Consider the following 144,179-nt stretch of genomic DNA (forward strand, 5'->3'; position numbering starts at 1 on the left):
TGTATATACACACGTCGATGGGGAAGGAGTGAGAGGTTGATGTCGATGTTGCTAGTGAGTAGAGGAGATAAAGATGGAGGCGTCGCCGAGGAGGGGATAAAGAGGCCGAACCAATCCTCTCCACAGCCCATCGCTGGAATCCTTGTTCGCTGCCATCGCCACCACCGTATTATTCACAGCAATCCTAGATTGAAATAGTTTCTGAATATAGGTTGTTTGCCAACTAGGTTATTACACAATCGAATCAAGGGAAGTTCAAGAAATTGAAGTGGCCAATTTATAAATTGAGCAATCACTACAAGACTGGGAAAAAACATTCAAGTACAAATTTGAAAGCTAGAATTGTTGTGTAATTTGCCCAATGAAACAGTTGCCAAAGTGAGCATATCTACCCAATGAAACCAAAGAAACCCCAAATGAAACCTTACTCAACCACTTCATCAGGCTTATGATTGCTGTGAACAGTACGAGTTTGATTGTTGTTGTTCACCGAGAAACCCACGTCTTTCTTCTTCTTCCCCAACCACAAGCTCCAAAACGCCATCAACCTTGTGAACACATACCTCTCCGGCAGCCTCTTCCCGACCGTCCGCAACCTCCACCTCTGACTTTGGCATCAACAAGATCGGTTTAGTAGAAGAATAAAAGGGTAAAATGGGTATTTTATTAATTAAGGGTGTTTTTGCACAAATTAAGAAGAATAAGGGTATTTTTTGCACAACCTTTTAAGTAGGGATAAAAATGTTATGAAATGTATACTTCAAGGATATTTCTTACACTTACTCCTTAATAATATGATAAATTATACTAACAGGAAGGATCAGAAAAAGTATCTGAGAGGCTTTAAGAAAAAAATATTGTGGAGGGAGTAATAGTGGAGTTTTTCTCTAATTTTGTGGGGGCAAATTCAAAATTTTCTAAGTATATAATTTTAAAAAACAAAATTACTAGGTATAATAGTAAAAATAAATAAATCCAGTGAGCCATAATAGTATCGATCCTAATACTTTAGGGGCCGAAGGATACATATCATACTATGATGCGGCATGTTGCACTAAAGGATCCGAATTCATACACCTAAACTAAGATCCGAACCCCATAATTTCTATGTGAAATAAATTTTTGGAAAAATTAATTTTAGTGATTAAAAAAAATTTATTTTAGAATCATTTTAAACTCAAAAAGATAAACAGGACTATAAAACAACTTTAAAAAGGACAATATTTAGGTCTTGTGAGAACTTACACAGTCTCACCATCAAGCGTGACACATTCTTGTTATGACATAGTTTTTATTGTCAATTAAAAATTAAAAAGAAATAGAAATTAGGTGGCTTAATTTTATTTTTGAATGACATTACTTTTTTATTTTTTGAATCCTAACAATATTATGCCACATATGTGATGCGATGATCCTTAAATATGGTGTACAAAATATTGTCCTTTTTAGAGGATGTAGATTTCAAATATTTTATTATTATTATTATAGCCGAATAAATCTTCTAGTAAATCGTCTTGTAATATAAAATCGTTTTGTAATATAAGTTTTATGCACTAATAGTCCTTTTTTTAAAATATGCATTTCAGTTTATAAAATTTTAAAAAATATAAATAAGTCCCTTTGACCATTTGTTTGATCAAAATTAACATAAAATAAATTTAAAAACCTTAATTTGTCCCATTTTTCTTCTTATTTTCCTTTTTTTTATTAGTTGAGTTTAACCCATTTAACAATGTGTCTTCTCCAATTTTTTTAATATTACATAATTTTTTGTACACATTTTTTTTTTTTTTCTTACATTTGTCTTTATCTAAAATGATAATTTTATCTTAGTTTATTTTTGAAATTTTATTTTATTTTATTTTACTGACACGAGAGTATTATCTTTTTAATTGCATCAAATTAATTGCATCAAATTAAAAGCAATAGGGTGTTCAAGTTTTTTGCACTTAACCCTAAATCTTTGAATATCTCCGGTCCCTCTCTCTCCTCTCTCTCTCTCTCTCTCTCTCTCTACAATTTCTTCAATTTCCTCTCTCTCAAAATCTATTGCTTGCAGTTTCACTTCATCTCGTTATTCAATTTTCGGAGATATATATATATATATATATATATATATATATATATATCTTTGATTTTTTTGGTTTTCAGGTAAACAGGTAGGCCAAATTGAAGCAGTGCAAGCTTGATGCTCGCTGTGAGCAGTGGCTTTCGCAAGGTATGTGAAACATTCCTCCGCTCTGTTGCTTTGATTTTTTATTTGATAGTGTTTGTTTATGTACGAGTAAGGTTGAACTCCTGAGGGAAAAAAACAATTTTTGGTGAAGATGAGATTGAGGTGGTGATGGTGGGGCTGTGACACTCTTGTGATTGAAGAATATTCAGGACATTAAACTTAAAATGGCCACTAATTGGCAATAATTTTTTAAGATGGGTATTATTTATCTTTTTATGAGTTTAAGATCACTCTAAAGCAAAAAAAAAAAAAAAAAAAAAAAATGGGTTTTTGGTCACCAAAATCAAATTTTCCCAATATGTTATACTACAATCTGACGAAACTATAAGACAAGGGAGAGAATTTGATGCTTGGATTAGTTATGGTTTTTTGAATTTGCAAATAGCAAAACCCAACAAGATAGCTTTAACTTTACATGTGGTTGATCAGAGGAAGTTGTTGCCAAAATGGGTTTAGAGAGGAAATTAATTTTTAAAAAAGACATGTTCAAATCATGGGACTTTATTTCAAGTTTTTTAGTTCATGAAAATGTAGAAGTCCAAGTTGATCTCGGGGCATTGACTCCAACTCCAAATATTCTAGAATAGGATATATATATATAGTCAATACATCTTAATTGTTTTAAATTTCTTCAATACTACACTTTTGGTAGGTAATTACAGTAATTTGTTATCAATCTATTTAGAAAATCCAGAAACTAAGGTACCGGTCCTTATGATCTTAGCTTAGGTGTCAGTCCCATTCCCATGTGAGACCAAGTACACCAGTTCAAATGATGTTCTCTATATTTCTTCTTAAAATAAGATAACTTGCAGTCATGAAAATCTTTAGCTGAAAAGTATACAAATTAAGACTTATTCAACAAATCTAACTCTTGAATCTGCAGCAATATTTTATGTATCAATAATTCAATCCATGTACACAATATAAGGAGAACTGCAATTAAGCCTCCAAACACTGAACATTAAGTCCTCCCAAATACTGTTGCCTGCAACTCTTGGACCCTTCTCCAATTACCTACGCTTTTCTATATTTCATTCATGATCAATATTTTTTTCGTCTTTCTTATACTGGTTCCTTGTGCAACTCCACTAAACTTCAGCTTCCCTGCTATCACACGAGAGCTTAAAAATGTCAAAATATTCACTGATGGAAGTGCTAATATCTCAGGACAAGGCATCCAAGTTACCCCAGAGGAGCGCAGCGATGTGCAGCAGCAGAGAGTTGGTCGAGCCAGATATCATGAACCTCTGCACCTTTTGGACAGTGCTGGAAATCTGGCGGACTTCACCACCAATTTCACCTTTGTCATTGATTCAGAAGGAAGTTCAGTCCACGCTGATGGGTTTGCTTTCTTCCTTTTTCCCAATGTTTCCGATTTCAATAATATCCTCATCACACAAGGTGGTGCTCTTGGTCTTCCAATCGACTCCAACACAATCAACGCCATCACCCCATTCGTTGCTGTGGAGTTCGACACTCATAAGAATGATTGGGACCCGTACAACGAGTCCTACACTCATGTAGGTATCAATCTGGACTCTTTGAGATCTGTTAACACTTCCATATGGTATGGTAATATCACTCAAGGGGGAGAAAATGAAGCTTGGATTAGTTATAATTCTAACTTGAAAACTTTGAGTGTCGGCTTCACTAGTATTGTAAATAATGCAAGAGTTCGACAAGATAACCTTAGTTACATTGTTGATTTGCGTGACTACTTGCCAGAATGGGTTGCTTTTGGCTTCTCAGCCTCCACCGGAGGGTTTTTCGAGAAACGTACCATTAAGTCATGGAGTTTCAGTTCAACAGAGCCAGCACCGATGACACCGAGCCCCAGTCCGGGCCCCAAACCCAAAGGGAAGAAGGAAAACAAGACAGCACTAGTGGTGGGATTAAGTGTTGGCTCATGTGTTTTGGTTGGAGGATTAAGTTCGATTGCCACGTGCTTGTGGAAGAAAACCAATAGAGGAAAAGACGAAGATGCATTTGTCTTTGATCTATCCATGGAGGATGAATTCGAGAAGGACATTGGACCAAAGAAGTTTTCCTACAGTGAATTGGCTCATTCAACAAATAATTTTTCAGAAGAAGAAAAGCTTGGAGAGGGAGGGTTTGGTGGGGTTTATAGAGGTTTCTTGAGGGAGTTGGCTTCTTATGTTGCTGTGAAGAGGGTGTCAAGAGGTTCTAAGCAAGGGCTCAAAGAGTATATATCAGAAGTTAAGATCATTAGTAGATTAAGGCATAAGAACTTGGTGCAACTCATTGGTTGGTGCCATGAAAAAAATGAGCTGCTGCTTGTTTACGAGTTCTTGCCAAATGGGAGCTTAGATTCCCATCTTTTCATAGGAAAAAGCTTATTGACATGGGCAATGAGGTACAAAATTGTCCACGGCTTAGCCTCTGCTTTGCTCTATCTACATGAAGAATGGGAACAATGCGTGCTGCATAGAGATATTAAATCAAGCAACATTATGTTGGATTCAAATTTCAATGCCAAAGTTGGGGATTTTGGGCTAGCTAGGCTTGTTAACCATGAAAAAGGATCGCAAACAACACTTTTGGCAGGGACAATGGGCTATATGGATCCTGAATGTGTCATTACAGGCAAGGCTAGTAAGGAATCAGATGTCTACAGCTTTGGAATCGTTGTACTGGAAATAGCATGCGGAAGAAAACCCATTGATCTCAGGGCACCAGAAACTCAATCAAGACTGGTGGAGTGGGTTTGGGACCTCTATGGAACAGGAAAACTTCTTGAAGCAGCAGACCCCAAATTAAATACAGATTTTGATGAGCAAGAGATGACGAATTTGCTGATTGTTGGGCTTTGGTGTGCTCATCCTGATTACAATCGTAGGCCTTCAATAAGACAGGTAATTCAGGTGCTTAATTATGAAGCTCTGCTTCCCATTCTTCCCTCAAAGATGCCTGTGCCAACATATTTGACTCCTGATCCGGTGACCACACCTACATCTTCACTTTCATTATCCAGTAATGCCAATGTCTCAGAGAGTAGCCAAATCCATTATTCAAGCCATAGTTACAACACCAATTCCTCAAATTTGACCATAGCATCTGCAGCTTCCTCTCCATCTACATCACTTCTGCATACAAGGTAAGTAGATCTAAAGAATATCAAGTTTTAACTTCGTCATGTATTTAAGGTGTACTAAGATCACTTATTATTTTTTTCTATCATTCTTAAGCAATAGTCATTAGTACTTCAATCTTCTTGGTAAATTTTTGGCAAATTCTGGCATGATTAGAACTATGAAAGTGTAGTGTATCTACAATTGTTGCGTAAATGGGATTTTAAATAAAAGGGCACATTTATGGTCCTATTGTTTCCAAGTGTTATGACACAAATAAGTCACATAGTTATGAAATAAATATACAAAATGTTATATTGTATTTCTCACATTTGCCTATTCTTTTTGCAACATGTCTTGTTGTCTGGTGTATGATAGGGCAATGCCTGTAACTTGATTCAATCAAAATTTAAGAATCCATGAGTATAGTGTTAGGTAGACGATTGGATGAAAGAATCGGCACCTGCTCCACCCAACCCTATTGAGATGAATCCCCGGTTGTTACATAATAATTATATACTATCTATCATATGTATTATTAAAGACTTGAGTCATTTTAAGTGAGATCAGCAAAAACAACCCAATAGGAATGGGACTATGGAAGACCAAGTCATATTAACATGAAGGTTGTTCAAATTCCATACCTACCATGAGATGTTCAAACGAAGTCTGCTTTTACTCTACCTTTGCATATAACCATGTTTGTTTACAATGTCAACAAAAAAGGCCTGAAGATCACAGCATCAAACGACGTAAAACTAAGTTCTGTAAGTACAGGACCACCATCAGAATAGTACTGTTATAGAAAAAAGAAGATGAAGATAGAGCAGCATATTTAAAAGGCACACTGGTATCCCAAGGTGGAAGATTCCACGTAATTTCGTTAACAGGATCCCAAATGTAGTACTTGGATTGCTCAGCGCTTCTAGCCATTAGAAAACCATGGGAGTAACCCACAAAATGGCATAAAGGGTTCCAATTTGGCCGGCTTCTTGCGCAGTACCAATAGCACCCTAAACGAAATGAGATGCTGAAGATGTGAAAATGAGTCTTGTGGCAGTCATCGGAATTGCCTTCATTGGTCGTGCCAGACAGCTGAAGCCATGGTGACTTCCCAACCGCGCTGCATTGCTTTGGTGCTGCTTTCCAGGATTTGGTGACACCACCAAAGCTGATGTTTTCCTTAAGATTCCATTGCCTTGCAATTAGGTTAATGAGTTGTAGGGGAAGAACTGGCCATGGCCTTGCAGCACTGCATTCTTTCTTACATGGCAATTGCTTTCCCTTCTTCCCCTTTAGAGCCATATATGCGGCAAATGGCAAAATGCGTAAGTGTGCTTATTTTAGGTCCTCGCACTCAGTTCAAACCATATATCTCTTTGCCTATGGTGTCAGCACACAAATGGCTCGTAAGGGGAAGAAGAGAAAGCAATTGCTGTGTAAGCCAACGCTTCATGGTCATGGGAGGTTCTTCCTCAACAACTCATGAACATAATTGCAGAGAATTGGAGTCTTGCGGAAAATTTTGGCTCCTGTGCTGTCACCAAATCCTGGAGAGCAGCACCAAGGAAATGCAACCCAATTGGAAAGTTGCCATGGCTTCAACTATGACCGTTGCAAGGAATGCCACAAGACCCATTGTAACGTCTTCAACATCTCATTCCGAGCTTCCAACCAACAATGTATGCAAATTCCTACAGCCATTTGGTTTCAAGGAAATTTTATGCATTGAGTTTGGAGGGAAAACTTGCAATTCTAGAAGACGTGTTTGATTCCCATCCTTGAATCACTGCTTTAAGTAAAAGCAGAGCCATTCCTTCTACATTGTCAAGGCATTTCAAAGAATGTATAGTTGAATTCAACGGAGAGATCTTACTTGTTTTCCTAATCTCTAGGAAATCGATGAACATAGTGGATGATGCAGAGGTTTTCGCCTTCATTTCGCTGAACTCTCATGGATTAAGATGGATAGCGTTGGGGATAAAACAATTATTGCAGGGCCTGACTGGTGCATGTATGTTACTACGACCAAAGTGGGGTTTAGGAGCAACTGTATCTATTTTAGTCATCACACAGATGATGGTGGGTGTGTTTATGATATGGGAAAAGGCAGCTTCTCACCTGCAAAAGATATGTTTTCTGATTTACCCGAAAAAACAAGAAAAAAAGGAGAAGAAGATATGTTTCTAGATGTACATGTGAAATGGAATGTGTTTGAAATCAAGCAAGGATTACATGATCAATAATATTGTGAAAGAAATTATATATATATATATATATATATATATATATATTCAACCGCACAATTGAACTGCAAACTAAGAGTCCATTCGGTGTTACTGTAACGACCCGAACCCAAGGGTCCGAATCGCTAACCGAGTCCTTTCCCGAACCCGATGTCAACTAAGGGCGCTACCATCCTTTCCTATGTCAATAAATAATATACTTGTCATCCCAAGGTTTATAAGATAATAACAATAATAAATATTAATAAATAAATAAATAATAGTAATAAAATGAGATCATAGTTACAAAGTATGTCAAAAACGGTCTACTAACCCATCGAACCCTGTGGAGGAGCGTCGTCCGCCACTTCCCTTCCGTATTCTGAAAAATGTTGATAATAAAAGGGTGAGCATAAGCTCAGTAGGAAGTGTTTAAGACACACCTCTTATAACCCCGTGAATCCACGTATAAAATAAAAAATAAGAGAACGAGATCATACTATACCGGGGATGTAAACTATAACCACAACATTCAATATAAACACAAATGTCAACCAAGTCACAGATACACCAAGTATGCCAATGAAGTGCAATGCCATGTTCATGTCACTCCCCGTTTCTGAAACATTTCCGTTTCAACTTCTAAACCGTTACTGTAATCCGACCCAAGACACCTCCAAGGCATCACGAGGGAGGGGTTGGCTAGTCTTCCCCGACCACACGGCACCTCCATAGCGTCGTCTGGGTAGCTCAACCACACTAGAGTCTCTCTCTAACCCCCTCTAGATCACACTAACACCACGAACCACTAGGCGCCTTCTAGGCGTCCGGGTTTTCGCAACACTTTTCAAAAACATTTTCCCAAAATCATTTTATTTGCTTTCAAAATATTTTTCCCATTTTTCCTTTCCCAATGGATGCATGAATGTTTCATGCTCCTAATCATGAATTCAACCATTGAATTTCACACATGATTTGCAAATTAAATCTCTAAAATAGGTAATTCATGCTTCCCTTCAACATTGTTTTAGCATACCAAGTATAAAAAGTATAATCAATTTCACATAAGCATGCTATTACACAATTTCATACAATTCATCTATATCTCATTTACATACTTCTAAGAAAAATTAAATTAAGAAACTCTCATTTAACAATTTTGACAACACAGTACTAGACGTTCAAGCATTCAAGTGTATATAATCAAAAGCAATAACCAATACAAGTAATTTCTATCATTTTCAACACAATATATATCTTGTCATGCTCATTATACATAGAATGTCCATAACCACAAACAATACTCATAATTTAGTAAACAACTTAACAACTTTTATAAGAAAGCTCACAAAAGTCAAAGAAAATTGTGGATTAGAAACCCCTACCTCAAGAATTGCAAAAACTCCCAATTTGCTGAATCCAAACCCTAGAATTCGAAATTCTTAGGGTGCACCAAAACCACTTTTGCTCCGATCAAATCGAAGATCTCGCCGTGATCTCTAATTTGCCGCAAACGGCACGTAAAAACTCCAAAAATTGAGAGAGAAATCTAGGATTGAAATCTTGTAAAAAGAAAAAGAAAAAAAAAATGGAGAATGAGAGGGATGAGAGTGAGCTATGGGAGAGAGAGGAAGAATGAGACCAAATGGGTCTCTAAGCCACACATATATACTAGTGGTGCGTCCCACCACCTTTTTAAATAAAATTTTCCTTTTTCTTTTTCTACACCACAATTATATATATGTAAAAATAAATAAATAAAATAAAATTACAATCTACCCTCCTTAAAAGATTTCGTCATCGAAATCTACCCTCCTTAAAGAAGGAGGCCCACAACCACACCCCTTCCCGAGAACACCTCACCAAACCGCAGAGCCCAAAACTCAACAACCTTATTGTCTTTGACACCCGATGTCAACAGGCAGTCACACACTGACATCAGAAAAACCCCATGCTCACCACCCTACGAGGGTACTCATCACTCACAACATCATAACACTAGACCATCTGGTACGCCCTATGTTATACCCGGCTCAAAACAGATATCGGTCCACTCTACGCTGCTACACAAGACTTCGGAGCTCGAAAGAACGGTTACAAGACCCCTGAACATGACAACATCATATCTCAACTTATCCTTTAAAAGACACAAATCCACAAATTTTTGTCAAACCAATACTCGCCATCTAACACACAGCTACACCATCACATATCAGTACAAGCGACCACCAACCGCAGCATTCAGCAATCATTACACTTAACAACCTCAAGATGACCCAACAATAATTCTCCCAACAACTGTATAAACACGAGTCACCAGAACAATAGAACATATTATCCTGTATCCTGGGCACAAATCCTCAAAAAGAGATTCTCAATAATCAATTATTGTACCACAAACTTTTTTATCGGACGCTTGGTCCTACTTGGCACACCTCATCACCCGAAACAAACCATCTGAATCCACCCTGTCACACTGATACATCGCGCAATACTATACTCTCATTGTTCCTGACAAACTAAAACAATCATTGACCTTTGACCCGACATCATGCTAAAGATGGACTGACTCATGAGAAATGGTTGGCCAGGCCATTCTCATCATTAATCCGATCTCAACACAGACGTCGTTTCTGTCCTCAGGTCTAAACCTCAAACACATCCCCACACAGTCCACAAAACAACCAAGAGATCCACTCACTATCCACCCATTGTTCCACATAACCTCTGTAATGACCTGGTCATTTGACTCCCTTTCCTTTTTCTTGAAATTTTACGGGTAAATTTTTTCCGTTTAATTTTCTGTTCTGAGTTCAGTTTCTTATCTCATAGTGTCGTCTTGAGTGCTTGGAAAAGGTTTCTAAGACTCTTTCGTTCGGATTGACCACTTCTTTTGAAGACCGAGTCATTTCCACATTTTCAGTTTTCGGACACTATGCACTATTTCGTCTTTTTCCCTATTCTGTCTTTTCCCCGTTTGTCAATTTTTGGCACAACTATACTTTTCATGCTCGGAGTTAGATTTTGACTTCACATATCTTGATCTTGGGTGGTTTCCATGAAATACGCATCTTTACTTTTTCAAGAAAGTACTATGGTTGCTCCCGGTATCCATAGAAGCATGGATGCACAATTCTTTGGAATTCTTTTCTTTTCTTGGGGTGTTTTTCATAAATATCTTTTGAAGATATTTTATTTCAGGGTTATCTAAGAAAAATATCTTTTGAAAGATATTTTCATTCAGGGGCAGTTTTGCAGTTAACCCTTTTTGTATGGACCATTTTGTAATTAATGAAAGTTATTGTAAAATACCTCGTCTGGTGCCTGGATCCTCATGTGGGATTCATTTTCACATGTCGTCGAGTCATGTACTCTTAGAATTCCGTTCTGGTCATTTTTTTCTAGTTTCAGAATTTCGGGACCCGGTTGCTGTCGAACTTGTTCGGGGCATAACTTTCTGCTCGGTACTCGATTTTTGACGCCGTTTCTTCCCTTGTTCATATTTTCTCACTTGGAATCTTTTTCATTCACAGAGTTTTGCCGTTTGAGTGCGTTTGCTCAAAATCCACTTTTCCAGACCCGGCGGGGCCCTTTCGGGACACTTTTTGAGATTTTCTATAAAAAGGGGACTTAAGGAGAAAAATCAGATTTTTCATCATCTTCCCCACATCTCTTGGCCGGATCTCCTAGCAGCCATGGCTGCCACTTCCTCTCTCCTCTTTTGGTCCACTTTTCCTTGGCGAAAAGTCTTCAGCCTTTGCAATTGTTGTTCCTCTCGTTGTGCTCTACTGTTACCCCTTATTAGAATCCATTTCCGACGACTTTTCGAGTTCGGGTTTGGAGTCAAGTTGAGATTTTCATGGGGTTTCTTGCGGATTCTTGTTCACGGTATTGTCCCTGAAAAACCTCTCGGTATCATCAGATTCGGAGCACTTTCGTTTCGGTGGGTATTTGAGATTTTCATCTCAAATTGAGGTAGGGGATGTTCTAGGTTTAAATTCTTGTTATATAGCATGTTTGTGATATTTATACAACTTGTTGGCATGATTAAATATAAAATCTAGAGATTTTATTATTTATTTTTCTTGTACGGGATCCGATTTTCCCGGTTGCTCATGACTTGGTTTAAACATGTAGCATGATATTATATTGCCCCTCGATATGCTCATTGTCGTGTATTAAATTTGGAACATTTGAATAAGTATTAAAGATTTTATTTAATACTTATCTTTAGTGAAAGATTAATTCGCATGGCCTTACCTAACTTGAAATCAATATGTGTTAGCATATTATATTAGGCCCTAGCATGCTCATCAACATAGATTAAATTGGGAGTAATCGGAGTTGTTTAAAAATCTAGAGAATATTTAATTAATTGATTAATTAATTTGCCCCGAGTGTACTATTCACTCCATTTGATTTTCGACTTAATATTCATGATGTGTCATCTAGTTTCATTTATATTAAATCTAGAATATTTGATTAGATTTTGAAATCTATCATTTATTATTTTTCTAGTATTAAAGTTTAATACTCATGGTCGTATCTTGCATGTAATTCACTTGTATCGTGTTTTTAAAACAAGTCTTGACATGTTGTATAACATAATTAAATTGAGGTCACTTGGATGACTTTTAAAATCTAGAGATTTTAATTAAATGAATTAATTAAAATCCATTCAATGGTTCCATGAGCTAGATTAAGTTTATAACCTTGTATTCATGATTTCCTTGACAAGTTCTTTCACGTGTATCAAATCAAGAATAATCGGATAAGTTTTGAAACTTATATTTAATTAATTCCTTTGTATGGAACTTAATTCACATGGTTGCATCTTGTATGAAATGAACTTGTAACTTGACATTGAACTTGGCCTTGACATGATCATTGACATGCCTTGTTGTAGAACACTTGAACTTACCTTGAAATCTTGATAACTTGTTCCCTTGAGTAGATTAAGTTCCCTTTTTATGCTCCCATCGATATAATCATGACCCCTTGTATCTAGGTTTCATTAACGTATTTAATGAACATGTACTTGTCTTGAAATGGTTTAATTACACATGTGTTGCTTAGAAGGTAATTAAATCATGTATCTTATACTTGTGGTATATTTTCTTCAATGAATTCCAAGCACTATATATCATGGTTGTTGTCTATATAGTTGCACACTATGATTTCTTAACATTTCACATGCCATCATAGTTGAGTACTTAGGGCATGACTTGTATGTTTCAAAATCTTGGTTGTGTATGAAATGTGGTTAATGCATTTCTTGTATTTAATACAAGCTTGACTTGCACAACTTGTTGATTTTGGGACTTGGGATATCAATCAAGAATTAACATGGCTAAGACTTGGTTCTAGTACGAGGGAATGTCCTCTTACAACTATAGGGCGTACTAGGGGAAAAGTATCCATGGGTTAGTAGCCCTAAAGTGATCTCAAGAGTACGGTTTTAATCCGGGCGATATCCAAGTTTCCACATTGGTTGATTTCACACCTTGTCTTTGTCGTGCTATGTGAAATGAACCAACCTTGTTAATTGCATAGATACTATGCCTTGATCTTGATTTCTTGTATTACTTCTATTGTGTTAATTGGAATGTTCCAATCTTGTTAATTGCATAGATATTATGCATTGTTCTTGACTTCACGTATGACTCTTTTCGTGTTTCATGGAATGTTCCATCCTTGTGAACTTGCATAGATATTATGCCTTGTCATTGATTTCTTGTATTACTCTTATCGTGTTACTTGAAATGCTCCAACATTGTTAATTTCATAGACATTATGCCTTGTACTTGGTTTCATGTATAATCCTTGTCATGTTCATTGGAATGCCCCAATCTTGTTTACTTGCATAGATATTATGCATTGTCCTAGACTTCATGTGTTTTTCTTATCGTGTTAATTGGAATGCTCCAAACCTTGTTTAATTGCATTGATAATGCAATTCATGTAAATCTATGTTCAAGCATCTTTCTTGTCTTATTCTTGAATTATCCCAACCTTGATTCATTTCATATATGTATATATATCATGATTCTTGTTGCTTAGACTCTTAGGTAGCTTAGGATGCTCTCCGAGTCTCACTTTGACATAGACGTTAGGTGGCATGAGCCCCTTTGGCATGTTTCACCTTAATGTGATAAAATTATAAAATGCTAGGTCGATACATGCTCATCTCCTACGAGTAGCTTTATGTTGCTCACCCCTACGTTACTGGGGCATATTTCAGGTAAGAAGACTTGGTTCGTGATGCTTAGTATTCCTTGGATGTCGTATAGCTTTCAAGTTTCCATTTCATACAAATGTTAGCATGAAATGTCATTTTGTAGACTTATATGTAAAACTTGTATTCTTTGATTCTAAACATGTAATGTGTACATGAGTAAACTCTTTTTAATGTATTTGACGTGTATGAGATGAGGCCAGAGGCCAATGACATGTATCTTGTATTCTATGCAACTTTAACTTTATGAAATATTATAGAAATATTGAATAATGTCAAGTCATTATTTCATCATGCTTGTATCGGGTGTGGGAATTCCATTTTGATTCTTTCATAGGGTCTCATTTATCTTGTATGAAGTGTGGCCAAGGGCCAAACAGTAATTTGAAACCATTTGTTGATTTTAGTTTTCAAGTTTTCCATTTTAAATTCATTTTTGCCTTTTTGGCCGTTGGGGGGTCGGATTTTGACTCGGCCATTTCCGGGAGTTGCGGACCATTCCCACGCGCTCAAAATTACTATTTACGTTTGCGTGCATGATCGTTTTTACGAAAAACTCTTTCGTATGCGTTTTGAGCCTCCTACGGATTCATTTCACCTATTTGTTGAAAATTCTAGCTTAAGGGCATTTTGGGTATTTCCTTTGGAAAATAAATTCCGTTCTTGACTTTGTCACATAGAAAATGTGATTTTAGGGGGAGTTTCTTCTTCGTGTTTTTCAGAAAAAATGTCATCTTGGCCTTGAAAATCGCATCGCAAACTCGTTTTTCTGCTAAAACACTGTTGTTGCAATTGACCCAGGGTTCTGCCCATTTGGGCGGGCGCCCGCGGGTACTGTTCCTACTCCAGACACCTTTCTTCAACGGGCCATATCTCACTCGTTTTAACTCGGAATTGGTCCGTTCTTATATCTAAACTGACCGCGTCGAAATAAGCTTTCCAATGGTACCAATTAGAGATTCAGATTCCATTTGTAGCTCAAGTTATTCAAGTTTTAGTATGATAGTATCAGTTTTTGGTTCGAACCGGGATATGGTTTCCATCCCTTCTACTTCAGGACTTGATATCTTTGCCGTCCGGACTCCGAATCATGCGATTCTTGAGTCCAAATTTGTTAATTTTTCATTGTCTTTTCGATGGTATGCTTGGTAGCATCCATTTCTCTGTGAAATGACCATTTTGCGCCTGGGGCTTAATTGTTACCTTTCCGATCTCTTGCTTCCGCACTTATACCTTTGGGTTCCGAGACCTCATGGAAGGTCACCTTAGGGTCTTAGAGGTGTGTTGTGCCTTGGGAGACCGTTTTCTTGTCTTTTGCTTCCACATCTGGATCTGCTATCGGGTCAATCTTCGGTTCATCACTGTAGTACCGGGTTGAATCAAACCCGGGTCGTTACAACCTCAACAACTATACAGTCATATACCTACTCTAAAAATCCCCAATCATACCTTAATCATATTAAGCTAAAAGTAACACATCGCCAATACCACAATCATCAATCAACCTAAAAACTTTCCAATCACCTCATATTACCTATAACATGTAGTCAACATCATAATATCATTCAATTCAATTCGTATTTCTTCAAAATGCACAATACGACCGTCTCATGTCTGAAATCTCAAAACCAAAGTCAAATGTTCCTACAGTTCTTCAACGGAATCCCATAATCACGCTCTAGCTGCAAAACATTTAAACAATACCAACACCTGTCCTCAAGACACTGTTAGAATCAATCACCTCTAAAAACATCCAAATCCATGAGTCACATCACATCACCTAATTATCCTCGAGCTGCGATTCACAACACATTTCCTAGCCATCACCGCTAGTACCAAACACCGGAAACACAACCCCTATTCGGGAACCCATGCCTCGCATTCCACCAGTCAAAACCATTCCCAGAACAAGCACTACAGAAACCAAAAACTTCACCTCCTTCCATGGAAATGAGTCAACCATTTCAACCACACACAGGTTTGTCCACTCACGGACGTGCATAACTCCTAAATGGAGAACAAGACTCATGACAAACGACGCCCTTGCCAGTACTAGACTGACAAAAGACTGACGACTCGCACCTGAATGCACCCGATAACCTATCACACGTTACTCATCGATCATCCAACCGTGGACACCCAATCTCACCTAAGATGAAAAGAACTCACTACACACAAGGAGAAGAACCTGGAAACACATACAGGACCACGACTTCAAATCTAGGCGACCTCGCCACAAACAGACCGTCATACACTATAAACACCAAAACCTCATACACTCTACATCGTGATACCCATGTTAACTAGAACCAATCAGATAAAAGCACCAACGCTCACGGCACACCAACACTAGAAACAATCTCTACCCATCAGACACTGCATCCCATTTCATCCGGAAACCCTCACCCCTAAATGACAATCTCTATACTATAAAACAACACTTTTACCACCCATTCCACTTTTACCCTTCAAGGCGACACTCCCTCAAACACCTTGCACACAAGACTCATGACCTCAGTCATAGCAACTCACTGACTCGTTAAAAGAAAAAAGGTAGCAACATCGTCCTTACTGGTTCTAAAGACTAAGACGTCCACCATCGCCTCAACTGGCGCACAATCTTATCATCTTCCCAACAACACACAACAAACAACCTTCAATCCCTAAGTCACATTCGGATCATACCTTAAATCGTTCTGCTCCTCAACACTAAACATCACACCATAACGCCTCTACTGCCACTCATTCGAAACAACAGTTCAAACCTATCATCCCACTGGACCATCAAGCCACTACCAAGCAATTCTCCCTCAAACCTTCTTAAGACAACACCATCATAACAAGAAAATAACCATTACTCTTGATACTCTCACAACGACCACTATTCACCACTTAAAAAAGAACCTCCGTATGGCAACGCCATACCGACAAATCCTCAAAACAAAATGAGCACAAAATCAGGATGCTTAACACCCAATTATCTCCTTAAAATCATCAACGATGTAATCAATTACTAACGCCTAGCCGACTACTTAGACCACTCTCCCTATGACAATCTACGTGCTTAAACAAGAAAATTTCACACTCCAAGTTCAACATCATTACTTCTCATCATTCCTGTTCTTCAGAACAACCTTGGCCCCGACAAAAGTCAAATGGGGCTACCTACAAGACCTACGAGATCAACCTCGTCCTAATCACTCAAGTACTATCTCCTCATAGCCCAAACGCAACATAAAATTCAACTCCAGTCCACATCTTCCAAGTCCTAGAACACAATCCATTTGATAAGACAACACCTACCATCAATCACTTTAGCCACAAACAACCAAGCACTCCAATGACCCTATACTACCTGCCTTATTATGCAATCCTGCACTACACACCTAAAACTAACCACTATACACTACCTCGAGACTCTCTCGACAACCGTGACAACCTATAACCCCGCTCATCCACCGAACCATGTAATCAACTCACTGAGAGTTAATTACCCGTAACATGCTCCTACAACTATCCAAAATGAGAATTACTCCTTGACAACCCAGTCTCCAAAACAGACCCTTATAAGACACAAAATGTTTCACACCCTGCAACCGGTCCTATATCACCCCAAACTTACAGAATCCAACAAGTACCCACAACAATCAGAACCAACACGCCTCCTCAGACCGTACCAGAAGATACACATCTACATCCCATAAACTATATTCGTGACTCAAACAACCTCCGTCACACTTACCACGACCGGTTCGAAAAAAACCTTCACACCAAACCGTGATCTAAGTTGTAAACACTAACCTCTTAAGGTCATACCGAAACCCTCACTCGCATACTTAACATTCACGGTCACCAGAACCCATACACCAATGCATGATACTCACACACAATAAGGGCATCATGCCATGAAATATGAACTCGCCCTAAAGTCGTGCTCTAAGCACCGCACAAAATGCAACTAAGAAGATCAGGATAACTACACACCAAATAGTTCAATCCACGAGCTAGAAGCCCACGCTATTAGTTCGACAAGAACCGGCACCCAAATAACTGTGGAGCAACCGAGCTCCTCGCCTACTCAAGTCAAAACTTACATAACCCTCAATGCCGTGACAGGTACCCCACTGTACTAGCAACCATCCCAATGCTTAACCATATAACCACATAAGAATATAGACATATACATATATAAAATTAATGAAACCCACAATGCTACACAAAATATGTTTGTATATACCATGTTTATTACTTGTCACATTAGCATTTAAATTAGAACTGCACACACCGTGCCTTTTACTTTTCATCACCATATTTCTCATACACAATCAACGTGTTTTCCTCCTTTTTTCTTTTTTTCACATTTCATTCACACGATTAGATCATCTAACTATTTCTCGTACATGGCCATGTAACATAAACTTTAGTATATAAACATATAAACGTGCAAACACATAGCAAGAAAGCATATCTTTCAAAACCGTAAGCATATAAACATGTAAACAAGTAGACAGTTAAATATACTTTTCAATTAACAAAACACTTTAGCAAATAGCCACATAACTGATACAAATGACTTCCCACATAACCCTAGGTAAGCCTCTACTCGTCGTCCTAATGGTATTCGAATCATTGCTCTGATATCAATTTTGTAACGACTCAAACCCGAGGGTCCGAATCGCTAACCGAGTCCTTAATTACAGGAACCCGAGGTTAACTAAGGGCATTACTGTCATTTCCTATGTCAATCCATAATATGTGTGTCATTCTAGGGTTTATAAGATAATAATAATAATAAATATTAATAAATAAATAAATAATAGTAATAAAATAAGATCATAGCTACAAAGTATGTCAAAAACAGTCTACTAACCCATCGAACCCTGTGGAGGAGCGTCGTCCGCCACTTCCTTTCCGTGTCTTGAAAAATGTTAATAATAAAGGGGTGAGCATAAGCTCAGTATGAAGTGTCTAATACACACCTCTTATGACCCCGTGAATCCACGTATAGAATAGAAAATAAGAGAACGGGATCATACTATACCACAACATCCAATATAAACACAAATGTCAACCAATTCACAAATACACCATGCATACCAATAAAGTGCAATGCCATGCTCATGTCGCTCCTCGTTTCAGAAACATTTCCGGTTCAACTTCTAAACCGTTAGTGTAATTCGACCCAAGGCACCTCCAAGGCGTCACGAGAGAGGGGTTGGCTAGTCTTCTCCGACCACATGGCACCTCCATGGCGTCGTCTGGGTAGCTCAACCACACTAAAGTCTCTCTCTAACCCCCTCTAGATCACACTAACACCACAGACCACTAGGCGCCTCCTAGGCATCCGAGTTTTCGCAACACTTTTCAAAAACATTTTTTCAAAATCATTTTATTTGCTTTCAAAACATTTTTCTCATTTTTCCTTTCCCAATGGATATATGAATGCTTCATGTTTCTAATCATAAATTCAATCATAGAATTTCACACATGCTTTACAAATTAAATCTCTAAAATAGGTAATTCATGCTTCCCTTCATCATTGTTTTAGCATACCAAGCATACAAAGCATAATCCATTTTATATAAGCATGCTATTACACAATTCTATACAATTCATCTATATTTCATTTACATACTTTTGGGAAAATTAAATTAAGAAACTCTCATTTAACAATTTTGACAACATAGTACTAGACGTTCAAGTATTCAAGTGCATATAATCAAAATCAATAACCAATACAAGTAATTTCTATCATTTTCAACACAATATATACCTTGTCATGCTCATTATACATAAAATGTCCATAACCACAAAAAATACTCATAATTTAGTAAACAACTTTTATAAGAAAACTCACAAAAGTCAAAGAAAATTGTGGATTAAAAACCCCTACCTCAAGAATTGCAAAAACCCCCAATTTGCCGAATCCAAACCCTAGAATTCGAAATTCTTAGGGTGCACCAAAACCACCTTTGCTCCGATCAAATCGAAGATTTCGCCGTGATCTCTAATTTGCCACAAATGGCACGTAAAACTCAAAAAATTGAAGGAGAAATTTATGATTGAAATCTTGTAAAAAGAAAAAGGAAAAGAAAAAATGGAGAATAAGAAGGGTGAGCAGGGCCGGCCCTGACCCAAGGCGACCAAGGCGGTCGCCTAGGGCCTCAGATTGTATAGGCCCATGCATAATGGGCCACTAAAAAAAAAAAAAAAATTAACCAAATGCACAACAAATCATTAAGGGCCTCAAAATTTGTAAGCCCATGAATGATGGGCCACTAAAACAAATTGTAACCCAGTAAATCATTTAAGAGGCCTAAATAAAATTAAAAAAATAAAAAATAAAAAACACAAATGGCAACTCTGTGAATGGCCTGGGCAACCTGACGGTCCTCACCTCCAAATCGGCAAATCTTATTCCAAATTCCAATCTCTATTCTCGGAACTTTCTTTCTCAAGAATCTCAAGAGACTCGCGCCTCTCCAAGACAAGACTGCAACTACACCAATGAAATTTTTTTTCCCTCAAAAATCAAAAGTTCAAAACCAGAAAATTGAAAACAATCACAATATCAAATCATCATCGTCTTCACAGTTCATTGTTCACGGCTTCACGCTTCTATTTTTTTTTTTTTTTTGGTTGAAAGTTCACGCTTCTGTTGAATCTGTTCCTCTCTCTCTGTTGATCATCATCATCTTCACAGTTCATTGTTCACGGCTTCACGCTTCTGTTTTTTTTTTTTTTTGTTGAAAGTTCACGCTTCTGTTGAATTTGTTCCTCTCTCTCTGTTGATCATTATCGTCTTCACAGTTCATTGTTCACGGCTTCACGCTTCTGTTTTTTTTTTTTTTTTGTTGAAAGTTCACTGTTCACACTTTCGACTTCTGTTCCCCTCTCTCTGTTGATCAGATTGTTCCAAACTTCCAGTTGGGGACTTCGGGTTCGAAGGTTCGTAACTTGCAAGGATTGTTGTTATTGTTCAAGTTCAACACTTGGACTCTAATTCAAGTAATTCTTAAACCAAAAAATTATTTTAATTTAATTTGTTTTATTCTTCTTTGTGAACTGTGAATTAACTCAATGAATTTGTTGTAATACAGGGGTTCCAATCCAGCAATCCTTCACACTTCACTTGAAGACCATTTAGACATCTCATGAGGTATTTTTGTTTTTCTGTAAATTACATCATTAAGACATCTCATAAGTAATCCTTCACTCGAAGACATTGAGGTAATCCATATTTTCTTAGTAAAGCTATTTTTTTTAGAAGTTTAGTTTTATGTTGATTGTGTTTCCTATTATTTAGATTTCAAGATTTTTGACAATTATGTCTACAAGAAATTTGAATCTGGGTATGAAAAAAAAAAAAAAAAAAAAAAAAAAAAAGGAGAGAAGAAGAATTAATTCAATCTCAAAAAGGTGTTATTCATAAGTTTTTAAGGAACAATGCACAAACTGAGAATTTAGTTGAAGATTTGGTGAATGAAGAACATAGGAATGAAGAAAATCTTAATGAACATGGAGGTTTAATGAATGAAGATATGAATGAGAATCAAAATAAGGAAAATGTGAATGAACTTGAAGATTTGGTAAATGAAGAACATATGAATAATAATGATAATCTTCCTTTAAACATTAATGATCCAGGAAATTGGAAAGATATTGATAAAAAAATGAGAAATTTATTAGTTGAAAGAGGTCCTGCAAGAGATGTTAAACTTGAAAATTTTCCTAAAAATTCAAAAAATAGACATTTCTCTTCTACATATTACATTCGACACTTGTCAAATGGTGAAAAACATGATAGGAAATGGCTAATCTATTTGAGTTCTTTGGACAGAGTCTATTACTTTTGTTGTAAGTTGTTTAAATGTGATGAACAAAAAACTCAATTGGCGAGTGAAGGAGTCAATGACTGGAAAAATATTTGTGACAAACTTAAAAGTCACGAGACTAGTCGTGAACACATTATTAACATGGGGAATTGGATTGAATTAGAAACCAGATTACAAAAAAATGCAACAATCGATAAAAGTGTGGAAGAAAAAATTAACAAAAATAGAGAACATTGGAGGCAAGTATTATTGAGAATAATTTCTGTTGTGAAGACTCTTGCTAAAAATAGTTTGGCATTCCGTGGGGACAATAAGAAGCTTTATGAAGAAAATAATGGAAACTTTTTAAGCATAATTGAAATGATTGCTGAATTTGATCCAATAATGAAAGAGCACATTCGTCGAATTCAAGATAGAAAAATTCATTACCATTATCTTAGTCACAAAATTCAAAATGAATTTATTCTTCGGATATCGAATAAAATCAAATGTGTAATCATTAAAAGGGTTAAAGAAGCAAAATACTTTTCAATTATTCTTGATTGTACTCTGGATGCAAGTCATGAAGAACAAATGTCACTTATATTAAGATGTGTTAATGTTTCAGCAAGTCCGATAAATGTAGAAGAGTTCTTTTTAGGATTTCTAAAGGTGGATGATACATTAGGGCAAGGGCTTTTTGATGAATTTGTAAATGCTTTGAAAGGTCTTAAACTTGATATTAGTGATGTAAGAGGACAAAGGTATGATAACGGTTCTAATATGAAAGGGAAACACAAAGGTGTACAAAAAAGATTACTAGATATAAATCCTAAAGCATGCTACACTCCGTGTGGTTGTCATAGTCTTAATCTTGCACTTTGTGATATGGCAAACTCTTGTTCTAAAGCATCATCTTTTTTCGGAGTTGTGCAACGTATGTATTCATTGTTTTCATCTTCCACAAAACGATGGAAAGTTCTCACAAATAATGTTAAAGGTTTTACACTTAAGCCACCATCACAAACACGTTGGGAAGGTCAACTAGAAAGTGTTAAAGCAATAAGATTTCAAGCTCCAGATATAAGAAATGCTTTAATTCACTTAGCATATACTAGTGAAGATCCTAAAACAAAGAGTGATGCTGAGTGCTTAGCTACATATGAAATTGAGAATTTTGAGTTCTTACTTGGCATGGCTATTTGGTTTGATATATTGAATGCCATTAACAAAGTAAGCAAAATCATGCAAACAGAAGACATGCAAATTGATGTTGCTACAGATCTCTTAAAAGGACTCATTTCATTTTTTTGAAACTTATAGAGAAAATGGATTTAAATCTGCTATGATTGAGGCTAAAGAGATTGCAACTGAAATGGAAGTTGAACCATTATTCCGTGAAAGACATGTCATTCGTAGAAAGAAACAATTTGATGAGAGTGCTAATGAAGAGATGACACAATCGGCCGAAGAATCGTTTAGAGTTAATTACTTTATATACATAGTTAATCAAGCTCTTTCTTCACTAAAGAGTAGATTTGAACAATTTCAACAATATGATGACTCTTTTGGATTTTTGTTTAATTTGGAGAGGTTAAAGTCTGTAAATAATGATAGTTTGAAGTGTTCATGTCATAATCTTGAAAATATTCTAAAACATAAAATGGTTTCTGATATTGATGGGACTGAATTATTTTTAGAGTTACAAGTCTTAAAAGAAGCTTTACCAAAAGAAACAAAAAAGGCAATTGAAGTATTGAATTTTATAAAAAGGCTAGGTTATTGTTTTCCAAATGCTTGGATTGCATATAGAGTATTATTGACTATTCCAGTTACAGTTGCATCTGCTGAGAGAAGCTTTTCAAAGTTGAAATTAATCAAATCTTACCTGCTGTCGACGATGACACAAGAGAGATTGAATGGATTAGCTATGTTGTCTATTGAAAAAGATGTGTTGGAAAAAATTGATTTGAGCAATTTAATTGATAATTTTGCAGCTCAAAATGCAAGACGAGCACATTTACTTTAATGGCGCCTAGGGCCTTTCAAGATTTTTTCAATCTCAGGGCCGGCCCTGGGGGTGAGAGTGAGCTACGGGAGAGAGAAAGGAAGAATGAGACCAAATGGGTCTCTAAGCCACACATATATGTTAGTGGTGGGTCCCACCACCTTTTTAAATAAAATTTTCCTTTTTCCTTTTCTACACCACAATTATATATGTAAAAAAAAAAAAAAAAATCACAAACATTACGGTTACTGTTAGAATAAAATAAGCACTTTTATCACTAAAGCCGTCAAAAAATTGGGTTGGTGAAAAACATGCTAAGTGTTTGGTGACATATTATAATAACTACTTTTTATAATTGAATTATTTTTAAATTTGTTTAATAACAATATTTCTTAAAACACTTGTATTCCTTTAAAACAATACAATGTTATCATATTTGAGAATAGTAATTTTATAAAAGAAGGGGTGGGATTGTCTTTATAAAAAATATAAAAGAATAAAATTGTCGAAGGAAAAGGAAAAATAGCTACATAAAATATACAATCTGTTAGTTTAAAAAGCTTCAAATACTAACTTTATTCTAAAGCTCTATTTAACTAAAATTGGTAACCATTAAAAGCGCTTTTAATGATTACCATACATCTAAACGCATTTTTTTTTCAAATAACAGTATTTTTAAACGGTGGAAAGCAATCCCAAACAAGCTCTAAGAAATCCATTCAAATACTGTAGAGCCCAACAATTTAATGCACCATGATTATTTTTTTTTTTCCCCGCAAATTAGAGGAGGGGAACATAGACACACCTGTTTAGAGAGGTAGAAACTTAATTGACTAATGACCTTATGCTTGATCCAGAAGACCATTATATGTTTAATGTCATAAAAATTCAATTTAGTTTCATAAGAAACTCAATTTTATTACATTAACTCGACCTCTTGTGTGGGCAACATTAACTCTTGCTATTCACTTAATTCATAAAAATTCAAGTACACTGTTTGAGTCACTTGATTAATAGAAAGATTGTATACTTTTCTGAGTCAATCCACCTTCAGAATTATTAAGACAATTATTAGAGCAGTGATAAAGAGTCCAAATTTAGACTCTTCAAACTCGCTAATTTAAAGTTAAATTTTATGATCAAATAATTTTATTTTTAAGAGTAAAATTTGTAAAAATTAATTAACAAACTTTGACAACTAAATTAATATCTTGTATACTAATAAACTATATGTAAATAAAGGAAAAAAAAAAAAAAACTATATGTAAATAAGTATATACTAATAAATTATATGTAAAGAAGTTTATATACTAAATTAATACTCCGAATTTTATATACTAATAAAACTAAATTAATTAAAAAACTTTACATATAAATTTTTTCTCAAGGGCATTCTTATATTTTCATTACCAAAGTTAACAATTTTAACTCTGAAAGGGAGTATCAGTAAATTTGTGAAAATTTTCATATATGGGTAATATAGTTAAACTTCAAAGAAAGTTGGAGCAATTTACCTAAATATTATGTACGGACTTATAAATTTCATTTGGATGTAAACAAAACAAACAAGCTCCCTCTAACAAGAGGACTGTTTGTTTGGGCAGAATTGCAATCCCTTCCGACTTTATTTGCTCACGCCACCGAGTCAAGCTCAGCGACACATCGACCATGCATATCCGAATTTTAAAAATGATTAATTAAATAAATCATTAAACTGCGCAATTAATGGAAACGTATGAAATAAATTCATCTACTTTCTCGTAAAAATCATCTCTAAATTTAAACCGTCAAATGGCTCTCAAATTCTTTTACCATCAAGAACTGAGCTATCGAGCAGATCTTTCTCAATTAATGCGTACTCTTTAAAAAGAACAATATCTTTTTCTTGATTGGTTAAAAGAACAATATCACCACTCTCATATATATATGTATACATATATAATAATGTATATATATGTACTAAGCGGAGAAGGGTGACAACAGTTCTTTTCTCATCGTCAACGAGCTAAAGATTTCAGCACATCAGAATAACGATGTTGCAATATTCACTTCAAAGAGGTAAACAATTTCACACTAAGTCCGATCAATTCAATTTCAAAAAAAGCCCTAATTTGATTCTATATATATATATATATATGATGGGTTACAGTTCGAAGCTTTCGGTCTTTGAGTCCCCAGATCTTTGCTCTGAAAAGTTCTCATCTCTCTACCGCCGCCGAGCCATCTTGGAGGCATCGGAACCCTCTGGTATGATTTATTTGTTTCGAGACGATTTCACTTTTGTTTCGCTTTTCTTGCATTTTCTCACTTTTAGGTTGTAGAGTGGACTGAGGCTTATTTATCTTGTTCTGTTAGAGGGTTCCGAATCTCATTGGAGGTAGCTTTGTTGATTCGCAATCATTTGAATCCATTGATGTTATAAACCCTGTAAGTGCATAAAACGCCTTAGACAACTTGTTTCTTTTCCTTATACTATATAATTTGTCATATTGCGTGTGTTTGATTAACTGAGTGATGATTCGGCAATAGGCAACACAAGAAGTTGTTTGTCAAGTTCCGTTGACTACAAATGAAGAGTTCAAATCTGCAGTTTCTGCAGCCAAACAAGCTTTTCCATCATGGCGGAATACGCCTATTACAACCCGCCAGCGAATTATGTTCAAGCTCCAAGAACTTATTCGGAGAGACATGGTAAGCATGGTGGATTTTCCTACTCCATCACTTTTGCTTCCGCTTATTATTGTTATTAACGGGGCAACTGTAATTTTTGGGTCAGGATAAGCTTGCCATGAACATTACAACTGAACAGGGAAAGACGTTGAAGGATGCACAGGGTGATGTGTTTCGTGGGCTAGGTTAGTCTCTTTATTGCCCGTCATTTCAGAAGATATAGTGATAGTAGAAGGACTTCAAAGTTTTTTTGGTTTTCTCTTGTAGAGGTAGTGGAACATGCTTGTGGAATGGCAACTTTGCAAATGGGAGAATTTGTTCCTAACGTGTCGAATGGAATTGACACTTACAGTATCAGAGAGCCACTTGGTGTCTGTGCTGGGATTTGTCCTTTCAACTTCCCAGCAATGATTCCCTTATGGGTAAAGTTGCTATTCATTCTCCTTTTTAGTTGGTTTTTAGTTTATGGTAATTAAAGCTTCGCTTCTTAGGTAAGAGGTTGCCTCTAAGCTAGCAAGACTTGGGGTCGGAGATAATCTATTTATGGAGGATGGAAATTAAGAATATCACTCGTCATCATATTTACCTTGGTACAAATCGAATGGGGATGACATGAGAAACTCTCGGCAAACTTGCATGGGTCTCTAGTATCATGACTGCCTTAAGCAATCAAATCTGATGCACCAACAAACACCCTCCTCCTAAAAGAGAGAGAGAGAGAGAGAATTGGAGAGACTAAAGGCTACAGAGGGGAACCAAGAGCTTGCCCTTGGTGAAATACAATGTTCCACTTTTTTTGCTTGTATTGTATGGTATGCAGGAAGCCCTTCAGCAAAGAGACTTAATGAACAGCCATATTTGTTAAGCTTCACTTTGTTAACTGTACGAGATATATGCGAGCGAACTGCATATATAACTTGAAAATTGCAACTTACACAGAAAACATCAATATATGTGAAAGATGACATCTGTTGCATCTGACATTTAACATATCCAGAAATGTAGACAATTTACCATAAGAAATTCAAAAGTGCAATTTTCACAATTTGTAAATTATACCCCTTTAAAATTGCAGCTAGCAAAACTCAGGCTCCCTTACCAATTCCTCTTATACCCCCTTTTTTATGTTGTTAATAATTCTGTACTCTTTTTTTTTTTTTTTTTTTTTTTCTTTTTTTCTTGTTTCCCTTGGAGAAAGAGGAGTTGGTGAGTGAGCCTGAGTTTTTCTATCTGCAATTTTAAAGGGGGTATAACTTACAAATTGTGAAAATTGCAGTTTTGAATTTCTTATGGTAAATTTTCTAGATTTCTGGATATGTTACATGTCAAATGCAACAGATGTCCCGTGCATCCCTCACATATATTGATGTTTTCTGTGTAAGTTGCAATTTTCAAGTTATATATGCAGTATGAGCCAGAGAAATGGTAATAATATTTCATAGAGTGAAAGGAACCCACAATTGACAGGAGATGTATTATAATCGTTCTCGATATGTCAGCAAACTCCATAAAAAGGTATCCCCAAAAGGTTTTATTGACTCAATTTCTCCTATGTGGCCTGTCCTGAAATATAATGTATCATTTCCTTCCAAAAAGAATGCATGCGCAAATCCAAGACATTTTATCCTGAATGCCACAAAACTAAGTTCAACCTATGCATAAAGATCTGAATTAGCAACTTTGCTAAGCCCTGTCAACCAAATAAGATCTTATCAGGGAGTAGGCAGGGGAGCCTTGACAGGGAAAGTAGATCAACCATCTCTTTTGCTGCTTTGCACATGAAGCAATGAAAAGAGAGATATGCTTGTACTCGATTTTTACATGTCAATGATTGAACCTGTTGATTCATCATTAAGAACATCCATCCGAATAGAATCTTATTTTCAGAAGGAACCTTGGATGACTGAACTAGCTTAGAGAGCACAGGTGTTCCATTGAATGAGAAAAGGTAAAAAAAGATGATAGAACTGCCTGATGAGTTGAGTCAGCTTACTACAGTAATGTGGTTGAATCATCACATGCATCCAAGTTCTAGTACTATATGTGGTGCTTGATTGAGTTTCCAATTTATATATATATATAAATAAATAATAAAGGAACAAAGAGCAGAAAAAAGTGAATATCTCAAAATTTCAAATGTTTCATCTACTGCAGATGTTTCCAGTTGCAGTTACATGTGGGAATACCTTTATTTTAAAGCCGTCAGAGAAGGATCCAGGTGATTTTTATTGCTTTTGAGTGGTATGATGCTTGAAATCTTAGGGAATTATTTCCCTTTTGAGCCAAGTGATGCATAATATTCTGGAGCAAAGAATTTATCCATCCCCCCATCCTCCTCCTCCTCCTCCTTCTCCTCTTATATGAGCATCAAGTAGGATTTATCCACTAATAATGATGTGGATGGATGGGTCATGAAGCAATTGAATTTGAGAATTGAGGGATTGCAACAAATAATGTGGTTGTTCATACAACAAAATCTGTTTATCCGTCTTAATATTGGTGTTGTCGAAACTTGTCCATTTAGCCTACAGCAATTCCTCATTGCAAGATTGCTTCTAACAAACATTAGGAATGTAGATGCATGGAAATCAGAGAACATGCAATCTCTATCTTGGGTCAGCCTGATTTTGTGTTCAAACTTTTCAAAATGAATTTTTAGAAGATGACCACATTCGTATTTTCTACTTGACTGTTTATGCAACATCCTTGAAGTTTGACTGTTTGTAAAGCTTTTTCTTTAGGCTGATCTTCTGTTTGGAGAGATCCTCTTGAAGGCAGCCAGCCAAAGTCAGTCACTATAAATGGTCATCACCACCCCAATCCTCAATTTTAAATCAGTAAAGCCTCCTCTATACCAAACCCACAGCTGACAAATATGTAGAAAGGTGACCTTATCAGTTCGAGTAATTAAACCCTCATTGTAACCTAGGTGCTGGATTGTTTTGTTTAATATGTACTGAGCCAGAGGTCAAGCAAGCTTTGAAAGATTGGTGGACACAAAATATCCAGTTTAAGTAGAGTTCCTTCAATGAATTGTGTCAAGACAGTGAAAGCTAGTTAAGAATGGAACAGTCTCTTTCTTCAATGAGACGGGAATAGGTTGGGAATTCAGTATCCGGTGGAGCAGCCTTATCCTGTTCCAGGCCCACCTGATTTTTCACTGATTTATCTAAGACAGAATGGGTATTCCTAGTAAAAAATCATGTACCAATTGCGGATCTGAAAGATGGAATTAGTTACAGTTTTAGTATTTTTTTCATGGTAAGTTATGCTGTTTCAGTGCTTTGTAGATACACTCTGCAGTTGGACTTGGATTGCACAAACTAACTGTAATTTTAATTATTGAGGAACCTTGAGGAATTTCTCATTCTCAAGTTTGTGAATGAAAACGTTCCCTGGAAACATCAAATGGAAGGTTTATTAAAAATCATTTTTTTCAATTAATCCTTCAGAAAGTCCTCTCAATTCTTAATTATGGGACGCCTTGATATATTCCTTCCAATAATATATCTATCTATATGTTAATTTTCATGTATTCTCATTTAGATGTAGCTTCTTGTTTATGCTATTTGTTAATTGTATCATGTTGTCAAGCATAAATTGTAGGAAATAAATTCTCTTTCTTATGCTTTTAATTCAAACTGATTTGTTTTTTCGGTTTTGTCAGGGGCTTCTATAATACTTGCAGAATTAGCAATGGAGGCTGGTTTACCCAACGGTGTCCTCAATATTGTTCATGGCACCAATGTATGCTTAGACTTGGATAATTGTTTGCAAGCTCTTATTTACTTTATTAATTCCATAACTGTGCAAAACTCCACTCAATTATTAATTTGGGATTTTTTATTGACTTTTACTTATAAACTGCTGAAGGTTTTAAATAATGTCAAGCTAATAAGACATTACACATGCTTCAAGTTTAATGCTCCTTTCTTTACATTTTAACTTAATTTGGGTAAAATGAACTTTGATGATTCAATGCTTGATTTTGTTTAACTTTTTCTTCCGCTCTTTTTTTTTTTTTTTCCCCTTTGGTATGTTTGGGGCAGGATGTTGTTAATGCTATTTGTGATGATGACGATATCAGAGCTATATCCTTTGTTGGTTCAAATATAGTAAGTAATGCTTCCATGGTTTATTCGTATTATATTATCTATGAAACTTTAATCTTTTGTATGCTACCAAATTTGCAAGTAACTGAGTTACTCTGTTGTACAATCCTGTAAGTTTTGAGTTCATTTTGGATTCGCAAGGTAATTCAACTAATTAAAAATAATACAGAGTACTTGATTGCAAATTTAACCTTGTCAAGTGATGCAAATGTCTTTTGCTTGCCCATAAGTTCCCAAGGGTCCATCCCATCACCTTACCTATTCCTCTGGTGAAAACTTAGAGGAGAAACTTCCATATGTGGAGATGCTATGTCTCATACAAGTCAGCTTGGTGCTTGACTCAGATAAATAATTGAGTGACTGATTGGATCCGGTGTGATTGCTGAGCTGTAGGGATGGTAGGAAATGTTTTACAACTTTGTTGAGTTGTAGAGATCATGAACGTGAGATAATAACATGCCCGAGCCATAGATTGGAAAAAATGTGCTGTGCCTGAGATAAAGAATATGGCATTGCACAGGATCTATGGCCCACCATAAGGTCAGTAGCCATGATGCTTTCCAAGCGCTACCATTGATGGGTATTTTACGGTGTCCTGGGTATACCAAGGGCCAATCATCCTGTCGTAATTATCATGGCTAGTCAGAATGTACTCATGACCGTTACCACAGCACAAAATGTATCCTTGTGATGTAGCAGCACACGTACGGCTTCAGATATGGGTAAGTGGGCCACACTTGGGTGGATTAATGAGTCTCATAAGGATAAAACTGGGACCTACTTCTTTCCTTTATTGTCATTCTTTTTATCAACTATTCCTGGGTGATTTGGTTGATCACCAAATCATGGTAATTGTAATCCACTCTATGGTCTTGGAAAGTATATGTACCTCCAATCCACATATGGGTGCCACATGTTCTTCCATAATATAAACACCATCCTTATGGTCCCAACTATTTCCATGATGGCCCCTTTTCTGTGGTTTTGCGTCTTCATCCTTCGTGTCCATTATCCATTCATGGTTTAATTTAAAATTAGGAATATTTGTTTTTGAGTTAGTTGTTTAATCTGATAAGATTAGATAGAACTAAAGGAATAAAGTTATTTTGTTAGCATAGGAGGTTTGGGAAAAGGTATATCAGAGTGAAGCTTTCCAAACTTCCTTATTCTATATAGGCCAAATCATATTAAATGTGAAATTTCATATGGAATTTTCCGGTCTTCAATAATGTGATCAATTGACTTTAGATGATATTGCTACTTGATATTTAAGATGAAATGTATGTATTGCTAGCTTCTATTTGAGAAGCTATACTTCTATGGTGTTTTGTAAACATTATACGTTTTACATGCAATAATCAAATTCATGCAGTGTAACTAATTATGGATTTGGTGTGTTTTTTATTGCTGACTTCTCATTGGAACTTTTAGTCATTTAATATCCAATTATCCTTTTTCTAACATTGTCGAATTCTCATTTGTGCCCCTTGGCCCCCTTCTGTAGGCTGGCAGCCATATATATGCAAGAGGATCAGCTAAAGGGAAACGTGTTCAGGTTTGTGCAGCTGATCAACTCATTACATGCGGAATTTGTTGTAAGATTTATGTTTGCTCTTATAGCTTCCAAAAGGTGAAAGTACAAATTAATTAACTTGCCCATTGATAACTTTCAGTCCAATATGGGAGCCAAAAATCATGGAATAGTAATGCCTGATGCAAGCATAGATGCTACTTTAAATGCTCTTGTTGCAGCTGGGTTTGGTGCTGCAGGACAAAGGTGCATGGCACTCAGCACAGTGGTCTTCGTTGGAGATTCAAAGCTATGGTATTTATGTTTCATTCCCCTTACTTGATTATATTTTCTTGAGTTTAATTGATCCTTCGGTCTTGTCTTCTTCTTGATGATTAACTATTGACTAGACACAGTTGTACCTCCTAAGAACTCTACAAATGAATTTAAAAAAATAAAAAATAAAGAAGAAGAAAAAAAAAAAGGAAGGAGAAAACGATAACAAAAAATACTCAATTTTATGTATTGGCCGCTCCATTCCTTCAAAAGACCTCCAAAAGAATTTCGTTCTTCTTAAACCAACTCCAGAAAAGATGCTAAGGAGCTTCTTTCAAAACCTTCTTAATTACGAAGAGCCCAACACGAACAAACTTGTGCATCACCAGATAAAGTCCAAACAAAGAATACAACAAACTCCTACAAGCAACCAACCTCAGAATGCATCTGGAGACGCTTAACACTTTCCCCATTCTTCTTGCCAAATTATCCCTTGTTCTTTGATAGTTGAAAACTTGAAGCCAGTGAATAGTGATTCTAAAGGAAGTTGTGATTCTAACAGGTTTGACAATGAGTTATCTTAGACGGATTTGGATTGTTGTATGCAGTGCGGGTGTGTATCTAGGTGCTTGGATTTCTCTAAACCTTGTAAATTAAGATATGGGGGCTTGGCTTGAAACGTGTTCAAAAGTAGGGTACTGGTTTTTTTTTCGAAGTTGTCTTGCATATTTAAGTCTGGTTTATGTTATATAATAGTATAATATATGCTATTTGTTTTATTTATGGATATACTTGATTAATTTATTTTTAATGGGTGTGGTGGAAAAAGGACTCTCTCTCTATAAATATATATATACACGTGTGTGTGTGTGTGTGTGATAATGGCAGTATGTGATTCAATTTCCCACCTGTAAACAGTATGAGATTCGAGTTTCTTTTATTTTGCCAATTGAAGATATTTCACTTAAAAGATTCTCAAGAAATAAAAGGGGTGTTACCCAATGTTGGTCCTTGTTGATCAAGTTTTGGAAGGGACAATCTAGGTATGGATCTAACATTTTTGGCATTATTTGCACACAGTTGCCGCCATCATACTCAAACATGTTTTCTCATGTTTGACAGTCTGAGGTTTCGCCTCTACATCAAGCAACTATGCAGTGATTTCTATTCCCTAATAGTTTTTAAAAGGAATTCTTACTTTTAACTGGTAAAAGGTGCTTTGAGTTTGACTATGTATGAGGTAATTTAGTATAATGGGGAATTTTTTTAACCTTTTTAGGGAAGATAAGCTCGTGGAGCGTGCCAAAGCACTTAAAGTAAATGCTGGAACTGATCCTGATGCAGACCTGGGTCCAGTTATAAGCAAACAGGTGCATACATGCTCACAAAAATTCTCAGCATTTCTGTACTACAAATTGTACCATAAAACCTAAACGCTTTCAAATTCTAAATCTTTATCTGATTTTGCGGCTTCTTTTAATGTTGCTTTGAGATTCTTCCTACATGTACAGGCAAAAGAAAGGATTTGCAGATTAATTCAAAGTGGTGTTGAAAGTGGTGCCAAACTATTAGTTGATGGGAGAGATATTGTGGTATTCGTTTATATCTTTCATGTTCTGATTACTTTATTTGTTGCTGGTGTCAGAATCTGTTTGCTTCTTGATACTATGATGATTTGGTTAATACTTTTATTGAGTGTTCACCCATTCTCAATAATTATTTGTTTAGCATGGTAAATTGCAAAGCTTGATGAAACACTGTGATGAATTTGACATAGCAATAAGAAATTTTAATAAAAAGGGGATATTACAAGCATATTTTCTCATATTATGATTGTAAAGAGTTAAACTAGGGTCTCCATCTTCAACATAGTACTCTCTCACATCCACGCATACTCACAAGCACGTCATTAATCCCTATAAACCGGCAAATCAAAACTGAGGCTTTGTATTTCTGCGACATAGAAAAACTAGAAAATGCCCATACGATGGAATTATTCTGCAAGGAGATCTTCTTGGCCTCCGATCCTCCTCTATGTGTGGTTTTAACAACCATCTACTCCAAAAGCTTAAGTTGTTGAGAGGGTGTAACTTAAATACTTAAATCCTTCAACACGCCTCCTCACGTGTGGCCTTCTTTTTGGTCTAACACGTGTTTCAATTTAAAATCAGGGTGATAGTGAGGTTTGAACACATGACCTACCCTGCTCTGATGCCATGTTAACAAACATCTACTCCAAAAGCATAAGTTGTTAAAGAGGGTGCAACTTAAATATTTAAATCCTTCAACACGTGGCAAAAAAGGAAGGATAAAAAGAATGACAAAATAAAACAAATAGATAAACTCTTACTAACTTGGGGCATAAATTTTCTCTAAAAAAAGCAAAGCCTGGCCCTAGATCTACTGGCATTTAGAGTAGTATAGGTGACCTTTGTTTCACTTGTTTTTGGACAGTTAACTGTCAATAGAAACGACTTGTTGCCTGACCAAATTCTGCATGAATTCCCCCCAGTGTGCGTGCGCCTTGACTTAAATTTGTTACTCTGTTAGCCAAACTACATTTAGAGATGCAGATGGACCTCATTAGGCGATCATTGGCGCAATGGCATAAGGCTGCGTACATTTGATCCTCCCTAGACCCCGCAATGGCGGGAGCCTCGTGCCTTGGGTTTGCCTTTTTAGATGGACCTCATTACGAGGACACTGGTAGCGGATGACAGACTGAAATTTGTATGGTTAAGACTTGAGATATATAGTGCAAATGTTTTGTGGAAAATTTGTCACCCAAATTTTTTAGTGCTGCGCTCAAGTTTTTTCAGTGAGATTTCATATGACAACATTTAAGGGTCCCCCCCCCCCCCCCCCCTACTCTCTCAATTTTTCACCCAAGTGTTTAAATATAATTCGTTCTCTTCATGGATGACAAGTAGGTTCCAGGACATGAGCAAGGCAACTTTATTGGTCCTACCATCTTGACTGATGTCACGGCTGATATGGAATGTTACAAGGTATCTAATTTCATGATTTCAGTTCCTTGTGTATATATCAGAAATGTACCTAAAATAATTTATGATTTTTACTCAAAGGAGAGGCTTGAGTTTAGACCTTGGCATAAATTTAATGAGTGGTATCTGGGTTTGTGTAGGAGGAGATCTTTGGCCCGGTTCTTGTTTGCATGCAGGTTTGTCAATATTTCACATTTCGCACTCCTGTTTCTCTTACAATCAGATTGGTTATTGCTTATCATGGGGAATTGTTAAGATATATTTTTATTGTTGCCCCTTATGTTCAGGCTGACAACTTAGAAGAAGCCATAAAGATCGTCAACAGAAACAAGTACGTCAATTATCGTAACTTCTATTTATGACACAAATGTAAGAATTTAAGTATTGCCTTGTCGTATTCAAGCTAATCTCTTTGTACAGATATGGCAATGGAGCTTCTATTTTTACAACATCTGGTGTGGCTGCAAGGAAGTTCCAGACTGAGATTGAAGCTGGACAGGTAAATTAACCCTTAGCTTCATTCAAGAGTGTTTTTTAAAAGCAATTCAACCAGGCCAGTAGACATCAAACCCTGAATGCTTTGAAATTTGTGTTTGCTAATTCTGGGGCCCACATATTTTGGGCTCACTATTGGTCCACATCTTTGTGGAAGTTTATAAAAAGCTAGTTTGATTGGCGGAATTTGAATATATTCTGGAAACTATTAGATGTGCATGTTTTCCATTTTCTCTTTTTTGTTGTTCTTTTAAATCCTAAAAAGCTACCTATAAAGTTTTTAGATTTTCCTTTGCTATATATTTTGCCAAGACAAGGTAGATGATGCTCGTAATAGGATTTGTGAATCAATCTCTAATATGGATTGGTCTGACTCAGGTTGGCATCAATGTTCCTATACCAGTTCCGTTACCCTTTTTCTCATTTACCGGCTCCAAGGCATCTTTTGCAGGCGATCTCAATTTCTATGGTAAAATACAAAATCAAAAGCTTGTTCTTTACTTGTATGTGTGCGCATGTCAGTGGTTACTTGGAGAAGGCAAGATAGGTTTCTAACATTTCTGAACTGGGGGATTTCTTTCGAATTGCAGGCAAGGCTGGAGTAAACTTTTACACCCAGATCAAGACTGTGACTCAGCAATGGAAGGATTTACCTAGTGGTTCTGGGGTATCCTTGGCAATGCCAACTTCTCAAAAGCCATAGATGCAAAATAAATAAATAAAAAATGTGTAATCTTTGTTTTTAGAACTCCAGCAAGATGTGTAAGCTCTTAAATAAAATAACAGTCTTCTACCCATTACATCTAACCACTTATGTTCTCCTTTATGCGCGCGTCTCCCTTTTCTTTTTCTTTTGTTTTATACATCTGGATGTTGAATTAAGTTTTACACTCCAAGGCAAGGTGGGACTGTCGAGGCTTGAGATGCATTGTCATCAATATAATCTATTTAGGCTTCATTTGGTTAGCGTGAAAAGGAAATTCTTCTCTTGTTTGATTACTACGAAGAATGGGGAGAGGGAAAAGGACTCGTGAAAATTCTAATATTCACATTATTTTTTCCAATTCTTACTTTTGGTAATACCTCTTCTTGAGAATTTTTTATTTTTATTTATTTTTATTTATTTTCATTTAAGCATTAGACAGAAAGAGGAAAAAGATATACAAAGGATATGCGGATAGATGTATGTAAAAAGAGAGTTATCTAGGTTATCAGCCTAATCAGATCTCGAAATATGATTCATTGAACAATTAATTGAGGGAGGAAAAGAAGAGCTTAGTCCATGAAAGGTTGTCATGACTATCGTTGTGGGCTTCACAATCGAAACATGCATGATTCAATTAAGTCTATCATGAGGCACTCTCACAGTAATCCTGTGCCCTTTAATTCCCTTATCCAAAGCTAAGAATGTCTTCTTGATGGTTTTTTCCCTTAAAGTCCCTTAATCCAAAGCTAAGAATGTTGTCTTGATGGTATTTTTCATTCAGAAAAAAAGTATCAAGGGCAAAAAAAGTCACGCAATCTTAGGTAAAAATGGTCAAGCATGTCAGACCTGACAACAAAAAAAAATATTGAGTACGTGAGTACCAACACTATAATAAAAATAAAAGGAATGTTACTCACAGTGTCTGATTGGTTGAAAAATTAATTATGATGGTTTCTCTTTCTCACTGTTACTCCCCTCCTTCTCTAGATCCATATTAAAGAGAAAAAAAAAAGTTGTGAATAGATTAGAAACCATACTTCTCTTGTTTCACGTATTAACTAAAACTCAAATTTTATAATATTACTTCAATTAAAACTCAATTTCATAATATTATTTTAATTAAATTATATAAAACCCAATCCATCAAGGTGAAGGCGTGAGTATATATATATATATATATATATAAAAGACAATTGAACAAAAAAAGAAAGTAAAGAATGAAGTGTAGCTATATATATCCAATCAGGAAAGGAAAAAAGACAATAGTTGAAAATAAAGTTAAATATATGTAACAAAAAAAAGAAGGAAGGTTGTTAGGTATATAAAGAAAGAGGAAACAATTTTAAACAGTAATTTGGTTCTAAAAGTTAAAATTTTATATTTCCAATTTCTAAAAAAATAGGAAAGATGTAAAGTTGAAAATAAAGTTAAATATATCATATAAGTAACAAAAGAAAGAAGGTTATTAGGTATATAAAGAAAGAGGAAACAATTTTAAATGGTAACTTGGTCCTAAAAGTTAAAAGTTTATATTTCCAAAAAAATAGGAAAGATGTATTGATTACAACTTCTATATCAGAGGTGCGACTGTGAATGGAGCACTCCTCAAAAAAAATAAACATTCAATTTCTAACATCTTCACTAAAACGTAAAATCAAAAGATTACATCTCCAATTTTATACCTTTTTTTCCCTGGCAAACAAAAATGTGAGAGCCCGCAACCATCTCGTATACCTTAAAACATTCAAATCCATTTTAACCTCAATACCAACCCTGTTCACCACCTGCACAGCCAAAACCCGAGTCAAGTGTTTCCTCCCAACCCTGTTCACCACCTGCACAGCCAAACACTTCTTGAACCCGAGTCAAGTGTTTCCTCCCTTTAAGGTGACAGGCCATATCTATCTTTCCAGAGCACCTTACATTACAGATGCTGCACCATAATTTAGACGGCTGCATCTGAGTATTACCAGCATTCTTTGGATTTCTCTCCTTGTAACTGTCCACTTGACTCCATTTGCGCTTTCCAGGCTCTTGATTGGCTTGATGGGATTTATTTTCTGTGGAAGACCAAGAACCCTTGTTTTTATCCGTTGACTTACTTGCTTTCAGCTCCTCACACTTGGCCCAGTGTCTCCACCCTTGTAGATGGGAATTCAAGTCTTTCTCACTGGTGGTTTTCAACTGACATACAGCACAAGTCCATTCTTTCTGAATATTCTTTGAAGTGGTTACCTCCGGAAGTTTGTTCTCTCTGCCAGCTACTGATGTGGCTGTCGTGTCTTTAACCTCCAGAGTTGCATCTGTTTTCTTCTCGGCATGAGCAAGATTTTGCCCTCCATTCTTCACCTGCATGAACAATTGAAAAAGCGAGATTTACCACATCCACTCACCAGTGTTGCTTGATTTTAGAGCAAAAGAATTCAGAAACAAAGTTGCTAAAAAGAAAGCAGGCGCATTAAATGACATGATGAGTCAAAATGAGTGAAACTGATCCACCAGTGGGGAAAGAGAAACAAGTAGCTCATGTGAGTGAAAAATGAATGAAAACTTAGCAACAGGAGGAAATAAGAAAGTGACATAATTTTTATCCAAAAAATAATTTTTTTGTTATCACAGGTACAGTTCATTGCAAAAAGTGAAGCAGCCTTAAGGTTGTTCTAACAATTGAAGTTGAGAAAAGCTTATCTGACTCTTTCTGACCAAGGCAGGAAAGTCATTAATTCTTATGCATCGACTCATATTGATCAATGATCATAGTGGTATTTATTCTCAAAACTCTCTTTCCTACTTTGCTTCATCTTCTAACCACTGTCTCAGCACACGTATGGTATTTACAAAATTGATGTGGTAAGACTCTTTAAAAATGTGATGAGACATTTTCTCATAATTGTCATCTGATTTTCTTATTTTCTTTTGGTTTTCCAACTCAAATCATGGAAGTTTCCGGCGTTGTTTTTCATAGGCCATATGTGCTAAACACTTTAAATCAAAACCAGAACTGCTAAATCACATTTCCACATATGCTAAACATTTTAAAGGATAACCAGAATTACTAAATCGCATTTCCCCACATTTGAAATGTTGACTTGTAATTAATCCAAAACATGGAACATCTAGGTTCCTGATAAATAAATATGGGTGGGCACGTGTGTGTAATGATACCTTAGTTGCAGCTGCTGCATTTACTTCTGTTTGTTCCACTGCCTTGATATCTTTCTGAACAACAATAGGAACTTTGCCCTTAGAATGCACAGAGAGGATTAATAATATGATGTGTCATTTTCTCATAATGGTCATTTGATAATTTTGATTTTTCTTTATTACCTCTGTTTTGGGTTTCCAAATCAAATCCTGCAAGTTTCCAGTGTTGTTTTTCATGGGCCAAATATGCTGAACATTTTAGAGCGAAACCAGAACTGTTAAATCGCAATTCCTCACATTTGAAATGTTGATTTGCAGTTGTTCCCAAAGCTTGGAACACCTACATTCCAAAAATAAATGCGGGTGTGTGTGCGTGTAATAATACCTTGGCAGCAGCTGCTGCATTTTTCTCTGTTTGGTCCACCGCCTTGATGTCTTTTTGAACAACAATAGGATCTTTGCACTGACGCTGCAGAGCAAGCAAGAGAGAAGAAAGAGATTAAAAATGCTATGTTTCATTTTCTCACAATGGTCATCTTAATTTCTTTATTGCATCCCTTCCCGAGTTTCCAAATCAAATCTTAGAGGTTTCCGGTGTTGTTTTTCATGGGCCAAATATTACTTTTAAATCACATTTCCCCACATTTGAAATGTACATTTGTAATTGTTCCAAAAACTTGGAACACCTAGGTTCCTGAAATGTGTGTGCGCACGCGGGTGCGTGTGAGTGCAATGATACCTTGGCTGCAGCTGCTGCATTTATTTCTGTTTGTTCCACTGCCTTGATATCTTTCTGAACAGTAATAGGAACTTTGCCCTTAGACTGCAGAGAGAGATGGATTAATAATATGATGTGTCATTTTCTCATAATGGTCATTTGATTTTCTTTATTACCTCTGTTTTGGGATTCCAACTCAAATCCTGCAAGTTTCCAGTGTTGTTTTTCATGGGCCAAATATGCTGAACATTTTAGAACGAAACCAGAACTGTTAAATCGCAATTCCTCACATTTGAAATGTTGATTTGCAGTTGTTCCCAAATCTTGTAACACCTACGTTCCAAAAATAAATGCGGGTATGTGTTTGTGTAATAATACCTTGGCTGCAGCTGCTGCATTTTCCTCTGTTTGTTCCACTGCCTTGATGTCTTTTTGAACAACAATAGGATCTTTGCACTTGGGCTGCAGAGCAAGCGAGAGAGAAGAAAAAGATTAAAAATGTTATGTTTCATTTTCTCGCAATGGTTATCTGAATTTCTTTATTGCATCCCTTCCGGGTTTCCAAATCAAATCTTGGAGGTTGCCGGTGTTGATTTTCATGGGCCAAATATAACTTTTAAATCACATTTCCCCACATTTGAAATGTACATTTGTAATTGTTCCCAAACTTGGAACACATAGGTTCCTGAAAAGTGTGCACGCGCATGTAATGATACCTTGGCTGCAGCTGCTGCATTTATTTCTGTTTGTTCCACTGCCTTGATATCTTTCTGAACAACAATAGGACCTTTGCAACTGGACTGCAGAGAGAGAAGAAATATAATGGCTCATCATGGTATTCTATTTTACACAAAATACATCTTTACACTTCAATTAAAAGAACATTATGCAGATTCCATGATTAATTCAGACAATAAGCTTCCAAGTTATTCACATCAGGGAAAGAATTTGTACTAGCTTCATATTGTTCAAGTCCTCCAACAACAAACTACCTCTGTTTAACTCCACTCACTGACTCACACATGGCATCCAATTTTCAAAGGATGTTGACTCACTGAAGTACAAAGGTCACACTGGACTCTTTTCCCTTCCCAACTCAGGTGTGTCTCTCTATAATACATCTAGCAAGATGAACAGATTTATAGCCACCATAATATATTGACAGATTTACAGTTCATTGTCAGGAACCTTACCTCGATTGCTGCAACCACTTCTTTTTTCTCTGTATTTGCAACTGTCTTGATCTCTTCCACATCATAACTAGATTTCACACCTTTTGACTGAAGTATAAATGTGAGAGAATTAAAAAATAATAATAATAAATACAAATGTCTGTGGCACACATGCGGAGATCCCTTTATTACCATATCTCAAATTAATCCAGTTTGATACAAAATTAGAGAAAATCTATCAAGAGAACCCTCTCCTGACAAGAACCATGAGCTCTCATTGCTGCATTGAGAGATTTATTAAAAGATTCGTTTGACTTTCAAAGGTCTCAAAATTTGTTTCAATCAAGTGGTTAATAAAGTCATGGCTTTTGTCATGAGAGGGCTCTCAAATTTGAGAACAAGCCAATGCAATCTGAATTTTCATAGTTGCATGCATGTCCACGTTATTGAAGACTGTGACAAGATAACATGCGCTTATGTTTCAGATATCAAGGTAAATCATCCTGTTAGGTGTGTATTTAGATGACCAATTAGAGATACTAAATCATACTCCCATGAAAAAATTTATTCTATATGGAACATTTGAAAAAACAGTAGGCTTTTAGTACACCACTTATTTAGCCTTCCTATGTGAAGTCTCCTGTAGTTTGAAATATTCCTCATCAGGCAATTTCTTGTCATCCCTATATATGGCCCTCTTTCCATATAAAGGCATACCTTACTTGTGATGAGTTTCTCCAAGGCTTCAGACCCATTCTCTTCAAGATATTTCTCTGCCATAGCTAGAAAATTTTCCCCCTTATGAGATAACTCCTTCAGCTTATTGAATTTGTTGATAACTTCTTCTGGGTTCACAAGACAGTAAGGACGAACAACGCACGCATAAACATGATATGCACCTTCAAAGTGAGGTAGCACCAAAAAGGAGATGGCCATGAGTTTTATGTAAGGCCAGAACGGAAGCCTGACATGAACAAAGAGAAATTTATTGCTAATGAAGAGAAGATCAAGAGAAATCTTGCTTCTTGATAGTTAAAAAAAAAAAAAATTTAAAAATTTAAAAAAAATAAAATAAAAAATTCCAACTATTCCAAAACGATTTAAACTTTGTTAGGAGTTTTAGTTTGTTCAAGATTTGAAAACTTAAAATTAGGATAAAAGAAAGTAAATCCACTTTGTGCATAAATTTTACATACACACGGGTGATTTATTAAACTTTCATTTAATATTTAGAACCAACAGTTGCATATAGCTTTATTCCTGCTCGATGTAGGATGTTCATGAAAATAGATATGTTCATGACAGAAGGTGAAATGAGGATTCAAAAATGAGACCAGCCACTTTGTGCATATAAGTTGGAGGCTAGTCTGTATCTGTTTCTCCTTCAAAGACCTCAATTTGATGAGAGCGACACCGAGTAATGACCTTTCTTATGCAAAGAACAAGCAACTCCAGAGAACATAGTGCCAAGTACTAGAAAAAAAGACTGCACATTAAGAGGTTATACAAAATGGTGCACTTTGAGAGGAGGTGAAATGAAAAAATGCTGCATTTTTTAGGTTGGAAGGAGAAGAGGGGATGTCACTTTCGGGAATGGCGAGAAAATGTTGTGCCATGGAGATGGATAAATGTCATATCTCTTTCCTTTTCTTCTCTTCTACATCTCTCTTTCTCTCTTTTTTCCTTACGTGTGTGTTTGTGGCAGATGGATGGGTGTTTGGGTAGTGCGGCCAAGCAAACATGTTGCCTTAATATGTTGTAGTTTAGGGGATAAAATCTGTAAATGGAAAAAATTGGAGAATTCCTCCCATGTGACAGCCGCTATGATTTATGCATCTGTCACCTTATATGAGATCTAAAGTTAATTTTGAGAAATAATACTGAAAATTCACACCAAATGACATTCACAAAATAATTTTTTTCATAAAACAAAAAAAGTTATATTTGTAATGGAAGCAGCAAAAATTATATAGAAAGAAAAGTGAAAATGCTACATTTTTACGATGGAAAGAAAAAATGCTACAATTTGGGATGAATGCTAAAAATGAAACGTTTAGGTAAAGATGAGCAAAAATGCTGCATTTTAGAGTGAGAGGTGTTGCTCTTGAAAATGTTTAACTGCTTACTGATACATTTGGGATACACTGTAGCTTGCCAATTTAAGTTGGAGTAGGTTGCTCAAATTCTGCTTCAACAATCAACAACTCCAAAAAGAAGTTTAAACTTAACTTGTTTATCATGCAATTAATCTCAAGAAAGCATCTACCAGGAGCAATCTAGATCTAAACTCGCGTACTCTTTCTTTTTGTAGTATTGGTATGTTTATCAGCCAAGTTTCAGCCAAACTCAATAGGTCAGCAAGCTTTAACTCAATTATCTCATAAGAGGTCTTGAGCGAACCTCTAACTTGGCCAGGCTCTAGCTTCTTGGTGTTGGTTCATCTTATAACCCTACATTTTAGTATGTTTCCAAACGGGCCAAACATGTTGTTTTGAGGTGACTGTCAAAAGTGATACATCGTGGGTTAGATGCTAACGGGAAAATTTACAAAATTGGGATTACTTGGTCATAATTTTTGTCTAGAATGTAGTAATGGCATTTTTCAAGTTAAAAGGCACCTTGAAATATGTATATCTGCAAAACTTTCAACTCATGCCCAGAGTTGCATAAAAACACCTATCATACATGTTCATGAGCCTGTAAGGCCCAATCGTGAAAAATTGCTGGCTAAACTGTAAACCACAGTGGAAAATCACAGAGAGCAAAAATGTTGGGAAACAAAAGAATGGGGCCTCCACAAATCAAAGAAAACAAACAAAGTTATATAATATATATGTGTGTGTGTGTGTAGAATGTAATATTAATTAATTACCATTCAATGAGTTTTGAAAGACCAAGCTCGGAGAGAGAAATCAAAGAAAAAAGGATCCAATATGTGATCAACTTCTGCATGTCCGAGTTTGACTTGACCTCAATAGCTCGAATTGAAGCATATCTGCTCAAGAACAAGTACATACCAATAATCATAACAAACCAATGGTAGCCAAACTATAGAAATTTTATAATTTCCTAAAAGAAGTCATGCAACTTTATTCCTATGCCATCAAATATTTTATATATATAATTGGGAGAGACTTACAGAGGATAGCCCAAAGAAATTAGAGGCCTGCAAGTAAAAAACATAGTAATACATTAAGATTAAATGATCATGTCACACACACTATGTAATATCGTGAACTTGAAATGAAATAAAGAGAGGTCACAGAGCATCCAATATGAAATTTTGGGTCTTCTGAAGGAATATGGAAATAGATAAACAAAAGCAAAATTAATTTGTTTGTAGGATAAAAAAAATTCACAATTTTGTGGTGAGAAAGTGAATACAATACCAAGCAAGAACATCAAAGGACGTCGATGCAAATCCTAGAAAACCCATCTCTGATTCCAATCTGATCTTTTTCTGGGCCTTCTCAGATTAAAACGTTCAGATTTTTTTAGCAATAGTATGTAGTAACTTAAGAGAAGACTTGAAATTTAAAAGGACAGAGTACGGACACGGAGAAGAAAGACTTAAGAGTTAAGAGAAGACTTGAAATTGAAAAGGACAGAGTACGGACACGGAGAAGAAAGACCCGTGGTTTTTAGGAAAGAGAAAAGAAATTTACGCAATGAGGAATATGACCCTTGAAATTCCTTAATTTACAAAATAATCACGTTTTGCTCCCTTTGTCATGTTTCTGCTAATATTTATATTTTTTAAATTATTTCAATCCATGTTAATTTTATTTGGTCGGTTGTCTTTCACACTTTTGTATTTTTTTTTTCCTTTCTAAACGTGTTTTATGACCCGTTTTCCATTCTCCCCAATTTTCTTTTTCCGTTCATCTTGGTGTTCGGGCTGTGTGGGTTTGGGTCAAGTGATTATGGACTCATATTTATCGCATGACGAAGTCAAAGTCTCGTATTTTCCAATAAAAAAAAAATAGGGTTGACCCAATTACTGAAGTGAACATGAGTTTCACTATTCATTTCGAACCAAATTACTTTATTGCCCCCATTTCGTTTTTTTTTTACCCCCACAAATCCCAAAAACCCCTTTCTGCCCCCAAACATCCCTAACAATTCTAACCAGCGAACCACAAACCATTCAGGATGTACTGACTGTGAAGGAACGAACGCCGACGGTGAAGAAATGACGCCGAGGAGGTTGATTGCCACAACTAAGAAACTAAAATTTTTTTTTTTTTTTTTTTCTCCAGAACATATATATATATATATATATATATATATATATATATATTGTGAATTCCATCCACGCATCACCGTGAACTCCATCCACGCGCCACCACTTTCCAGAGCATCATCCTTGCACATTCTCTTCATGGCTTTCCACTGATGAGCACTCTGTTGCCGAGGAGGTTGATTGCCACAACTAAGAAACTTATTATTATTATTTTTTATCTAGAACAAAAAAAAATTAGTGAATTCCATCCACGCACCACCGTGAACTCCATCCATGCACACCACTCCCCAGAACACCATCCTCGCACATCCTCTTCATGGCTTCCCACTGATGAGCATACTGCAAAAACAAACTCCCTCGCCGAAAAGTCCCACCGTGAACTCCATCCACGCACCACCACTCTCCACACCTTCTGTCTACATCCTGCGCCCACGCGCCAAGTCTCTGCGAGTAGATCTAATGGGAGTACACATGCTCCACTCGCCAACGCTGGCCACACACTCCGAGCTCCCTTCGCTACTGCTCATTGAACTCGAATCACATCGGCTCAATCTTCTTCGACTATAACTACCAGACGCAATCACGTCGTCCTCTATCTGCGGCGTCGATCTCACTTTCCTGAACCTAAACTCTGTTGCACATCAACTCGGATCGACGTCACCCTCACAGCAATCTCCAGCGGGTCTTTCAGTCTCTGTCGAGACCATCACTCGCCGGTGCCTTCTTCAGTTGCTCACGAACGGCAACAATCGACATAGCACATCAAGCACATCATCTGTCGCCACAGCCTTCATTCCTTTTAGTCTTTGATCCTCCATCATCACTATTGTTCCACCGTTTTGCCACCGGTGTTCGTTCATTCTAGTCTTAGATCTAACGTGCTTCACGCGCACACTCGTGCACGATCCTACGGGTCTGACGCACTTCTCTGGCAATCAACCTCCTCCTTCACCATCAACGTTCGTTCCTTCACCGTCGGGACATCGATCAAATCGTCGTCGGAGACCTCCATGGTTTGTGGTTCGCTGGTTAGAAAGGGAATGTTAGGGATGTTTAGGGAAGAAAGGGGGGTTATGGAATTTGTGTGGATGAATAAAAGAAATAAGGGCACTAAGGTAATTTGGTTAAAAATGAATAGTGAAACTCCATATTCATCTCAGTTATTGGGGTCAATTTCATTTTTTCAAAACTACGAAAGTTTGACTTCATTATACTGTGAATATGAATCCATAAGCGTAAAAATTCATTTATTTAAGGGATAATTTTATAAAAATAGAATTTTGTGGGTCAAAAGATAAAAGAATAGAGTCAAAATTAAATTTTTCAAATTAATGTAATTTTCTCAAAGTATGAGGTGGACATGAAAATTTAATGTATATCATCTTTTTATTTCTAAAATACCCTTCTGTTATGGATCTCTGCCTCTGCATTGCCTGTGCTTGAATGCCTCGAACTTTTTTCTTTTTTTTTTTGGATGAAAGACCCTCTCCCCTCCATGTAGTGGAATAACTTTTAATGGTGACCAAAGGCCCGCAAGACTATAAGTCTCAACTGTTCCCGAGCAAACCCATTTAAAAAATAAATAAATAAATAAATAAACAAACCCTATTTCATCATCAATCTCTCTCACACCCCTAAACCAGCACCTTCTGAATGTGTTCATCTATAATGGCAAAAACAATTCTTTCTTTTTGATTGGTTATCTATTTCTTTCACCCACCAAACTAGCAAACCCATTTAAAAAATAAAAATAAAAATAAAAATAGCAAATCCATTTAATCATTAAAAAAGTGTAAATGACCAGAAGTTTTGGATGAATTTTTCAGGTTTGTTGGTTGTTCGTTTGGGAATAAGGGTTGCCATATATGGGTTTCTCTCTCTAGATATGAGGGATAGTAACAGAATTTCATAACAACAATAGAAGGGTATTTTGGAAATAAATATATAATGTACATTAAATTTCCACGTCCACGTTAGATTTTGAGAAAAATCCATTAATATAGAAATTTTAATTTTGACTCCATTCTTTTGTCATTTGACCTTAAAAACTCCATTTTTATAGAATTATCCTTTTATTTAATCATTGGGGTTTTTTTGTTGCATTTACTTAAAGGTGGGGCTCACTTTTACTTGTTGACCATTATTATATGGCAGAGAGTGTGCTAGATTTGTTTGTGTTAATGTATGGATCATTTTTTGGAATATCTATTTTTTCTCTCTCTAAACTTCATCTTCTTCCATCTCTCTCCAAAATTCCATTAACACTATTTACCTAGAGATTCAAGCTCATTTTTTTCCCTCTTTCTTTAAGACTCTTCACTTAAAATAGAAGGGAAAATGGTTAAGGACACCAAGGGCTTCAAAACCGTTGCTTTTATTTCAAGATTTGGCACTTTGGAGATTTCATGTGAGCTAGGGTGGGATTTAGAGAAATTCATAAGAGGATTTTTCATTCTCCTCGTCATCCTCTTCAATTCCACGACCTTAACTTTGCATTTAGAGCACTTTCATTTTGGTGGGATTTGGGGTTTTCACCCCAAAAGTGAGATAGGGGGTGTGTTGCGTATTTAAATCTATGATTCCTTTTAATTTTTTGGGTTTAGAGTGTGTTGTGCATGCATATATGTGTGTGAGTTGGACTAAAGTGTGTATTTAGTTATGTGTTTATATGATATTATTGTTCTAATGATTCTTTAAATTGAAATTCATGTATAGCATGCTTTATGGATTCATTATTGTGATTATCATTAATAACCAAAGTGTTTACCCTTATGTATGTAAGTTTTACCTTACTTAACTTGTTGTAAATTCATAAAAATGCTTATCTAGCTATTTATTTACCTATCTTATGATATGGTGGTTTTAAAATGCATGCTGATATGAAGTTGTTAAATTGTTGTACTTCAATTATCTGATAACATTTGAATTTCTTCTGATCAAATGAATTATATTTGATGTCATTGCATAAATGAATATGTCATGATAGTATTTGGACCTTAGGGCATGATTCGTGTGGATGGCATAGCTTATTTGCACTTGTAAGGTGCAATGTGGTTATATATTGGTACATGTTATCTTGTGAAATTAGATGATGATTTTGGGAGATACCGGGGATTGTACTTTGAGAATGTGAGGGCTCAGCGCTCGGGGGTGAAACATGAGTTTCCCCATTTTATATTGGTCAATCGATTGGTTTTCGGCAGGTTAATAACGCGAGCACCGTGAAATATAAGTTTCCCCATTTTATATTAGCAAATTGGTTGGTTTCCGGTGGGTTAGTAACCCGAGAACGACCATTTATTTTAGGTGCATAACATGGCTATGTGACCGGGAGTGTGGATGTGTTTTCGAGTTATCCTATTTGTTGATTTCGAATCTTATTTTTATGGAAATGCTTAAGTGGCTATTTATTTACCTCTCTTGTGATATGGTGGTTTTAAAATGCATGCATATATGAAGTTGTCTAGTTGTTATACTTCAATTATGTGATAAAAATGCCTATGTGATAGTATTTTGATTTCTTATGATCAAATGAGTGTATATTTGATGTTATTGCATTAATAAGTATGTCATAATATTATTTGGACCTTATGGCATGATTCATGTGGATAACATCGCTTATGTGCGCTTGTAAGGTGCAATGTGGCTATATATTGGTAAATGTTATCTTGTAAAATTGGATGATGATTTTGAGAGATACTCGGGGGTTGAATTTTGAGAATATGAGGGCTCGAGGCTCACGAGTGAAACATAAGTTTCCCCATTTATATTGTCCAATCGGTTGGTTTCTGGCAGGTTAGTAACCCGAGAACGACCATTTATTTTAGGTGCATAACATGGCTATAAGAAGAAATACAATATAGAAAAAAGATAAGATAATTGTATAAAGGCTTGAATGAGATAAATCATTTATTCACAACTTTAGTATTTATAGATAAAAAGAGCATATGCTCATATTATAAGAAAGGAAATTAAATCAAATCTAAATCAAATCACATCATGTAATTCCCCTAATTTCAAAAGGATAGACCTGGTATTTAATTTATATTTTAATTTATGTTTTAATTAATTTTTTTAATTATTTGACTTACTTGACTTTTTTGTATTATTTGAATTAATTATTTGGTTTCCTTGTTTTCTTTGATTTAATTAATTATTTGAATTATTTACATTAATTGTGATTATTTGAGTTAATTGTTTTAATTATTTATTTGGCTTTAATTTTCATTCAATTGTATTATTTGATTTAATTAGCTGATAGAATTGTTATTAATTAATTGTTTTCATTTTTGAATTTACTTACTTATCGCAAGTTAGGTTTAAATTTACATGGGTAGCCGACGTTGATTATAACCTAGGTTTATTTATGGGCCGAGTTATATCTTTATAGACTTAGGGTTTCTGTAGTGTCTATATATATGTTGTTATACGTTGGTTTAGGGTTACAAATAAAACCCTATGCACCATATTCACGTATACAGTGAGATAGGGAGAAAACAGAGAGAAAGATTTAAGGGAAACATAGAGTGAACTTGGGTGATTAGCAAAGCAGCTCAAGGAGGAAGGAGCGTGGTAGTGTGGAACTACAGTGTAGGACACAAACATATCACACAGAGACGGTGAATTAGAAGTTCAAATCTGAAATTCAAAGGCAAGTCTCTGTTCTTCTCTTTCCCATGAATCTGTGTTCTGTGCATACTTAGTTAAGACTCCAGGGATTAAAACAAGGATAAAACGGACTTAAATAAACTTTATAACAGGTTTTATATGCATGTATGAATTTCGTTTACTCTCGTGAATTAACTGCTTTGCAAAAATTGTTGATATTCTACTATTTGTTTTTGCTGCGGATTGTTTTTAATCTTGTGTTAGATTCTTGTTGTGAAGGTATATTTATTAGTCTGAGACATTAAATGAACCCTAGAATAAGTGTTTAACACAGTATTTAATTTCACCAAATAAATCTATTGTGGGTAGTTTAAAATTTCAGACTAAGGTTCTGTAAACGTGGCTTTAAAACTTGTGTTCCTACACATTTTAGGATTGGATCTCAGTGGTTTAAACTTATTTAGGACCAAGATTGAACCTAGAATAAGAATTAGAACACACCACAGAGGCTCTGTAATCACTAGAGTCGGAGAAGATGAAACTGAAACGGGCAACAGGCTGCTAAAGGGGATAGAGCAGGCTCTAAAACACAAAGGAGCCAGCTCAAAAGCAAAGGAGCCGGCTCTATTAGAGTTTGGAGCCGGCTCTAACCCAAAAATGGAGCAGGCTCAATGTTTTAATTGAGCCTGCTCTTTCTTGAAATGCACTAAAATGAGTTTTAGGGGCTGTTTGGGCTGCACAGTGTTTTCTAAGGCTGTTTAAAAGCTACTGTGAGATGTAATTAAATATTGGGGACTTAAATAAATATTGAAAACATTTAATACAATAATGGTTTAGGGAAAGGAGCAATGAACAGCTCAAATAATGGTTATACGTTGCACTGTTTTTGCTAGGTTTATATAACTGGAACTTGGTAAAGTTTTTATATATAATTCAAGTTTTTATATATAATTTAATTATATATAACCCTATATTTTTACAGTGTTATAAGTATGGTAAATTAATTATATTTATCTATACTTTGCTTGGATTTAAATTAATATTTAATTTGTATCAATTTATTGGCTGTTTTGGAGGATTTAAACGCTATGATATTATTTTAGCAGTTTAAATGATTGGAACATAATATTTAGGTTCTGTAATGAATACCTAATATTGATATATATGTATGAATTTATACAAATGCATATCCTGGAGGATGGTGGTTGATTATATAGTGTAGTTTTAATAACTATGTTATATGAAGGATTTGTATGTATCGGTATGGGACGGTGACATATTAGGTATGGATTAGTCAAATACTAAATCCTACCTAATTTGGATTAAGGTATGGATTAACCCTATGAGTTAAGTCCATCACCTACTTGTGTCATATCAATCAAATAGTTGAATGACTTAATATGATTTCAGGATGGTTTTGCTTTACATTTATCAAACCACTTGTCAGATGGTTGGTATTTTGTAATAGCAGGACACGGACTTAATATATTTATTATATGTGCCATGGTATGAGCTTGAGTCTAAGGACCATGGTTAGGGTGCGTATATCGCCTAGGATAGATAGCTGGATAGAGGGGTTATTCCCTGGTAGGTCTAGATACACATAACCACAGTATGTGCGATTTGCATGGTATCTCTATTCAGGCTGAGACATACCTTTTTGGACTAGTGAACGTCCTATAGTGTGTACTTATACATATATGGACTACTCTAGATATTGTTGAGTCTTTCTAGGATGTATCTGCGTATCGGATTACTGCTTGGATTGTAGCAGATCATGACTTGCATGTGGGCCTGACCCACTCCTTTATTTTTCAGGTGTTCGTCAGTTCCAGGGTTAGAGCTTGGATGTGCAGAGCTGATACAGATATTCATTCCTCCGATTATGTAGGAATCTTCTCTATGATAGTTGTGGATTTTATTTCTATTATTTCAGTTTTGGTTTGAGAATTTTAATAAGGGGTCCAATGGATGGATTCCCGAGTTGTAAACTTATGGAGTTTTGGATTAATGGATTTTTAGATTTATATTTTAAGAATTTTCAGTTAGCATTCCTTCAGTTTATTATCTTTATTTCTTATTTCGTCTTGTATTCTGTGTTCGGTTACATATTAATTATTTGATATCCTTCGAGTTTGGGCCTGGGCCTGATCAACCCGTGTCTTGGATCCGAGGGATATCACAGTTGGTATCAGAGCACTCCAAGTTCAAGTGTCTTTAGGATTCTATCATATAAGACTTCCGCGTAGCGTTCTCTATTGTTTAGAGCTTAAGTTTAGGATTCTTTGAAATCTTTACGATTCGGTTTTATCGTACTGATGTCTGTGTGTCTGTGTTGACAGAATGGCTAACGCAAGAACCAGACGGAACAATCGGCAACGAAGGGAAGCGGCCCGTAGGCAGCGTCAGGAGGATGAATGTTAGTTCTATGAGGAGTAGGAAGAAGTTCAGCAAACTCGGGATCAGGGAGGGGATCCAGAGATTCTTCCACACCTCGATGACCTGTTGCTCGGGCTATAGAAGCAGGGGTAACGGCTGCACTTCGGAATCAGCCTCAGATACAGTCGGCACCGCTACCAGCACCTGTTGTTCAGACTGATACTTGGGAGAAGGTAAGGAGTTCTTTCACAAAGGGGAGCCCACCTAAGTTCACAGGCTCCACCGATACAAGAGCAGCTCACCAATGGAAACAGGACATCGAGCGACATCTTCGCTTGGTTCAGTGCACGGAGGTTCAGAAGCAGATGCTTACTACCTTCAAGCTAGTTGGGGATGTACTGCAGTTGTGGGAGTCAGTTACCACTATAGAGGAGAGGATAGCTTTGACTTATGAGGAGTTCAGTGCACGCTTTGATGAAAAGTACTTTCCTTATGCAGTCAGGGCTGCTATGAAGACCAAGTTTCTAAATCTGTAGCAGGGGAATATGACAGTGGCGGAGTACGAGCAACAGTTCACACGTTTGTCTCTCTTTGTGCCGGAGGAAGTGGATATGAAGAGAAGAAGCGCAACAATTTTGTCAAGGGACTGATGTGGTCTATCAAGAGAGTTATTACAGGTAGTCCAGCCTATACTACCTATGCTCAGGTGGTAGACGCCGCTCTACAGCAATATCAGTTGACTGTGGATAGCAGACAGGCCAAGGGTGAGAAGCGGGGTGACAGAGGCTCTGTTAATCAGTCAGCTGAGAAAGGGAATGGGAACGGTCACCGACAGAACGACAAGGGCAAGTTCCAGGGACAACAGCCTTGGAAGAAGCATAAGGGTGGATCAGATGCTCCCAGGGATGTGGCACCTGTTCAGCGACAGCATAATAGGGGACCACAGGCAAGACAGGGTCAGCCACAGGCTAACCGACAGAGGAGGCCATTTGGTACTTTTCAGGGTAGTTGTTATACTTATGGAAAGTATGGTCACACTTCCAGCCAGTGTCCTATAGTTAGACAGGGACAGAGACAAAGATAGGGACAGGGATAGCATGTGCAGCAGAGGCAGAGGGCGCCAGTGCCTCTACCAGCTCCACAGGTTCCTCGGATTCAGGGACAGACTTATCCGGCTTTACCGGCACCGCCGCAAACTCAGGGACAGGCACCGCAGCAGTTACATTATGGCAGGGTGTATAACCCTAAGCCCTAGGATATGCAGGCACCTCAGGCTGTTGAGGGTAAGTTTTATATACATGGTTTTCATGGACGTGTTTTGTTTGATAGGGGTGCTACACACTCATTTGTAGCTAAGACTTTTGTTGTTTTATCTGGAATGAGAACGAGGATATGCACTAGACCTCAGGGTATTTCTACACCATTGGGTGATACAACTATTATACATGAGAGTGATGGGCCTGTGACACTAGATATTAGTAGACTCAGATTTCTAGCCAACCTATTGGTCCTGGACATGCACACTTATGATGTGATACTTGGGATGGATTGGTTGTCTCACTACCATGCCCAAGTTGATTGTTTTGATAGATCTATTATATTTACCATACCTGGTCAGGATATGTATGTCGTAGCTATACCACGTTCTAGCGGGGTTATTAGCACCTATTTGCTCCATGTGGAGGAGGAAACGGAGGAAGGGACTACTGTATCATTAGATAGCATACCGATTGTACAGGATTTCCCAGATGTATTTCAGGAGATTCCAGGGTTGCCATCTAGTCGCGAGATCGACTTTGTTATTGACTTGGCTCCAAGCACTACGCCTATTGCTAGGGCACCGTATAGGATGGCGCCAGTGGAGATGAGAGAGCTGAGAGATCAAATTCAGCAGTTACTCAGCCAGGGTTTTATTCGTAGGAGTACGTCACCCTGGGGAGCACTGGTTCTGTTTGTGAAGAAGAAGGATGGTTCGCTTCGCCTGTGTATCGATTACAGGGAATTGAACAAGGTTACTATTCGTAACAAGTATCTGTTACCCAGGATCGATGATTTGTTTGATCAGTTACGGGGAGCCACCTACTTCTCCAAGATTGATCTATGTTCTGGGTATCATCAGCTGAGGGTTAGGGAGCAAGATGTTCCTAAGACAGTGTTTCTCACGAGATATGGTTCTTATGAGTTTCGTGTCATGCCGTTTGGGACAACTAACGCACCAGCAATGTTCATGGACTTAATGAACAGGGTCTTCAGGGCTTATTTGGATCAGTTTGTCATTGTTTTCATTGATGACATCTTGATCTATTCCCGGTCGGAGGACGATCATGCTAGCCATCTACGGATAGTGTTTCAGACGCTTCGTGAGCACCAGCTGTATGCCAAGTTCGAGAAGTGTGAATTTTGGCAGCAGGAAGTGAAGTTTTTGGGTCACGTGGTGTCAGAAGGGGGGATAATAGTTGATCCAGCCAAGGTTTCAGCTGTGGTAGAGTGAGGATAGCCTACTTCACCTACCGAGATTCAGACTTTTCTCGGTTTGGCAGGATACTATCGGAGGTTCATTCAGGGGTTCTCTAAGATTGCGGGGCCACTTACTCATCTGACCAAGAAGGGTGTACAGTTCGTGTGGGATGAGCACTGTCAGCGAGCTTTTGATGAGCTCAAAAGGAAGTTGACTTCTGCACCGGTTCTGGCTACTCCTCAGAGCGGGATCGAATATCTTGTTTACACAGATGCTTCATTGCAAGGTCTTGGATGTGTTTTGATGCAGGAGGAGCGACCGATTTCTTATGGATCTCGGAAGCTTAAGCCTCATGAACTTAATTATCCAACGCATGATTTGGAGTTGGCAGCTATGGTCTTTGCTTTACGTATTTGGAGGCATTATCTGTTAGGTGAGTCCTTCAAGTTATTTAGTTATCACAAGAGTCTGTAGTAGTTGTTCATTCAGTGGGAGCTGAATATGAGACAGCGCAGGTGGTTGGAGTTTGTGAAAGACTATCATTTTTCTATACAGTACCATCCAGGGAAAGCGAATGTGGCGGTGGATGCACTCAGTCGCCGACCTGTTGGTAGTCTTTCTGCCTTATTCACCACTGAGTGGAACGCTTTGAAGAATGTAGATGAGTTGTCGGATGCTTTTATGGCTTGCATTTTGGTTACACCTTCCATCATTCGCAAGGTTTTACAAGCACAACTCACTGATCAGCAGTGTATCGACAAAGTTACAAAGATAGCTTCTAGGGAGGTTCCATTTTATCATGTTGGGAGTGATGGAGGTTTGAGGTACAAGGGACGTTTGGTGGTACCTTCTGTTGATGATTTGAGAAAGGATGTGATGACTGAGACTCACCACTCTGAGTTCTCTGTTCATTCAGGAGGCGATAAAATGTATCAGGATGTGAAACGGCAGTTTTGGTTAGGGATGTCAATTTTTACCGCCCCGCCGGGGCCCCGCCCCGTCCCGCCCCGTTAATAACGGATATGGGAACACTTTTTATACCGTTGGGGCTGGCATGGATACAAATTTTGTACCCGTCGCGGATCACGGGGCGGGTAAGGGTTCAATATACATATCCTAGGGGCCCCGCCCCGCCCCGCTAAGCATATAACAATATTATATATTTAATATATTTATTATATGTGCCATGGTATGAGCTTGAGTCTCAGGACCATGGTTAGGGTGCATATATCGCCTAGGATGGATAGCTGGACAGAGGGGTTGTTCCCTGGTAGATCTAGATACACATGACCACAGTATGTGCGATTTGCATGGTATCTCTATTCAAGCTGAGACATACCTTTTTGGACTAGTGAGCGTCCTATAGTGTGTACTTATACATATATGGACTACTCTAGATATTGTTGAGTCTTTCTAGGATGTATCTGCATATCGGATTACTGCTTGGATTGTAGTAGATCAAACTTGCATGTGGGTCTGACCCACTCCTTTATTTTTCAGGTGTTCGTCAGTTCCAGGGTTAGAGTTTGGACGTGCAGAGCTGAAATAGATATTCATTCCTCCGATTATGTAGGAATCTTCTCTATGATAGTTGTGGATTTTATTTCTATTATTTCAGTTTTGGTTTGAGAATTTTAATAAGGGGTCCAATGGATGGATTCCCGAATTGTAAACTTATGGAGTTTTGGATTAATGGATTTTTGTATTTATATTTTAAGGATTTTCAGTTAGCATTCCTTCAGTTTATTATCTTTATTTCTTATTTCGTCTTGTATTCTGTGTTCGGTTACATATTAATTGTTTGATATCCCTCGGGTTTGGACCTAGGCCTGATCAACCCATGTCTCGGATCCGATGGGTATCACACATCATATTCTATGACATATTTTATTCCATGATTCTTGGCTATCAATTCTATACTAATATGGTAAATCATTTCCATAAATCGTGACTATCATATATGCTAACACTCCTCCTCAAGTTGGTGCGTAGATAACTAAGATACCCAACTTGGACAATGCATCTACAAACACGATCTTACTAACACCTTTCTTTAGAATCTACAAATTGTAGAGTGCAAATCTGACTAGCGATGATTTTATCTCAAATGAAGTGACGATCAACAAATAAAAAATGTCTCCTCAGGCCATAAACAAGTAAACAACCAACAATGTCTCCTCATATCATAAACAACCAATCATGTCTCCTTAAACCGTAAAAAACCAACAATGTCTCCTCAGACCATTTCCTTTCATACACATGTTTAAAACATGTAGATGGAAGAATCAACAATGTGTTAGTGAAAATATATACTTCATAAGATATTTAAGATATAACAAACCTTATACTAATATGTCATGAGATAATTAACAATATGCTAAGAAATCATTAATTAAATATGCAACTCCATATTTAATTAAATATGCAAAATAAAGTAATAAAATAATAATAATAAATAAAGAACCTGGACCGAGGCTAGTATTGGATACTATGTCCTTAAGACATATTCGCCCTGCTATGGTGCTAACGGACTCAGTGGCGTCTATCTCCCAGGATACAACGGTTTACATCCACCAATAGCAGCACTACAAATTCGTGGATACGGCGAACCTCCTATGTGTAATACTTTCTCTGACTCAAAAATGCATCTATACTGTATAAATGCTGAATTGGGTGTAATCCGAATCAAATGGTTTGGACCAATCTTAATATAGCTCGATGAAATTGGATTAGGGTCTAAGTGGCTCGAACCACTTAACCTATGGTTTGAACCCACTTGGGTTGGGTTCAAGTCTAGAGAGGGAGATAGAAGAAAATGAAAATGAAATGATTTGCAAATGATCCAAATGGGGGTATTTATAGGCAACAAGGTACCTTTTCGGGTGGGTGCAACCCTTTGGAAAAAACTAAAAAGTAGTTTTTAAGTAAGGTGCCTTTTCGGATTGGGTGCAACTCTTTGGAAAAAAAAACTAAAAAGTAGTTTTTTAAGTAAGGTGCCTTTTCGGATTGGGTGTAACCCTTTGGAAAAAAACTAAAAAGTAGTTTTTAAGTAAGGTACCTTTTTGGATTGGGTGTGTCTCTTCATCATTGGACACAACCATTTATATGTGTCTCTTCATCATTGGACACAACCATTTATACGTGTCTCTTCACACTAGACACACCCACTCCAATTGGTTGCAATGATTTAGATGGTGTCTGTTCACCAATAGACACATCCATTCCAATAGGTGGCAATGGTTCACATGGTGTCTGTTCACCAATAGACACATACATTCCAATATATTGCAACCCTTTAGAAATAGATGCAACTCTTTGGAAAATAGATGCAACCCTTTGGAAATAGATACAACCCTTTGATTAAAAAACTAGCTTTTAATTTAAATTCAAAAACCAACCACCTATTTAAATAAGCCCGGCCCAAAAATAAAAGCCCAATCCAAAATTGCATTTAGTAAAAAGAATAATCGGACTTTACAATTAGGCCCAAGCCCAAAATTTAGCTTGTTTAAATTTCAATTGGTTTCAACATTTTTTCCATGTGGGATAAACACTTCCCACATTTTGCATACCCATTTAGGCTTATCAAAACATTACACTTTGAAGCTAATTTCTCATTCACCCGGAAACGGATTTGAGAAAGTAAATATACCACGTTCATCTCCTTGCGGAGAGAAACACGCTTGTTTAGAGATCCGTAAAAAATTATTAGCGGAATCTATTCCAAATCTCATCCAAAGTTTATGTTTTTAATGCCCCTTTTTTCCAACACCATGTCTCATCAAACCATTCGCATTCATATATATGTTTAAATAATGTAAATGAAAGAATCAACAATGTCTCCTCAATCCATTTTTTAATGGGTAGTTCCAAACTTATAACGCCCTCATTGAGGTTGAACCACCCAGCCTACCCAACACCTCCCCGATATGAATATTTATGGGAATGACTTATCATATTAGCAAATATTTAATAGCCACGAATAAGAATATGTCATAGAATATGATGTGATTTGATTTAATTTCATTTCTTATAATATGAGCATGTGCTCTTTTATTTATAAATACTAAAGTTGTGAATGAGTTATTTATCTCATTCAAGCCTTCACACAATTCTCTTCTCTTTCCTCTATATTGTATTTCTTCTTGGTATCAGAGTCTGACCCAACCAGAAGTGTGGCCAACAAGGACATTGGCCCCAAGAGGGGTGATTGTGACAACCTTGTGGGCAGGTGTGCCGTGGGCAAGTACGAGGCACTGGCAGGCTACCACAGTACAATTAGTATGAGACCTTTTGGGGTATACATTGTACAAGCCAAGAACAAAACCGTATAAGCTTGGGCCCAAAGCAGACAATATCATACTATGTGATGGAGTGGGTCGTTACAAATGGTATCAGAGCAGGTTTATCATGCCCTACTTTATATTCTACTCGTCTGAGATCTTCAAATCAACTCGTCTCCAATCTTTGGATCAACTCGGATCGTCAGATTAATTTGTCTCGGATTTCCGGATCAACTCATCTCAAATTTATTCATCTCAGACTCTCGACAACTTCATATTTTATTTCAAGTTGGACACTTGAAATATCTGTATACCAACTTGAGTAGGGGTGTTGGAGAATAATCATATGAGTGATTTAAGCCTTTAAATCACTCATTGACATAATGTTAATGTTGTTATATTTGGACAACAAGTTGTTATCATATTTATATTTGACTTTCTGTGTAATTCCTTTATTATAATTCTTCTCCAATTCACCTATAAATATAGGGGGTTATTGTAAACAAAATCAAGAGAGAGAAAGTAATAAAAGAGATATAGTCCTCTGGCTCTTTGTGTCGTGAATGTAAGGCATAGTGGTTGAACCACATTATATTATATGTTTTTCATGTTTTAATTTTTCTCTTCAATTTTTATTTTTTCTTTGAACACTATGTGACCGGGAGCATAGGTGTGTTTTTGAGTTATCCCATTTGTTGATTTCGAACCTTTTTTTCAAGTTAGCATCCATGTGTATTTGCAACATGTGTTGTTGTTTACATTTCATTTTCTACGTATATGCTTATTTGAGATGAAATAGATATGTCTATGTGCAATTGATAGCTTAGGATGATGCCTTTAGGACTATACCGGAACTAAACGTTAGTGAGCATGTTCCTTTGCATAGTATGGCACGCGGTACTCTTGTGAGGCCCAAAAGAATGTAGTTTATTTACCTAGCATACTTCTTACTGAGCATTATAAGTTCACACCCATGTTACTTACAGATATGTATTGTCATGTTATGTGTAACATTTAAGTTGTATATTGTATCGGACTTATATATTTAGCTTCATATGTATTTGATAATGTAATATTTGAACTAAGTTGATGTAATGTGGTCATAAGGCCAATTCTTTTCAATTGTATCATTTTCTTGACTCACATGTTGAGTTTGTGTTATTTCACTCTCCATTTTTTACATAAGATGTTTAGGGGATCTAGAAACAAGGCTCTGAGGATAAATTTAGGTAAAAAGAGTGAGTTATAGTTTTATAAGTCTAATCATATATCAAAATATGATTCATTAAACAACTCATTGAGGAAGAACATTCATCTACCACCTCTGAAACAAAAGAACTAAATCCGTGAATGATTGTCATGACGATCGTTGTTAGCTTCACGTTGGAATGCATCTTTCTTCTTCTTCTTCTTCTTTTTGTCAATTTTTTTTATTATTTTTTTTATTTTTGGCAAACTTAGTTGGAGCGGGACTCAAACTTGGGCACACCCGTTCGGGGAGTTAGCCATTCTACCAACTAGGCTACTGGTAATGCCTTTGAGAGCACATCTTTCATGCATAACGTTGCAGCCGAAAAATAGTTAAAAAAACTCTATCATGAGTAAGGATGGCAACGGGGCGGTTCTGAGCGGGTGTACCCGCCCCCGCCCCCATTTACAACCACCTAAACGGGGTGCCTTGCCACCTTGTCCCCACCCCCGTTTATGTTTTTGCACCCCGCCCCGTTAACTCCCAAAAGTTTCCTTTTTTTTTTTGCCCCTCCCAAACCCAATTATACAAGACTAAAGTCTACAATAATACAACTCACAAAACACAAAAAACATTATCAACAGTAGTTTAACAAAAAATTCAAATTACAAATACAATCATGATGGCAACATTACACATTAATTAATTTTTTTTAAAAAAAATACCCATTAATCCTAATTGGGGAAGGGCGGGGCGGGGCGGCCCTCCCCTGCCCCCGCACCGAAACCGCGTGTGTTTTTCCCCATAAAACCCATCCCCGCCCTGAAACCGGTTTAAACGGGGCGGGGCGGAACGAGTACCAGCCACCGTGGGACAAATTGCAATCCCTAAGCATGAGGCACTCTCACCATAATATTGTGCCCTTCAAGTCCCTTGATCATTGGCTAAGAATGTTTTCAAAACCCCTATTTACCTTTTTAATAAATAAAAGTCAGGCTGAAGGAAGAAGAAAATCATTCAATTTCCAAACACCGTCATTAAAACCTAAAATCAATCATCTCCAAATTTATACCTTTTTTCCTTGACAACAAAAATGTGAGAACCAGCTACCATCCTTGTATACCTTAAAACATTCAAATCCATTTTACCCTCAATAACCACAAACCCAACCCTGTCCGCCACCTGCACAGCCAAACACTTCTTGAATTCGAGTGAAATGTGTCCATCCATTAAGGTGGCAGGCCATTTCTATCTCTCCAGGGCACCATACATTACAGATACGGCACCATAATTTAGACTGCTGCATCTGAGTACCAGCATTGTTCACTTGACTCCATTTGTGCGATCCAGGATCTTGATCAGATTTATTTGTGGCCGAAGACAACAAACCGTTGTTTTTATCTGTTTGCTTACTTGCTTTCAGCGCCTCACACTTGGCCCTGTGTTTCCTCCCATGGAGATGGGAATTCAAGGTTTTCTCACAGTTAACCGTCAGCTGACATGCAGCACAAGTCCATTCTTTCTGAACATTCTTTGAAGTGGATACCTCTGGAAGTTTGTTCTCTCCGCCAGCTGCTGATGTTCCTGCTGTTTCTTTAATCTCCACAGTCACATCTGTTTTCTTCTCAGCATCAGCAAGATTTTGGTCTCCATTCTTCACCTGCATGCACAAGTGAAAAGGGGAGGTTTACCTCATCCACTCACTAAGTGTTGCTTGATTTTAGAGCATAAGAATTAAGAAACAAGGTTGCTAAAAAGAAAGCAGGCGCATAAAATGACATGATGCGTCAAAATAAGTGAAACTGATCCACCTGTGGGGAAAGAGAAATAAGTAGCTCAAGCCAGTGAAAAATGAATGAAAACTTGCAACAGGAGGAAATAAGAAAGTGACATAATTTTTATCCACAAATAATATTTTAGTTTTCACAGGCAGGTTGTTCTAACAATTGAAGTTGCAAGAAAGAGAGATGCAAATCTGACTCTTTCCGCCTCATTACTGTCCACCAAGGCAGGAAAGTCATTAATTCTTATGTTTCAATTCACGTTGATCATAATTTTATCGTTATTCTCAAGAAAGACATGGAAGAAACTCTTTTTCCTACTTCACTTCATCTTCTGACCACTGTCTCAGCACTGCACACGTATGATATTTACAAAATTGACATGGTAAGACTCTTTAAAAATGTGAGGTGTCATTTTCTCAAAATGGTCATCTGATTTTCTCATAATGACACATAAATAGATAAATAGATATCTAGGTTATTGTTGTGAATTGTAATCCTTGTTGGAGAAGAAATTGAGTTTTAGGACTCTATAAATAGATATCTAGGTTATTGTTGAGAGTCATGGAGTTATGAGAAGGAGAGATGTAGCCTCATGAGGGAGTACATTGATGGTAGAGGTGAGTTATAGGCTTAGTGAAGTGAACACTGATGGCGTGAGGGACTCTTGTGAAGTGGTACACGGGAAAGAACTCTGGGACAAGAGTTTGTGTACACACTCGGTGTTGAAAATTCTCTACAGTTGTAATATCTCTACATATATAGTGAATCTCTTCTCATCCGTGGACGTAACCATGTTTTGGGTGATCCGCGTATATCTTGTGTTTTTTTCTGTGATTGTTTTATTTCTTTGTATTGCTTCCGCTGTGCCCAACACATCCCCATTCAGGTGTTTATTTGAAATCAAGGAGCAACAGGTAATGATGCCATTATTACCTTTTCAAAACCTATTGATCTACCTTGCTAGTTGCTACACGTGAACTCTGTTTACATCCAAGAAGTTGCTTAAACTGTATAAAACACTTTTTACATTAGAATCTGTTTCAAGTGTGTGAATACGATGACTGCACTACCTCCAAAATGCGATGCACGTGCATGTAAAGAACTAAAGATACCTTAGGGGCTACAGTTGCTGCATTTTTCTCTGTTTGTTCCACTGCCTTGATATCTTTTGGAACAACAATAGGATCTTTGCCCTTGGACTGCAAAGCAAGAGAGAGAGAGAGAGAGAGAGAGAGAGAGATTAAAAATGTGATGTGTCATTTTCTCATTATGATCATCTGAATTTCTTTATTGCCTCCCTCCTCCAGGGTTTCCAACTTGTTGTAAAGCATAAAACGGAAACAAAGAGATAAATAAAACAAGTAGAACACACAAATATTATGTGGTTCAGCCACTAGGGCCTACATCCACGGCACAAAGAGCCCAAAGGGCTACATCACTTTATAATATATTCTCTCTTAATCTTTGTGTACAATGATCACCTCTATTTATAGGTGAAAGAATAGAGGTGATAAATATGGAAAATACATTAATGGAAGATTCCTAAAATCAATACCATAATTTATTTTTTAATTTTTTATAGCTATGAAATAGTTTCTTCACTCTGTTCAATAGAACAACTCAACATAGCTATGAAATAGTTTCTTCACTCTCTTCTCAAGAGCTGTCTAATCACTCAAAACAAACTAATTAGGAGTTCCATAGATTATGCTTTCCTTCTACCAAGCACACATAAAAACATCTTGAAAAAGATGTGGAAATTGCCAGAAACAGTTAGTCAATTCCCTAAAACTTCTTCAGTCAAAGCCTCAGATGAATCCAGTTCCAAAATGCATCGGCCCATCATGATGGAAAGATTTTACACATATTCTTAGATCAGTAGCTTCTTAATGGCATCCTTAAGTTGCTGAATTTGAGTTCTCAACTGGCTTCCCTCGTTACTTGTCACTGAACAAGCAATAATTGGTATTGTAACACCACATGCTCGACCAAGAGCTTGTTTTGAAGGAACAAAAACATAGGGCACATTCTTATCTTCGGCAAGAAGTGGAAGATGAAGGAGGATTTCAAGAGGCTCCGCATCTGCCGCCATTACAACAAATTCCGAAATTCCTCTATTCAGAGTTTTAGTAGCTTCATTAGCACCCTTTTTGAGCTGCTTGTAGTTTGCAGCCTGTTGAATAAGATCCAGGATGGTTATGGCCAACTGAGAATCTGCCAGTGGATACGCTTTTGGGTTCAAAGCTTCTGCAGTCATCTCGGCCAAGCTCTGAAAAGTGAGAACATCATAGGAGAGATTTAAGCCTATGATAGAATATTGATTGGAGTGATTTATGATATTGATTTTAGGAATCTTCCATTAATGTATTTTTCATATTTATCACCTCTATTCTTTCACCTATAAATAGAGGTGATCATTGTATACAAAGATTAAGAGAGAATATATTATAAAGTGATGTAGCCCGTAGTGGCTCTTTGTCCGTGGATGTAGGCCTTAGTGCCGAACCATGTAAATATTTGTGTTTTCCATCTTCCGCTTATTCTTGATTTACATTTTATATTTGCACATTCAAATTCAACATGGTATCAGAGCCTAATTTCTCTTCCTATGTTCGGACCCCTATTTTGGGACATTCCCTTAGTATCTAAAATGTTGCTAAGGGTTTCTCGGTTCTATTTGTGACTTATTTGGGTCACCGGTGTGTTAGTAGCAATGTCTTTGCCCTTGCCGTGTCTCCGGCAATTTTTATTGACTTGTTTGGGCTGCCGGTGTGTTCGGTAGCATTGTTCGTAACCTTCACCATGTGTTCAGTGCTATGTGGACTTGTTTGGGCTACCGGTGTGTTCAGTAGCATTGTTCTTCGCATTCACCGCGTCTCTAGCAGTTTTATCGTCTTTTTCCAAATCGTTGGAAAAGGATCCGTTGCAGGATTTGATATGTAAGCTGAGCGTTATTTTCATACATCCTTTAGCTTGAGGAGGAGTGTTAGGAGATGTTATATTTGGAAAATATTATTATAGGAACCTTGACAGAATATTTGATATGAGAATATCATAGGAGAGATTCTAGCCTATGATAGAATATTGATTGGAGTGATTTATGGTATTGATTTTAGGAATCTTCTATTAATTATTTTCCATATTTATCACCCTATTCTTTCACCTATAAATAGAGGTGATCATTGTACACAAAGATTAAGAGAGAATATATTATAAAGTGATGTAGGACCTAGTGGCTGAACCACGTAATATCCTTGTGTTCTTCGTGTTTCATTTCTCTCTTCACTTCTGTTTTATGATATACAACACAACTCAAATCCTAGAAGTTTCCGGGGTTGTGCTTTTCCCCACATTTGAAATGTTGATTTGTAATCATTCCCAAAACTTGGAACACCTAGATTTCTGATAAATACATGTGCGTGTGTGTGTGTGTAAAGATACCTTAGGGGCTGCAGCTGCTGCATTTTTCTCTGTTTGTTCCACTGCCTTGATAACTTTCTGAACATCAATAGGATCATTGACATTAGACTGCAGAACGAGAGAGAAAGATTAAAAATGTGATGTGTCATTTTCTCATTATGGTCATCTGAATTTCTTTATTGTCTCCCTTCTGGACTTCCAACTCAAATCCTAGAAGTTACCAGTGTTTCTGATGCGCTAAACATTTTAGAGCAAAACCAGAACAGTGAGATCGCATTTTCCCCTATTTGAAATGTTGATTTGTAATTGTTCCCAAAATTTGGAACACCTAGGTTCCTTATCTAAATGTGTGCGCGCGTGTGTAATGATACCTTGGCTGCAGCTGCTGCATTTTTCTCTGTTTGTTCCACTGCCTTGATGTCTTTTTGAACAACAATAGGATCGTTGCACTTAGGCTGCAGAGACACAGAGAGAGAAATAAGGGGGGTGAAGATGGCTCATCATGGAGTTCTGTTTTACAAAAAAAAAGTACATATTTGCTGTCGAAGACAACAAACCCTTGTTTTTATCTGTTTGCTTACTTGGTGACAGGCCATATCCATCTCTCCAGTGCACATATTATTACAAATGCTGCACCAAAAATTAGACTGTTGCATCTGAGTACCAGCATTGTCTGGATTTCCAGGCTTGCAACTGTTCACTTGACTCCATTTGAGTGTTCCAGGATCTTGATCGGCTTGATCAGATTTATTTGCTGTCGAAGACAACAAGCCCTTGTTTTTATCTGTTTGCTTACTTGCTTTCAGCTCCTCACACTTGGCCCTGTGTTTCCTCCCTTGAAGATGTAAGTTAAAGTTTTTCTCACAGTTAACCGTCATCTGACATACAGCACAACTCCATTCTTTCTGAACATTCTTTGAAGTGGATACATCTGGAAGTTTGCTCTCTCCGCCAGCTACTGATGTTGCTGTTGTTTCTTTAATCTCCACAGTTGCATCTGTTTTCTTCTCAGCATCAGCAAGATTTTGCTCTCCATTCTTCACCTGCATGCAAAGTGAAAAGGCGAGGTTTACCACGTCCATTCACCAGTGTTTCTTGATTTTAGAACCTATGAATTAAGTAACAAAGTTGCTAAAAAGAAAGCAGGCACATAAAATGACATGACGTGTCAAAATAAGTGACACTGATCCACCTATGGGGAAAGAGAAACAAGTAGCTCATGCCAGTGAATATGAATGAAAACTTGCAACAGGAGGAAATAAGAAAGTGACATAATTTTTATCCACAAATAATAGTTTTGTTATCACAGGTACAGTTCATTGCAAAAAGTGAAGCTACCTTCAGGCTGTTCTAACAATTGAAGTTGCACGAAAGTGAAATGCTAATCTGACTCTTCCCGACTCATTACTGTCTGCCAAGGCAGGAAAGTCAATAATTCTTATGCTTCAAACTCACATTGATCATAATTCTATCATTATTTTCAAGACTGCCATGGAAGAAACTCTTTTTCCTACTTCATCTTCAAGTATGATATATACAAAATTGATGTGATAAGACACTTTAAAAATGTGATGTGTCATTTTCTCATAATGGTCATCTGATCTTCTCATAATGACACATCACATTCAGGTGTTTATGCGAAATCAAGGAGCAACAGGTAATCATACCATTAGTACCTTTTCAAAAATTACTGATCTACCTTGCTACAAAACATGCACACTCTTTACAACCAAGAAGATGCATAAACTTTATAAAACACTTTTCAGATTACAATCTGTTTCAATTGTGTGACTAGGATGCCTGCAATGCCTATAAAATGCATATGTGTGTGTAAAGATACCTTAGGGGCTGCAGCTACTGCATTTTTCTCTGTTTTTTCCACTGCCTTGAACTCTTTCTGAACAACAATAGGATCTTTGCCATTAGACTGCAGAACGAGAGAGAGAGAGAGAGAGAGAGAGAGAGAGAGAGAGATTAAAAATGTCATGTGTCATTTTCTCATCATGCTCATCTGAATTTCTTTATTGTCTCCCTTCTGGACTTCCAACTCAGATCCTGGAAGTTTCCAGTGTTTTTCATGTGCCAAATATGCTAAACATTTTCCCAAAACTTGGAACACCTGGGTTCTTTATCTAAATGTGTGTGCGCACGCACAATGATACCTTGGCTGCAGCTGCTGCATTTTTCTCTGTTTGTTCCACTGCCTTGATGTCATTCCGAACAATAATACGATCGTTGCACTTAGGCTGCAGAGAGACAGAGAGAGACAAATAAGGGGGGAAATGGCTCATCATGGAGCTCTGTTTTACAAAAATGTACATCTTTGCACTTCAATTAAAAGAGCTTTATGCAGACTCCATGATTAATTCGGACGATAAGTTTCCATGTTATTTGCAATATGGAAAGAAATTGTGTTAGCTTCGTATTGTCCAAGTGCTCCAAACACCATACTGCCTCTGTTTAAATCCACTCATACATGACATCCAATTTTTAAAGAATGTGGACTACACTGTGCAAAGAGTCACGCTGGATTCTTTTACCTTCCCAACTCAGGTGTGTGTCCATCTACAATGCATCTACCAAGATGAACAGACTCATAGCCACCATAATATATTGACAAATTTACAGTTCGTGGTTTTTAGAACATAGTCAAGAACCTTACCTCGATTGCTACTTCTTTTTTCTCTGTATTTGCAACAGCCTTGATCTCTTCCACATCAGAACTAAGTTTCGTACCTTTTGACTGAAGTATAAATGTGAGAGACTTAACAATAAAAACAAATACGAATGTCTGTGACACACTCTCATGGAGATCCCTTTATTACCCATATCTCAACTTAATCCAGTTTGAAAATATCTCTAAATTGTTAAAGAGAAAAGCCATCAAGAGATCCCTCTCATGACAAGAACCATGTGCTCTCCTTGTTGACTGTTGGATTGAGAGATTTATTAAAAGATTCATTTTTGACTTTCACAGATTTGAAAATTGTCTCAATCAAGTGGTTAATAAAGGTATGGCTTTTGTCATGAGAGGACTCTCAAATTTGAGAACAAGCCAATACAATCTCAATATGCATATACATCCATGCTATTGAAGAAGGTGACAAGATATCATATGCTTGTGTATCAGAAATCAAGGAAAATCATCCTGTCAAGTGTGTATTTGTATGACCAATTAGAGATACTAAATCATACTCCCATGACAAAAATTTAACCTTTAAGGAACATTTGAAAAAATCGTAGACTTTTAGTACACCACATATTTAGCCTTCCTATGTGAAGTCTCCAGTAGTTTGAAATATTCCTCATCAGGCAATTTCTTGTCATCCCAATATATGGCCCTCTTTACATATAAAGGCATACCTTGCTTGCAATAAGTTTCTCCAAGGCTTCAGACCCATTCTCTTCAACATATTTCTCTGCCATAGCCAGAAAATTTTCCCCCTTATGAGATAACTCCTTCAGCTTATTGAATTTGTTGATAACAACTTGTGGGTTCACATAACAGTAAGGACGAACAAGGTACGCGTAAACATGATATGCACCATCAAAGCGAGGTAGCACCAAATAGGAGATGACCATGAGTTTTATGTAAGGCCAGAACGGAAGCCTGACATGAACAAAGAGAAATTTATTGAATGTGGAAGAACATGAGTAATCTTGCTTCTTGATAGTTAAATAATATAAAAAAACAATCCAACTATTCCAAAAAGACAAACTTTGTTAGAGTTGTAGTTGGTTCGAGATTTGAGAATTTAAAATTAGGGTAAAAGAAAGTCCACTTTGTGCTTGAAATTCATACACACGGGTGATTTATTAAACTTTCATTTAATATTTAGAACCTACAGTTGCATATAGCTTTGCTTTTACTCAAGGTAGGATGTTCATGAAAGAAGGTGAAAATGAGGATTCAAATGAGAGCAGCCACTTTGTGGCTTGTGCTCATAAGTTGGAGGGTAGTCTGTATCCATTTACTCCTTCAAACACCTCAATTTGATGAGAGCAACACTGAGTAATGACCTTTCTTAAGAAAAGAATGGGGAACTCCAGAGAACATAGTGCCAAGTACTAGTAAAAAAGACTGCACATTAAGAGGGTATACAAAATGCTGCATTTTTTATGTTGGAAGGAGAAGGGGGGATGTCACTTTTGGGAATGGCAGAAAAATGTTGTGACATGAAGATGGATAAATGTCCTATCTCTTTCCTTTTCTCTCTTCTTCTTCTTCTTCTTCTTCTTCTTCTTCTTCTTCTTCTTCTTCTTCTTCTTCTTCTTTTCATTGTGTGTGTTGCAGATGGGCGGGTGTTTTGGGTAGTGCGGCCAAGCAAACATGTTGCCTTATTTATATGAATGATAATATGTTGTAGTTTAGGGGATATTTGGTCCAATCTTTTCAAACGGAAAAATTGGGAGAAATCCTCCCATGTAACAGCCACTGAGATTTACGCATATGTGGCCTTATATGAGAGCTATAGTTAATTTTGTGATACAACAGTGAAAACTCATACCAAAGGACATTCACGAAATAAATTTTTTTCAAAAAAGGAAAAAAGTTATGGTTGTAACGGAAGCAGAGAAAAATTATATAGGAAGAGAAGTGAAAATGCTACATCTTTACAATGGAAAGAAAAAATATTACAAATTGGGATGTATGCTAAAAATGACACATTTAGGTGAAGATGGGCAAAAATGCTGCATTTAAGAGTGAGAGGTGTTGCTCTTGACAATGTTTTAGCGGCTTAGTGACTTGAGATACTTTGTATCTTGCCAAGTTAAGCCGAAGTAGATTGCTCAAGTTCTGCCTCAACAATCAACAACTCCAAAAGAAGTTTGAGCTTAACTTGTTTATCATGCAATTAATCTCAAACAAGCATCAACCAGGAGCAATCTTGATCTTGATCTTGATCTGAACTCATGTACTCTTTCTTTTTGTAGTGGTATTATGTTTATCAGCCAAGTTTCAGGCAAACTCAATAGGTCAGCAAGCTTTATAATATGATCAAGTTTGACTCGCTTATCTCGTAAGAGGTCTCAAGCGAACCTCTAACTTGGAGCTTGGCCTTGGTTCATACATTTGAGTATGTTTCCAAACGGACCAAACATGTTGTTTTTAGGTGATTGTCAAAAATGCTACATCGTGGATGGGATAAGCCTATAAGGCCCAATCGTACCATTAGTCAAGCTTGGCTTGTTTCACAAACCATCCTATATTTAAACCTTGACTCATTTACTAACGATTGAACTCAAGCTGAGCCTTTATATTTAAACCTTGACTCGTTTACTAATGAATGAACTCAGCTCGATTCGATTGCAGCCTTAATCATGCAAATATTGTTGATCTTTCCTAGAGGTGGTCAAACATATTTAAATTTTTGGATGTTCAAAATTGTAAACTACTGGAAAATCACAAAGAGCAAAAATGTTGGGAAACATAAAAAAGGTTCTTCACAAATCAAAGAAAACAATTCTTAGCAATATAATTAATTACCATTCAATGGGTTTTGAAAAACCAAGCTCGAAGAGAGAAATCAGGGAAAAAAGGATCCAGTATGTGATCAACTTCTGCATGTCCAAGTTTGACTTGACCTCAATAGCTCGAATTGAAGCACATCTGTTAAAAGAACAAGTACGTATATACCAATAATCATAGCAAACCAATGATAGCAATACGGTAGAATTTCATAATTCTTCGACAACAAAAAACAAAAAAAAAATCATGCAACTTTACTCTTATGCCATGAAATGCTACGCACACATATATATATAGAGAGAGAGAGAGGGGGGGAAGAGACTTACAGAGGATAGCCCAGAGAAATTAGAGGCCTACAAGTAAAAAACATAGTAATGCGTTAAAATTAAATGATCTTGCCACACATGCATACACTGTACACACACACTATGCAATATTATATATATACATATATATAATACTGATCATGAACTTGAAATGAATTGAAGAGCAGCAAATCAAATCCAAGAGGATCCCGGAGCATCTAACATTAAAATTTTAAAAAATAAAAAAGCAAATTAATTTATGTGGTATGATAAAAAAAATATAAAAAAAATCACAATTTTCTTCCAAATTTTCTAATTTTGTGGTGAGAAAGTGAATACAATACCAAGCAAGGACATCAAAGCACGTCACTGCAAACCCTAGCAAACCCATCTCTGATTCCAATCTGATCTTTTTTTCTGGGCCTTCTCAGGTTTTTTATTTTTAGTAGCAGTATGAAGAGAGAAACTTAAGAGTTAAGAGAAGACTTGAAATAGGACGACAGAGTACGGACGGAGAGAAGACCCTCCAATCGGTTTTTAGATAAGAGAGTTTACATAATGGGGAATACGAATGACCCTCGGAATTCCTTAATTTACATAATGACCATGTTGTTCTGTCCCTTTGTGAAGTTTTTTCTGTTTCTATTTAATTTTTTATAGCTATAGTGTCTTTCTTATTTAATTATACTTAATTAATTTTTTTTAATTAAAATAAATTATGAAAAAAAATTCATACTAATTTGATGACATATTCTCTTTAAAATTTACATAGATTTATCTTTAATTTTTAAAATTAATTGTTTAAATAAAAATATTAAGTAAATTTTTTTAAAAAATTAATTAATTTCTTAATTGTTCATGAATATATTACAAGAAATTGAAAAAAAAATGTATTTTTAATTTAAGTAATTTATTAATTTGTCATCAATATACTAAATGAAAAATCATGTATTTTTTTCGATTAAAAAGTTTAAAACGAATATAATAAATTTTATTATAAATAATAAAATTTTAATAATAAATTAATCATTTTAGAAAATGATAGTTATAAATTTATATTTTTTTTAATGATAAATTGATAATAATAATAAAATTAAAATAAATAATATAAATAATATTTATATAAGAGAAAAAATAATTTAATAAAAATAGCTTAATAAGAAAGAATAAAAGAGTAATATTCTAGTAATTTTAGTTATAAGAATGCCGCTCATGTGGTATAAAGGATGGACGGTTGGACACGCATACTTTATCAATAAACAATTCTTAGCTTCTTTGAGAACTTTTATAATTTGGGTGTCACACGTGCTTAATAATTATTGCGAATAAAAAAAATAAAAATCATATGACTAAATCATACGTTCTTTTTGTACATCAGTATTCTTTTCCAAATACGAATGACATGATAATCTTCAAACAGAAGAAAAAAAATATTCAGAGTTGTTAATTTTCCTTTTATTAAAAAATTAATATTGAATTTAAAGAAAAAAGTTAAGGAACATATAGTTTGCACACCATCTACATTGTCATAATCACCTGCTCTCAATATATTCATGAGCAAATTCTCTAACTTTGCCTCTCTTTTTTTTTTCTTTTTTCTTTTTTTTGTTCTGTTATCATTTTTCTAATTATTGTGTGTGTTACATTGATTGCGTTGACTATTCAAGGTCTTAGATTTTCACTGGAAAAATTAATTTATAAGAAAAGCATTTCCCTAATGTCTTGTTTCCAGAAAATCTATTTACATTTTTAATAAAGCAAAACTCTGGTTGTGAAGGATTAAAAAAACACATTCTATTATATATCTCTAAACAACTCTTAGGCTCTGTTAGTTTGAGCTTAAATATTTTTCAAAAATTATTTTTTTTGTGTTTTTTGGTGTTTGAATGTCGTAAAATGTTTATGAAGAAAAAAAATATTAAAATCTAACAAAAATAACTTATTCATCAATTTTTGACAAATTATTTTACACGTCCCACCCGATAAACTCGACCTCAACCTAGACGGCTAGACCTATGTTAAAAAATTCTCAACATATATATTTAATTATTTACCATGCCATCTTTCGCACGCAATCTCAATTTCTATGGTAAAATACAACTCCAAAAACTTCTTCTTTACTTGTATTTGCGCAATGGAAGGATTTACCTAGTGGTTCTAGGGTACCCTTGGCAATGCCAACTTCTCAAAAGTTGTAGATACATAAATAAAGAATGTGTTTTGTATCTTTATTTAAGAAAACCAGCGAGATGTGTAATTGTGTAAACTCTTCAATAAAATAGTATCAATGTCTTCTACCATTTTCATCTAAACCATTTGTGTTCAGTTTTTTTTTTTTTTTTTTGATGATGCTTGGCTGTAAAATATTTATAAAGAAAAAAAAAATTAAAATCTAACAAAAATAACTTAATAATTATTTTTCAGTAACTAATTTTACATGTCCCGATGGACTCAATTTCAACCTCAACCGAGACGGCTAGACCTATGTTAATTACTGAAAATGTAAAAATAAAAAAATATATGTTAAACGAAAAAGAAAAATCTTTTTCGAGAAAAAAAAGCCTTTAATTTTTCTGAGATGGAAACTGTTGAATATAGTATATTAATGCTTCTCTCTTGTTTGATTACCAAGGGCGAATTCAGGTGTGGGCCAGCCCACAAAGAAAACAAAAAAAAAAAAAAAAAAAAATTATTACTAACATGAGACACTCTCACCCGTAATCCATAGCAAAAAATGTGTCATCTTGATGGCTTTTTTTAATTCTGAAAAGAAGTATCGAGGTAAAATGATCAAACAATCTGGTCAGACTTGACTTTTCATTATTTCACTCCATTACGACAAAAAAAATATTTAGTATCTCGGGAGTGCCAACACTAATAATAGGTTGTTTTGCATCCATTTGTCCTATGGTCTCGCCATTCACTTTAAATTGTAGAAGATACAACATTTAGTGGGGGTTATTTTCACTTTTTAAAACCCCTACTTACTTTTTTAATAAAGAAAATTCTAGTTGAAAGAAGAAATAATATTTTTTTTTTTTTTTTTTTAATTGACAACACAATGTCCATAAAGACATGCACTTTTTTTCTTTGAAACCACAAAGTCCTCGGTGAAGAAATAAAAATTCAATTTCCAAACATCTTCACTAAAACCTAAAATCAAGAGATTACATTATCTCCAATTTTAAACCTTTTTTCCCTGACAACAAAAAGGTGAGAATCAGCTACCATCCTTGTATGCCTGAAACATTCAAATCCATTTTAACATCATTAACCGAAAACCTAACCCTGTCCACCACCTGCACAGCCATACACTTCTTGAACCCGAGTCAAGTGTTTCCTCCCTTTAAGGTGACAGGCCATATCTATCTCTCCAGGGCACCTTACATTACAGATGTTGCACCATAATATAGACTGCTGCATCTGAGTACCAGCATTCTTTGGATTTCTCTGCTTGTTGCGCTTTTCAGGTTCTTGATTGGTTTGATCAGATTTATTTGCTGTCGTAGACGAGGAACCCTTGTTTTTATTAGTTCGCATACTTGCTTTCAGCTCCTCCCATTTCTCTCTGTGTTTCTTCCCATGAAGATGGGAATTCAAGTTTTTCTCACAGCTGCATTTCAGTTGACATAGAGCACAAGCCCATTCTTTCTGAATGTTCTTTGAAGTGGTTCCCTCCGGAAGTTTGTTCTCTCCACCACCACCAGCTACTGATGTTGCTGTTGTTTCGTTAATCTCCACAGTTGCATCTGTTTTCTTCTCAGCATGAGCAAGATTTTTCTCTCCATTCTTCACCTACATGCACAGGTGAAAAAGAGAGGTTTACCACATTGACTCACCATTGTTGCTTTCAGTTTTTTTGGGAAAGTAACTAACATACTAATTAGGAGATAAAGTGCACAAAGTGAAACGACATGATGCGTCAAAATAAGTGATACTAATCCACCTGTGGGGAAAGAGAATCAAGTAGTAGCTCATGCCAGTGAAAAATGAATGAAACTTGCAACAGGAGGAAATAAGAAAGTGAAAAAAAAATTTCCACAAATAATTCTATTTGATATCACATGTACAGCTCATTGCAAAAAGTGTAGTGACCTACGGGTTGTTCCAACAATTGAAGTTGAACAAAAGAGTAATGCTAATCTGAGTCTTCCGACTCATTACCGTCGGCCAAGGCAGGAAGGCTTTTATTTCTTAAAGTTTCAACTCACATTGAGCATAAATTCATAATTCTATCGTTATTCTCAAGACTGCCATGGAAGAAACTTTTTTTCTACTTTGCTTCATCTTCTAACCATCGACTCAGCAAATGTATGATATTAAAAAAATGTGATATGTAACTTTCTCATAATAGTCATCTATTTTTCTCATAATGATACATCACATTCAGGTGTTTATGCGAAATCAAGGAGTAACAGGTAACAATACCATTATTACCTTTCAAATTAATGATCTACCTTGCTACACAACATGCACACTGTTTACATCCATGAAGATGCTTAAACTTTATAAAATACTTATCATTACAAGCTGTTTCAAGTGTGTGACTAGCTAGGATGAATGCGCTTCCTCCAAAATGCGTGTGTTTTTGTGTGTGTAAAGATACCTTAGGGGCCGCAGCTGCTGCATTTTTCTCTGTTTGTTCCACTGCCTGTGGAACGTCGCCAAATATTATGCCCTTAGACTGCAGAGAAAGAGAGATTAAAAATGTTGTGTCATTTTCTCATTGCGGTCATCTGAATCTTTATTGTTCTTTTTCTTGCACCAAATATGCAAGACATTTTAGAGCAAAACTGAAACTGCTAAATTGAATTTCCCCACATTTTAAATGTTGATTTGTAATTGTTCCCAAAAATTGGAACACCTAGGTTTCTGATAAATGCATATGCGTGTGTGTGTAAAGACACCTTAGGGGCGGCAGCTGCTGCATTTTTCTCCGTTTGTTCCACTGCCTTGATATCTTTCTGAACAACAATAGGATCTTTGCCCTTAGACTGCAGAACAAGTGTCAAGAGAGAGAGAGAGAGATTAAAAATATGATGCGTCATTTTCTCATTATGGTCATCTGAATTTCTTTATTGTCTCCCTTCTGGACTAACAACTCAAACCCTGGAAGTTTCCGGTGTTTCTCATGCACCAAATATGCTAAACATTTCATAGCAAAATCGAAACAGTTAATCGCATTTCCCCACATTTGAAATGTTAATTTGTAATTGTTCCCAAAACTTGGAACACCTAGGTTCCATGTCTAAATGTGTGTGCGCGCACGAGTAATGATACCTTAGGGAACTCAACTACTGCATTTTTCTCTGTTTGTTCCACGGCCTTGACTTTTGCATTTGGAGCACTTTCATTTCGGTGGGATTTGAGGTTTTCACCCCAAAGTGAGGTAGGGGGTGTATTGAGTATTTTAAATCTATGATTCCTTTTAATTTTGTGGGTTTAGAGTGTATTGTGCATGCATATGTGTGTGTGAGTTGGATTAAAGTGTGTATTTAGTTATGTATTTATATGATATTATTGTTCTAATGATTCTTTAAATTGAAATTCATGTATAGCATGCTTTATGGATTCATTATTGTGATTATCATTGATATCCAAAGTGTTTACCCTTATGTATGTAAGTTTTACCTCACTTGAATTATTGTAAATTCATAGAAATGCTTATGTGACTATTTATTTACCTCTCTTATGGTATGGTGGTTTTAAAAGGTATGCTTATATTTCTTTTCTTTTTTTTTGATAAGTAAAATTTATTGAAGAACCGCTCAAAAGGGGAGCGGGACCCAAGTACAAAAAACAAGGCCAAAACACCTCAAACCTTCAAAGAGGCCAGAAAAACAACCAAGTCCTATACAGATCGAAAATCCCTTCCTGATACCCAACAGAAAAGAGTGGAAAGAATAGAGAACTTAAGCATAGCAATAGGCTTTTCCTTTCCATCGAAATATCTCATATTTCTCTCAAGCCAAATACACCACCAAACACAAAGAGGCGTAGCCCTCCAAGCGTCCCGAATGAGAGCCCCACTGAAAATCCTCTCCAAGCCTCAATCAACCCTCTAGTGGAGTTAGGCATCACCCACGGGATCTGTAATACCCCTAAGTTTAAAAGGATAGTCCTGGTATTTTAATTAATTATTTAATTTAATTTTTATTGGTTTAATTGTTTAATTGCTTGTTTGTTTGAATTAATTGTTATTATTTGAATTACTTGAATTAATTGATTAAATTGTTTTCTTTTATTATTATTTGTTTTTAATTGAATTATTATAATTGTTTAATTATTTAAATAAGCTAATTGGATTTAATTAGGATTGTATTATTCTGTTATGTTTCACATTGTGGCCGACTATAATTTAACTTAGGGTTTTCAATCTCTAATTCTAAGTGGACTAGGGTTTTCAGAAACACCTATATATATATATATATGATGTCTGTCTAGGGTTTACGACATAAACCACGAATAAAGAATATTGAGAGGCAGAGAGGGAAATTTGAGAGATAGACAGAGAGGTTCAAGGAGGACGGGACGGAGTGCTTCCGGGTTGAACCAAGAGCATCAGAGGAGTGGAACGGCAGTCTAGGAAGTGGTTGGAAAACTTAAAGACGGAGGTTTAAGATTTCTAAACTGAAATCAGAGGCAAGTCTTGTTCTAACTCTTTCCCCTAAACCTGTGTTCTGTGCATGCCTAGGTAGACTCCAGGGGTTTAATTAATGTTAAAACAAGTTGTTTATGCATGTTTAAACTATATTTAATTTTGTTGAATTAAACTGGGTTGCAAGTTCTTGCAGTTCTGTTAATTGATGCATGCTTTGTTTGAGTTTAAGTTTAGTTTAATTGATGACGTTGATGCATGTCGATGCTTTATAACTGTTCTGGGACATTGATTAAACATTAGAACAAGTGTTTAAAAGAATTACAGGGGCCTGGGTATCGCCGGAGGCGAGGAAGACGAAGCAGAAATCGCAAAAAGGCTTCAGAGAATGAGAGAGAGGGCTCCCAAAAGGAGGGAGCCAGCTCCCTCATCAATGGAACCGGCTCCAAGGGGTGTGAAGCCGGCTCCTAGCTGCATAGAGCAGGCTCCCTAAGTTAGGGAGCCGGCTCCCATGCCAAAGGAGCAGGCTCTCAACTTGTGAGAGCCTGCTCTCGCCCAGAATTGTATACCGTTGGTTTGCGTTGTTTGGACTGTGCAGGGTGTTTCAAATTCGTTTAAACTATTTTAACTGATGTATATGACTCCCATAAACCTGTGAAATATAGGGGAACAATAATTCATAAATGGATTAGGGATCGGACGGTGTAAAATTAGGGAAAAATCCTACATGTTGCACTTTAAATGTTAATCAGCTTACACATTGGAACTTGGAGAATTGTTTATATGTGATTCAATATTGATTAATCATGTTTAAACAGGGTTATAAGTATCATGGATTACTTGAAATTAACCATGCTTGTGTTGGAACAAATTGATATTCACCTTGCTATTTAACTGCATAAATTTATGGACAATTTGGAGGATGTAAATGCTTAGATTTATTTTAACAGTTTACATTATTGGAATATGATTTTTAGGCTCTATAATGAATGTCTGATATTGATATATATGTGTTAATTTATATTGATGCATATTTTGGAGAATTGTTGTAGAATATATAGTGTTGTTTTATTAATTATGCTATTTGGAGGATTGTATGCACCGGTATGGGACGGTGGCATACTAGAGATGGATTAGTTCAAATACTAAGTCCTATCTATTCTAGATTGAGGTATAGATTAACCATAAAGGTTAAGTCCTACTCATATTGGTGTTATGTCAATAAAATAATTGAATGATCTACTTTGGTTTCTGGATGGATTGTTATACATATATCATGCCACTATACCAGATGGATGATATTTTGTATTAGGAGTACACGGATTTTATATATTTATGTTATGGTGCCATGGTATGAGCTTGAGTCTCAGGACCATGGTTAGGGTGCGTATATTGCCTAGGATAGATAGCTGGACAATAGTTGTTGTGCCCTAGTAGGTCTAGGTACACATGACCACATTATGTGCGATTTGCATGGTATCTCTACTCAGGTTGAGACAGACCTATTGGACTAGTGAGCGTCCTATAATGTGTACTTATACATATATGGACTACTCTATTTATTGTTGAGCTATCTAGGATGTATCTGCATATCGGGTTTCTGTATGGATCGTAGTAGAATAGGAATTGCATGTGGGCCTGACCCACTCTCTTATTTTTCAGGTGCTCGTCAGTTTCAGGGTTAGAGCTTGGTCGTGCAGAGCAGATACATACACTCATTCCTCCGACTACATAGGATTACTTTCCATGTTTGGCTTTAGATTTTATTTCAGTTGTTTCAGTTTCAGTTTGGGATATTATTAGGGGTCCACAGGATGGATTCCGGAGTTGTTAATTAATGGAGAGTTTGGATTTTATTAATTTTAACTTTTGAGGATTTTATAATTAGAATTCTTTTCAGCCTTTATTTATTTATTTCTTGTTATTTCGATTTGTATTCTGTGTTCGTTTATATATTAATTGTTTGATATTCCCTCGGGTTTGGGCTTGGGCCTGATCAACCCATGTCTCGGATTCGAGGGGTATCACAGGATCCCAAACAACCCAATCATCAAGTCCCAACAGCCCCTAGCCATGCAACAATGCAGCAGAAGGTGATCAACAATCTCCTCATCATGCAAACACAAATAACATCTATTAATCACCACCTGGTTCCTCCTCCTCAAATTATCCTGATTTAAAATCCTACCCAAGACAGAAGTCCACGCGAAGAAAGCCACCTTGAGGGGGGCTTTGGATCGCCAAATAGACTTCCAAGGGAAAAAGCCTCCGGCGCCAACCGTAAGACACTTGAAAAAAGACCTCACCTTAAATCAACCTGAGGGTTGGGTATCTAAAGCCAACAATCAGGATCCCCAGCAGTGATCGTCTGACGGTACAAAAAAGCCAAAAACCGGGTGACCTCCTCAATCTACTAATCCTGGAAGTGCCTCCTAAACTGAACATCCCAAGTCAGTCTCCCGTTATCAAGATGATAACAGTCAACCACCCAGGCCTGCTTATGAGAAGCAATCTTGTAAAGCCGTGGGAAAACGAGCGCAAGAGGAAGATCCCCACACCAAAGATCCTCCCAAAATATGATCCTCCTACCATCCCTAATTCGAAAATGAACATGCTTACAGAAATCATCCCACCCCTTCCGAATGCCAGTCCAAACCCCCACTCCCCTAGGACCACAACCCACGAGAGAACACCACCCTCCACTGCTCTTCCCAAATTTATGAGCAATAACCCTCCTCCAGAGCCAACGCCTCTCCACCCCAAACCTCCAAAGCCATTTCCCAAGGAGAGCCTTGTTGAAAGGCAACAACCTCCTAATCCCTAAGCCACCCCTTCGAATAGGACAACAAACTTGCTCCCAACGAATCAAGTGAAGCTTGAACTCCTCCCCTCTTCCCCCCCTCCCCCGCCCCCCAAAGAAAATTGCGCCCCCTCTTCCCCCCCAAAGGAAATTGCGCCGCAATCTTTCAATCCTCTCTGCCACAAAGGAAGGAATCTGAAAGAGAGAGATAAAATAAGTGGGGAGACAAGAAAGGGTACTCTTAATCAGAGTGACCCGACCCCCCTTAGAGAGATATTGCTTCTTCCAACCCGCCAATCTTTTCTCAAATCTATCCACAACTGGATCCCAACTCCCCACACATCTCGAAGTGGCACCCAGGGGCAACCCTAAGTAGGAAATAGGAAAAAAGCCAGTGCGACAACCAAGAATCTGTGCCAACCTCTCAATCTCAGGAAACCTTCCCAACTGGCACAAGAACACTCTTATCAACATTCACCTTTAACCCAAAAACAACTTGGAACCAAACCAAAACACATCTCAGATATCTCAACTGATCCGTATCCATATCACAGAGCACTAATGTATCATCAGCAAACATCAAGTGGGAAATCTCCAACTGGCTAATAGCATCCCTGCCCACTCTAAAACCTCTCAAGAATCCCAACTCCACCGCCCTCTTAATCAATCTACTAAGGGCCTCCATCACAAAAAGGAACAAGAACGGAGAAATAGGATCCCCTTGTCTCAGTCCCCTCGAACTAGAGAAAAAATCGGTCGGAGCTCCATTAAAAAGAACTGAAAAACGAGCACAAGAGATGCAAAATATAATCCATCTCCTCCACCGCTTCCCAAATCCCATCCTCTACATCAAGTAAAGGAGGAAACTCCAGCTCACATGATCATACGCTTTCTCGATATCCAGCTTGCATAAAACACCCGGATTCCCACTACTCAATCTGGAGTCAACACATTCGCTAGCAATAAGAACTGAATCTAATATCTGCTGACCTCCCACAAAGGCATTCTGAGAATCAAAAATGACACCATCTAAAACCTTCCTCAACCTAGAGGCCAGGACTTTAGCAATCAACTTGTAAATGCACTCCACCAAGCAAATAGGGCGAAACTCCCTGACATCCAACGCCCCACCCTTTTTTGGAATGAGAACAACAAAAGTGGCATTCAAGCTCTTCTCAAAAGAGCCCTAAGCATGGAAAGCATGAAAAGTACCCGTAATCTCCTCACGGACCACCTCCCAACTCTCCAAAAGAAAACTCATGGAGAAACCATCAGGACCTGGGGCTTTATCCCCATTACAGCTCTTCAACGCGGACAACATTTCCTCTTCAGAAAACAGATCCTCCAAAACAGAACTTTCTTCACCCGATAGAGAGTCAAAATGAAGCCATGCGAGCAAAGGTCTCCAACCAGCTGATTCTGTGAACAATCTCAAATAGAAATCTGCAATACCCTAGCAAATCTCCTCCTCCTTACATATCACCTCCCCATCCATTCGGATTCTCCCAATATGATTGCCCTTTCTATGAGCATTAGCAAGTCTATGAAATTTTTTTGTGTTCTTACCCCCTTCCTTGAGCCACAAAGCTCTAGACTTTTGCCTCCACGAAATCTCCTCCAAAACAGCAATCTCGGCAAACTCCGCCTAACACTCCACCCTTCTAAATCTCAAGGAGTCCGACAAAAGTCCCTGCCCCTCAATCCGATCAATATCAGCAATCTCTGAAAAGACCCTATTCTTCCGCCAAACCAAATTACCAAAAACCTCCTTATTCCAAACTTTAAGATTGTTCTTCAACAGACGAAACTTACTTGCGAGAGAATGACTGGGAGAGCCACTCACACAATACCCCTCCCACTAGCATCGAACCCTCTCCAAAAAACCTTCAACTCGAAGCCACATATTCTCAAATCTGAAAAGGGATCGTCTACTACGCAACCCACCGCAATCCAACATCAACAGAACATGATCAGATAAAGGGCGAGCCAAAGTGGCCTAAACAAAATCTGAGAACTTCTCCTCCCAATCGCTCGACACAAGGAACCTGTCAAAACGAGAGAAAATAGGAGGAGAACAACCACTAGACCACGAAAAAGGACCACCCACCAAAGGCAAATCAATCAATCTCCACTCATCAATGAACTCTAAGAACGACTCCATTTCAAATGTCCATCTTCCCCCTGTCGACCTCTCAAAAGGAGAACGGACAACGTTAAAGTCCCCTCCAACACACCAAGGCATCTCCCATCGTCTACGGACCTCACCCAACTCCTCCCAAAACAAATGTCGTACACTGTCTTCTGTAGGGCCATAAACACCAGAGAATACCGAACGAAAACCATCCTCCAACAGAGAGAGAACGTAGGAAACAGAGAAGAGCCCCACCTAAGAGTCTCCCAAAGAAACCCAACGGTTATCCCACATGATAAGAATGCCACCTGCAAAACCAATCGCATCCAAAGCAATCCATTCCACAAATCCCCCACCCCCCCCCCCCCCAAGCTTCTCACAATCAAGTCTGTCATCGATGCAATCTTAGTTTCTTGAAAACACACAACATGCCCACCCTCTTTCCGAATCACCTACTTCACAACTTTTCTTCTCTTCGGGTCATTGAGGCCCTAGACGTTCCATGAAAAAGGCGTAGCTTCATGAGGAAACAGATGAAAAATCACTCCCACTCCTCCTTCCACCGTCCCTCACCCTGGACCCCTGTTCCTCCTTTCATAAGTGACGACATCAATGGGACTCCTCTCCTCCCTCTCCCCCACCTCAACCTGCAACCCATCCCTTCTACCCGCCCTCTCCAAAATCTGAGCATCAATAACCTCATTAAACAATCTCATCGCCTCATCCAACCTACCTTCAAACGACACACCCAAAAGAGAACCCACCTCTCCACCCTTCTTTCTCAACCACTCCTCTTCCAAACTCCCCTTACCCACACCAACAGCTGAAACTTCCATGCATTCCCCCTCCGGCCCCATCACAGCCAAAGGGACAACACAGTCAAAATCATCACCACCCCCTTCCCACTGAACCAAGCCCAAATCCCCTTCAAAGAAAGAACCTGAGCCTCCCTCCCAAGCATCGGAAGAGGAAAGGGAACCGCAGGCGTCCCAGCCTCCTCATCAAACAAAGAACTTCCTAAGATGCTCTGTAAGCCTTTCAATGTTAAATGGTCCCGCAATTCCTTCAAAAAAACGTTGGCTGTTACATCATCCAGCTTAATTTTCACATCCCTTCCCACACAAACAGTAACTCCCTCGCTACTAAAATCACACAGCCTAGAGGAGCCAAGCCCAAATTCACAACCTTCACCATGACAATCAACCGCCGGCTCTCCCTCAAGAACTGGGGACAAACATTGAGAACCCGACTCCCCCACGCCTTTATTCAACCCCAAACACCTTCGTGACTGAGAGGAAGAAGGAGAAAAAGGTTGAGAAGACGGTAGTCCATGTGAAATACTTGTTGTAGCGTTTGGATTTCTTATGATCAAATGAGTTATACCTAATGTCATTGCATTAATGAGTATGTCATGATAGTATTTGGACCTTAAGGCATGATTCATGTGGATGGCATCGCTTATGTGCACTTGTAAGGTGCAATGTGGTTACATATTGGTACATGTTATCTTGTGGAATTAGATGATGATTTTGGGAGATACCAAGGATTAAAATTTGAGAAAGTGAGGGCTCAACGCTCGCGGGTGAAACATGAGTTTCCCCATTTTATATTGGTCAATCGGTTGGTTTCCGGCAGGTTAGTAACCCGAGCACCGTGAAACATGAGTTTCCCCATTTTATATTGGCCAATCGGTTGGTTTTCGGCGGATTAGTAACCCATGAACGACCATTTATTTTAGGTGCATAGCACGGCTATGTAACCGGGAGTGTAGATGTGTTTCCCAGTTATCCTATTTATTGATTTCGAATCTTATTTTTTTATGGAAATGCTTATGTGGCTATTTATTTACCTCTCTTATGATATGGTGGTTTTGAAATGCATGCTTATATGAAGTTGTCATACTTCAATTATGTGATAAAAATGCCTATGTGATAGTATTTTGATTTCTTATGATCAAATGAGTGTTATACTTGATGTTATTGCATTAATGAGTATATCATGATATTATTTGGACCTTAGGGCATGATTCATGTGGATAGCATCGCTTATCTGGGCTTATAAGGTGCAATGTGGTTATATATTGGTACATGTTATCTTGTACAATTGGATGATGATTTTGGGAGATACTCGGCGGTTGAACTTTGAGAATGTGAGGACTCAGGGCTCACGGGTGAAACATAAGTTTCCCCGTTTTATATTGTCCAATCGATTGGTTTCTGGCAGGTTAGTAACCCGAAAATGATCATTTATTTTAGGTGCATAACATGGCTATAAGAAGAAATACAATATAGAAGAAAGATAAGAGAATTGTGTAAAGACTTGAATGAGATAAATCACTCATTCATATCTCTAGTATTTGTATATAAAAAGAGTACATGCTCATATTACAAGAAAGAAATTAAATCAAATCTAAATCAAATCACATCATCTTCTATGGCATATTCTATTCCATTATTCGTGGCTATCAAATCTCTATTAATATGGTAAATCATTCCCATAAATCGTAACTATTATATATGCTAACACTCCCCCTCAAGTTAGTGCGTGGATAACTGAGATGCCCAACTTGAAAAATGCATCTTCAAACACGGTCTTGCTATCACCTTTCTTTAGAATCTACAAATTGTAAAGTGCAAATCTGACTAGCGATGATTTTATCTCAAATGAAGTGATGATCAACAAATCAAAAATGTCTCCTCAGATCATAAACAATCAACAAAGTCTACTCATACTATAAACAACCAATCATGTCTCCTCAGACCGTAAACAACCAACAATGTCTCCTCAGACCATTTTCCTTCATACACATGTTTAAAACATGTAGTTGGAAGAATCAACAATATTTCCTCAGACCATTCCCCTTCATACATATGTTTAAACAATGTAGATGAAACAATCAACAATGTCTCCTCACTCCATTTTTGAATGGGTGGTGCCAAACTCGCAACGCCCTCATTGAGATTGAACCTCCCTGCCTACCCAATACTTCCCTGATGTGAATATTTATGCGAATGACTTACCATACTGTCTGCCAAGGCAGGAAGGCTTTTATTTCTTAAAGTTTCAACTCACATTGAGCATAAATTCATAATTCTATCGTTATTCTCAAGACTGCCATGGAAGAAACTTTTTTTCTACTTTGCTTCATCTTCTAACCATCGTCTCAGCAAATGTATGATATTTAAAAAATGTGATGTTTAAGTTTCTCATAATAGTCATCTGATTTTCTCATAATGATACATCACATTCGGGTGTTTATGTGAAATCAAGGAGTAACAGGTAACAATACCATTATTACCTTTCAAATTAATGATCTACCTTGCTACGCAACATGCACACTGTTTACTTCCAAGAAGATGCTTAAACTTTATAAAACACTATCATTACAAGCTGTTTCAAGTGTGTGACTAGCTAGGATGAATGCACTACCTCTAAAATGCGTGTGTTTTTGTGTGTGTAAAGATACCTTAGGGGCTGCAGCTGCTGCATTGTTCTCTGTTTGTTCCACTGCCTTGATATATTGCACCGCCTGTGGAACATCGCCGAATATTATGCCCTTAGACTGCAGAGAGAGAGAGTGAGATTAAAAATGTGGTGTCATTTTCTCATTACGGTCATCGGAATCTTTATTGTTCTTTTTCATGCACCAAATATGCAAGACATTTTAGAGCAAACCTGGAACTGCTAAATTGAATTTCCCCACATTTTAAATGTTGATTTGTAATTGTTCCCAAAAATTGGAACACCTAGGTTTCTGATAAATGCATATGCTCGTGTGTGTAAAGATACCTTAGGGGCGGCAGCTGCTGCATTTTTCTCTGTTTGTTCCACTGCCTTGATATCTTTCTGAACAACAATAGGATCTTTGCCCTTAGACACCAGAACAAGTGTCAAGAAAGAGAAAGAGAGATTAAAAATGTGATGCGTCATTTTCTCATTATGGTCGTCTGAATTTCTTTATTGTCTCCCTTCGGGACTAACAACTCAAACCCTGGAAGTTTCCGGTGTTTCTCATGCACCAAATATGCTAAACATTTCATAACAAAATTGAAACAGTTAATCGCATTTCCCCACATTTGAAATGTTGATTTGTAATTGTTCCCAAAACTTGGAACACCTAGGTTCCATGTCTAAATGTGTGTGCGTGCATGAGTAATGATACCTTAGGGAATTCAGCTGCTGCATTTTTCTCTGTTTGTTCCACTGCCTTGATGTCTTTCTGAACGACAATAGGATCTTTGCCCTTAGAAACAAGAGAGAGAAAGAGAGATTAAAAATGTGATGTGTCATTTTCTCATTATTGTTGGGGCACAGCAAAAGCAAAAGAAGAAAGACAAGCACACACCAAAACACAAGATATACGTGGTTCACCCAAAATCAGGGCTATGTCTACGGGAGAGAGGAGATTCGTTAGATATATTACAACAGTAGAGAATTTTTAACACCACACCATGCACACAAACTCTAGACCAAGTTCTCAGTGTACTCCACGAGACTCCCTCTTGCCATCAGTATTCACTCTTCCCAACGTGTAACTACATCTATGCCCATCAACTACAACTCTCATGAGGCTACATCTCTCAACTTATAAACTCTCAACCCTCAACCTAGGTATCTGTTTAAATAATCTCACACACAATTTCTTGTTCAACAAGGATTATAATTCTTTGGACCACAAGAGTTGTCTAACAAGAAATTACCTAATAAAACATGACTCTAAAATAGAAACCTAATTACACTAGAAATATGAGCCACAATTCCTAACAATTATGGTCATCTGAACTTCTTTATTGTCTCCCTTCTGGACTAACAACTCAAATCCTGGAAGTTTCCAGTGTTTCTCATGCACCAAATATGCTAAACATTTTAGAGCAAAATTGGAACAGTTAAATCGCCTTTCCCCACATTTGAAATGTTGATTTGTAATTGTTCCCAAAACTTGGGACACCTCATGATACCTTAGGGGCCCCAGCTGCTGCATTTTTCTCTTTTTGTTCCACTGCCTTGATGTCTTTCTGAATAACAATAGGATCGTTGCACACAATAGGATCGTTGCACTTAGGCTGCAAAGAGACAGAGAAAGAGAAATAAGGGGGGGGGGGGGGGGGGGGGGGGGGGATTGACTAATCATGGACTTAGTTCTGTTTAACTAGAAAAATAAAAAATAAAATAGGTAATAATAATAAAAAGATAAATACATCTTTGCACTTCATTTAAAAGAACTTTATGCGGATTCCATGATTAATTCAGACGATAAGTTTCCAAGTTATTCGCAACAGGGAAAGAAATTGTGTTAGCTTCATATTGTCCAAGTGCTCCAAACGCCATACTGCCAATTTTTAAATCCACTCACACATGACATCCAATTTTTAAAGGATGTGGACTACACTGTAGTACAAAGAGTCCACTGGATTCTTTTCCCTTCCCAACTCAGGTGTGTCTATCTACAATGCATCTAGCAAGATGAACAGACTCATAGCCACCATAATATATTGAAAGATTTAGAGTTTGTGGTTTTTAAGAACATAGTCAGGAACCTTACCTCGATTGCTGCGTCCACTTCTTTTTTCTCTGTATTTGCAACTTCCTTGATCTCTTCCTCATCATAACTAGGTTTTGTACCTTTTGACTTTAGAATAAATGTGAGAGACGTACCAAGAAAAAAAAAACAAGTACAAATGACTGTGACACACACACACACACACTGATATCCCTTTTACTACCCATATCTCAAAATTGTTATAAACCTATCAAGAGAGCCCTCTCATGACATTAACCATGAGCTCTCCTTGTTGATTGCTGGATTGAGAGATTTATTAAAGGAATCATTTAGCTTTCACATATCTCAAAAATTGTCTCAATCAAGTGGTTAATATAGTCATGACGTTTGTGATGAGAGGGCTCTCAAATTAGAGAACAAGCAAATATAATCTGAATATGCATACATGTCCATGCTATTGGAGAATGTGACAAGACATATGCTTATATATCAGAAATCAAGGTAAATCATCCTGTCAGGTGTGTAGTTGGATGACCAATTAGAGATACTAAAATATACTCCCATGACAAAATTTTATCCTATAAGGATCATTTGAAAAAACTGTACATGACATATTTAGCCTTCCTATGTGAAGTCTCCAGTAGTTTGAAATATTCCTCATCAGGCAAATTTGTCATCCCAATCCATGGCCCTCTTTCCATATAAAGGCATACCTTGCTTGCAATGAGTTTCTCCAAGGCTTCAGACCCATTCTCTTCAACATATTTGTCTGCCATAGCCAGAAAATTTTCCTCCTTGTGAGATAACTCCTTCAGCTCATTGAATTTGTTGATAACAACTTGTGGGTTCACATGACAGTAAGGACGAACATGGCACACATAAACATGATAGGCACCATCAAAGCGAGGTAGCACCAAATAGGAGATGGCCATGAGTTTTATGTAAGGCCAGAACGGAAGCCTGACATGAACAAAGAGAAATTTATTGCAAGTGAAGAGAAGAACATGAGTATTCTTGCTTCTTGATAGTTAAAAAAATATAAAAAAATTATCTCCTACTATTCCAAAATGACATAATCTTGTTAGTGTTTTAGTTGTTCCAAGATATGGAAATTTTAAAATTAGGGTAAAAGAAAGTAAATCCACTTTGTGCTAAACAATTACATACATATAGATGATATATTGAACTTTCATATAATATTTAGAACCCACAGTTGCATATGGCTTTGTTCTTACTCAAGGTGGGAAGTTCATGAAAATAGGTATGTTCATGAAAGGTGGTGAAAATGCCGATTCAAAAATGACACTTTAGTGCATATAAGTTGGAGGCTAGTCTGTATCTGATTACTCCTTCAAACACCTCAATTTGATGAGAGAGACACCAAGTAATGACCTTTCTTATGCAAAAAGTGAGGAACTCCAAAGAACATATATCAAGTACTAGCCAAAAGACTGCACATTAAGAGGTGTACAAAATGGTGAATTTTGATCAGATGATGTGAAATGAAAAAATGCTGCATTTTTTAGGTAGGAAGGAGAAGGGTTGATGTCACTTTCGGGAATGGAGACAAAAAGTGGTGCCATGGAGATTGGAATATGTTGCATATCTTTCCCTCTCTCTCTTCTTCTTCTTCTTCTTTTTATTTTTCCCCCTTTCATGTGTGTGTGAGTGTGTGGCAGATGGGCCTAGTTTAGGGGATGAATTCTGTGTTTCGTTTTTCCCCCTTCATGTGTGTGTGATTTATGCATATGCAGCCTTATATGAGATCCAAGTTAATTAAAGTTATGTTTGTAATGGAAGCAGCAAAAATTAGATGGGATAAGGAGTGAAAATGCTACATCCTTATGATGGAAAGCAAAAATGTTACAATTTGGGATGAAGGCTAAATATGCTGCATTTTGAAGTAAGAGGTGTTGCTCTTGAGTCTTGAAAATGGTATAAATGTAACATTTGAGATGCGTTGTAACTTGCCAAGTTAAACCGAACAATCAACAACTCCCAAAAGAAGTTTGAGCTTAACTCGTTTATCATGCAATTAAACTCAAGAAAGTATCTACTAGGAGCAATCTTGATCAGAACTTGCGTACTCTTTTTTTTGTAGTGTCAGAAATAAGTATGTTCATCTGCCAAGTTCCAGCCAAACTCAATAGGTCGGCAAGTTTTATTATAATATGATCAAGTCTGACTCGCTTATCTCATAAGAGGTCTGGAGCAAACCTCTAACTTGTCCAAGCTCTAGCAGCATGGCCTTGGTAATCTTACAATGCACCCTACGTTTGGAGATGTTTCCAAACATGTTGTTTTTTACTTGGTTTTCAAAAATGCTATATTGTGGGTAGGATGCCAACGGCAAAATTTACAAAATCGGAATTACTTGGTCATCATTTTTGTCCAGAATGATGCAGTAATGGCATTTTTTAAGTTAAAAGCACCTTCAAATACTTGTATCTGCAGAACTTTCAACTCATGCCCAGAGTAGCAAAAAAAACACCTACCATACATGTTCATGAGCCTCCAAGGCCCAATCATACCATCATTATAAAAGCATTGCTGGTTAACAAAAGATAACTCATTTACTAATGAACCAACTAAATCTGACCCTTCAACGAACTCAGCTCGATTCGATTTCAGCCTTAATCATGCCAATATTGTTGATCTTTCCTAGAGGTGTTCAAACGTATGTAAATTCTTCGAGTGTGCAAAATTGCTAGGAAGAGTAAAGCACAGTGGAAAAACACAAAGAACAAAAATGTGGGGAAGCATAAGAATGGTGCCTTCCCAAGCAAAATACAGTGGAAAATCAAAGAAAATAAACAAAGTCATATGTATGTAGAATATAATATAATTAATTACCATTCAATGGGTTTTGAAAAACCAAGTTCCAAGAGAGAAATTAGAGAGAAAAGGATCCAGTATGTGATCAACTTCTGCATGTCCGAGTTTGACTTGCCCTCAATAGCTCGAATTGAAGCATATCTGTTAAAGAACAAGTACATATATACCAATGATCATAATAAACCAATGATAGCCAAATGATATAATTTTATAATTTCTACAAAAAGAGTTAAAAAAAAAAAGTCATGCAACTTTACTCTAATGCCATCAAATACTACATAAGAGCATAGAGAGAGAGAGAGAGAGAGAGAGGGAGAGAGGGACAGAGACTTACAGAGGATAGCCCAGAGAAACTAGCGGCCTACAAGTAAAAAACATAGTAATGCGTTAAAATTAAATGATCTTACACACACATACTATGCAATATTATATATATAATAATGAGCATGAACTTGAAATGAAATAAAGAACAGCAGATCTAGTCCAAGAGGATCACAGAGCATCTAACATGAAATTTTGGGTCTTCGAAAGGAAAATAGAAATAGATAAACAAAAGCAGATTAATTGTTTGCAGGATTAAAAAAAATTAGTCATTTCTTCCAAAATTTTCTCATTTTGTGGTGAAAAAAAAAAAAAAAAGGTTAATACAATACCAAGCAAGAACATCAAAGCACGTTACTGCAAATCCTAGAAAACCCATCTCTGATTCCAATCTTATCTTTTTCCTTGGCCTTCCAATGGATTAAAATGTTCAGATTGTCTTTAGTAGTAGTAATACGAAGAGACTTAATAATTAAGAGAACACTTGACATGGGTGGACAGTGTACGGACAAAGAGAAACCGACCAATCGGTTTTTAGAAAAAGAGAAAAGGAATTTATGCAATAGGGAATGACCTTGGAATTCCTTAATTTACAAAATGACCACGCTATGCTGTCCTTTCGTGTTTCGCTTCAGTATAATATTCTCGTTGCCATTTTTGCCCTTCCATTTATGGAGTATTCCATAATCGGTATGGCACATTATTATTATTATTATTATTTTCATTTGTTATGTTTCTTCTTAAATTTTTTTTTTTTATTTCTAATTATTTCAACCCAAGTTAATTTTATTTCGTCTCGTTGTCCTTCACATTTTATACAAATTAATTTTTTTGTTTTCTCTTTCCAAAAAAAAAATAAATTTTTTTTTCTTGTTTCAGTAGTGCATCCGCAAACTTACATGATATATGTGTTTATATCGCCTAAACAAGCTTTCTATATTTTATTAAAATTCATTCCAACATTCTAATTTTAATTATAAGAATGCGGACTTGCTAATTTGCTGTAAGGGTGAACTCGCCCTTTTGCATGGACACACATACTTGTCAATCAACAATTCTTTGCTTTTGCTTTTCATTTCAAAATAATAAAAAAAACAGACAAAAACAATGTTTGCTTCCTTGAGAAGTAACTTCTTATGAATAGAATACGCAAATACCTTGTGTTTAAAAAAAAAAAAAAAAATCCTCAAATTTTTACAAATTGATCAAATAAGAATATTTTGTCAAAAGACAAAATATAATTTTTTTTTTTTTAAAAAAAAAAACTAATTTCTACATATTAGTGTAGATTACTAAATATGGTGTTTTTTGCACTGATTTGTTTGCACTTAACCTTTTTTAATAAAGCAAAACTCTGGTTGTGAATGACAACGATAAAAGCAAACATTCTACTATTTCCAAACACATCCACTAAAACGTAGACTCAAAAGGTACATTTTCTTGGAGTTTAATCCTGAAAATGTGAAAACCAGCTTTGTACTCAAGCCTGTCCACCACCTGCAAAGATCTTGAATCCGAGTCAAGTGTTTCTTCCCATTAAGGTGACTAAGCCATTGCTATCTCACCAGGGCACCAGCTTATATTACAGATGCTGCAACAAAATGTAGACTACTGCTGCTGCATCGCAGTACCTGCAGCATTGTTTAGATTCCTCCTTCGCTCCCTCCGGCCGAGCTTTCGGGGCTCCTGCTTCTGATTGGATTGATCGGATACATTTCCTGTTGAAAAAGAGGAACCATTAAGGTGACTAAGCCATTGCTATCTCACCAGTGCACCAGCTTATATTACAGATGCTGCAACAAAATGTAGACTACTGCTGCTGCATCGCAGTACCTGCAGCATTGTTTTGATTTCTCCTTCGCTCCTTCCGGCTGAGCTTTCGGGGCTCCTGCTCCTGATTGGATTGATCGGATTCAATTCCTGTTGAAAAAGAGGAACCACCCTTGTTTTTATCTGTTTGTTTACTTCCTTTCAGCTTCTCGCACTTGGCCCTGTGTTTCTTCCCTTGAAGATGGGAATTCAAGGTTTTCTCAGTGAGGCCTGTCTTCTGACATACAGCACAAGTCAGATCTTTCTGAACTCCCTTCGACGTGGTTATCTCCGGATGTTTGTTCTCTCCACCAGCAGCTACTGATGTTGCTGTTACTTCTTCGATCTTCGCAGCTGCAACTGTTATTTTCTCAGCAGCATGAGCAAGATTTGACACTCCATGCTTCACCTGCAGTAAGTGAAAGTAAGAGAGGTTTATCACATTCATTCACCAGTACTGTTGCTTGATTCTAGAACAACATAATAATTAAGAAATAAATAGGTTCTGCACAATATGACAAGATGAGTGAAAATAAGTGGAACTAATTCACCTGTTGGAGGACAAAAGAAGGTGACATAACTTTTGATCCACAAATATTATTTTTGTCTATCACAAAGACAGTTCATTGCACAAAAAAAATAAATAAATAAAAAGAGCGACGCGAACCTGACTCATTGTTGACTTCCAAGGGAGGAAAGTTTCTAATGTTTATGTTTCAACTCACATTGATCATAATTCTGCTGTTATTCTCAAAACTGCCATCGTGGATGAATTTTTTTTTTTTTTTCTTACTTTGCTTCATCTTCTAACCATGTCTCAGCGCGTACAATATTAATTGCAAAATTGGCGTGGTAAGACCCTTTACAGATGTGATGTGTCATTTTCTCAAATTGACCATCTTATTTTCTGTTGCATTTTTTCTAGGTTTCCAACTCAAAACCTGGAAGTTTCCAGTGTTTTTTTCATGGGCCAAATATGCTAAACATTTTAACCAGAACTGTTAAATGTCATTTCCCCGCATTTGAAATGTTGATTTGTAATTGTTTCCAAAACATGTAACACCTAGGTTCCCGATTAATAATTATGCACACGTGTGTAATTAATGATACCTTGACTGTAGCTGCGGCATTTCTCTCTGTTTGTTCCACTGCCTTGGTATCATTCTGAACAAGAATAGGATCTTTGCACTTAGACTGCACGGAGAGAGAGAAATAAGAAAACTCCTCATGGAGTTCTGCTCTGCAACATCTTTGCACTTCAATTAAAAGAACATTATGCAGAATCCAATCATTACACTTTCAAAGAGGCCAAAAAAACAACAATTTCATCTAAAGATCTATAACCTCTACCTGAGACCCAACAAAAAAGAGTGGAAACAATAGAGAACTTAAGAAAAGAAATAGGCCTCTCCTTCCCCTCAAAATATCTCCTATTCCTCTCAAGCCAAATACACCACCACACACAGAGAGGAGTAGCCCTCCAAGCATCAAGAACTTGGCCCCCCACAAAACAATCTCTCCAAGCCTCAACCAGTTCTCTGGCAGAATGAGGCATGACCCACTGGAACCCAAACAAGCCAAGCATCAAATCCCAACAATCCTTGGCCATGGAGCAATGCAAAAGAAGATGGTCCACTGCCTTTGTTTAAATCCGCTCACACATGACATCTAATTTTTAAGGATGGACTACACTGTAGTACAAAGCTCACACTGGACCCTTTTCCCTTCCCAACTCAGCTGTGTCTGTCTACAATGCATCTTGCAAGACGAACAGACTCATAGCCACCATAATATATTGAAAGATTTACAGTTCATAGTTTTCAAAGACATAGTCAGGAACCTTACCTGGATTGCTGTGACCTCTTCTTTTTTCTCTGTATTTACGACTGCCTTGATCTCTTCCACGTCGTGACTAGGTTTCGTACCTCTTGACTGAAGTATAAATGTGAGAAACTTACCAAGAAAACAAGTACAAATGTATGAAACACACACATATGGAGATCCCTTTACTACCCATATCTCAAATTAATCCAGTTCAATATAATCCCAAAATTGTTGAAGACTAAAGCTATAAGGAAAGCCCTCTCATGACAAGAACGATGAGCTCTCCTTGTTGACTGCTGGATTGAGAGATTTATTAAAAGCTTCATTCGACTTTCACAAATCTCAAAAATTGTCTCAATCAAGTGGTTAATAAAGTCATGGCTTTTGTCATGAAAGGGCTCTCAAATTTGAGAACAAGCCAATACAATAATACAAGGTAAATCATCCTGTCAGGTGTGTATTTGGATGACTAATTAGAGATACTAAATCATACTCCCATGCAAAAAATTTAATTTACCCTATTTGAAAAACAGTAGACTTTTAGTACTGAACATATTTAGTCTTCCTATGTGAAGTATCCAGTAGTTTAAAATATTTCACATCAGTCAATTTCTTGTCATCACAATAAATAGCCCTCTTTCCATATAAAGGCATACCTTGCTTGCAATGAGTTCCTCCAAGGCTTCAGACCCATTCTCTTCAACATATTTCTCTACCATAGCCATATAATTTTCGCCCTTATGAGATAACTCCTTCATCATATTGAATTTGTTGATAACAACTCGTGGATTCACATGAATGTAAGGGCGAACAAGGCACACGAAAACATGATATGCACCATTAAAGCGAGGTAGCACCAAATAGGAGAAGGCCATGAGTTTTATGTAAGGCCAGAATGGAAGCCTAACATGAACAAAGAGTTGCAAGTGAATAAAAGAAAATGAGTAATCTTACTTCTTGATAGTTAAAAATAATAATCTCCAACTATTCCAAAAAGACAACTTGTTTTTAGTTGATTCAAGATTTGAAAAAAAATAAAAATTAGGTAAAAGAAAGTAAATCTACTTTGTGCGTAACATTACATACACAAAGATGATATTATTGAACTTTCATTTAACATTCAGAACCTACAGTTGCATATGGCTTTGTTCTTACTCAAGGTAGGATATTCATGAAAATAGGTATGATCATGAAAGAAGGTGAAAATGACGATTCAAAAATGAGAGCAGTCACTTTGTGCATATAAGTTGGAGGCCGGTCTGTGTCTGATTACTCCTACAAACGTACACCTCAATTTGATGGGAGCGATATTGAGTAATGACCTTTCTTATGCAAAAAGTGAGGGACTCCAAATAACATTGTACCAAGTACTAGCCAAACGACTGCACATTAATACTATTGTTGAAAAGTAATATTTTAAAATGGTAATTTTGAGAGGGCGTGAAGCGAAAAATGCTGCATCTTTTAGGTTAGAAGGAGAAAAGGGATGTCACTTTCGAGAATGGAGAGAAAATGTTGTGCCATGGAGATGGAAAAATGTCACATCTCTTTCTGTGTTTTGGTCCAATCTGGTTAGATGGAAAAAAATTGAAGAAATCCTCCCATGTGACAGCAACTGTGATTTATGCATGTGTGGCCTTATATGAGATCCATAAGTTAATCTTGAGAAATAACAGTGGGAAGTCACACCAAATGACATTCATGAAATAATTTTTTTCAAAAAGGAAAAAACGTTAATCTATAATGGAAGCAGCAAAAAATAGATGGGAAGAGAAGTGAAAATGCTAAATCTTTACAATAGAAAGTAAAAATGCTATAATTTGAGTTGAATGCTAAAAATGCTGCATTTAGGTGAAGATGAGCAAAAATGCTGCATTTCGAAGTGAAGTGTTGCTCTTGAAAATAATACAACTGCTACATGCCAAGTTAAGCTGAAGTAGGTTGCCCAAGTTTGGTTTCAACACTTAACAACTTCAAAAAAGGTCTGAGTTTAACTTGTTCATCATGCAATTAATTTCAAGAAAGCATATACAATGAGCAATCTTGATCTGAACTCGCGTACTCTTTCTTTTTGTAGTGTTAGTATGTTTCTCAGCCAATTTTCAGCCAAACTCAATAGGTCAAGAAGCTTTATTATGATATGATCAAGTTTGACTTGCTTATCTGATAAGAGGTCTCCAGCAAACCTCTAACTTGTCCGAGCTCTTGTAGCTTGGCCTTGGTTCATCTTACAGCCCTACATTTGAGGATGTTACCAAAAATGTTTTGAGGTGATGGTCAAAAATGGTACATTGTGGGTAGTATGCTAACAGGAAAATTTACAAAATCTGAATTACTATGGTCATATAATTTTTGTCCAGAATGATGTAGTAATGTCATTTTTAAGTTAAAAGACACCTTGATATACGTATATCTGAAAAACTTTCAACTCATGACCAGAGTTGCAAAAAAACACCTATCATACATGTTCATGAACTTATAAGGCTACCAATTCAAGCTTCACTAATTATAAAACGATCCTGCTGTTAGAGTGTTTCTCAAGTTCATCATGGTACTTTATTTGAGGTGGAGAAATCTTCAGTTGAGGTGGAGCTATGAAGAAATCTTTGTTTGAGGTAGAGCTATGGAGAAGCACATGAAGACATAGTCTGATCACGTGTTGATTAAGTGAAGAATTGGGATGCTCAAAGTTACTAATTTTTGTTATGAACTTTGGTCACTATCAAAGTTGAACCGGTTCAAGTGGCTTTGAACTGGTTCAAGTGTGGGCGTCAACTTTTGGCTTTGGCTATTGCCAAAGTTGAACCGGTTCAACTTGGAAAGTGAGTTATTGGAAGCTACAAGCAACAGTTTCCTAGTCAATTTTGGAAGCCATAAGACTTGGGGAAAAGGCTGAAGATTTAGGGAAGAAGTTGTACCTGCTATTTTAAAGTTGAAGACGGATATGGTAACTCCTTGTAGGCAAGTTGGGAAATACTTGTCCAACAAGAATTGGGTTTTGAAGACTCTATAAATAGAGATGGGTATGAGAGATTGAGAGAGAGAGAGAGAGAGAAAAGGTGTAAGGGTTTAAGGGTGAGTGTTGTGAGGAGAGGGGAGAGTATATGCAATATGCAATTTCCGAGTGTATACATATGGCCTCAAAAGATATGATGAGTAAGTGAGTGGGGTTTTAACATGTGGTTGTATATTCTCTTCTTTAATTCATGATAGTGAAATCTCTCTCTCCATGGACGTAGCTTGGGTGAACCATGTAAAATATTGTGTTGTGCGTGGATATGTACAATTGTTATCTCCATATATGCTTGTGTTGATGTGATGTGATGATACTTCATGTGTGATGAAGATGGGATTTAACTCTAAACAAAAGCCGACCGTTGAGTGGATTGGAGGGAGTTAATTTTTCCCCAGCACCTATAAATTCAACTCTACCCATTTACTAATGAACGAACTCAATCTGACCCTTAAATGAAGTTGGCTGGTCCTGGCTGAACTTGATTGTAGCCTTAATCGTGTCAATATTGTTGATCTTTCCTGGAGGTGGTCGAACATATTTAAGTTGTTGGGTGTGCAAAATTTCTGGGTAGAGCAAGCCACAATGGAAAATCACAAAGAGCAAAAATGTTGGAAGGCATAAGAATGGTGCCTTCACAAGCAATACACAGTGGAAAATTAAAAAAAATAACAAAGTAATATATATGTAGAATGTAATATAATTAATTACCATTCAATGAGTTTGGAAAAACCAAGCTCGAAGAGAGAAATCAGAGAAAAAAGGATCCAGTATGTGATCAACTTCTGCATGTCTGAGTTTGACTTGACCTCAATAGCTCGAATTGAAGCACATCTGTTCAAGAACAAGTACATACCAATAATCATAACAAACCAATGAGAACCAAGTTATAGAAATTTTATAATTTCTACGGAAAAGAAGTCATGCAACTTTACACCTATGCCATCAAATATTATATATATATATATATATAGAGAGAGAGAGAGAGAGAGAGAGAGAGACTTACAGAGGATAGCCCAGAGAAATTAGAGGCCTACAAAGTAAAAAACATAGTAATAAATGAAGATTAAATGATCATGTCATACAAGCATACACACTCTGTGTAATATATATAATGATCATAAACTTGAAATGAAATAAAGAGCAGAAAATCAAGTCCAAGAGGATCACAGATTATCTAACATGAAAATATGGATCTTAGAAAGAAAAATGGAAATAGATAATAAACAAAAGCAAATTAACTTGTTTGTAGGTAAAATATTTTCACTAATTTCTTCCAATTTTTTTTTTCTTTTTCCGTTCTTATTTTTTTTTTTTTTTGTGTGGAGGGAAAGTTAGTACAATACCAAGCAAGAACATCAAAGCACTCCAGTGCAAATCCTAGAAAACCCATCTCTGACTCCAATCTGATCTTTTTTCTCGGCCTTCTGAGAGTAAAAGTGTTGAGGTACTTTTTAGTAGTTCTATGAAGAAAAGACTTCAAATAAACGACAGAGCACGGACAAAGAGAAGGAGACCAATCGGTTTTCAGAAAAGTGAAAAGGAATTTGCATAATGGGGAATATGACCCTTGGAATTCCTTAAATTGCAAAATGACCACATTATGCTGTCCCTTCGTATACATTAGTCTATTACAGGCTGTACAACACATTATTTCTCTTTTTCTTTTTCTTTTCTTTTTTTTGTCTTTTTCATTCTATTCTATGATAGATGTTTCTACTTGCCAATCATTTTTTCTTTTCTCATCAGTGCATATGAGAGTGTTTTTCTTTCCAATAATTTTTTCTTTTCTCATCAGTACATGTAATTTTTATGAGAAGAGAATCAAGAAAGAGATGATTCTTCGACAATTTGGCGACCCACCTCATTACCTACTCGCACATGGCTAATTTTGACCGGCAATCGACTCAGCACCAACTTAACATCTGCGACAATGGTTTAAATATACCGAGACCTTAAGCCAGCGCCAGAAATTGCTTTGCACACAATGAGAGAATCAGACTCAGAACAGGCCTTTGATTTAAGCCCCCAAGCATTCAACGCCCAAACCGCTGCCTTACTCGTGCTAACAAGCCTATAAAGACGGACTCGCCCTTTGCATGGACTCGCATGCTTGTTGTAAATGAACAATACTTGGCTTTCTTGACAAGTAACTTCTTATAATTAAGCGTCGCCATATGACTGGATCATAAGTCCGTCATAAACATTAAAAACGGTTGAATCACGACTCACAAGCAGCGATTTTACTTGTATGTACACGGGAAAAGACATGGAACTTGGCTATAATCTTCAAACTGTGATTGCTGTTTTTATAAATCAAAATTCTTTCCACTGTCATAATTTTCACTTGCGATCCAACGGATAGCATTGCACTGGCACTGTGACGTCAGTTAAAAAGGTGAAAATTCGTTGCCATCCATGGATACACCAGTGAAAATTATGCAACTTTACTAGCCGAACCGTGTCATGGGCCGCTCAAATGAAATCCATGCAGGGCATTCACCAACTCAAATTTCAACACATTCAAAGATTTTGCAAATCCCAGTTATAAAAACCACAACACACATTGCATCAAATCAAACAGACAATAAACATATTTCAGTGTTCAGATGTAGCCTCCATTCCATAAAGATGAAACATGTTGTCAACTGAGCAGCTGAGTTTTAAAAACATTATTGAAGACAGTATTAATAAGAACAAATTAAGTACTAGCTGCCAATGACGACTGATAATGGTAATCCTTAATCATAGTGTAGCATCGCCACAACCAGTAACCAAAAGCATAAAAATGAATAGTTCATATTGCAAAGCACCACTGTAGTACTCAAGCACTAAGTCCGGTAGCAGTGTTCCTCTTGCACTCAGCCAGCATATCCATATAGAACTGACACTTGCCGATGTCGCTCCCAGAGCTATTCAGGCACTGCATGAAATCCATAGATAAACAATCATCATTTAGAAAGGCGCATTGTCTATTCACTAGAAGCTGTAATAAATTACGGTCCCACTTTCAATAGCCAAAAAAATTAACTTGAAAAAACCTCACAAGGCTATAAATGTGATTATTCCCATTCGTAGGATGGCATGCATCTCAAATCCAAGAGGTAGGAGGACAAAATTCTCCATTCACTTCTTATTGATTCAAACAAAGAAACAAAAATAAAATAAAAACAAAAATCCCTCGTAGCATAGACAAACTTCTTTCTCCGTCTACATGTATCCCTATCAGGAGCTCCCTCCCAAAAAATAGGCACAGCTATACAGTCTAATTCATTTATTGATACTTTGAAGTCTTATTTATTTTGAGATGTTACACCTTAAATTTATGGCATCAAATGTTTTCATTTAAAACTAACATATATAAACAAAGTTCAGCAACATCAATGCACCTTCAATTTGCATTAACGGCTAGACCTAGGATTAATTCAAGAACGTTCCTCCAGTAAGTACACAAGAAAGACTATCATCCACCAAACTGGAAATGCTGGACCACAATAACCCAAGACGCAAAAGAACCAACTAGATATAATGATACAATATGCTTACAACCAAATTTTGAAAAATCGTCCCTATTTGAAAACTAAAATATTGAGAACATCTCAATCATTCTTCCATTTTACTTCCTCTACCATCAGCTATCCAAGACAAACACCCTTAAAACTATGTTTTTAAGTTTATACAGTGTTTTTGCAAACAAGAGTGAGAAAGAAAGTTTTGCTTACATCTTGGAATGCTTTTGAGTGCACACTGCAAGCATCATAGGCACCCATACTGCTTGTGGTGGGTGCAGGAGTGCCAGCTGATTCAGCGCCAACAGTTTCATGTTGAATGGTACGAGGACCCATCACACCATCCACAGCCCTGTGAGCCACTGCACTTCCAGTACCAAAAGCCATGCCTGTGACAAGAAGGAAAGAAGCATTTCAGTAAATGATAAAAACCGAAATGTATTTTTAAATTATTAATTATTGCTCCACGCACCTTGAGCTATTGTCGAGCCAAGGCTTCCGAGCATGGATCCACCACTGCTACCTTGAACAGGAGCAGGAGGGGGAGCACGGCTTGCTGCAGGAACAAACAGCAAATCCATGTGGGATCAAATAAAAAGACATATAACTAAAGCGAACACACATTACAATGTGAATATGAATGGAAGAAAAAGAACCAGGAAATTATTCAATAAAGAGCCAAGTATATGATGGAACCTCAACTATAGTAATTATGTATTAAATGTATGATATCTATACCTGGTTGGGGAGGGTTACGCACTGGTGCGGGACGACGAGGTGCGGATCTTCCTGCAATAGAAATTTGAAATAAATAAATAATAATAATTACAATCTAAAGATATACAATTAATCATGTAACAAGGCAAACCATATTTAACATCCAATTTCATAACACAACCAGATAAAGATGGAACAATCCAGTATTAATTTTAGACAGCAAAGGGAAGTCGAAACAAATAGAGAACACAAAGGCAGAAAAAAAATTAGATCCTGAATATTACAAGAGTCCAGCATCAATGTAACCATTAAAAAAACATGTAACTACCCCTCGTTGAAAAATAAAAATAAAAAGAAAACTGAAAAAAAGGAATACATCATAATTCATGACCAATCAACTGTGAATATTGCAAAAGTCCAGCATCCAGGTAACCATAAAAACAACTGTGGGAAGTGCATGTAACTACCTCGTTGAAAAAGGAAAAAAATCAAATCTGGAAAAAAGGATTACATCATAATTCATGACCAATCAACATGGCATATAAAACCAGAATGCATTGTAATATAGTAATTGATATGCCACATATTCATGACAAGGTGAATTGATGTTTAAACCAGATTTATGAAACACCAATGATCAAAGATATGTAATATCCATATTCAATATATAATGTACAATATATCACAAATTTCAAATGAAATTCATATGTACATCTATTCTCTACCATCAACACAATCTAGCTAAGGTGGTATCTCCAACTCACTTCGAGGAGACTCAAGGTGGGTGGAGGACATAGACTGGAGGTGGCATTACGAGTAACAGTAGAGCTATCCCCATCGTTTACCTCATACCATTGGACGGAACAAGGAAGTAATACATAGTTCTTTTCTGTTTTCTTTTGGAACGTTTCATTGTTTCAGCCTTAAAGCTTTAAATTACACAAGATTCTAACAGCGTAGAAACACACAAGTGAAGAGAAAATCAACAAATACCATTACCCAATATTTGTCTACCTGTATGGTATGAACCCTGGCAGGGGAAGACTAATTTATGGATGGCCAACCCACTCCAAATAAAAACCAGTCAAAATCCAATAATAGGTTAGAGGTAGAATTTGAGGAAAAACTCATAGAGGTATACAAGGAACAAGCAGCAAAATCTATGTTAAATGCACTTTTTTGAAGCCAACTGTTTCGCTCGTGTTCATTTGGAACTCTCTAATATCGAATGTACAATACCCACCAATACACGTTTAATCCAAAAAGAAGATCATTTTTTTTATATATAAATAATCCAAAAAGAAGATCATAGTAGCTTGATAGATGCTTTTCTTTTTTATTTATAACTATAAATAATTGCAGCCAAATATAAATTTCAGCTCCGAAAAGGTGTCACAAAATAGTTCAGATCAAGCAACCACAAACCCTGGTTAGATTGTTCAGGAACAAAGATATATTGAATCTAATATCAAACAAAATATCCCGATCTAGGGTCTAGTACAACTATTTGGCCTAGTTAAATTTTTCGTCTTACAAAAGAAAATAATACAAACAACACGATTCAGAATGGCATTTTCTCAGCAGCCAAACAAAAGGTAAATGAAACGCAAAACCCTAGGAACCAACGGTGAATTAGAAATCAAGTAGATCTGAAACCTTCTTAATACATCGATAGAAAGAAGGTGAGAAATGGGAGATCGAAAACTCACCACCTGAGCTTCGGCGAGGCATGATTTCCGAATAGAGGCGGCGAGACCCAGAGAGAAAGTCAGATAGAAGAAGAGAGAGGGACTAACAAGGGTTTGAAACCCTGAAGAGAAAATATATAAACGTAAATGGATAGGGACTAATAATCACCTGCGAACTATTTCATGTGAGCTCAAAGGCATGCAAAACATTGGTTGGTTGGAAGTGAGAAAGGGGTAGTCTTACCGACCCAGCTGGGCCGAGCTGAGCTTGAGTCGGTTCGCGCTCAGCTCAATCGACTACTGACTCATCTCAGACTTAGCACGGGATGAGTTTTGAAAAGTTAAATTTAAAGTTGGCTCATCAGTATTTTGAAAAGTTCAGGCTTGACTTGAGTAATGACAAAAATTATTTCGACTCGATTTGAACTCGTGTTTGATATTATGCTTGACTTGCCAATAAACTTATATGTTATATGAGTCTATATAGTTGAACTTGCGTTCATAAATTTATGCAAGATTATATTAACGAGCATGTTCATGAGCCTAGTCTTATAGTTAGGACTATTTATAACTTTAACGAGTTCATGTTCACGAGCCGCGCCGAATGCTATAGAAGATCAATCTACTCATTTACTAACTCAGTATAAAACTCGACTTGTTCATTTAACAAATAAGTCTAAATCAAAACTATTCTTATAGCTAGAGCCCGTTCAATAACAACCTTACTCGTAGATTGCGTAATCTTAATTATTAAATCTGGGTTTTATGGTGAAGCTAACATGATATAAAGATTGAGTTGCACAATCACGATAATAACAATATTTCATATCCCCGTTTGAATAAAATAGAACAGTTTAGTTTAGTATAAAATTGATAAGACTTTTTCAATTTAATTAAATTTTATATATTTTAAGATAACGAATTTTCTATTTATTTGAAAATAATATTCTATTTTTTGAGTAGAGCAATTTGGTTTTAAGTAACTTAACCAAATATACCTCAATTTTTTTTCACAATATAATAGTAACAATCCATTCATTCTTCTCACCAATGGGCATTGAGGTCCACTAAACGATTTTAGTCTTAAAGTGTACCAGATCATAACAACCCGATGCTTTCCAGTAGTTTCCTGAGAATATGCTGCATAATAGGGTCAATATTCCAACTTCTGTCACCACCGTCCATCTGAAGTTAGACCCGCTCGATATGTCCCACTTGTTAGATCAAAATTGGCGCTCTGGAAGAAACGCGTACAGTGCATCACCGCCACCAAATGTAAGACTGATCATATCTATGTTCTATATGTACAAGAAAATAATTCAAATTACACTTCTATTTTTATGGCGAGTTGCATGGCCTAATTTTTCCTAATTTTCGTTTATTTTATTTCAAAAATTCATTCTCCTCGTATATGCTAAAAAGGCTAGTATGCTGAGGAATCAAATATTTACGTTACATTTTCAAATATTTTGAGGTAGAGTTAATTAAAACGACACCCTGGTTTAACATAATGATAGATATATATAAGTTGGGCTATTTTTAAACGATGACACCCTCTTAGATTTGATAAAGTTAATAAAGACAAATGGCCCTGAATCACGGTGAATTGATAATATTGCCCTTTGATACATTCAATTACCAATTTATCCAATTTAATTATTTATTATTGACCAAAATACCCTACTCATACGAGGACCAAAATACCCTACCCAAACCAACAACCACCATGACTTGTTCACGCCCACCGCTGCCATTTCACAGCCCTACCATAGCCACCACTGCAACCACCACCCACCAGTCACCACCACTACCCACCAATATTGCCCACCATTTTCTTTTTCTCTCTCCACCCACCACTGCAACCTTTGCCACCATAACCAAAACCCATTAATTGAACCTATGAAAAACCTACAAAAAATCCCAATTGAACCCACCATTACCATCGCCACTACTGTTGGTTTCCGTTAACGACTCTTGAGCTTGACAGTGTTGACAAAAACCCACCACCATTGGACAAAACCACTAAAATCTCTTCTCGACCCAAGTTCTGTAGCAGACCCAAGCACCCACCCATCATATTATTAGAAAGATTCAGAATAACCAAAACAAAGTTTTCTCGATGTATGGAGAAATAAATATGTATGTGATTTTAGATAAAACAAACTCAGCCGAGATCATAAGCTTTATATATAGGAAAGGAGTGAAATTGTAATTGGATTTCTAATTATGTGACAATGATTATGAATAAGGTGTTCAGAGACCCCTGCAACTTCGTCGGCGTCTATTGCGACGACAAAGGTGATTGCGTTGAATCCCGGTGATCCGAGGGCCGGTGCGCTCAGTCTCACCGGACGGCTCGATCCTGCCATCGGTAAGTTCTCCCCTCTCGGTGAATTCATCGTTGTACCAGGTCGCATCTTCGGTTCGGTCCCTTCGTTGGTGTCCAAAACCCTAACTCGGCTCGACCTCAAACATAACGAACCTTCTAGTTCTTTCTCGCCAACCTCACTCCCTCCTTCACTCCAATACCTTTCTCTTGTCCTGCTCAGCTTTCTCCACAACAAACTTGGCCCTTTCAGCTTCTTATGCCGCGATTGGCGTTGCCTCAAGCTTCTTGTGCCGCGATTTGTTCGCGACTGCCATTTGCTATGGGTCGGATCAAGATCGGGCTCGATGGTCGTGTCCTCAAGCTTTGCGCCACCGGTCGACCAGTTTGGTGAGGATTGAGAGGTTGTGGGTATGGAGTTGATAATGAGGGCGATTGAGTGTGATATAGTGTTGGCTTGGTGGTGGTGGAATTTGGTGATCCGGTATTGGAGTAAATCGGCAGTGAAACCCTCTAGCGAGTGATGGTGGGTGGTAGTGGTGGCGATGGCGGGTGATGATGGGTGTAGTGGTGGCGATGCTGCTGCTATATATATATATATTGGCAATAGTGTATATATATAAGGGCAAATTTGACTTTTCATGACTTCTAATATTTTACAATAAAAATGAATTAAACATTGAAGGACAATCTCGTCTTTTCTAATGTTTTAAGGGCTTGTTTGGATCAAAATTATTACAAGGGGTGTCTTTGTCCAAAAAACAGTTAAGTTGTATATGGCTGTCAATACATCAAACCTCAAGGGGTGTCATTGTAATTAACCCTTTAAGATAATATGTTTGTGACTTTGAGATTCAGATCCTTCTTGTGGTTAAGGTTGTAAATGAATCGATTTGTTCATGAAATATTTTGAGGTAATATGTTTGTAACTTTGGGATTTAGATCCCTCATATGGTTAGGGCTGCAAACGGACCGAACTGTTCATAAACAACTCAAGCTTGGCTCGGGCTCGTTCGTTTAGTAAATGAGCTGAGCTCGAGCCCAATTTTCAAGCTCGTTTAGTATTCGAGCTCGCCTCGTATAGGCTCGTGAACATGGGCTCGTTAAGGCTCGGGCTCGTTATGTTTTATTTGGGTTGTATCATTTAATTTGGGCTTATCTATGTTATGGGTTTGATGTACATTATTCTTTTATTTATAATATAAGTTTACCTTCCAGGTTTTTTATTTTTTATTTTTTTTGTGAAATACTAATTAGTTTTGAGAATGAGTTTATATATATATATATATATTATTTTTATTAAACGAACCAAGCCTGAGCTTTTAAAATCAAGACGAGCCCGAGCTCAAGTTTTTTAGCTCATCACAAGCCGAGCCCAAGCTCGAGCCCGTGCAGATCCAAGCTCGACTCGGCTCGATTCATTTACAGCCTTACCGGCCTACCTGTGGTGGAAATCACAGGACCTTTCATGTGCCTTCAAATATTGACGTTTGGAAACATGGTTGACACTCAAGTAAAACCAATTAAGGCGATATTTGTTCATTCTTTTAAATATACTTTTTGTTTTTGGAATATTAATCAGCCCTCAAAATAAATCAACGTGATGAAAAATAATTGAAAAAATTAAAGAATTTTCAACACAAAAGAACAATGTGTGATTGTATATATATGTTTTGATTCATTAGTTACTTGCGTGTATATATTGGTTCTTGTTCAAATTAGATTTATACACATAAAAGCTTAGGTGCACAATCTTACCAATGTATATGCATCTATAAATATGGTGGCTGGTGGAAAGGGGGTGACATCTATAAATATGGTGGTTGGTACAGAGGAGGTGGTGGTAGGAGGTTGAGAGGGAAGGGTGATGGCCATCGTTAGAGGGTTGAGGTGTAAGAGGTGGAGATGACTATGGTTAGAGGGTAGGACTGTAAAAGGTGGAGGAAATAAAGTGATAGAGATATGGAAGTAGATAGGGGAGAAAGAGAATAAATATAATAATGGTAAGTTTTTTATTATTTAGAAGGTTATAATAAGGGTGGCAAGACTAGAGGACTTCCTTAATAGGAGGGGATCTCAATCTGTAACTTTGAATCTCGGTCAAGTTTTATATATATATATATATATTACACTTAACCTTTTTATTTTTATATCTCCTGTTAACTCTATATATATATATATATAAACTAAGAACAAAAACATATGGTATTAATACAGCGTATACCTCTCTTATGTGGTAAAAAACACTCGTTGACCTATAAATTTGTGCAAATGCCCTTATTTGAATATAATAAAAATATTCTAATAAGGGATCAAACTTTCCTATTGAAATGTTGCCGTAATGTTGCGAGATATATATATATATATATCTGGGAGGTTGTGAAAAATATATATTTTGTTTGACTAATTCCGTTGTCAAAACAAATCCGATCGAGTTGTAATTTTTCATTTCAAAATTTCAAGATTAAAGATCGGATGCGGATTTGAAGAAGTTCAAGTGTTCATACTCTAACACACTCCGAGATGATGAGAACAGTGTTTTAGAAAGGTATGTGAGTGTATGAGAACACTTATGAAGTTTTAGAAGTTTGAAGTTTTTAGAAAGTTTTAGAAGTTTGAAGTTTTTAGGAAGTTTACATTTTGCCTATTTCGAGCTGGTAGCCAAATCAAGGAACAGGTAGCCAAATAGAAGGTTTCACTTCTATCCATTGGAAACCGGTAACCAAATCTAGTACCGGTAGCCAACTGCTGAATTGTTTAGGTAACTTCAGTTTCATGATTTGTTTTGATTCCTTTTTGGTCTAGACTTCCTTCCAAGATCCTATGCACGAAATTGACTTATTTTCCAAGTACAATTAGGTTTTCAAAAATCTATAAAAACATATTTTCTTAATTAGGATTTCACGGCTTTTTGCATACCAAATTCTAATTTATTTGAGAGTCATCTTTGTGATATTTTTATTCAGAAAATTAATATGACTTTTCTGTTTTTATTTTTTAGAGCACATACATAAACACAAGTATGATTTAGGAATGTTATTCTCTATCTCATTGGAATTGGTGCATAATTGAAGATTCAGAAATTCCGAAAAGCAGAATTCATTCATTCTTTATCAAATTCAGTTCTTGAAAAAAAAAGGTGAAGCGATTACACTTTGAATGGGTTAATTCATGCATTCGTAAAGTATTGTTTGATCTACCTGTAACTCTTCTACAGAGATCAAGAGTAATCCTGAGATCGAGAGATGTTGGACGGGGGAGTCGCAAAGCTAGAGATTGTCAGCAATTGGTTTTTGGTTACATGATAGGGTGTGAGCCCGAGTCAAAGTTCAGTGTACTTTGCTTCAAACGTAGTGGATCGTTTTGGCTTGTACTGCACAGTCCATGAGGTTTTTCTCATAACAATTGGTCTATTCTACCAATTGGGGTTTTCTCGCTAAAAATTCTGGTTTCATCCCTCAAACTTTTTTTTTTTTTACTTTACTTGCATTTTATTTTTGCTTTGTGGGTTTGATTTTAGTTTTATTTCGGTAAAATTAAAATAAGTAAAAATTGTTAAAGGAGTAAGTAAAACTTATTCACAACTCATCTAGGTTATTTATCCATATTATATTCCACAACAATTCCGTTGCGTACAACTCACAAACGCTTTAGCAGTCAACAAAAATCTTGCATCACTCGGTTTGGCGGTGGATCAAACTAGTGTTCGTTGTAAGCTGGGTAAGTGATAAGTGCTTAAATGTTGCACATTTCAGCACCTAAGTTAGGGTATTTCAGTCTTTGCATCTATCTTAATTTCATATTTTAGTCCTAATTTATGTTTATGTATATTTCAGGGCAATAAAGTTAAAATGAGCTAAGAATGGTTCATTAAAGCCTCTTTGGAGTCAAGCAAAGACATTCAGAAAAAAGTTCAAAAAAATGGCAAAAAGAGGTCGCAGCCCATTGCTCGTATAGTGTGTTTATTCTTCAAAAGTGGTCAATCTCGGGCCTTTAATGATGTTCTCAAAGATGAAGAAGCAAACCAACGAGTCTGGGGCCAAAATGGAGCTAAATAAGGCTTAAAGGAAATTTCCAACTCTGGGGGATCGATCCCCCAGGACTTGGCAACATTACAGATTTTTTTTTATTATTTAGGCTTATTTTGTGAACTATTGGTTAATAGGGTTATTACTTAAAACCCAGTGAGCCATTAGATTAGGGTTAGTATTTATTTTATTTAGGTGAATATTATTAGGGGGATTAAGTTTTTTTTAATGATTATTCTGTATCGTATTTTTTTCTCTCTGGAAAAACACGGGAAAGAGAAGAAAAAGGAAGAACAGGCTAGGGTTTTGAGAAGAAGCTCAGAGATGATGAATCCAAGGATGGAGATTGTTCTGTCTTCAACTCCATCAACCATGAGTGGCTAATTCTCCTACTTAGGGTTGGATAAACCCTAAGCATGTAACCTATTCTCTCTCTATTTTCATACTTTTTGGGGATTTATTTATGTAATTGATCTATAGGCTTGAATAACATGATTTAATTCTTTCAATTGTTTATTCGTATTAATCTCATGTTGTCTTATGTGTTATTGATGAATAAACAAGCTATACACTTGAATTCCTTGTAAATTGATTCTTGTGATGTCTATGCATGTGGTTAATTAGTTGTAATCGTGTTCAAATTGATGGAAAATTACTTTTATTTGATGGATGGCACTACAGGTTTAGGTTAATTTATTGTCTAATTAGTTTTAAATTCATGTTTAATTAGTTTAATTTAAGATTAATTAATTTAATTGCAATTCAATTATTAGATAAGTAGACCATCCATACTTATGTTTGAATTCTATATTTTTTGTCACAATTGCATTATCTTCTAGATTAATGTAAGCTAGAATTGTAACTTGAATTGATGGACCATTATTTGGATTGGTGAATTGCACTACACTTAGTTTATTTGCATTAGGTATGCAATTCAAGCTTGAAATTGATGCTTCATACTTTTCTTTGCAAGTATTAGCTACATTAAAATTACATTTAATTATTTCCCAAATTAGTTGAAAGCGAGTGAGTTAGGGAATGTGCTTAGTGGTGAATCCTACACCCTAAGTCTCTTTCCAATCTTTTATACTCTACTCTTTATTTGCATTATTAAGTTTAAAATTAGTCTAATCACAAAACCAAACCTTTTTAGCAATCACATAAGCATTAAAGTAGAATTTAATTCTGAAAAACCTATAATTGTTTTGATTTCTTGGGACGATCCCTGCTCACTTCATACTTCATAGTATAAGTGTTTAGTGGTTTTATAAATTTTAAAATATGGTGCCCACTTGACATTATTTCTAAACCTAAAGTATTGTGCATTATTTTGTGCACACGCTTGGTCGCACCAATAAGGAATCATTTGAACATTTATTTTTTGAATGTTCCAATTCTATCATTGTTTGGAAATTGTTGCCTTTCCAGTTTGACTTTTCTAGGTTTCAACCATACTCATTTTGTGTTTGGTGGGGAGAGTTTATGCATTATTGGGGCCTGCAGGGGTAAGGAAAGAATAAGTTAGGATTGGTTAGGTTTATTTGTTGGTCTCTGAAAGGCTAGGTGTGGAGGGAAAAATCCTCCTCCAATAAAAGTCATCCACATGGCTGTATTTGAAGCTTTATTTTTACGGGTTGAGATAGCCCAATACTGTTCAGGACCGGACAAAGATACCCACAACCCAAAGCCGCTAAGATTGAGTCTCTGGCCATTAATATTGATATTCAGATTAATACAAATCCGGCCCAAATCCGTTGCATTCGGCCCGACTTCATTTAAAGAACAAGACCAGTCTTGTTAGGTAAAGGATTCAGCAAAGAAGGCAAGTTCTGTGCAAGGGAAGTCTGATATGAAAAGAATTACAAAAAGGAAAGAACTATATTTGTAAAGTAGGTTGTATATAGAAAAAATTGGAGGACAAGCAAAAAGAATCCTACCATAATTCTACCATCTTTTTGTGTATAAATAGAGGCTTAGACCTCCAATAATGAGATCGAGCATTATACGCTTTTCTCTGAATATTATAATTGCTTGTTTTTGAGTGAGTTGTATTTTTCTTTTTATTTATTTTAATAGAGATAAATTTTGCACCTACACTAGGAATGCAACCCTTTTTAATAATGAGTGTTATGAGCCTAGTAATATATTGAGTCGAGCTTGCTCTAATTTTTGGGAGTTTATGGATGCTAACCAGAGGTCGCCTTCATTGCTTGATGGGTTAGCCTCTTCCCATCTCCAATTGGAGTTTTCCAGTGAGTGGTGAAATCAAGTCCAATGTGGATGCTTGCTTCCTTCGTAATTATTCCAGAGGTGGTGACGGGGCATGTGATACCCCCTAATTTCAGAGACATGAATTGATCAAGTCCACACTCACAAAACCAAGGAATATCAAAACAATTAATATTTAGCAAGCACAAAATACAAAGATGAATAATAAAGAAAAAATAAAAGGCTGTAGAAACTAATAAATAATAATTCCATTAACTAAAAATCCTCCAAAGGTTACAACTCGGGAATCCAATAGTTTAAGGACCCCTTAACCAATATCCATTAATCTAAAAATCATAAGTAAAACTAAAGTCAAATGACTTAATAACATCCTACTTTGAAATAAATGAGAGTAGATGATGGATAAGCCTCCAAGCTGCAGATCCTCAACCTTGAGACTTGAACTTCTACGGACCTGAAAAATAAAATAAGGTGGGTCAAAACCCACGAACAAGTTCCCTCTAACAAGCCCCTGAAAACCGATGAATAACGCATCTCTAACCACAACCATCCTAATTCCAATTTTAGCCTTTAATAAATAATGATAAGTAATAATACATAAAATCACTAATAATAATTACTACCTCCATAATCCCAAACCTTGAATTAATAAATATATATATAGATTTATATATATATATATACACGACCATCCTTAATATACACCGTTTCAATCACATGGAACTCCACTTTCCCAAAATTAATCCAAATGGTTAATTAACCATTAATAATGTCATGCTCAATCCTAGGAGCATTTTATTTCCTCCTATTCACATAACCATAACCATAGATGTTTATTTAATCATCTAATTCCTAGAGTATTATATTTATACTTTAGCAACTCATCCAAGCTTCCACGAGTATAATATATATACTTAACCAATTGACATTCCAATTATATCCTGGCAAATAACCCATGCCTCTAATAGTATGTTCTCATCTATACTTAGTTAATGACAACTTATTCATAACTTTGGCAAATAATCCATGCCTCCAATAGTATGTTCTTGTCCATACTTAGTTAATGATAATTTATTTATATCTCTGGTAAATAATCCATGCCTCCAATAGTATGTTCTCTACATACAAAGTTGATAATAAAATATTTATACCTTGACAAATAATCCATGCATCCAAATCAACCATATCCCAAAAGCATAAATTAAAAGCACAATAAAGCATACAATAAGCAACATAAGTACAATATAAGCATACACAAAAGATGTAAAATAATCCTCTAAGATTTTTGTCCCAATTACAACATGTCAACGCATGATAAATCTCATAAAACAATTTAATAAATTGTTTAAACATGTTTCCAAAACCAATAGCCATATAAGCAACCAAACTTTCCTTAAAATTAACTTATGAGTTAATTTACTCATTCCTTTGTAAATCCATTTAGCGGTATTAATATTTATACGCATTCCAGTATTTAATTAGGTCCATTAAAACCCTAAAACTCCATTAAAACCTCCGTGGATCAATTCTGGACAACCAAAACTCAAAACCAAATAGCAGGGCAATTGAGTCGGCTTAGTTACCAACTAAGTCGGCTCTCTGCCCAACTGAGTCGGCTGGGTTGGCAACCCAGTCGGTTTAATTGCCAACTGAGTCGGCTCAATTACAACTGAGTCGGCTCAGTTGGACCTCGGTCTTCTTCTTCCTTGTGACAGTAGCTTCCGGCCTCTGTAACTTGTCTGTTTCGCCTCCGATTCGTGTAAGAACAATCCTAATTAATTCTAGGATGATCTAATACATGATTTAGCTTCTAAATATGCATTATAAACATGATTTTATTCCAATAAATCCATCCAACCATAATGTATATAAACAATATATATACACACATAACTAGTTTATTTATATGCTTTTAACCCTATGCCTAGTTGATTTGCATGAAATTAAAATCTAAATTATGATACCCAAGGTGTAGAACTCATGGGTTCTAAGAGGAGAGGTACTTTTCTGAAGTTTCAAAACGAAACTGACGCACCGCAAGCTTCTCAATTCTGATCTGCAATTCCTGCTTTTCTCTGTGTTGCCGTTGTCTCCTTCCTTGGTCCAGCCTTCCCTCTGGTTCGACTTTCCCTCTCAGTTTTTCTCTCTCTCGGCAAACCCTATTTCTGCCTCGTTCTTTCTCACGTAATAACCCTTCTTTCAAGGGTTATACAATAGGTGTGTATATATATATATATATATATATATATATATATATATATATATATATATATATACACACACATATACACTTAGTCTCCTATCCCTAATCTGACAGCTCCCTATATGAATATACGTAATATATGTATAAATAAATATATATAATATATATATATATATACTCCTCCAGAATAAATAAGTACATATATACGATGTATATATACTTACTATATATATATAACCCCCCTATATAAATAAATAAATATATATATATATATATATATATATTCATGCATAAATCTATGGGCCTCTAAGCCTTATAAATCCTTTAAGGCTTCCCATATAGCCCACTACCAAATCCTTTAATCCATTTCCAAGTCCAGTCCATTTAATAAAATAAATAAATCAATAAAACAACTAATTATATGCATCACATACACAAACAATCAATAAAGTCATTCCATATAACCAAGGTCAACACAACAACAAATAAATCAAAAATCAAGTATCTAATACACACACACAATCATCATTCCAATAAATCAAATAACAAAATAAATTAATTTAAACCACTAAATCTATTTAAACCCATTTAAAGACAATTTATTTAATTAAATATTTCCTTTAAAATCTAAGGGTATTACAGGGCAGTCTTGCGTAACCATGATAGTGAGATTGTGAAAGTAATTGTTTTTAGTCCTTTTCTTGCTCTTAGTGCATCGGCAAAGGCAGAATGTCTTCAAAAGGCCTTGTTCTAGGCCTGCTCGTTGAACTTTGGTAGATGCTAGTTCAAATCGAATTCTTTGGAAATCTATGATGATGTGTTGAAGTGTGATGTATCCAATTCGTTGCTTGAGCTTATTTTATATGATGTTCGTTGTATGTTTTAGGAATAGGCCTCGTTCCGCCTTAACCATGTTAGAAGACATGGCAACGAGATCGCCCATGTAATGGCAAAGCTTTTCGGTGGTCATATGCTTACGGATTTGATTTTAGAAGACATTCACTATTTGGCTGAGCGAGATCTTTGTGAAATGTCTTAGAATATGGTGGTTAGTTGTTTGTTGTGTGTTTGCCAGGATAAAAAAAAGAAAAGAAAAGAATATAATAAAAATAATATAAAATATAATATTGATGTAAAAGACCGTTTGACCCACTAACCCATAACACTTATCCCAAAATATAATTTGTGTTTAGGGAACCAACTTTTTTTAATAGAGAGTTTTTAACATATATTTTTTTTATTATATTAAAAAGAGTAAATTTCTAAATTTATTCTTATTAAAACACAAAATAATCAATAATTAGTGCATTTATTTAATCAAGTCAATGGCAAACGGATAGTTTTAAAATGTTATAAAATACATCTATTTTTTTTTAATGAAACATGTTTTTTGGTATATAAAGATTGACAAGAGATTTTGGAATTGATCTCTACTCTCTCCATTTTTAAATGATCTGCAATGGTCACCACTGTTATTCCACCATTTCCTTGTTTCTATCTTATCTAATCTTTTATTTGTAATAAACAATCACTTGAAATTACAACCCCCATAGTCTATTATATTCCTCTTCATCAACGCAGTGATAAGCTAGAGGAAGGTAACGATAATATCCAGTCATCATGCCCTTATGCCCTAGGCGACATACGTGCTACAATGTCCGGGACAAAGGGTTGCGATCCCACAAGGGTGAGCTAACTCCAAAAACACGTCCTTAGTTTGGATTGCAGGCTACAACTCGTTTCCATGAAGCTGGAATTGCTAGTAAAAGCCAATCAACCGCACGGTGGTGAATTCGTTCTCGAGTCTTGTACACACCACCCGTCACATTACAGAAGCTGGCGATGCTCGAAGTCGTTACCTTAACCACAAGGAAGGGATCTCAAAAGTAGGGTTAGTGACTGGAGTGAAGATGTAACAAGGTCTCCGTACTGGAAGGTGCAGCTGGATCAACTCATTTTTAGGGAGACCTAATGCTTTTTGGGTATTTTGGTTTGACACTGCTTCACACCTTAGTTAGACTTAGAGATGGAAGTCTTCTTTCATTTCTAGACAGTGAAATAACACCAAGCTCGTAAGCTTATTATACTAGGTCAGAACAAGTTAATAGGATCCCTTTTTTCACGTCCCCATGTCCCCCTTGTGGCGACATAGGGACAGAAAAAGAAAAGAAAAGAAAGGGATGGTATTTCTTTTGCTTTTTGTATAGCAGCCCCCAGTGGAAGGCTCGCACAACGAATTATTACCTTATTGGTAGACCGCGCCCCTAATAATTGCGTTGTTGTACCTAGACTGTGAGTTCTCTCCGCCACTAACCAATTGAAATTACAACCCCCATAGGCTATCCTCCCTTATTATTCATCATTTTTCTCCTCCATCCCTATCTCAATTTTACCACAATCTAGTTTGAGTCGAAACATTTTTGAATGTAATGCATTACGCCCCAACTAACGTCTGTGTTTTGATATGAGTCGTTGTTGTTTTGTGTCACTTTAATTTGATATAGGAGATGACGCATTCCTGAAACTGTTGTCTTGTATCACTTTAATTTGATATAGGAGATGACGCATTCCTGAAACTGTTGTCTTGTATCACTTTAATTTGATATAGGAGATGTCGCATTCCTGCAACTGTCATAAAATAGTATAAAGTTAAAAAATTGAGATTAAATGGTAAAACAAAATAAAGAAATTCAATATATGTATATATACACACATATATGCTATAAATGGTTAATAAATGATGATAAATATATATTGAAATTCACTCAAATTGAAATTCAACATTATGTTAGGGATAATAGGTATTGCACCTTCCGTGGAACAGTAATAACATTCCATTAAAAACCAAACAAAATATTCAGTTTAATTTTCTCTAATTTCACAACTATTTGAATGCTTTGTTAAATTTCAGTAGTATTAGTGCGCGATTGCGCGTAAAATTTTTGTGGTTAGAATTTTAAAAAAATTATTATTACACACATGAATTCAATAGTTATTATTATTTTTAATTAATAATTACTAAATTTAATTTATGTGAGATGGGTGAGTTTCATTACATAACAAAATGACATTATATATAATGAGACCCACCCACCACCCAACTCGCATGAATTAATGGAATTGGACAATTACAAAATTAGTATTTTAAATCACTTATTCTATACAAATTGGTTGAAAAATAAATCCAACTTATGTTATCAAATACCAACTTTTAATTCTACCATGATGTTTTAGTTTTTGATGGGCAGGAATAAGTTATTAATGGTTTTACCTTCTCTAATTCTAAGCATACTTAGAAACCTTATTTCCATCTGCTAGAGCCAATTGCCCTTTAAGTTTTACTACCCATGACGAGTTTCAAATTGACAGTAATTTCAATTGCTATAACTAAAAAAAACGGCTAAAAAATAATCTTAGTACTTTGGTGATATAAAATATATATAATCCCAAAAAATATATTTATATTTATAACATGTGTAGAACTCAACTATGAGTGTAGTTCAAAAATTTTGTGCTCTATAGATATTCCCGTGTTTCTTTTCCAAGCCTTGTGGTAAGTATTTTAATGCATATATTTTTTTTTAGAGGTTTTGTTGAGGCATCAATGGTGGTGATGCCATGTTTGGAGAGAATGAGGGAGAGGTTGAAGAAACAAGAATTTATATATATATATATATATATATATATATATATAAAATCCAATTTTACCCTCACCTTCACATTTTTCCCTCACACGTTATATGTTTAAAGCCCCCTACCTTACACCGACTCTTTCTTTCAAACAAAATGCACTTGTTGCTTGCTATTCCTTTTTGTGTGATATATATATATATATATAAAACGTGTTCAAAGCCCCCCTCCATACCTTACACCGACTCTTTTTCTCACACAAAAAAGAAGTAGCAAGCAACAAGTGCATTTTGTTTGAGAGAGAGTTGGTGTAAGGTAGGGAGCGGGGCTTTGAACGCGCAACGTGTGAGGGAAAAATGTGAAGGTGAGGGTAAAATTAAATTTTAAAATTTACTTCGCTAAAAAGTGGTTAGAGTGTGGGCATTTGCATCTTTTTGTAAAATATGAAAAAATATCATGCACCTTTTTAGAAAAATAGAGTTTGCTGGTGTTCACTTTCGAAGAGAAATGGCTCACTGTGCAAACATCCTTAGGTTATGAAGTGGGTGATAGTAGGGTGAGAATGGGTGTCACCGATGGGTTGTGTCTTCCATTGTTGCCCCGCTACATTGAGAAATGAGCCGGTCCATTTTTGAAATAACATAAAATACCAATTTTGTGTTTAAGCTTTTGGGCCAAAATTTGATTTTCTTCTGTTACTGTTGGTTATAAAACAACTCCACACAAACATGAAGTGGCCCAAAAAATGACTACTGTAGCATTGTTGGAACGAAACAACACAACACAGAAAACATATACCAAACAAAAGTTATAATTTGGTATGACCCCGCCAAATGTAGAAAAAGGGAATGAAGTTAAAATGTCGTAAAAAGTTTGGATGCTGTTATGGTTTGTGTTACATAATAAGTCATGAAAAAGGTAATGAAGTTAGAGTGTCATAAAAAGATTATTATTTTATTTTATTTTTTTATTTTTTTATTTTTGTGTGCGTGTGTGTGTGTTAAATAAGAAGTATATATATATTTTTATCTCTACGAAAACTTAGTTGCTTTGATAAAATTTAAAATTTTAAAATTTCAATAGTTAAAGTTTTTAAGTGGTAATTAAAAAAACAAATATTTTTAATAAATTTTAAAAAATTCAATATTTAACATTTTTTTGTCATTTAAAATTTTGACATTCACCGCTCTTAGTGAAATTTAAAATTGTGCTATAAAACACATCTAATTAAATAAATGCTAAATCCATTTAGAATTAAAAACCGAATTGAAATATCAATCCATACAAACTCCTATCTTAGTTACAATTTAAGTATTTTGTACTCACATAAACTTAAATATCAAAATTCTAATTCATTATATATACTTTTTGTTTCATACCATCAAATGAGAATGTTTTAATTATGGGATTTGATTTTCACTTATTTTTATTAAGGGTTAATAAAGAAGCACATACATTTACCTTCAGAAAAAAGAAAAAGAAAAAGAAAAAGAAAAAGCACATACAAGATTAAAATTATCATTGTGTTTTTCTATCGTTTAAAATGTGCAAAATATATATTGCAAAACTGAAAAACATGAAAGTACTTTGGTAAAGTAAACTAAAATTACTTTAAAAATATTTTTACATTAGCTTCCTAAAACACAACTACAAAAAACAGAAAAAGAAAAATTGAATCTCCAACAGTATAAATAATAATAATGATGATGATGGTATGATTTTTTTTCCCGAAAGAAAAAAAAAAGAAAAAATAAAATTGAGTATTATAGCAAAAAATTTGTACAAGGGTCCTGGGTAGGGTATGATAGTCTTTTACTAAATGATGCGTATTCTCAATTTAATTTAAATCATCGTATTTTACCAAAAATCGAAAATGGAACCACACCCCTCCTATCAAAATATATCGAGATTCTTCTCCGGCCGCCTGTAGCAGAAGCGCTCCATCATTCTCTCAATACTTTAAACTCTCCCTCGCCTCCACCGTCACCGCTCTAGGGTTTCACCGATTTCTGCAACCCCTAATTCCCCAATCTCTCCGATTTCTTTCACTACACCGTACACATCGACTTTGATCTGAGTCATGGCCGACGAGCCACTCTCTTCGTCTCAACCATTGGCCTCTACGTCTTCTAATGCTGCTCCGTTGGGCCACTCTGTGATCCCAATCGTGAACAAGCTACAAGACATCTTTGCACAGCTCGGAAGCTCATCGACGCTCGAGCTCCCTCAGGTGGCCGTTGTCGGCAGCCAAAGCAGCGGGAAATCGAGTGTGCTCGAAGCCCTTGTGGGCCGGGACTTCTTGCCTAGGGGTTCCGACATCTGTACGCGGCGGCCGCTGGTGCTTCAGCTGTTGCAGACGAAGCGGAAGCCGGACGGCAACGACGAGGAGTACGGGGAATTCTTGCACTTGCCGGGGAAAAGATTCTACAATTTCAATGATATTCGTGAGGAAATTAAGGTATGTTTGGTATTATATGGTTGCTTTTCATTGTTTTATCTATGTGTCTGACTTACTGAGAATGTTGCCATTATTTACATCTTCGTTATTAGAATACTGAGATAGCTTTAATATTTTTTATGAGTGAGTTTTAAGCATTTAACTCTACATAATTAAAGGCTACTACTATGACTTTGGTTCCTCATTGATTGAAAACAATTTGCATTTGATTCAGATCCAACTCAAGATTGGTAAACAAAACTGATGTGAAAACAGAAAAAATCAAAATGGCACCAAAGAAACTTGTTTGGAGTGTTTTTGAAAACTATTTTAAAAAAATTCTGGTTTTTAGAATGTATAAAGTGCAAAAAAAACCCTCTTGTAAAACGGTATATTCAACTTTTCTTTACTATATTTTGTGCAAATTGCACCTTCATCTCTTGAAAGTAATTGTAATTTGCACCTCTTCATGCAAAAAATTCCGTGCAATATTATAATCCCCTATTACCTATATCGGTTAAGGTAAGATTGCACAAAACCCCCATATAATGTGGATATTGTGCATTCATACCATTTGTAATATGGATATTGTGCATATAACTATCTTATAAAATGAACACTTTGTGTATGACCCCTGATAGGCTGAGACAGTGAAGGGTATATTAGCAATTTGCAGTTACACCTCCTTCTTTTCACATTTTTCATATTTTAAGGGTCATTTGTGCTATCAGGGAGTTACAAGCACAGTACTGCGGGGTTCTTATGCACTTTAACATTGTTTTGGAAATGCAAAAAAGAAAAAAAAAAAGAAAAGAAAATGTCATAAGTTTTCAACAATAATATCCCTTGATGTTTCATTTTATCCATCCTTTTGGTTGGACCATGCTACTTTATTTTGTTCCTCAAATTCCCAAATCAGTAAAAGTACCAAGGCACGTCAGAACTTGTAAATACAGCATAGCATCTTCAAGCCTACCACACTCACTGTATGCAGCCATGCGGGTTGGAGGTTGGAAGCTTATAAACCAATCAAATTTCCATAAAATTTTGATGTTGAATGAGGATTATTTTGTTTCATGAAACAGCATTGTGAATTGTGTATACGTGGTCCATAAAATTTTAATACGTGTGCCCTGTCATGTTAGGTGGATCAAGGATGGATAAACATGCCACATGTAACAAAGTCCTGAACTTTTAATCTAACATCAAATAGCTAACTTTGGACTGTATGATTTTTTGCGTTTACAATACAAACCTGATTGAAAATGAGCCATGCCTTGTCCAAACAATTGCCTCTCCTTTATTACGACATCCATACACAATATTGATTTGCTCTCTTCATTTCTCTAGCCACACACACTCATTTGTGGTTATTCTGAGGTTCTATAAGTTTTTTTGAGATAATTGTGTCAAGCTTCTTATTAAAAAAATTAATAATACGCAAGCAAAGAAATATTTTGCTCCCTACAAGCATTAAAAATTTGGTATTTTCTTTAGAGTTTAGATATGCTTAGTACTTTCTCTTTATCCTTCCTAATCATCCACAGTTGACTTAGGCTGAGACAGAAAGGGAAGCAGGAGGAAATAAAGGTGTTTCAGACAAGCAGATACGTTTGAAGATTTTTTCACCAAACGTTCTTGATATTACACTGGTCGACTTGCCGGGTATAACAAAGGTTCCTGTTGGTGACCAGCCATCTGATATTGAAGCACGGATCCGGACAATGATAATGTCATATATTAAACGACCAAGCTGCTTAATACTAGCTGTTACACCAGCAAATTCGGACTTAGCAAATTCAGATGCGCTTCAGATAGCTGGAAATGCTGATCCTGATGGTAACTTTTGCTGTCAATAATTTTGTTGTCAATAATTTTGTTGTCATGGATTTATTCAGTTTAACAAAGCCAAAAAACAATCCATGGCACTAGGCAGGATGGGATCACTATTTTTCTTTATAACTCATTCACGGGTTTTGTTGTTGGCAGGTAACCGAACCATTGGTGTAATCACAAAGGTGCTGTATATATGACCAACTTAACATCCATATGAAGGACTTTGTAGTTTGTAATGATTGATTATTGTTCAATTTTTATATGGCTTAGCATATTCTGTTTGTTACTTCAGCTGGATATTATGGATAGAGGAACTGATGCCCGCAATTTTTTGCTCGGAAAAGTGATTCCCCTTCGACTTGGTTATGTAGGCATTGTCAATCGTAGTCAGGAGGTAATCTTGTAACTTCATGGATGGCAAACTTAGCTAGTTGTGTTATAACTCAAAATTTACTTTGTGGTGATAGGTTAGCAAAGTGACTTTCAGTTTTTTCTTCCTAATGCCTTCTTATTTATAGACCTTTTACAACTTGTATTATATTCACTCCTTTACTTGAATTTACACTCCACTTTTACTTCTCTAAATAATGGAAAAAGAAAACATTTCTTTCTGAATTACTTTTTGTACACACGTGTGTTTCTTTGTTCTTCCTCTGCCTTTTCCTTTAGAAAGTCTATCTAATATTATTAGATGTCGTACCTTCTTTTATTTAACCAATGACATGATTAATCTTGTATCTTTTATTATTATTATTATTATTTTTTCAATTTTAAATTTATTTATTTATTTATTTTATTTTTATTTTTTTATGAGTGATTAATCTTGCAAGTAGTCACCAGGCAAAAAATAGCTGTGTGTCCAGAACAATGAAAGATGCAAATGTTCTTTTGGTGTTTCTCGTAATAATTTTTAAGAACTTGGTTTAAAGCCTTCTATAATGTTTATTTTAGAGTATAGCAATCTTATGGTGAGAAATGCTATAATGAGGTTGACCTCAATACAATATTCGTGGTGCGTGAGCTCTCTGCCTTTTGATCCTGATCATACGCAAATGTGAAGACTTGTACCCGACCATTTGAAATAGGATAGTACAGTTACAATAAAAATTTTGTATTAAAATTAATGTACAATAAGTCGCACATTCCTAGTCAAGCTTTTTATCTTCTTTGTCCTTTGACATGATTTGACCAAATTGAATTGCTATCTTCGATCAGCTTTTATGATTTTGTTTTAAGGTGTTTTTGTCTGTTTTTTTATTATGTTAATTTTTTAAAAATTTTTTATATAGTAGGACCATTTTAATAGGGGCAGCACGATGGTGTGATTTGTACAGTATATTTTGTGCTCAAAACTGTGAAAATTTTAAAGAAGAAGAGCTAATGACAGTAATCATTAGACAGTCCTCATGATTGACTGCTCTTTCGTGGTAGTCTTTTGGCATTATTTCTTGGATGGTTTTTTTCATTGAAACATGCATGGTATTATTATGTTGTTTATTTACTATGACTGCTATATATAGAAAAATATCTAGCATAATGTATCCACTTCAAGGTTATAACTAAAAGAGGCAATTTTCATCATTTACTATGGTTTTATTGAAACTTGAAAGCACAGATGATCATATATCCACAAAGATTTATCATCCTCCCAATGATGAAAATCTACTAACCAGCCAATGAATGGATCAATATTCTTTGTCAAAGATTTTATTGCCTCTTTTAGTTACATGTTAAACTTCGACAGAGTTTACTTGTGTTTTGGCATGTATTAATCTTTAACCTTACAGTACATTAGTGCCAAAACAGTTGATGCATAACTCCACTAGGATATTGCAATTGAGGTGTCAATTGAATCTTTTGTTGCTTTGTGAAGGATGCAAACATGCAAAATGACTATGTTATTAATTGAGTTACCAAATGTGAGTAGTGCAGTATTGATCTGTGTAAGGTTTGCAACAGTACTTTTAAAGCAATAATACATTAAAAAGAGGCTAATAATTTTGCTTTGATGGCTAAGAGAGTGATGGCCCGACATCATTGAAAAAAGTCCTTTATATGTCGTGCTTGATATTATCAATATACTGCATCAAATACCTCTTTATTTTTTTCTTTTTTCTTTCTTCTTCTTTTTTTAATTTTTTAATTTTATTATTATTATTATTTTTTTTTTGAAAATATCCTCGAGATCAGGATTGATGTTGTGAAGGATGCAATGGATTTTTCTGAGAATTGTATTCATTGGACTTGGAGGGACTTCTAGTCTCTAATACAAAATATCCTTTTCTCTCCAGTCATATCAGATACTTGATGGTGTTCCAAAAAGTGAAGGCTAATCTTCTTAATTTTACTTCTTTGAAAAGAAAAATATTAGTCAAGATTATAGAAGAGAAAAATAGTAACTTTTGTTTTGTCAAATTATAAAATGTGTTTTTCCAACTGACATATGTTGTAGGAAACTTGAAAATACTTAAAACGTAGCATGCTCTTGGTAGTTTATCTGTAAAATCTTCGGACTTCATCTTTTGACAGCATGTTGCAATTCCCTCAGAATTTCTTGCATTTGTTGTGGGGGGAGCCCTTTAGGTGTGTGTTTTTTATTATTATTATTTTCATAAATCAAATGACAGTTTTATTGAACTGGTGTTCTCTAGGAATTGGAGGTAATTAGTATCTTTGAAGTTACGGAAAATCTATTAATGTTGTGCAATACAGTCATTCACTTTTTCTCAAGCTCATCCATTTGTGCGAATATGAAAAAGTTTAGCTTTGGCCCTTTTGTAGGTCTAAGTTTAATATGTCCCAAGTTCTGAGCTTGCAAACTAATTTTTTATGTGTCATTCAGAAATCAATTTAATTTGGCACGTGAGAAGAACAATGAAAATAAAGTGGCAGTTCGTTCTACTTGCTTGGGATTTCAATAGTTTCCCGGATTTAAAATAAATATTGTTTTCTCATAAAAAAAAAGATATACAGAGTCTCTTATCTAAGAGGTTGGCAGTAAAAAATAAGGTGAAAAATTTAAAGGAACTATGGCAGATTTAATGTATACCACCTGTCTTGTAGAGACCTTTTACCTTTTTTTTTTGGGTTATTTTCCATTTTTCTACCTCTTTCTGATTTTTCAATGATTCTATATTCCAAATATTAGGTAAAATAACGGGCAGATATGAAATGGGACTAGGCAGTGCATACCAATAGATTGAAGACGAATTGTAGTCAAACAAGTTATATTATTAATTGGCAGATGTACTTTTTTAAGTTTGTAAGCTTCTGATCTGGTTGGTTGATATCATTCTTAAACAGGATATCATGCTCAACCGGAGTATCAAAGATGCCCTTCTGTCTGAGGAGAAGTTCTTTCGCAGTCGTCCTGTATGACCATAATGTCCTTAAATTATACTTCATGTCTTGGCCTCTTATTCATTATGAAGTTGTTCATCTGTCTTTTGCTGTTTCATAGGTGTATAGTGATCTTGCAGATCGTTGTGGCATCCCCCAGTTGGCAAAGAAATTGAACCAGGTAAAGAGTATGACACTTAGTTGCAATGATTTCTACACAATATACTCTACTTTTTAGAAGTAGATGTATAATGTTAAACATTCTCAGTTTTCAATGCTGCTTTAATAATGCATTTTCTTGATTGTCGTATTCAACAGACACACTCTCTCTTTGTGTTTGTGTTTTTGTGTGTGTGTGTGTCTGTGTGACAGAGAGATAGAGAAGGAAAGAGAGTCTATACATATATAATTCACCATATATTTCACTCAGTGCATACTGAATATTGTTCTTTTAACATCCTCTTGGATCATTCTGGCATTTCTTGATTATCTAACCTCTCATAAGTCTTAAGTGATTCTATAAGGCCATAGATTTTGTATAACTTGTGCCTTGTTATATGCAGATTCTGGTTAAACATATCAAGAATGTACTTCCAGAATTGAAGAAACGCATAAGTGATGCACTGATTTCTGTTGCCAAGGAGCATGCTAGTTATGGAGAAATAACAGAATCAAGGGTTTGTTCTATTTTACTTGTCAAATTTCTCTACAATATGCTTGAGGACATTGCTAGATTAAATGGCAGATTGTTTCCAGTCATATGGTCATGGATTTTGCCCCATGCATCTAGGTAAATGAAAAATGTCAGGGTTATTGTGTTGCCTAACGTAGGCAGAATAGTAACTCATCAAGTTGCTTTATTTCTCCTGTGGTGATAGGCAGTTTTACATTTATAATACCGATTTCTAGTGGTATAGTTCTCTGTTTTCTTTGAGGTTAAATAATTTCTCTCACACAATGTTGGTAACTTCTTTCTGGTTCTGCAGTGCAATTCCATGTTCCGTTGAAACTAAGCATTGATTGTTGGGCTGTTCGGGCTAACGTTTTCTTATTATATTTGTACTTGTGCCGTTTCTAATCTTTTTCTTTTTTAACCAATAGGCAGGTCAGGGAGCTCTTCTTCTGAACATACTCTCGAAATACTCTGAAGGTAAATGTTGCTTTGGTTTCTTTCTATCGTCTTTTGCACTTCCTTGGGACATGAAATAAACTTCTTGGTAGGACCATTATTCCTGTCAATGCTGAAGGTTATTGATAGTATTGTTAATTACTTGTTTGGAACAGCATTCTCTTCAATGATTGAGGGAAAAAATGAAGAAATGTCAACATCTGAGCTGTCTGGTGGAGCGAGAATCCATTATATATTCCAGTCAATATTCGTGAAGAGTTTGGAGGTGTGATGTTGACACAAATTTTCATTGGATATGTCTTCTGTTATTCTAGATTACAGTTATTTATTCTAGTAAATTTTTTTTTTTTTTTTAGTTTGTTACTTTTTTCTCACCTAGTTAGAATGCAAATAATATCTTCAAGCTACAATGCAAATAATATGCTTAGGTATTCTTTGTTTTGTGTGCCATTTTTTGCTCCCTTCCATCAATGGCTGCCTCATTTAGTTATCTTAGATGGTAATGTTCTGTTGGTAGCTGAGTTGGGGGAACTTAAAATTTTACAACCACCACCAAACTTAATGATTGTAAGAAGAAACTCTTTTATCTTTCTACCATGTCTTTGCACTAATCAAATGCATCATAATGGTAAAGGAAAACGGGTTAATGATCAATGGTTTTATTTTCTTTCTAGAATTAGAAGTTGAAATTTCTTTTACAAGTCTCCTGATAGTTTGTCCCATAAACATTAAAGATGAGCTAATTTATGTGATTGCCATCAATATTGAAATAAAAAATGGAATGCAATACTAAACTTTAAACTGCTATGATTTTTTAAAATTTGACAAGAGTCAGTTTTTCTTGCAGGAGGTGGACCCCTGTGAGGACTTAACTGATGATGACATTCGAACTGCCATTCAGAATGCAACTGGCCCTAGATCTGCCTTATTTGTACCAGAAGTAGGTTTTTCAGTGCTTATCTTTTATTGTCGTTAAGAATGTTTTTGGGGAAATTTTTTGAACTTCTCTTCCACTTGTTTTTTTTTTTTTTTTTTTTTTCTGACCTTAACACTCATGATTTTATTTTTATCTTCTAATATATAGATTCCTTTCGAAGTTCTTGTTCGGAGGCAAATAGCTCGATTGTTAGACCCAAGCCTTCAATGTGCTAGGTTCATTTATGACGAGTTAATGAAGGTAGGGAATTTTTTAATTGATATGTTTCTTTGATATAAATCATTATCATTGCACCTTGACTAATTGGCGTGGTGTTTTAGATGAGCCATCACTGTATGGTAAATGAACTGCGAAGATTTCCTGTTCTTAGAAAGCGCATGGATGAGGTTATAGGAAACTTCTTGCGAGAAGGCCTTGAACCTTCAGAAACTATGATTGGACACATTATTGAAATGGAGGTATGCTGAAATTTGGATGTTTCAAGTTTTATTCTACTAGTTCTCTCTCTCTCTCTCTCTCTCTCTTTTTTTTTTTTTCTTTTCGTTGTGTGGTTATTTTTCCTGTTAGCTCTTGATTCTTGCTATCCGAGATTTATTAAGATTGTAGGTACTTGATAAGTAATTATGGGGTTTACTCTTTAGATCCTCTTAAAAGTATTAATAAATCTGGAAACTACTTTTCGTGCTTTGGATATACATTGTGATGGAGTCGACAATTTCTTAACCCAAGAAATTATTTTGTATGCTACAAGTTCTCTGTTGCCATTACAGCTTTGTAGAAATCATGGACTTCAGAAGACATAGGATTTATATTTCTTGTAAACCATGTCCTTTCTGGCCTTCCTGTTCCTACTGAATGAACTCTTGTCACTTATGTCTTATCATCATTACTGCTACTTGACTTTTCTAGATAAATGATTGGATCCATTCCTAGGATTCCAGTTGTGGCATCTTTTGTGTTGTTCCATCTATCCTTATTTGCAGAAGTATTATATTCTCTTTTAGTTGTTGACTATGTTTCTTAAAGTGCTTTTTGTTGTCTTGGATGCAATTAATGACAATATCTAGTTGGTGTTGTATAAATATTTGCACGTCCCCTCACAAAAACTGTACTGATCTTGTCTGAGCCAAACAAGTTTCAAATGTAATAATTATTTCTTAATTAAAATGAATCCTAGATTGATTATATGCGAAGCCCCACCATAAACCCTATCATGCACAGTTTGGTCTTATTTGGGGCTGCACATAGACTGGCTGAGAATAACTTATGTGTAGCTTTTGTCCTTTCATGGCAATTTTACACTCCTTTGTGTACAACTGTAAATATGGTGATATTTCATAATGATATGCAGCTTTGTTTTGATCCTTTTATAATTTTTTTTTCTTCCATAAATGAAGTAAATCGATTTTGGGACTTTTGTATATACCTGAGTCTTTTATATCTATCTCATTGATTTTGACATCTGATCAATTTTCCAAGATAAGTTGTGGATATGGACGATGATTTTCCAATCTTTCTGTGTGTTTTTGTTGAATATAGAACTCTTTTGGCATTTATGGGTAATGCATATGTGCTTGTTTTGTCGGCCATTTCTTAAATTACTGTAATATCTGTAAATTTGTTTTGTAGATGGACTACATAAACACTTCACACCCGAATTTCATTGGTGGGAGTAGAGCTGTAGAGCTGGCATTGCAACAAGTCAAGTCCTCTAGAATACCTGTAGCCCTTCCTAGGCAAAAGGTGTGTCTATTGAGTATTGAGTCGTTGGCATACCGAGTGTTTTGCATTTGTACCTGCCTTTGTTTTCTTTATCATTCTTTTTTGTTTTCTTTATCATTAATTTTGATAATTTTGGTTTGCATTTCTCCAATTAGGATGCAGTAGATCCAGAAAAACAACCGACATCTGAAAGAAGTCTTAAATCCAGAGCTATTCTTGCCAGACAAGCAAATGGATTTGTTTCTGAGCAGGTGAAGCTGATTCATTTATGTTTCTTACATTACCAGGCACAATGTTTTTCTTGTATAACTTGCACTAACATTATTTCACTTTCTAGGGCCATCACTCCCAATATTTTGTTAGGAGTATTGAACTTTTGCGTTATTCAATACTGTTCAGATTGTCTAATTATTCTCATTATGGCTTTATTGTATCATTAATAGGGAGTTCGGCCTGTTGCGGATGTCGAGAAAACCACATCTTCTGGTAAACTGTTGGATATTATCTGATGTCATTTTGAGTACTGTTAAGAACTTCCTTGAGTTGTTATTAAATGTTTGTTCCACCTACCCGGGATGCTGGTAGGGGAAGAGTAGAGACTAGACTTAACCTTTGGCATTATTGGAAAAATGTCTGGAATTGCCAACTGGAGAAAATAATGAACCTGAAAACGCTAGTTATAGTTTAATCCTCTGCAACATCATTTGCAAGAAGGCAGTCAATTACTATAAATTTTGTGAACTCTCTTGCTGTTTCTGAACTTTCTGTAGCACTGACTATCCCTAATCACCGTTCTTGTAACAAGTGACCAGCTTCGTAATAATTATGGAAGACCCTAATTTTGTTCTGATGATTTTTCAGGAAGCACAACTAGTTCAAGTTGGGGAATTTCATCAATTTTTGGTGGGTCCGACAATCGTATGTCTATCAGAGAGGCCTCGACAAGCAAGTTGTTTAGTGAACCTATTCAGAGTATGGAGCATGCCTTCTCTATGATCCATTTGAGAGAGGTTTGTGCATAAGATGTCCAGACTGGACTGACTGACCTATTGAGCTTACCTTGAATTTGCTTATATATTTGAAAAGTTATAATTTGCATAGATTTTGTTTGATTTATCTACTTGCCCTCGTAACGAATGTATGTTTCTTGTTTCTTAAAGCCCCCATCTGTCTTGAGGCCTTCAGAAACTCATTCGGACCAGGAGGCTATTGAAATTCAAGTCACAAAACTGCTGTTGAGGTCGTATTATGATATTGTTAGGAAGAACATTGAGGATGCTGTTCCTAAAGCAATTATGCACTTCCTGGTAATTGTTATATATCAACAGACTTGGAACTTATGTTTTTTTCTTGTTCGCTTTTACCCTGGAGTAATATAATGGTAAAATAGAATTGCCTGAGTTCCATCTAAAACAAACTTGTTTGTTGCATTGGGTTTAAAAATCTGTGTTTGACCTCATAATAGGACTAGCAATTGGTTGACATAGGCTTCAGCATTGCTTTGGACAATTGGCCTCAATTAGACGCGGTGGTAGGACATTTTTGTACAATTTGATACTTTGGGGGTGTTTTGTGCACATGAGGGTATGATATGCATTGTAAGCATAGTTGAGGGGTGTTTTCCGCACTTAACCCATTAATTATTTATTCATGTAATGAATGAGTTATCATTTTTACATTTTATATTATCAACTACTGTCTTTTTTTAGGAAAATTTAATCTAAGCCTGGTATACGGGGAGTGTTTGGGATGGAGCATCCTATCCCAACCCATCTCGTGAAAGAAAACTCCTTCCCATATCAGCCTCACTCTGCTTGGTTTCAAAATCAGAATGGATTCAGGAGCACCATGCATGATTTTGGAAAAAACCATAGTAGACAAAATCAAGATGTTTTAACGGGAAAAAAACATTAGTATAAACAAATATTTTATAGTTATATGTGTGAATTTTCTAATTTTTTAGATAGAAAAATATAAAAGATCGTGAAGAAGAATGAAGATAAGAATTTCCAAACCCGTCCCTATTTGATTAGAACACCCTACTTGTCTCAATAATGGTGAGGACCGTCAATGCAGTAAAATTGCCACCCCTTACTGATAAACACATTGCATCCAACTATACTTCACATCTTAAAATACAAAACCAAATCAAGATTAGAGTTCCTAGCTGACCTGCTCTCATTCTTTTGTTTTTGTTTTTTGGTTTTGGAAAGATTTTCTTTTGTTCGTCTGGTATGAAGGTTATCCCTGCTTTTGTTCTATAAATCACAATAATATATTGCAACGCTGTTTGTTTTCTAAATCAGTGCAACATCTGAACATTGTAAACTGAGCATTTTATGAATTCTGATTGCTTTTTGTCAATCTTTTTTATGCATTACCAGGTAAACCATACAAAACGAGATCTGCATAATGTCTTTATTAAAAAGCTTTACAGGTAACAAAGAGGAGTGATTGATTGCTTGATATCATTCTATTTTATGACTATTTTTTTCCTTTAAATATTGGACTGTAGACTTTTTTCTATTCTTTTGGCTATTGAGTATTTGAGCAGCTCAGCTCAAGTACACTGATTTTGCTAGATATTTGTTATGCAAAATGATTATGATGCTTGTGTTTTCATCTTTTGCTGGAACAGAGACAACCTGTTTGAAGAGATGTTGCAGGAACCCGATGAGGTGGCGATGAAGAGAAAGCGTACTAGAGAAGCACTTCGTGTTTTTCAACAGGCTTTCAGGGTGGGTTCTTCTTGATTCCTTGTTTTTATCAGAAGATATCTTTTGTCATTTTCAATGCCAATATGTTGATCTGGTCAGCACGTGACCTTTTGCATGAAGTGGGAGTAGTGGGAAGTTGGATGAGCTGCTTAGCCAGTATTCACTCGTGGCTTGTGTAAATCAGCTAACGTAATGTAGTGGAAGTATAATATATTTATATATATGTGTGTGTGTGAGTGTGCGTGCGCGCGCGTGAGGGTGTATATATAAGTTATATAAGGCATGTATCTGTGTGCGATCGACTTCCTGCATCTCATAGTCAATTTGCATGATGGAATAGTCTTTATCCTCCCTTCTTGAACTCCGCTCTTCTCGAGGATATTTGCTCTTAACTATTGAAGTTGTACAAATTACTAATTTCATAAGCTGCTGCTCAATGGCAATTTTTAAGCACTCAATGCGTAAAAGCTTCTGCAATATTTTATGGTCAATTTGATCAAATTCTCTTACTCTTGTAGACATTGGATGAACTACCACTTGACGCCGAGACGGTCGAAAGGGGTTACAGCTTGACTGCTGATCCAACGGGCTTACCAAAGATCCACGGGCTCCCAACTTCATCCATGTATTCTACAAGCAGTAGTTCAACTGAGTCCTACACAGCTTCTCCTAAGAAGCCGAAGTCCCGCAAGTCGTCTCACTCTGGGGGTCACTCTGGGGAGCTACAGCCGGCACTGTATGCTAATGCAGATTCCAACGGAAATGGACGCAATTTTCTGGGGCTCTATCCCACAGTTGATTAATCTGTAACTTGTTTGAACGAATGCATATGATCAAGTCTATCAAGGTATTCATTTAATTACTCTCTATCCGACATTTTCGGAAGACATCTGGATTTGGTCCAATGGAAATTAATATTCTTTTTTCTCATTATGTTGAGCAACACATATTTCCGTTTGTCCCTTTTAATTAGTTAGGAATGCGTTGTTCTATAATCCTCCTATAAGATGAACCGCAGTAGTTGCAGAGTGGTGATGTTTTTCAATTACTCAATGTTGCGTTATATAGGGGGGGATTGTAATTTCTGGGATAAGCTGGATGTGAAGGGTAGCGTTATAGTATGCATATATTTGGGAAGCTTTTGTAATTTTACCCAATTGAGTATTGTGTTTATTGGTCTTTGACTAGTATTTTTTAATAACTGCCATTACCAATTATGCTCGTCTTTGTTTTGGCCCAAAAAATGATATTTGTGTTTATAGTGGCTCTGGTTAAAACTTAAAACACCTGAATTTTAACATCTGAGTTGAGTACCAAATGTGTATTTACTCTTGGACAAGTTTCAAGCGGGATGCATGTTTATCAACTTAATTGGTTGGGGGCAGGAATTACAACATAAGATTTTTCTTTGAGGTAAATATTTTTAAAATTTTTTATTTTTTAATGTTTGTCAAAAGGTCGAGATTGAGTATATTGGGTAACTTGTCGGAAATTGATTGGTAAGTTATTTTTGTTAGGTTTTAATATTTTTTTATTTGTAAATATTTTACCATAATCAAACACTAGAAAATGAAAAAAACAAAAAAAAAATTTGAAAAAAATTTTATAAAATGAAAAAAACAAAAAAAAAATTTGAAAAATATTTTATATTCTTGTTCACTGGTCTAGCGCTTAGCACGGGGAGTAACGTTGTTCTTCAAAAAAATGTCAGCTAATTAAGCATATGAATTTCTGTGTTCATATGATGGCATGAGGGTTACTCGTAGCACACTTTATCAAACCGTCAAATTCTATAACATCATAGGAGTAAGCACAAAGATGTAATGAGCTGAGAGAGTAGATAACCAAGTGGGCCAAACTTCCCATTCAGTATCACTCTCCTTACAACGAAAAGCCCAATGGGTTCTCTACTAGTCCAAACTAAATAAAAGTGCTAATGGCAAGGGTAGGAGCACCAATTTTGTATCTTGAATTTGAGATTAAAAAAAATTTAATTTAAAATTTTATCCATATTTTATCGATTTTAAATTCAATATGTTGATTTGGTACTTCTAAACACAATATAATATAAGTGTATAACATGTTAAGAGCAACAAATATTGTAGTTTATTTATATTTTATGTCATGTCAAAGTAAAAAGCGAAGATTTTAAATTCCGGAATAAACAAACAAGTGAGTGTGTATAATTTGCTAGGATCAAGAGTGTGAATCATTTTAGAGAGAAAATCAAAATTTCGTGATTCACCGTCAAACTTATTTCTGTACCAAGACTTTGAGACTAGAAATTTTCCAAATAAATTTCAGTAAAAAAAAAAAGAAAAAAGAATGGTTATCATAAAAACAGAAAAAGAAAAAAAGAAAAAGAAGAGGAAGATGAAACTAAACAGAAAAAGAAAAGGCAGTTTTTATTTCCCGCTTCTTTCACTTCTTATAAATTTCCCTCCTCTACCAGCCTCAGTACTCAAAACCTGTTTCTTCCTCAGCTCCACAACTTTCTTACTTCCAAAATTTTCTGGGGAAACTTCTTTCTCGCTCCAGCCGGAAAACCATCTCACAATGGCGGGACCTTTCAATCACCTCACCTTTCACTTCCCTCCGTTCTCGTTCCATCGCCTTCTCTGTATCTTTCTTGTCATACTTATCTTGATCACCGCCATCTTGAACTACTCAGGCTTTCCGTCAAAAATTATTGTGAACTCTCGAGAGGTATTCTCTTATTTTCTTCCACTTTCTCTCACTTTATCTCGTTTCTCATCTTTCGAATTACCAGATTCCTAACAGTTTCATGTGAAATTTCATCTGTGAAGGACCCTGAAAGTGCGTTTAACAGAGATCCGAATACATATTCCGAAGAGCTTCTGGAAATCTACCACTCGTCGGAGGTTTTCCGTCTCAATTACGCGGAAATGGAAAAGAATTTCAAGGTTTATATATATCCAGAAGGAGATCCCAATACGTATTACCAAACGCCAAGAAAGCTTAGTGGGAAGTACGCGAGCGAAGGGTATTTCTTTCAGAATATTCGAGATAGCCGGTTTCGGACCGACGATCCTGATCGCGCTCATTTGTTCTTTGTACCGATTTCTTGCCACAAGATGCGAGGAAAGGTATAAATTCTCACCTAGTTATTTCTATTTTGTTGGTTTCTCTTGGCTTCTGCTTGATGAAATGTGTTTCAGGAATAGATTTTTGTTGTAGGGTTTATTCTTTAATGTTGATGCTGGCTCAATTTTTAAGAACTTTTTGCCTGTTTGATTGATTTATTGTGGATGTTGTATTCTTTTGCCCCTTTGGATTCGAATCCTCAACCTTCCATTTTGAATTGTGTGTGTATTTATAAAATGTGTGAGATTTACATCTTACTGTTTAAAGATTGATTTATTGTGTATGCTGTATTTAAATTTTTGGTAGGTAAGTCACACACCCACTTGCCCCTTTTGGGATTTGAATCTTCAACCATCCGTTTGGAATTATCTGTGTGTGTGTATATAGTATGTGTTGGATTGACATCTAACTGTTTGTTGGAGCATCTGATGAGAATAAGGCTATTTTCGCCAAGAACTACGTCAGGAGATTTGCTCTGAGTACCTTTACTGGAGTTGGAACCCTATGTGCTGATCTCTCTCTTTATCTCTAATCTGTGTCATGAACATCTTGTTCTATGCAGGGAGTATCCCATGAGAATATGGCTATTATTGTTCAGAACTACGTCCAGAACTTAACCTCCAAATACCCTTACTGGAATAGAACCTTGGGTGCTGATCATTTTTTTGTTACTTGCCATGATGTTGGTGTGAGGGCAACTAAAGGACATAAACTTCTGGAAAAGAATTCAATTCGAGTTGTGTGTTCAGCAAGTTATGATGGTGGGTTCGTCCCACACAAGGATGTTGCTCTTCCTCATGTAATGCAGCCATTTACTCTACGAGCTGGAGGAAATGACAAAGAGAACCGGTAATGTCATTTGGTACAATTAGTTTCTGTATTCATTTTGAGGAACAATTGTTTGGTGTTGTGGTAAAAATTTCACCTGTTAAGAGTGAGAACATAGGTTTAAATATGAGGGCACCCAATTTGGCATATAATGCTAGGGGTTAGGCCTATATCTAGTCTGCATCCCCAGTTGGCCAAATTTGTGGGACATGCGTTGGAATTGCATCAATTTTTTGCACATTCCTTTTAATGAAGCTGAAGCTGAAAAAAGCTTTAGTATTGAATTTTTGTTTCCAATATATTTAGTATTTTTCCCTTCGTTTTAGTTTTGCAATATATAATTGGATATTGGTTGGTCCCCAACCTCTTTTAGGTGTTTTGCTTCTACTCTTTTGTATGCATTTAGTTCCTGTATAATCTCCTTCAGCAAATTTATTAAGTCCAAAAATGCTCTGAAAATGCTTGCGTAATTAGAATGATTTGCTAATTTCCTGCTGCTGCAAAGTATTGAACTATAACATGGTACCTTTTTGAAAACCTTGTTCTAGATTTTGGTTTCTTTAGAATTCTAGACTCAAAACCAGAATAAGATTAGGTTTTCAGTAATCTGTGAGCTTCTCCGAGCTGCTGTTCTTGAACCTTGTACCTGAGTTAAATAATTATATGTTGCTAATTGCCTGTTGACATCTTCTACTGCAGTAAGGTAGCTTCTTTTTAGATATTCCTAAGTTTACAATGAAATTTCACTGTACATTTTCTATTCTTATTCTTTCTATTTAAGTTTTATTGTAACCTCACTGCACGAATTCTCACACAATCATACAAACCTTATTACTAGTATATTAGTAAACTTGCCTGAGAAGCATGTGAGTTTAGGTGGTACTTTTTACCCTGTAGGATTTTTGTTAGAGCTAAGTTAGTATATAAAAATAATATTTTCACTCAGGCTTTAGCAAGCTGTGGATACATCATCAGCTCTTTGTTGGTGAGAGGCTCGTGCAAGAATTATGTTCTCTATGATGTTTACTAGGCCTTTATTCTCCATTGTTTGCTTCGTGGGGAAATTAGTTTAAGTGACTTTTTTTTGGTTTAGCTTGTTACTTGTTTGAGATTATAGTAGTTAATTATATGCCTATAACAGAAATATGGAATTTAATATCATGTTAGTGGAAACAATAATAACTAAGAATTTTTACTGATTCAGATAGCATATTTGTGCAGGAGAACACTTGGTTTCTGGGCAGGTCTTCGCAATTCAAAAGTAAGAGAGACACTAGTTGATTTATGGAAGAATGAAACAGAACTTCGTATCAATAGCAACATAGTAAATGGAACAGCTGGACAGTTGGTATATAAGAAGATTTTTTATACCTCTAAGTTCTGCATATGTCCAGGTGGTTTCAAGGTCAATAGTGTTCGTTTAGCAGACTCTATCCATTATGGATGCGTTCCTGGTAAAACGAAAATAAATTCCCACTTCTTATATGGAATGTATTTGCATATCATGATTCATGAGTTATATGAAGCCTCTTATATGAAGGCTAAATACTTTCTCTTTTAGTGTGGGGTCCATTTTCTTTTCTTGTTTTGTCCACAGAGATTGTCCTCTAATTGATTTTTCTAAGCAGTTTTGTGCTTGTTTGCAGTAATCTTGTCAAATTATTACGACTTGCCTTTCAATGACATCATTGACTGGCGGAAATTTTCTGTGGTACTAAATGAGCGTGATGTTTACCAGCTTAAGGACATTCTGAAAGGCATACCAGATTCAGAATTCATTGCATTGCACAACAACTTAGTCAAGGTAAAAGATCTTTTACCTATAACAGGAAGCTATCAGTTGATACCGTCAACAAGGTTTATTGGATTTCTGAAAATTTTGATTTGTCATACATGTAGCTTTTTCATTTTCCTTTGGGACTATAGGGCTCTTTAAGAGTGAGAATCCGTTGTGCTGTCAATGTTCACAAGTTAGACAAATAACGTAATTATATTTCATGCATTATAAAAGAATTGCATAAACTCTTTTGATTCAAGGTAACAAAGGACGAGTATGTATGATAAAGAAGACACAGAGTGGCTTTCCCAGAATATGCGTGATATAGGAGATGGTATTCAGTGACATGTTTGAACTTGGTCCTTTATAATATGATTGAACCTTACATCTACAACTCAATCAAGTCTTGTTCCAGCTATTAGAATGACAATATGAGTCCAGTTTCACTATCCTGCTCTATTCAATTTCAATTCTGCGACATGTTTGAACTTGGTCCTTTATAATATGATTGAACCTTACATCTACAACTCAATCAAGTCTTGTTCCAGCTATTAGAATGACAATATGAGTCCAGTTTCACTATCCTGCTCTATTCAATTTCAATTCTGCGACATGTTTGAACTTGGTCCTTTATAATATGATTGAACTTGGTCCTTTGCGAAGGCTGAGGATTCAAGCCTACTGGAGGCATGAGTGTGTCAGTATATTTGTCTTTTAGAATTGTTTTAAAATAATCAGCAAATTTATACATCATGGAAATGCTCGTCCCTCAAGTGAAAGAAAAAATGAGATTTGTTAGATCTATTTGAATATGCCTCTACAAAATCTACTATGTTTGAAATTTATTTGTTTCCCTTGTGTTTTTCTTTCTATAATAACATTCTATTATAAAGTATCCTTCACTTGTATGCATTTACTATAATTTATTGCATTTTATTTGGGTGCATAAGCATTATAATATATAGAAAATCATATGGACATATGTTTTTTTCTTTTGTCTACAGCTTCTCAATAAGTAGATACTTCAAATGTGACCTCCACGATATAAATCTAAATAGATTTTTTGACACCATTGTTTAAAGTTTTAGTTGTTATCCAATCACTCTCGAAACATCTGTAGCCGGACTCATTAATTAATAAATCTAAATAGATTTTTTGACACCATTGTTTAAAGTTTTAGTTGTTATCCAATCACTCTCGAAACATCTGTAGCCGGACTCATTAATTAATAAATAATGTGATAATTTGTGCAACTTTAAATGTCCTCTTGTTTCTACATATAGCTACTAAATGCTTTTTTTATTTATCACTCGACAAGCAATGTTTTAGTTGTTATGATCTTAAAAAACAATTTTGTTAAGTAAGTTCCAAGCATTGGCAGAAATACCATATGATCTGAAAGTCCTTTTCTTTTTCATTCAAACGATATTTCAAATTAATTATTTTTTGCCTTCGTTTAGTTTCATCATCTCAGATCCTCACCCCGAATGCATTTACTATGACTGGAATATTTAGTTTTTTTCTCCCTTAACAAGCTTCTGCAAATTCTTCTCTCCATCTTCAGTTACTACTACCTTGTTAACTTTATTTTAAGTACTTGTATATTTCAAAACAAATTTTTTGCCAAATTTTATAGCATTTCCTTTTTTACCACCAAACTTTTTGAGCGACTCAATCACGAGTCCATTCTCAGTGAGCTCTTGTGCTCTCTGTCATTGGGTTGAGAGGCTGACATCACAACCTTCCATCCAACAAGAGAGTAGGTTGGAATTCACTAACAGCATATCATGATAACTTTTACCATTTATTTTTCCCATCAATCTATCAAGAATCGCTTTCTATGTTCTTTTATATTCCGCATCACACACATACACATCATATATATTTTTTAAAATAAAAAAATCCCCTTATGGGGCTCACTTCAGCACCCATAGCCTTGTGTCAGGTCCATGTCGAGGCGCCAATGGCACTTCAGACCTGGATTTGCGTGAAGTTCATCGTTGCACAAACAGCGATCTTGATGAACTGCTTTAGAATGTAGGAAGGAATCCTCTTGCCTCAACTAGAACCTTCCCAGTTTCATGATTACTTACAAAATGCATAATGATCTAGCGAGTTATATCTTAATTTGTTTCCAGAAAGTCTAATTATTCATATTCCTCTATTTCCTCATTGTGTGACTTGTGAATCAGGTTCAGAAGCATTTCCAGTGGAATAACCCGCCAGTCAAATATGATGCATTCCATATGGTCATGTACAGTCTCTGGTTGCGCCATCATGTCATCAGATACTGAATTACCATGCAGTGTTCCTAAACCATTATGTACATGTCCAAGTTTCTACACCAGAGGCCAATCATGGGGCCGGACACACAATATTTTCTCAATTTGATTCGGTATCTGAACTATAAACATACTATCTGATTCACTTTGTCCCCTTAAATTTCTTTCTCAAATTGACCCTGTTTGTTTGAGCATAAGGAGCATATTCCGACTGTACTTTGGTTCCTTTTTTTCACTGCTAGAGTTTTTGTATGCTTCTCGGAAAAGGAGATTCATCTTCCATAAATAGCAGAGAAAGTTTATAGATAGGTTTGAGATCTTATAGGATAAAGAATTATTTCATAGATGTCCCCATTTCTTGTTTCAGCATAGGGTGTCAGTCTCATTGACCATGCTTTTGCTGGAAATGTGCATATGTGTGCTCTTGATTGGATGTAAAATGGTTTCAGTTTGCAACTTAGCAGAAATATATTTTTTAGCACATTACAGTGCGATATGTGCTTCTTAATAAAGATGTAAAATGCATTTGCTTTGTACCTTTGATTATCTTAGCTGGCAAGTGACAATGGTGCCTTCAAAATGTTATTGTGAACTTAGTATGCTTTCTCTTCTATTACCTTTTATAGCTGTGCTAATAGATAGCTGTGTTCATTGATGCTTAAATTTCTGTTCATTTGCTTGAATTCTCAAATATTGAAAATGCAATTTCTTGTTAACAATTGAAAGTAACTCTTTGCCGTTCGTTTGGGCTAGGATTATTAGGCCCAAAGACCATGCACATTTAATTTTAAACTAAGATTTGGTGGGGTGGGCCAGGCCAAGTCTATAGTGCAACAACAAGGCGACCCACGAGAGGCCAGCAGCAAGCTACTGTGGCACCCTCTCCCCTAAAAAAAATTCATTTAATACCATGTGGGCCATTGGCCCACGTATCAAATATTAAACTGATAAGAACAGATACTATACTTGATCTTAGCCAAAAGGCCGAGAAAGGTATGACTTGTCCATTCACCAGCCTCTCTTTTTATAACCAACTCTCTTTCCCTACTTTTCTCTCTTAACCAATGTGAGACTTTGGTAAAACACTTCTATCGGCTGTTATTCATGGTCATGGCTTTCATGATATATCTATCATCTATTGATTCCCTTAACTTGCTTCTGACTTTTGAAATTGCCTGAATAATCTTCAAGTTGGAATAAGTTAATGCCTACCATCGTCATGCCTTATTGAAATTTATGTTTATACACATACTTAAAAATTGTGTTTATATATATACATCTATGCATCCCATACAAAGTGCATCTGGCTGTTGCAAAGGCTGTGCATTGGGATGACAAGCTAAAAAGTATATTCATTTGGGTTTGGCATGAGTTTAAATTTATCGACATTCAAGGCACGAAATTTTCAAAAGAGAGATAGAGAGGTGAAAAAACAAGGAGCATTATTAATGTAGAGATAATAGTGATGGTATATGCTATTTACTATTTAGCGTGAGTGATTAATCCGAAGAGATTTACAGAGTACAAAGAATACCAACCATGAGGTTAATATTAATTTTTTAAACACAAAGTGAGTATTAGTGCACACTTTAAACATACATATGACCCCAATAATATATAATCAACATAATTTGAGTCACAAATTTTTTTTCAATGTAATTAAATTGGTTTATATTTTAAATTTCAATAGCATTAATCAAGTTGAAGGAACATTCTAGGGCCTTGTAGGATGACACAGGACAATTACTTCATACAAATAAAGTTGAGGGTTGGGGTGACCACAAATCAGACTCTATCGATTTAGGAATTAAACCTAAATCAATTTGATCCCTATGAATTGATAAAAATTAAAACTAATCTAATTCGTGGAAGACTTAAATCAAACCGATCCAGGATCGGATCACATCAATTCTCCGGATTGAAATTTTCTAAACAGACTATTTTTATTTTTATTTTTTTAATTAACCACGATTTAATGTATGAGTTATCAATTTATCATATATCAATTCATACAAGAGTATTTAAAAATAACAACGAAAATCAATCATTATAACCAATTTAGATTAAATGAATGATTAGAGGAGGATAGTTACCGTTTTCAAGTTTTACTGACTGAAGAATCCAAGAACTATTACATGATCCAGAAGCTCGACACCACAATACTGGTCTGCGATGGTGTTTGTCCTTTGGTTGGGTTCATTAATATAAAAGCAAACAGATCTAAATAGAATTATTCATAAAATAATCATCTCATTATTTTTCTCTTTATTATAATCCAAACAGATGAAAGGTTTTATATTTTATTTTTTTAAGTACGTGTGTATTGGTCCCATAACACATGTACCATTTAAGTCAGGAGTACGGTTTAAAAGTAAGACCTCAAGAATTTACCTTCGAATCCCTGCAACGCCGCAATGCCCCTGAAGCTCTATTTACTTATTTACTTGATAGAACTAAGAACTTATTTCTTTTTCATAACAAGTATTCAAAAACACATTTAAGTTATTTAATGGGAGGCGATATTCCAACTCCATTATATTGCAATTGCACTCTAATTTTAACAACAATGACATTTCTAACCTTGATTTTATAAATAAATGATTATTTGTTCTCAAATACCACATATACCCTTTAAAATTTGAAACCATTGTTTTTGTTTGTCAAACAAATAATCTTTTGCCTTTCAATTCATCTGTTTTTTGTTCTCATTGCCGTTAATATCCCTTTTGAGCTCTGAAATTGGTAAAAAGTTCCTAATTAATTTTAATCAATTATGTGAAAATATTTAACAAAAAAAAAAAAAACTGCGGAATGTAGAGACAACAATCACGCCACAGGGGGTGTGATCCACTCAAATGCACCATGAGCCCCTTTTGGACAATTAGAAGCCACATCCAGGAAACCTTTTTTCTTCGATTTCTTTGCTCATGTTTGTCTGTTGTGCTACATTACGAACACAAAAACTGGCCTAAATAAATATAACTCTACAAAAATTCGGTATGAACCCATTTTCATAGAGTTGGGGGGCAGTTGTTAACACCTAAAATATAATTTGAAGCAATTGTGCCACGTGGTCAGAAACCATGAAGTCTGAACTTTGGATCAACCCATGACCATCAGGGCCAAAGATTAATCATAGTGATCCGATTTAAGGCTGAGAAGGAAAAAAAGTGGAATTTTTAGGTCATTAAAACTGATATGAGGTTTCGAGCTCATAACCGGCCTGATTGAATTTCTCTGTCACAATCATCATGATCATGAGTTTAGGCCAAAATCCTCTCAGTCACTATGGTCATGAGAGTCTCAGTCATCATGATCACGAGTTTAGGCCAAAATCCTCTCAGTCACTATG

The 144,179-nt window shown here is 36.1% G+C and overlaps 10 protein-coding genes and 1 non-coding gene across 24 annotated transcripts; 5 read left to right on the top strand and 6 right to left on the bottom strand.

The window, feature by feature from the left end:
* Window positions 1–3,276: 3,276 nt before the first annotated feature.
* Window positions 3,277–5,578, top strand: LOC132295819 (L-type lectin-domain containing receptor kinase IX.1-like). Its single transcript, XM_059794092.1, has one exon. It carries the CDS (start codon window positions 3,277–3,279, stop codon window positions 5,356–5,358), a length of 2,082 nt encoding a protein of 693 aa, XP_059650075.1. The 3' UTR covers window positions 5,359–5,578.
* Window positions 5,579–21,764: 16,186 nt separating this feature from the next.
* Window positions 21,765–22,916, top strand: LOC132295820 (uncharacterized). The gene has a single exon (XM_059794093.1). The coding sequence runs from the start codon at window positions 21,765–21,767 to the stop codon at window positions 22,914–22,916; it is 1,152 nt and encodes a 383-aa protein (XP_059650076.1).
* A 2,604-nt stretch (window positions 22,917–25,520) lies between these two features.
* On the top strand, window positions 25,521–36,504 carry LOC132294216 (methylmalonate-semialdehyde dehydrogenase [acylating], mitochondrial). Its single transcript, XM_059791980.1, has 19 exons — window positions 25,521–25,668; window positions 25,760–25,857; window positions 25,966–26,037; window positions 26,140–26,301; window positions 26,387–26,465; window positions 26,548–26,702; window positions 28,435–28,498; window positions 29,948–30,027; window positions 30,330–30,395; window positions 31,897–31,947; window positions 32,066–32,217; window positions 33,458–33,548; window positions 33,690–33,770; window positions 35,109–35,186; window positions 35,324–35,359; window positions 35,471–35,514; window positions 35,604–35,682; window positions 36,057–36,147; window positions 36,269–36,504. The coding sequence occupies exons 1-19, from the start codon at window positions 25,644–25,646 to the stop codon at window positions 36,379–36,381; spliced, it is 1,617 nt and encodes a 538-aa protein (XP_059647963.1). The 5' UTR covers window positions 25,521–25,643; the 3' UTR covers window positions 36,382–36,504.
* Window positions 36,505–37,876: 1,372 nt separating this feature from the next.
* On the bottom strand, window positions 37,877–45,459 carry LOC132294217 (uncharacterized). Of its 2 annotated transcripts, none has more exons than XM_059791982.1 (13): window positions 44,808–45,459; window positions 44,558–44,584; window positions 44,291–44,413; window positions 42,136–42,382; window positions 41,440–41,526; window positions 40,963–41,046; window positions 40,625–40,708; window positions 40,423–40,488; window positions 40,268–40,351; window positions 39,914–39,997; window positions 39,712–39,777; window positions 39,550–39,603; window positions 37,877–38,733 (listed from the first exon to the last, which is right to left on the bottom strand). In XM_059791982.1, exons 1-13 carry the CDS (start codon window positions 44,852–44,854, stop codon window positions 38,146–38,148), a joined length of 1,641 nt encoding a protein of 546 aa, XP_059647965.1. In that variant the 5' UTR covers window positions 44,855–45,459; the 3' UTR covers window positions 37,877–38,145. The 2 variants fall into 2 exon arrangements, with proteins under 2 accessions (XP_059647965.1, XP_059647964.1); XM_059791981.1 differs by having other exon boundaries at window positions 39,550–39,627.
* A 15,734-nt stretch (window positions 45,460–61,193) lies between these two features.
* Window positions 61,194–72,078, bottom strand: LOC132294218 (uncharacterized). 5 transcript variants are annotated; one of them, XM_059791985.1, is made up of 12 exons: window positions 71,902–72,078; window positions 71,579–71,605; window positions 71,271–71,393; window positions 69,146–69,392; window positions 68,445–68,525; window positions 67,945–68,028; window positions 67,623–67,679; window positions 66,364–66,825; window positions 66,154–66,237; window positions 65,804–65,890; window positions 63,475–63,561; window positions 61,194–62,238 (listed from the first exon to the last, which is right to left on the bottom strand). In XM_059791985.1, the coding sequence occupies exons 1-12, from the start codon at window positions 71,946–71,948 to the stop codon at window positions 61,729–61,731; spliced, it is 1,896 nt and encodes a 631-aa protein (XP_059647968.1). In that variant the 5' UTR covers window positions 71,949–72,078; the 3' UTR covers window positions 61,194–61,728. The 5 variants fall into 5 exon arrangements, with proteins under 5 accessions (XP_059647968.1, XP_059647969.1, XP_059647967.1 ...); XM_059791986.1 differs by having other exon boundaries at window positions 65,804–65,860; window positions 67,623–67,709; XM_059791984.1 differs by having other exon boundaries at window positions 67,623–67,709.
* A 2,543-nt stretch (window positions 72,079–74,621) lies between these two features.
* Window positions 74,622–92,274, bottom strand: LOC132294219 (HVA22-like protein h). 8 transcript variants are annotated; one of them, XM_059791993.1, is made up of 12 exons: window positions 92,075–92,274; window positions 91,756–91,782; window positions 91,440–91,562; window positions 89,300–89,546; window positions 88,629–88,715; window positions 88,045–88,101; window positions 87,249–87,329; window positions 86,876–86,956; window positions 86,553–86,648; window positions 76,465–76,551; window positions 76,164–76,241; window positions 74,622–75,352 (listed from the first exon to the last, which is right to left on the bottom strand). In XM_059791993.1, the coding sequence occupies exons 1-12, from the start codon at window positions 92,119–92,121 to the stop codon at window positions 74,840–74,842; spliced, it is 1,524 nt and encodes a 507-aa protein (XP_059647976.1). In that variant the 5' UTR covers window positions 92,122–92,274; the 3' UTR covers window positions 74,622–74,839. The 8 variants fall into 8 exon arrangements, with proteins under 8 accessions (XP_059647976.1, XP_059647973.1, XP_059647975.1 ...); XM_059791990.1 differs by having other exon boundaries at window positions 86,876–86,932; window positions 88,045–88,149; XM_059791992.1 differs by having other exon boundaries at window positions 86,553–86,615; window positions 88,045–88,149.
* Window positions 92,275–93,107: 833 nt separating this feature from the next.
* LOC132294221 (uncharacterized) lies at window positions 93,108–100,856 on the bottom strand. Its single transcript, XM_059791997.1, has 8 exons — window positions 99,735–100,856; window positions 99,395–99,421; window positions 99,100–99,222; window positions 96,032–96,278; window positions 95,397–95,483; window positions 94,662–94,745; window positions 93,576–93,960; window positions 93,108–93,460 (listed from the first exon to the last, which is right to left on the bottom strand). Exons 1-8 carry the CDS (start codon window positions 100,037–100,039, stop codon window positions 93,351–93,353), a joined length of 1,368 nt encoding a protein of 455 aa, XP_059647980.1. The 5' UTR covers window positions 100,040–100,856; the 3' UTR covers window positions 93,108–93,350.
* A 77-nt stretch (window positions 100,857–100,933) lies between these two features.
* Window positions 100,934–104,477, bottom strand: LOC132294222 (uncharacterized protein C6C3.02c). Of its 2 annotated transcripts, none has more exons than XM_059791999.1 (5): window positions 104,324–104,477; window positions 102,636–102,686; window positions 102,370–102,453; window positions 102,111–102,286; window positions 100,934–101,311 (listed from the first exon to the last, which is right to left on the bottom strand). In XM_059791999.1, exons 1-5 carry the CDS (start codon window positions 104,343–104,345, stop codon window positions 101,213–101,215), a joined length of 432 nt encoding a protein of 143 aa, XP_059647982.1. In that variant the 5' UTR covers window positions 104,346–104,477; the 3' UTR covers window positions 100,934–101,212. The 2 variants fall into 2 exon arrangements, with proteins under 2 accessions (XP_059647982.1, XP_059647983.1); XM_059792000.1 differs by having other exon boundaries at window positions 104,327–104,420.
* A 16,101-nt stretch (window positions 104,478–120,578) lies between these two features.
* LOC132294223 (dynamin-related protein 3A-like) lies at window positions 120,579–133,765 on the top strand. Its single transcript, XM_059792001.1, has 20 exons — window positions 120,579–121,176; window positions 122,712–122,994; window positions 123,145–123,173; window positions 123,284–123,385; window positions 126,295–126,363; window positions 126,452–126,511; window positions 126,894–127,007; window positions 127,432–127,480; window positions 127,615–127,724; window positions 128,307–128,399; window positions 128,544–128,636; window positions 128,717–128,854; window positions 130,026–130,139; window positions 130,274–130,369; window positions 130,562–130,604; window positions 130,980–131,128; window positions 131,279–131,425; window positions 132,503–132,555; window positions 132,757–132,856; window positions 133,354–133,765. Exons 1-20 carry the CDS (start codon window positions 120,799–120,801, stop codon window positions 133,636–133,638), a joined length of 2,505 nt encoding a protein of 834 aa, XP_059647984.1. The 5' UTR covers window positions 120,579–120,798; the 3' UTR covers window positions 133,639–133,765.
* Window positions 133,766–135,391: 1,626 nt separating this feature from the next.
* On the top strand, window positions 135,392–141,395 carry LOC132295821 (probable glycosyltransferase At5g03795). Its single transcript, XM_059794094.1, has 6 exons — window positions 135,392–135,541; window positions 135,643–135,942; window positions 136,503–136,789; window positions 137,990–138,222; window positions 138,415–138,572; window positions 140,738–141,395. The coding sequence occupies exons 1-6, from the start codon at window positions 135,392–135,394 to the stop codon at window positions 140,837–140,839; spliced, it is 1,230 nt and encodes a 409-aa protein (XP_059650077.1). The 3' UTR covers window positions 140,840–141,395.
* Window positions 141,396–141,629: 234 nt separating this feature from the next.
* Window positions 141,630–141,824, bottom strand: LOC132297621 (U2 spliceosomal RNA). The gene has a single exon (XR_009479321.1). It is a non-coding gene; the product is annotated as a U2 spliceosomal RNA (small nuclear RNA).
* Window positions 141,825–144,179: the final 2,355 nt, after the last annotated feature.

Source organism: Cornus florida, unplaced genomic scaffold (genome assembly GCF_030987335.1).
Source record: "Cornus florida cultivar Cherokee Brave unplaced genomic scaffold, ASM3098733v1 CherokeeBrave_3.0.0_Hap2_Chr02, whole genome shotgun sequence".
Taxonomy (NCBI): domain Eukaryota; kingdom Viridiplantae; phylum Streptophyta; class Magnoliopsida; order Cornales; family Cornaceae; genus Cornus; species Cornus florida.

Excerpts from the sequence above, each read along its gene's own strand:
- LOC132295819 (XM_059794092.1), top strand. The coding sequence starts at position 3,277 with ATGATCAATATTTTTTTCGTCTTTCTTATACTGGTTCCTTGTGCAACT.
- LOC132295820 (XM_059794093.1), top strand. The coding sequence starts at position 21,765 with ATGGGGAATTGGATTGAATTAGAAACCAGATTACAAAAAAATGCAACA.
- LOC132294216 (XM_059791980.1), top strand. The coding sequence starts at position 25,644 with ATGTTGCAATATTCACTTCAAAGAG. Across the intron at positions 25,858-25,965 it reads GGAGGCATCGGAACCCTCTG|AGGGTTCCGAATCTCATTGG; the intron begins GTATGATTTATT and ends TTGTTCTGTTAG. Across the intron at positions 32,218-33,457 it reads GTTGGAGATTCAAAGCTATG|GGAAGATAAGCTCGTGGAGC; the intron begins GTATTTATGTTT and ends TAACCTTTTTAG.
- LOC132294217 (XM_059791981.1), bottom strand. The coding sequence starts at position 44,854 with ATGGGTTTTCTAGGATTTGCATCGACGTCCTTTGATGTTCTTGCTTG. Across the intron at positions 41,527-42,135 it reads AGAAACTCATCACAAGTAAG|TCAAAAGGTGTGAAATCTAG; the intron begins GTATGCCTTTAT and ends TTTATACTTCAG. Across the intron at positions 39,628-39,711 it reads TTTGGAAACCCAAAACAGAG|GGCAAAGTTCCTATTGTTGT; the intron begins GTAATAAAGAAA and ends GTGCATTCTAAG.
- LOC132294218 (XM_059791984.1), bottom strand. The coding sequence starts at position 71,948 with ATGGGTTTGCTAGGGTTTGCAGTGACGTGCTTTGATGTCCTTGCTTG. Across the intron at positions 69,393-71,270 it reads TTTTCAAAACCCATTGAATG|GCTTCCGTTCTGGCCTTACA; the intron begins GTAATTAATTAT and ends TGTTCATGTCAG. Across the intron at positions 62,239-63,474 it reads CAGCAACTGTAGCCCCTAAG|GTGAAGAATGGAGACCAAAA; the intron begins GTATCTTTAGTT and ends TTGTGCATGCAG.
- LOC132294219 (XM_059791989.1), bottom strand. The coding sequence starts at position 92,121 with ATGGGTTTTCTAGGATTTGCAGTAACGTGCTTTGATGTTCTTGCTTG. Across the intron at positions 91,563-91,755 it reads GTTTCTCTGGGCTATCCTCT|ATATGCTTCAATTCGAGCTA; the intron begins GTAAGTCTCTGT and ends GTTCTTTAACAG. Across the intron at positions 76,552-86,552 it reads CAGCAGCTGCAGCCCCTAAG|TCTAAGGGCAAAGATCCTAT; the intron begins GTATCTTTACAC and ends CTTGTTCTGCAG.
- LOC132294221 (XM_059791997.1), bottom strand. The coding sequence starts at position 100,039 with ATGTGTTGTACAGCCTGTAATAGACTAATGTATACGAAGGGACAGCAT. Across the intron at positions 99,422-99,734 it reads TGCTTTGATGTTCTTGCTTG|GCCTCTAATTTCTCTGGGCT; the intron begins GTATTGTACTAA and ends TTTACTTTGTAG. Across the intron at positions 99,223-99,394 it reads ATTTCTCTGGGCTATCCTCT|ATGTGCTTCAATTCGAGCTA; the intron begins GTAAGTCTCTCT and ends GTTCTTGAACAG.
- LOC132294222 (XM_059791999.1), bottom strand. The coding sequence starts at position 104,345 with ATGCCTCGCCGAAGCTCAGGTG. Across the intron at positions 102,454-102,635 it reads GCGTAACCCTCCCCAACCAG|CAAGCCGTGCTCCCCCTCCT; the intron begins GTATAGATATCA and ends TTGTTCCTGCAG. Across the intron at positions 102,287-102,369 it reads TGGCTCGACAATAGCTCAAG|GCATGGCTTTTGGTACTGGA; the intron begins GTGCGTGGAGCA and ends TTCTTGTCACAG.
- LOC132294223 (XM_059792001.1), top strand. The coding sequence starts at position 120,799 with ATGGCCGACGAGCCACTCTCTTCGTCTCAACCATTGGCCTCTACGTCT. Across the intron at positions 126,364-126,451 it reads AGTTCTTTCGCAGTCGTCCT|GTGTATAGTGATCTTGCAGA; the intron begins GTATGACCATAA and ends GCTGTTTCATAG. Across the intron at positions 127,008-127,431 it reads GAGAAATAACAGAATCAAGG|GCAGGTCAGGGAGCTCTTCT; the intron begins GTTTGTTCTATT and ends TTTAACCAATAG.
- LOC132295821 (XM_059794094.1), top strand. The coding sequence starts at position 135,392 with ATGGCGGGACCTTTCAATCACCTCACCTTTCACTTCCCTCCGTTCTCG. Across the intron at positions 135,542-135,642 it reads TTATTGTGAACTCTCGAGAG|GACCCTGAAAGTGCGTTTAA; the intron begins GTATTCTCTTAT and ends TCATCTGTGAAG. Across the intron at positions 138,223-138,414 it reads CCATTATGGATGCGTTCCTG|TAATCTTGTCAAATTATTAC; the intron begins GTAAAACGAAAA and ends GCTTGTTTGCAG.